Source organism: Scleropages formosus, chromosome 24, assembly GCF_900964775.1.
Source record: "Scleropages formosus chromosome 24, fSclFor1.1, whole genome shotgun sequence".
NCBI lineage: Eukaryota > Metazoa > Chordata > Actinopteri > Osteoglossiformes > Osteoglossidae > Scleropages > Scleropages formosus.
In genome coordinates this window covers 14,632,126-14,776,304 of record NC_041829.1, presented here as the reverse complement: position 1 = coordinate 14,776,304, position 144,179 = coordinate 14,632,126, and the positions used below count along the sequence as shown (strand labels likewise).

Sequence of the window (144,179 nt, the reverse complement as noted above, 5' to 3'; positions counted from 1 at the left end):
CGAATGCAACAAACCACTCCACCTTTACAAGAAAATTGGTCAATTTATTTATTTATGATTTACTTGTATTTACCCTGGATAGATACAGTAAAGATTACCATGCTGTATAAATTTGTAAATCAGTGTAAATATATACCGCATTTATTATAAATGACTACCACAGTATCTAAGTTAGCAGAACTTTGCAGATGTTACTTTACATTCCTACCATAAATTTTGCATCCGTTAATGTTTGCTGTTTACACTGTTACATTGTTAATACATTGCTGCAACAAGTAAAGAAAGCGTGTGTGTGTGTGTATAATTTATATTGAAGCTATTGAAAAGTCAAAACATTTTTTGCATTATAGCTTTATTGGGGACATCTGAAGAGCCTAAACTGTAAATAAATTAGGGTGTCTATTATTAACTTCTGATTGTGTAGGTAATAAAGACAGACGACTGCAATCTTGATTAATTATGAGGTTCTGGAAATGATTGATTTTTAAAGTAATTTTAAAACAAAATTGAAAGGTGGTTCAAGTTCATTTAAAAAATTAAAGCCTTACAGTGAACTTTTCATTTATTATAGCTTAATCTGAGGTTTTTACACCGAACCAGCGAGTGTATTGGCGGGTCTCAGTATTACTATTAGTGGTAAATGTAACTTTGGATTTATGAACAAATCAAATTGCAAACAGACTTCTGGCCCCAGTTGTGTTCATAAGTAGAGGAACCAGCACATTTTCAAGTTCTCTGCTCTTTTATTAGGAAATCCCTTTGAACCCCCCCCCACCCCGTAAAGTGCCTCTGGCAACTGCACTTTCCACGAGGCATCTTGACGTGATTCCATGTAACTGCAGGCACTGCAATATACTTAATAATGTAATGCTCACTGTATTAATGTTGTTCAAAAAGTGCTCACTGTGGATATGTGGACGTTCTCCCACGTGATCGCTCCTTCTGCATCGGTCCGAGGGGGGGCGAGCTGTTCTTACTGAGGCCTGTGTAGGTGATGATCCCAAAGCAGTGTCAAATCGAGGCACCGTGCAGGTCCAGCATGGTATGAGTGTGGTATGACCACAGGTCCTTTGGCTGGAGACAGCGTTACTGTAAATAATGACGCATTCATGGGGAACTGAAGTGGAAGCCTGGTGAACCTGGATTTCCTGTATAGCTGAGGTCTCGCACCAATAGCACAGAAACAGTCGCACTCACAGCCGCAGTACGCGTGTAACATCGGATGTGTGGGTGGGATGTGGTGGGTGTGCGCTGTTGAGACATCGCTTCTGAAGAGCATAAAAGATTATTCCAGCAAAAATGACACCTTTTTTCAGGAACTGAAATGCTACACCTTCATGAAATGGTTTGCGACGTGCAGCCAGTCCTAGGACAAGGCTGCCCCCTCTTGACGGACACGACGAGTGACAAAAGTCTCGATCAAACTGTACCGGTCCAGGGTGTACAAACAAACCCCTGCAAGAGGTGCAATCAGTAAGAAATCCTCCTCTCCTCAAATTCCTTCATATGTGCTGATCATGGCTCACTATCATGCTCTTTGGATCTCACGGAAATGTCTTTTCACACCATCGCATGGGTGTCGGTTAAAGGAGCATCATTCAGTTCTACATGATGACACTATGTGTTTCTAAACATCGGGAGGGTTATCATGTAAATCAAGGGGAGAAGCTTTTATTAAGAGCAATAACAGTTTGAAAAATGTGGGCACTGAGCTTCCGTCTCACTGAATATGTCGTTTCTTCAGCTGATAACCTTCCCCTGAAACAGGCTGCTGGGTCTGGGTGTAATTGGTCAGTGTGGGTGGCCAGAGAAGAAAGAGTGTTTTATTATTTCCAGGGAACAGAAGGCTTTCCTCTGTTACAGTTCTTTCTAAGCAGCACTAGGGGTAACTTCAAGTACATTTTAAAAATAACAATATCAGTCTAAATTAATGCAGGTCAGTAGGAGGCATAGTTGTTTTAGACTCTCAAGTTTACATCTATTTATTTAGCAGATGCTTTTCTCCCAAGCAACTTCCAATGAACTGTATGTAGTGTTATTAGCCCACACACCTTATTCGCTGTGGTGACTTACACTGCTAGATACACTACTTACACTGAGTCACTCATCCATACATCAGTGGAACACACTCTCTCTGTCACTCACACACTATGGGTAAACTTGAACAGCACGTCTTTGGACTGTGGGAGGAAACTGGAGCACCCGGAGGAAACCCATACAGACACAGGGAGAACATGCAAACTACACAGACTGAGCGGGGATCGAACCTACGCCCTTTTGCACCACCCAGGCACTGTGAGACAGTACTGCTACTCACTGTACCACCATGCTGCCCCGTTGTAGGGTTTCCGGAATTACACTCCTGCTGTAGTAACCCTGATCAAGATACTTACCCTGAACTGATAGAGTAATAAGTCTCTGCTGAATAAACAGGTAAATAACTGGGAAGTTGATTAATACTGTAAGTTACCTTGGACCGAGGTGCCAGTTATATAAAAGTTAACAGAAAGCAATAATGCTTACAGGGCAAGTAAAGTTATTGCCGCTCTAGTACCAGCTTATGATTTACTGTAACTGTAATGGATGACATAGTGTTTGCAGTTGTGTTTTATGTCAGAACTACAGACATTACAGTGACTGTCCAGGGAGCTGCTACTGTGGAACCACAGGTTTGCTGGACATCTGGGTGATTAAGCAAACAGATCTATTTTTGAACAGTATAAATGTTCCCTGTTAATAATCAGCTTGATACCAATAATATGATGCTGTTAAATACGTAAAGTTATTGGCTGAAGAAATAGATGAAGATAAATTATTGAGGCTGAACAGCAGCATCTGCAAGTGCTTCCAGCCTCTGAGCAGTGGTACGATTTAAAATTCCACTTAAATAAGCAGACATCAGAAGCCCCAGTGAAGAATAACAGTGTCAGGTCACATTAACAGATAGCTTTAAAAGCACTGGCACTAAGTCCTGCAAAATGTTCTCTCATGACATCAGGACATGTCGATCCACATGCAGACAGAAAGCAAAGGTGTCACCCCTTCCCCGCTGAATGCCCTTGTCCACTTGACTATGGTACTTAGCCTCAAAGAAGCATCGTTCTAGTCAGGGTATTACCATGGTCACCTTACTAACCAGTTTTTATAAAAACAGTTAATAGATCTAACATGTGAAGAAGAAGCAAAGGAAACATGGATGCAGTATCAAACTGGGAAAGGCCTCATTTGTTCAGAGCTTAAGCCCTAACATCTATTCGCTGGAGAAAACGGCTTTGGCAAAATCGTACTGCGAATCTTTGAAAGAATATGGGAGTGTTTTCATGCAAATAATTGCAAATACTACAAATCCCAGCAAATGCAAAGTCAGTGGCAAAAAAACCTAAATATATATTTTGAGATAGATGAACAGGCATTTATTGAAGTGATGTGTTTTGAGCCACAACACACACACATACACAGAGGCTCCAAAAAAAACAGTTGCTGCACTGAAGTCCCCTCATTGGTGTCAGAAGTGATACTATCCTGAAAAGCTTTACAGGTGGTGGTAAGACCATGGCAGCTGACACTAATCTGAATTCACATGGATGTGGGGGAATAATGGAGTACTCAGCATGGTAAGAGTCAGAGTATTAATCCAAGAAAAAAGCACTTCCTTTGACTGAACCATGTTTATTAATTGCCTGATTAATAGAGTCCTCTCGGCTCTTTGGCTCATATTGGTTGTAGAAGTAATACCATCAACCCTGCATCCACTTTTAGTTAATATATAGCATAAACATATTAGGGTTATTTATCAAAAGTGCATTTATACACTTAATTTAATAGTGATTTAAATAAGTATGTCTGGAAATATTTCATCCTACTAAAATGAGCTTATGATAAAGCAAATGCAGATGCCTTCAAAATTATGAAATAAGAACTGAAACTGATTTTGATGTGACACCAAATGCTTTAATTGTGATGGCACAAATTGATTCAAAACCCATTTGTAATGTACTGCACTGGTGGGCTCCAGAAGTTTCCCTGCTGAGATACTGTCCCTCGAGGTTGTAGATACTGATACTGACAATACATACGTACCTGCATAATTTTCTCGAATTTCTTCTGTAGGACACTTGATATGACTTCTCGGTAGGTACCTGCCGCATATCATTAAAAATAGAAAAATAAACAAAACAGATGGTTGTTTCATCATAACACCTGTCTTGTACACCACAAGATGGGAAAAAAAAAACACTAAATTACTGGGAAACTTTATGTACTGATCCTCCTTGAAGCCTTTTATGTGAGATGTGGTGGTTAATTCCAAGTTTGATTCGGGACAGCTGGTAGTGTAGTGGCCAAAGGTTGCAGGTTTGAGTCCCACCTCCAGCTGTAATACTTTTGACTAAGGTATTTACTCTAAAAATGCCCCAGTAAAATGCTCCAGCTATACAAATGGGTGAATAATTGAAAGTAGCTTTGGAGAAAATGTTAACTAAATGACATAAGGAAATGCTGTAAATACTCTAAGTAAACTGTCATGTAGAGACACCAAAATACTTCCATAGCTGTATGATGTGTTATGTAAAATTACAAATCTATAACTAAGTGCAAAAAACTGATTTCCTTTAGCACATAGTTGATAAGCTCTTTTTTACGTGGAAATGCACGATCTAGAGATTACAAATGCAGCGAGTGACGAACAATCACATACACATTACAGTAATGAACATCTAAAATTAAAGTGGCAGCAGCAAAGAAGCAATTAAATCCAACAATCTGTTGCATGGAAAACATGTTTATCCTTGTATTACATGTGGCCACATATTTGGACCCATGACATTTCCTGGCTATGGCTGTGCAACCACACACACACACACACACACACACACACACACACACACACACACACACACAGAGAGAGACAGACAGAGCCACATATTGTAACATCAAGATCTAGATCCAGCATGTAAAAATATAAACCAGAGCATCTAGATTGATCTCCTTCAAGGGCAGCATCAAAGTTTTAAATATTTTTACATATATGAAATATAAATAGTATGTCCACTAAGAGAAGACCAGGTGTCACCCTGAATCACAGATCATTTGCGACTGCAGAAGGGTGTGTGCAGTAGTTGCTCTATCGAAGCGGCGATCCTTTGTTCTTCTCATTGGGTTCGGGGCTCAGAAGAAGCAGGGAAAATGGCTGTGGAACAAGTATTAGAGGAGTCCACAGCTTCACGCCTGGCTGGCGTTCAGGCATCGACCTGAACCGCACTGGTCAACAGGTGTCGTTTAACAGTCAGCAAGTGGAGTCGCACCAAACCCAACGGACTGATCATTGCACTAACACAACTCTTTACTGGAACATCAACAGGCGATTTTTCAGCACTGCAGGGAACACATATGCTCATGATAAAAATATTACTGTTAACATCAAGTGCTCCTCATCCCACGATACTGATGTATAATATTCTCTGTAGCTATAAAGAGTCGAACGCCTGCAGACGAAAACAATCCCGTAAGAGAGAACTTGGACAAATTTAGTATTAACTGTACCAGGCAGTAATGGGTGTGACAAAGCACAAAAGAAGAACAGATACTTCTCAGAATGACCATTAAAATCAATAAGTAAATGATTCTATATTTTATTAACAGGTGGAAACAACACAAGGCCAGAATATCCAATGCAGTTTGCAAATCACACATACACACACACACATTTTCAGAACCGCTTGTCCCTTACGGGGTCACGGGGAACCGGAGCCTACCCGGCAACACAGAGCGTAAGGCCAGAGGGGGAAGGGGACACACCCAGGACGGGACGCCAGTCCGTCACAAGGCACCCCAAGCGGGACTTGAACCCCAGACCCACCGGAGAGTAGGACTGCGGTCCAACCCACTGCGCCACCGCACCCCCCAAGTTTGCAAATCGCTTTCTGATTATTTTCCCCCTTTGCATCCACCCCCTAAAGGCTCCGAACAGCAATCTCTCTAAGCCTCTCACGGACAGTTAGAGGCTATACCCGGTGTTACGACTCAACATGCTACAATAGCAGGAGGAGCTGCAACACACAGTAGGTGGAGACGGTAGGATGTCAGAAGAGCACTGATGAACATACCAGGGATGAGGAAGACACTTGTGCTTTAGAGCTTCTCTTTTTCCTTTGTTCTTACCGGCCTTTACACGGTAAACACTTTTATCCGGCTGAGGACAAAGACGTGCTCGTATTTTCCCACAATTCCTGCTCCTGTACGCGTGGGAAACTTAAGTCGCCTCCATTAAACTGGTGCAGGTTCTTGCAGCCACAGTCACTTCCCATTCATTCGTTCGGCTTTTCTCCAAAGCAGCTTGCGGTGTTGAGCTACTTGCACTGATTTATTTATACAGCTGGGTCACTTTTACTGGAGCAATAATAGGTAAATGCCGTGCTCAGGGGTACTATAACAGTAGGTGGGTTCGAACCTGCGACCTTGGAGTCCAAAGGTAGCGGCTTTAACCACTACACTACTAGCTATTAAAAATATTATAATCTAAATCATAACAAATAAATTGCAGGTTGAATGCTTGGGAAGAGTATAATTATGGAGAAAGGGTTCACTAAAAGAGGAAATGAAACGACTGAACGTAACCAGTCGGCCACCAGCTGCAATGGCCCTACATATGAATACGTTATAAACGCGTAACCTTCTTTTTGTCACTTTCTGTGCCAAGCCAGCCGTACAGAGCAGTGCCCTCCAGCGTTCGCCATCTGAGCAGCTCTGCAAAGTGAACCGTTTGGCCGAGCGCAGGCAAGAACCTGCGGGAGCTGAGCTGCTCTGCTGCACCCCCATGCAGCCCCAGGCTTCTGATCCCGAGACGTCTCAAGTCACAGGACCCCTTGCAAGGGAACAAGCAGAACGGGGGTAAGAGCCCGTATCCCGTTACCAGCAGAGCTGAGGGATCTTCTCTTACACGTGTTGGGATTAACAGTAAGCATTGTGTACCTGTCGGCCTCCTTACTCTGATGGATGGAGCTGAAATCCTCTTTTGAGGATCTACTAATTTGTTTACCAGGGCTCCTTCTCTTCTTACCACAACCGAGGATTTTTATTTATTTTTTTGCATTTATTTTTCAGAACGCCTGAACAAAAAGCACCCCCTGTGGTGCAGGGTTAGGATGTACCGAAACCGTAAATGTGAAAACTGACGGCAGCTCTGTTGCACATAGATTCATAGAATAACTGCATTTAAATTTCACTAAAACGGATAATTGATCATCACCACTTTTTTCATAATTTAATTACTCTTTCTCTAATGGAAATGTGCAGATGGAACTGATATCGATGGACCAAACAATAACAAGCCCTGCACAATGTTAGATGGCCATTTGGCAGCAGGATGCTGATTCGGGACTAAGAGAAAAATGATGGTGGTTTTACAAATGTCATAAATTTGAGGGATGAGAAACTACACTTCCCAGCAGCCCATGTGTCCAGTAACAGCACACACAATCATTATGGTTATTAGTCCATTTACCAAACATTTTTCTCCAAACCAGTTTAAAGATTTACCCATTTGTAGATCCTGGTAATTTAATTCCTGGAGCAATTTGAGTAAATACATTGATCTAGAGAACTATGGCTGGAGGGGGATTTGAACCCAGTCCCTTTGAGTACAAGATGGTAGTATTGACTACTGGGGCCCTACTGACAGCTTTGAATAGGATCGGTAGTCCAGGATCTCAATATGGACCTGAGCAGCGATCCAGTAAGTCGCCTCTTTTTTTCTTTAATACGTAGAACGTTTTCACCTCAATCTTTCTCTCAGTTTTCTCACCTGCTCTCATTACAGTCGTCCTTCCGAAAACGAGGGCGGAGCCTTTTTGCTCACGCTTTGAGGCAGGTGTTTGGTCAGAGCAGTTTGCTTCCACTCAGAATGTCCTGGGTTCAAATCCCCCACGTACTTACCCTGAACTGACCCAGACGCAACACCCTGCGGTAAATGGGTAAATCATTGTAAGCTCAGTGTAAAAGTTACTTTGCACAAAGGTGTCAGAGAGATGAATAAATGTATCGCACACTTATCATCTAACATGTGAGAACCATTGTGTAAGCATTGTGTAACGTGTGTGTAGCCATTGTGAGACGCTGGCATGCTTTGTACTGTTATGCCATCAGTGGGGGCGGGCTAACGAAAATTAATAACACGTATCTCAAATGAAACTAAAGCAAGAAATGAACAGAAGGTTTAACAGTCGAGAAGTTGTGACTTTGACAGTTTTAGTTTTTCCTGTCAGCCCTGTCCATGGGCTGCGTCCGGAGCGCCTCTGAGAGAGTCCGCGCTGACCGCTGACGGCGAGATCATATCTCATAGTGGTCTTGTGCGGCTGGAACGGCAGACAGACCTCTAGGACATGGACCAGTAACCTGAAGGCTCCTCATCAGCCTTGCGATGTTCTGATGTAATATTATATGATTGGATAATTTCCACATCATCTGTGCTGCAGGTAATATTTTGTTTCAGGTTACTTACACTCGGGGGGCGCAGTAGGTCTGGCCGGGACCTGCTCTCTGGCGGGTCTGGGGTTCGAGTCCTGCATGGGGTGGCTTGTGATGGACTGGCGTCCTGTCCTGAGTGTGTTCCCTCCCTCTTCAGCTTTGCACCCCGTGTTGCTGGGTTAGGCTCCAGTTCGCCGTGACCCCGCTTGGGATACGCGGTTTCAGACTGTGTCTGCGTGTGTGTGTGTGTGTGTGTGTGTGTGTGTGTGTGTGACTTACACTCCAGTTACCAGCACAGCTACTAGGCCATTTCCACACTTCTTCATATAGATCTCACCATCTGCACCTTCCCCCACTGGGCTCACACAGCCACATTTGTCCAGGTTTGGCGTAGTTTCGCAGCAGAATTGCTGATCAAAGCAAACTTTTCGAAATACGGTACAAATACTGTAAATCCAAATAGTATAAGTGACTGCTAAAACACTAACCCCAGCAAATAAGTGTGTAAAATCACCAATGCAGAGCCTGAAGATGTAAGCAGGCCGTGTGCTATAACTGCTCACAAAAGAGCATTTTGTGATGAATATTTAATTATGTGCACTTTAATTTCTGAAAATAGGCAGTTAATATGGACACATTTCTACCTTCAGCTTCCACCTCCGCTCTCAACAAACTGTCCAAGTTGTGTATCCACTACATAAAGTTCTAACTCATTACAGCCAATTTTCCACAGCTTATGTTTTCGCACATCACGTGTTAATTTTATGCATTTAAAGCTCATATGTTCTCAGTGCACATGCAGACACTGGCAGATCATGTAACTATTAATGCAGTTTTGCAGAGGTATTTATCTCTTGCTGCTCATCAAAATTGCATTCATGATGCTGAGAGCCTTGCTTTTCCACACATTAATTTCTAGTGAGCGTTGGAGGAGCCATTGGTAATTAGCTCCCCAGGTTGTGTCCATGTGGTTTAAAAAAGCAATTTCCCCTCAATGATCTTTCCTATTTTTTTAAACTGGTGTGCAGACCATGTCCTCAGCAACTCCTTGAAGGCACTCAATTAGGCCAAGGTCATGCACAGGAGGAATTTTCCACTGATTAGGTGGGAGGACCTGCACGCGAGTTGCAATCCCCTTTTATGCGATTTACCGCGTGGCCGTGCACATGAACTGCAAAAGGTGCCTTCTTAGTTTGCAAATGCGTGACATTGTCCATTTTGGAAAAAAATGGATAAATGTCCTTCAAGCTGCTCAGAGAGCTGGGGGGGGGGGGGGGTGCGATCCTGCCTTTTTGGAGAAACTCCACTTATCAGCGTGCAAGATTCAACGACACAGTCCTGTAATGAATCCATCCCACGTCCAGATATTCACAGTTACAATAAATCACTCAGGCATGTCGCCTTCGATGATGGAATTGGTCTGCCGTGTAAAATTACGTCTTATGATCTGATTTGGACCTTAGATGGGTGAGCCATTTCATGCTTCGCTGTATCATCCATCAAGGCACCTAAAAAACAAAATATAGGCAGGTACAATTATAGATGCGGTAATTTAAATATTGATGGTGCACATCTTATTTGACCATTGAACTTGTATTAGACTGTGGACAACGGCAATTACAATCCGGAATGATACAAAACAAAGATGGGCGGCATTTATGTAAACTTTCAAGGGTTCAGTATTAAGGCTATGTTCAGATTTGGAAACATTTAAATTTCACTGCAATATCAAATGTAACAGGATTATTGAGGAAAATAAAAACGGGCGGGCATAAACCGAGAATGACCGCTAGATGGCGGTAATGGGAAGGTAGCGAAGTGCAGTACTGACAATGTCCACAAGGTGGAAACATACTGTTGAAGCCCGTGCGGGACCCTAAAGAATAAAAGGGAAAAAAATACTGTATTAAGAGCTGTAATACTTTAAAAATGTAGAAACTTTTCATTATAGATTAAATTCAGAGTAGCCTAAGCGAAAGTATTTTAAACTATCATTTTATTATTTTTAACTATTATGTTCCAACGGTACTGGAAAATTAAATCGCGTTGCTTTAATTTTAGTTAGAAAACTCCGAATTTCAGAACGTTTTTTTGTTTTTAAAAAATTGTTAAATCGGTAATACGTTTTCATTAACACTTTAAAAAAAATCTTATTTGTTTATACATTTAAATTCATTTAAAATTAATTTTATTGCAGTTACTGACAAAGTACATTATCTATGAATAGAAGCCTTTATTTGTAGGTATTCTCAAAAGATGTAATAAGTCGTCAAAGCAGGTATGAAGTAAGTAATTTATTATCTGAAAACATTTAATAAATATATTTTGCCTACCTGTTGAATAAAAAGCTATTTATATATATAAAATTGATTTTTAAATTGGTTTGTAAAATCATTTTACGTTGGTTCTCCGGTATTTTATTGGTCCTTTGATAGAAATCACTGTCAGGACCATGTTTACACACTCGTGTGCATTGGGTATGTAAGAATTTTAAGAAAGAAATACTGAAACATTTTTTTTAATCGGAATTAAAACCTCTTTTTTTTACAATAATTCGTTTTTCCCAACGAATCTGTCTGAGTCGTAAGACGGAAAATCCCGCTTTAAAATGAATTTAAAATTTCTTTTCATTAATTTGGAAACAACACGTTTTAGTCATGTTCGGCTACCCCATTCATTATATGTGGGACTTTACCCATTTGGGGTTAACTATTAATTCCGTCATAATCGGTGTTCAACGACGGAATTTTTTTAACTAACTTTTTAAACAGATGTTATTTCTTCCCTCAGATTTATACACAACCTGTATGACGTCTTGTGTGTTTCGCTCCTACATGTATCTACTACACACGTTCAGTACTAATGAAAACATTCAACGTGTGTGTTAAACTTTGGACAAATTCTCCAAAACTCGATTGATATTTTTAAACTACATCAATTAAACTCTGAGACATTTGACAGATTCACTGTAATCTCAAAAACCCCGCTCATAATTCACCACCCTGCGCGTGAAGTGCTGTCAGTGTTCACTGGATACGAACACAAACCAACCGACGTGCTGCCGTTGCACGAGCTTTAATTTGTGGAAAGTCGCCAAGATGGACCTTGAAATAAAACGTGAGAGAACATTTCCGACGAAACTCACGCATTCAAAACACGTTTAGTACCAGCGTGATGGGTATCGAAAAGCGTGTCCTGTAGACTTTAACAAACAGGTAAACTCGTGTCACGTGCTTTTGATGTTTAACTCCTCCGGCAGGTAACCCCCCCCCAACACACACACACACACACACACACACGCACACACACACGCTCCGCTGGGTGGGGACAAGGTGACCTGCCCACCCGCCCACTCCGATGGCACTCGCTGGGACCGCGCGTGGAAAGGGGTGTTACCCAAGAACCCACGGAGCGCCTCTCACTTGGTCAGCCGGCTTAGTTCGAGGCTCCTTCTCTCGGAGCGCGCTCATCATCATCATCATCATCATCCCCTTAAATAGTGCTCCTCCGAGGCGCCGGGCTCCAGTGTTGGGCGAGGAAGGCGGACGGACCCCCCGCGCTCCCCGAGCTCAGTGGATTATGAGCGCTTTTGGACAGCAGCCGTCGAACCCTCAGTCCAGTCCACTTCAGCACCACGGCAGCGCGCAGGACCTCCTGGACATGGCGGTGTACTGCGACAACCTCAACAACATGTACCAGCAGAACATGCACCACCACCACCACCACCACCACCATCACCAGCACCACGCGCAGAGGTCCTCCTCGCACGCGCCGGGCTACGGGCTCGCCGACTACACGTCGTCCGGCACCAACCCGTACCTGTGGCTCAACAACCCGGCCATCGGCGCGTCTCCGTACCTGCCTGGGGCGTCCAACGGCGGCGGCCCGCCCTACATGGCCCCGACGGGATCATACGGCTCCAACCAGACTAGGCAGTTCCTTCCTGCGCCCGCCGGCTTCGGGAGCGCGGATCTCGGGTGGCTCTCGCTCTCGAGCCAGCAGGAGCTCTTCAAGATGGTGAGACCCCCGTACTCGTACTCGGCCCTCATAGCCATGGCCATCCAGAACGCGCAGGACAAGAAGCTCACGCTCAGCCAGATCTACCAGTACGTGGCCGAGAACTTCCCCTTCTACAAGAAGAGCAAAGCCGGCTGGCAGAACTCGATCCGCCACAACCTGTCGCTCAACGACTGCTTCAAGAAGGTGGCGCGCGACGAGGACGACCCTGGTGAGTAGATCGCCCGCAGTTTACTCACTGGGTTAGTGGAGCGAGTTCGCGCTCGCGTCCGCCACCTCACCTGTTCGCAGACGCACACAAAGTGACGCGCCGCGTGTTCTGCCGGGGGGGCCCGCTTTGATCCGTGTGTTTCCGCGCGCACAGGGAAGGGCAACTACTGGACGCTGGACCCGAACTGCGAGAAGATGTTCGATAACGGCAATTTCCGAAGGAAGAGGAAGCGCCGGGCGGACGGCGGTGGCGTCGCCGCGGGGGGTGACGCGCACGTGAAGACCGAGGAGGACTCCGGCAGCGCGCTGAGCTCGCCGCCCCCCAGCCTGCACGGCTCTCCGGGCTCCCGGGAGGGCAAGAGCCCGCCGGCGCCCTCCATGGAGCACAGCCCCTGCTTCAGCAGCTTCGTGTCCAGCGTGAACTCGGTGCTGTCGGCGCACGGCTCGGGACTCGGCTCGGGACTCGGCTCGGGACTCGGGGCCGAGCTCACACACAGCAGCAGGGACAGTCTGTCCGGAGCCGCGTCCTACTCGCCGAGCGCAGCCGGGCTGCTGGACTCCGACCTGGGCCACCCGGCTCCGAACCGCCTGGGCTTCTTCTCTGGGGGGCAGAGCAGCGTCACCGTGGGGGGGCTCATGGCGAACCAGTTCTCTGTGAACAACTTAATATACAGCCGGGATGGAACTGAGGTCTAAACCCAACGAGGTACAGGACCAAAGCAAAAAAATCATGTAACTCCACTCCACTCCACTCCACTCCACACAAGTATTTCGTCAACACCCCCAAGTGCCTGAACACAGACTCCGTGTGTACCTTAAAAAATAGTTATTACCACCTATAAAACGAACAGTTTCCCCACTTCCTCACTCAACTGACTGCTTTTAGTGTTTACTGAGTTGCCGAAGGGGCGCTTCGGATGCGCTAAATAAGGACTCGCGCTAGTCAATGCAATGGCAGCGGTGCTGGTTTCGCTGAGGTCCGCCGCTCTCACCCGGTCCTGCTAGGTTAGTGTTGGTGCTAACTAGGTAATTACTGCAAGTAAAACCCCAGACTGACCTCGTGCACACCTCATTTGCCAAAGGTGTGTGCAAAAAAAGATACTTTGTACTGTGCCTTGTGTAGATTTCTATGCATTGTTATTAGTGTTTGTACTGTTTTATTTAAATTCACTGCACTCGATTTTACATGTTTTTAATAAATAATAAATTGCCTCGTCTGAAGTAAGTGAATACAACCATTGCATTACTCCTATTATTCATATTTGGTACATTGCATGCAAAATATTGTGATGTAGCATAAATCGTTTTCAGACGATGAACCATCTGAAGTCCGAAAATATTTCATTTGATGGTTGATCGCTGCTTATTGCTTAGATGGTAACACAAAGATGAGATCTTGTAAATTGTGAATTCGTATTTTATGTCTGAGAGACACTGTGGGGGGACTAGAAAAATACATTACACTACACTGTTACTGCTTTAACATTAGTGCTGCTATTTATTAAAAATAATAATGGCCCCTTAATGCATAATGCGAGTGGCTAATTACAGAAGTCAAGGTCCAAGGATTCCCAGCAAACTGAGTAACTGTCAAGTTATGTTTATGTATTTATTACGTGGACAATTTCCTGGAGTTTCCTAAAGAAAGTTTCTATTTTTTGTGGGGGGCGACAATTACCTCAAAGGCTCAAAGAGAAAAAAAAAAAAAAAAAAGAAAAAGAAGCGTGACAACTTCGACATTCCGTTTTTAATCTCCATTTCTTCGCTAACAAAAGATCATCTATCACAAGCGTCCGGCTCTGATCATTATTTATATGAGGGACTTGAGGTTTAATCGAGCGTTTGAATTAATCCCGCCCCCCGCTGCGCGCCCCCTTAATTGCACTTTGCAAACAGTTAGGAACAGATATGAACTGTTCCGACAGCCTTCGTGGATTAGGGGCGCGGTCTCCGCACGCATGCGCGCCTCTGGTTATTGTCGTTATTTATTTTGTAACGTGTCATGAAGGCGCAATGCGCGCTGAATGGAAGGCAGGCAAATAATAAGGGGGTGCCCGCTTAGTGGACCATCCCGCGTTGCTCTGCTTCATTTGTTGCGGTTCGGTTCGGTTTGGTTCTGTTCTCTCCTCTCCACGTTAACTCGAGTCTCTTCTGAGCCGCGTGGAAACAGCAGGTGAGAGCGAACCGTGTTTCGCGTGTCGCTCCGCTGCGCACGACGCGCAGCCCAGCAACGGTTCACTTCGCTCTCACCGCGAGCGCATCTGCCCTCCCCTCATGCTCTCGCCATGAGATTTATCCCCTCCGCTCCTGGCTCCGGGGGGCTGTGCAACACGGTAAAGTTGGGACAAATCATGTGCATTCTCTGTGGGTTTTCTCAGTCTACCACACTTTGTGAAGGAGGGCGCGCGCGCGCGCGCGCGCGAGCAGGGCGGCAGCGCTCAGTGCTTTTGTGGCCCCGAGCGCGTTCCTTCTGCAGTGCAGAGTGTAAAACAAGTGAAATGTTGTTACCCGTGCAATGCAAAAAAATAATAATAAAGTACAGTGAATGAGCGGGAGGTGCTCGCTCTCCCATGGAAGAGCCCTGCTCGTCCTGCGCTCTTAATTCGGGCGACAGCGCGCTGCGCGCACGGAATCAAAGCGGGTAAATAAAAGGAAACACCTAGTAATTGGCGCTTAATTGAACGCGCTCCTGCGTCCACTTGTCCGCGGCAAAGTGAAATTGACAAGGGCTTCGTGCCCGCGCCCGCGAGACAATGGGCGCTGGCAGCGCGCGGCGGGGCTCCCCTCCTGCGCGCGGACGAAAACACCGCGACCCCGGGATCTGGGAACAAATTATATCACTCAGAGTGCATTTCTCCTCTTATTATCGGCGAGGCAACAAAGGGAGTATTTTTTTGTGCGGAGCAGGACACGTTGAAACGGCGAGCTCTTCGCCGGATCCCCGCGGCCCCACTTTGCATTTTAATACACTCGGGCGTCACGCGTTATGAAGTTGTGTCCCACGCAAAAGTCTCCACAGTGTCCACGTTTTTTTGTGGGACATTTCTCATTTAGACTCTCGGTAACTGCCGGCCGCGAGCTCGCGAGCTTTAAACACGGCGTCCGCGTGCGCGCGTCGCGTTGTTGGCTTTTTAATGTTAGTAAACATGTTTGTGAAGCGCAGTTGTTGGGGGGTCTACGCGCACGCTTCAGTTGGTACAGAATGCGGGCAGGACGGGGGCGCGCCTGTGCGCGGGGACGCGCGCCTCTTCACATTTCAGTTAAACTGTTCAGGCTACAGACGTGGGTCACGTTTACGGCCTACAGAGAATGGGAGAGGTCACTTATTTACTTTTGTAAAATAAAATCACAGAACATCCCCCCCACCCCACAGAATACATTTATTTTGTTGGAAAAATGATATGAAATGATCATTCAGTAGTTGGTTGCTATATTATAATTAACTATATCCGTTCCACTATTTGAGATGATTAGGTATAGAGAGAAGCTGCTTCAACATGTAGATGATTTTCATAGCATTATATCCCTTTAATTTCAAAATTTGAAAACACCTGGTTATTAAATGGAAAAAACTTTCAGGTTTTTTTTTGCACTTATTAAGTTTAATAGTCACATTTTCATTTGTATCTGTCAGGTGTAAATAAGGCTTTCAGGAAACATCGGAACATCACAAAATACTGAAAGGTAACTGAAAATTTTAATGAAATCTCATTACTTTCACAGAAGCAAAATAAGTTGAATGATTAATGAAATTAAATTGTAGCTTTCAGGTCTCATGACATTACACTTCTGAAAATGCTGATGTGAAAATAATGTTTGCGCTTATTCCAGATCTCCAGAAACCCATATGCAGAATTGATTCTTAGGAAGCTGTTCAGAAATTGTTGGACTTTGCCAGCTGGATCTGAATGAAGTAAAAGTTTTCCTGTAACTTTGTCAAGTTTGGTTATTTGGGTTGAATAACCGTTAACCGTAATTATATCAAATTATGACAGATCCTCTGTTATGAATGTGGGCCTGGACCTGGTGTCTTTAGTGTTCAACACTCCCCTTATGCCACGTCATTGTGCTGTACAGTTACGGCACTCTGAGTTTTTGACATGCGACAGAGGCGGCCGCAATCTCACTGCGGTATGTCACAAAGTCAAGCCCATCCATTAGAGGAGAGCAGTGTTTCCGTACAGTGATTCATCAGACCTACTTAAAGGTTCAGCAGCGCTTCGCACCGCTGCCCTGAGCTGCCCCCAGGCACACACTTAGTCTTAGCAGCCCACGGTGTCACCGTGGCCCAACTGATCCGGCCCTGGTCCCGGTGTCTCGCACATCGCTCCTGGTGAAAGACCCCTGAGGGCAGGGACCAAAGCCGCCCAGCATACACGCACAACCTCCATTACATAAGATCATAACGATGGGTTTCGGGCTCATAATTAGAAGTTCCGAACCAGCAGGAGTTTAGAACCAGATTAATTTAATCCCGTTTTCCCGCGATAGGAACAGGAAATATCATTCCCGCCTCCATCAACGGTTACCTGATCTGACATCTTAAGCGCCACAGAAAACAAAAGGTGGGGGTGGGGGGGGGGGCATGTTTGTCAACAGTGCTGGGGAAGTGGTATTTCCTAGGGACACATTGCGAGAAAACAAGACGTCCGTCTGTGAGTTCTCTGCTCAGGTCTCCCTGAGTGAAACACGGGCAATCTTGTGCTAATTAGGACCCCCCCATGAAAAAATCTAAGAGAACATGTGCAAAACCAGTTAAGAATATAAATATATTTCATAATAGCACTTGCAGTAAGAAGAAATCTTGGTGTTTCCCTTCAAATTATTTTGTCCTGAGTAGTTTATTTGAATGAGCTGCTTGGACCTCCCATTATTCAGCTTTAATTCCCTCCTTTATTGTCATGGTCATTAAAAAGGTTCTGTAGTGGCGTCTGATTGTGGAGTGATGTGACCTAAAAGCAGGCAGCGGAGAAGACCCTGCCTCTGGGATCGTGTTGCGCGCACAGCTACGGAGACCTCCGGCACGGCAGCCCAGCCCCGGGGCAGGCAGTCACTCACTGAGTGACGCGAGCCGCCGTGATGAATTAGTGGCGTATAAAGTTGCACTCAGCAAGGTGTGAAACATTACTTCCACTAGCCATTAGGAGATCCCCTTACCTGATAGCAGAAGAGAGGGGAAAAAAGAACACGGCTCTGCTGCACTTGGTGAACATGTGGCTTGGGAAGGAGTACTGTGAGAACGGTGTGTCCACGGACGTCCTACGGATCAGAGGTTCTCCTCTCATTGTATGAGCCTGCTGTCAGGTTGTGTCGCCTCTTTCCCATGTTTTATCACGTACTCTAATTGCACCGACTAATTCCATCAAACCATGCTGATTATGGAGAGTAAGGCAATAGCAGCACAGTACACACGTTCCATGGTGAGGGTTTGCATTGCTGGGGTTCGAGCTTCCTCCCTCGGTTTGAACAGAAGAATGGTGTTCTGCTAAAATTAAAAAGCACATTTTTGTTTAGGTGCCAGAGGTAGGGGAGTTCCTTTATCAATCCATTCGTTATTAATGGCTGTCTGTCTCGAAAGCATAGGATGTGAGGCAAGGTACACTGAGCGCGTCTGCAGTCCATTGCAGCGATGTCATTTAGACTGAGTTTGTTGGACAGCAATGGCAACATGAGCAGCTGAACTTTTAAAGAACTGTCAACCTCTATCTGGAGATATGATAAGCAAATATAATTTGAGCAAACCAGACAAAGAGTCATAAGCATAGCTATAACAAGGTGTTTCCCCATAATGGGCAAGCAAGCCCAATTCACCCCATCAGTATTGGTATATAACTCATTGATTATGTTCTTGGCCCCTACCAACACTTGACCAGTTCTGATTCCCCTGGACATGAGTTCTTGTACTATGGTAAAATCATTTTCATCTGAGCATTTTAAAGAAAGCAACTGAAATGTGGAAAAATTAGACTTGTAGGAGAAGACAAATTTCATGATTTACTCAGCAGAGGAAAAAAAAAAAATCGGACTCCAGACATCTCTGAACCCCTGAAATTTCACATCTGTTTGTACCAGTCAGTGAGAATTACAGGACGGTATCTTGTGTTACAACAAGATCTCCTGAGGAAGTTAAATATTTAGGTGTACAACATGTTGACAGCTCGGGGAGCTCCTCACTGCTTGAGGTGGACCGGGGGCTTTCTTTTGCGGCGCTGTAAAAGCCTACAGGTTCACTCGATAGCTGAGGATAATGCCCTTCTATTGGCATGACGCTGGATCCGTTTCGTCGCCTTCCATACCGAGGTCATAAAAAGGGAAATATATGGTATGATAACGGCCTGTGATACCAGTCCAGGGAACAGCCATATGGATGATTTTATACAGAACCAGACAAATTTTCCCCAGACACCTTGGAAAGTGCGAGATGAATATGGTATTTTTGAAAGCCCCAAACTGAAATGAACAGTCTGGATGACATGAGAAAACTGTATTACTGTGACATTAGAATAGAAAGTTAATATTCTGTGAATCCTGGTCAGTTAATAGTTCATTGGAGGGAAAGAGAATGGATACCAATTTTTTTGGTTTTGCCTGTGGTGCAGAGATTTTTTAAATCACTTTGTTTTAGTAGGTCATTCGCACTGATCTGCTGTCAATTTTGGTGTCTTGAAAGAATATTAAAATGTTGAATATCTTAAGAAGTGTCCTCTTAAACCTGCCTAGTTAAATGGCAGCTCTTACCCTATGAAACCGACTTGAACTTGGGGACATTTGATTTCCAGTGTACCACACTGAATATGGTAAAGGTGCCTGCTGTGTTCTCGGTGGCTCTAAACTGTTGACACTGGCAGAGGGTGCAGTAGTTAAGAACACAGCCTGTAGATATTGGAGTTGAGATGTTTGGGGGGCTGAACTCTAGTACCTGAACTGTTTCACGAAAATATTAAACTGTTGACTGGAAGTGGATTAAATTGTACTTTACATTAGATTAAAAAAAAAAAAAAATGCAAAGCTTGTGGAAACCAGTGCTTTTTATCCACTAGGCAAAAAATAACAGCTTTGGGTCAAGAGATTCCCTGTAGAGCAGTGGCTGTTATGTCTAAATAGCTTTTAGTAGATCAGAATAGATGAGGGACCCAAAGAGTTGAGACCCTTCTTGAATGCTGAAAGAGATTCAGCAGTTCTGAGGGAGAGAGAGACCTCATTCCGCCACACTGGAGCCAGAACAACAGACTTTCAGTCTTGGACCCTTTTTGAGTGGGATCACCAAGCAGCCTGAGGAGGGGGAAACGCAATGCTCTTGCTGGGGTGTGGGGAATACACAACCTTTGTTCATTGTATAATTATCAAGAAAACATTCAGGTGATGTTTCAGAGAAGAAGGATGCCTGATTGAAGCAAGAATTGACTTGCCGAAGAGCTCAGTGCATCCAAAGCTGTGACCTGTGTCCACATTTGTCTAACGGGGAAACGAATCCCTACAGCAGGGTAACTCATCCTTGGCCGGCCCAGTGCAGCAGTTTTATTTTGACAGTTTCAAAAAGGAAAAGGCCCTTTCTTTCCCACAGTGCCAACTGTGGGCGGATCATCCTTTATCCATGCTTTTGTCATAACATTTGACTGTTGTGGTTTTAAACTGTACCAGGAACCCTGCTGAGAGGGACGCCGGAGCCTCAGCCAAAGTTCGGGGTCAGAGTCGGGCAAATTTACCTGCGAGTCCCTCCCGCTGCGGCTCTGAGCTCTCAGCCCGGAGCGCTAAGTTACAGCGAAGCGGCAAACGGGAAGAGTAAATCACAGCCTGCTGTTTCCCCCATGGGGGGTGGCGATGACGTGCTCTGGCTGTCGGGGTCTGGACGAGCGCTGTTATGCGACCTGGTCCTTCTCTGATGGTCTGGAGCAGAGGTGCAGCACGGAAGCAGGCCGACCAATTTCGCCAGTACACTCCTTTTTGGGGGGGCAGGAGGTTAAAGTGACCCATCGGGGGGCCACCGGGGCCACGGGAAGAACAAAGGCGGGATTCTGTAAAGCCTGCTCAACTTCATTTCTCTGCGCACTGTACCAGAACAAATATTTAAGTAACAAAGTAATACCTAATTATTTTCGGGGGGCCTGAACGGTCATAGGCGGCAGCGTAGGAGGATGAAAGTGGATGGCGCTTTGTCACACGCAAGTGTACACCCATCCCCGGTGATGACGAAGACCCCGACAACGGACAGGGCTGACGAACGCCTTGGCGGGAGGAGAAGCCCGATGTCACTGTGAGTCGAGGGGTCTCGAGCAAAAATGTTGTGAAGCAAAAGCCGTGACGAGATACCATGGGGCTGAACGCGGGCCATGCTGTGTTGGCGCTCGATGAGACTCTTGAGTGGTCCATGATGAAAGACTTCACCTAAGAGATCTTCGCAGAATGGAATAATGGCACCGCCAAGGCACCGTTCTCATCCGCTCTTTAATCCCACAAGAGAAACATCTCGATTCTACTGGGCCAATGATTATGGAGGATCCTAGGAGTTGGGCGAGACACTGATAAATAACATCCTGCACGGGACACCTGTGCGCTGTCATTATGCTGCCATTACGAACAGGAAGTGATGACAGATGCTGGAGGAAGTGGGTGCCCTGGGGAATCGCTCTTTTTTTTGTGGAGCTGACACAGAGCCTTTGAAGACTTCACAGCATTTTGTAACCCGTACATCTTTTAAACGACAGCTCAGCAGACGACTCATTTGCCGTTCCCTCTCTCGAATGATGGGAATTCATTTACATGCCATGCAGCCCCGATCTCAAAACGTACCAGTTTCATCAGCCTAAAAATTAAACTCATTTTGGAAAAACTTTGATCCATGAGCCTAGATCCTTAATTGAGGTCAGTGGGGACTGTAATAGCTAGAGCTGCCTCTGAAAGACCTGGGTTCAAGTTCCACCACCTGCTGTAGCGCCTTTAATCTCAATACTTACCCTGGACTGATTCAGTAAAAATTACCCAGCTGTGTAAATGGGGAAACCATTGTAACTAGCTTAGTGTACAAACCTAATATGGTAGCTCACCTTCTAGAAGGGCTTCGTACACATTAACACTCTACAACAATCCTTACATTATGACAAGACATTGTGAAAAGCACACTGTAAGGATTATTGTAACAACAATAATCATGGTAATTGTGGTGTCCCCTTGTTTTGGTGTTCCACACAGTTAACACATAAGCTAAATAACATGTTTGGCCAAAGGAAACAACTATAAGGTGGGTGATCGGGTCTTGGGAGTGTGTATCAGTGTCTTACTGGAGAGTGGAGCTGGAGGATAATACTAAGGACCAGGGCTTATTCCTCTGAAACCCATGTTGCGCTATGCAAATCCGCTGTACTTTCGCCCACAGCTTGGAGGCGCAGTGGCCCATGGGGGGGGGGTGGTCGCGATGGGGGATCTTCTTGCGTTGTATGTAACGCCAGTGAATCTACGCTTAAGAATGCCCCCCTACCTCTCCCTGGGGCTTTAATGAGGCTTAGTTCCTTTTGTCTGAGATGCATACCTGCAGCAAGCCTCTGTTCCCCCGGCCCCCCTGCGCCTGCAGACAGGCTGCCAGGGAACCCGCCGCCCCACCCTGCCCCGGGTGTCCTGGCTCCTGCCATCAAACGGCAAGCATGAAGGCTCAGATAGGAATCTCCAGGTCGGTCCGCTGTAAGCTGAAGATGATCTACGGCTGAAGGGACTAAATGATACCCTTTCAAAAGCCTTGGTATTTCTTTCCCCCCCAAAAACCCCTGCTTTTGTGCTCCGTCCTAATCCTGCCTACACTTCAAGGCTCAGACCTGGTTCCAGAGCAGCTGCTACCAGTTTAGGATGAGGAGGAGGAGGAGGAGGAGGAGGGAAAATGACTTTAAGTGACTAGCCTTTCTTCCCTCCCCAATAAAACGATGTCTCAATAAGATTATCCTCCACCGCACGTCAGCAGTTACTCAGCGCCCAGTGGAGTTCTGTTCATCCCCTCTTTACACATCAAAGACTCACACCGAGCGCTAATTATCACGCTGGCCTTCGTACAAGTAACAATCAAATAGACTTTATTGCACTTGGATGCCTTTTATTACAGTTTTTTTTTTTTGCTCTGTGCCCAAAATTTCCATCCATACACCAAACTCTGTTAAATGTTTTTCGTTACAGCAAAGGGAATCGTAACTGAAGTGAATGAAGGGGCCAGGATGAGACCCTGGCACATGCGACGAGGGTCCCGGTAAATGCAAAAATGTTAGAACGGCGGGATGTCAGCGGAGTAATATAAACAAGAGTAAATGACAGGAGAGGTCTCTCCGCCAGCTGGCCACGCTTTTAAACCGCAAAACCAAAACAGGGCCTCTGTGTAAACCCCAAACAAAGGACACGCACGGGCTCTAGATCAACATGGGTCCACCACCGATGAGTCTGGCACGTCCATCTAAAGCAAGAAGGCCTGTTGACCTACCTTTTCCCGGCGGGGACATTTGGCCGTCACTTTTTGGTAGTTGCTAACAATTTTCCGTTGCCGTTCTCATTTAAGTTTTATCTTCCTGTCATTAGACCACATTCCAGCTGTGTGACATCGTTTTGAGCAGGAGCCTGATGACAGAACCTGCCGTCGACGCAGCATTACGCATGCGGTGGTGCGCTCGGGGGCTGTCGGCTGCATGCGGGATGCGCCTGTGTGCGCTGGCGGTCTCCGTCCAGCTGTAATGATGGAGCTCAACAGCACCCAGGGCGTTTCACATCACAGTCAAGACACCGTGTGATTTACAGAACCAAGTTGAGAGATGAAGCATGTACACCTGGGTGGTCCCCAAGGGAAGGCAAACTCATCTCAAGTCGAAGTCATCAGCTTGTGTGGTGACTGTGAGATTTAAATGGACCGAGTTCAGAGCTAGGGAGGACCAAAGGAGAGCTGCACCAACCGATCACTCATATGACCTTCTATGCTCCAACCTCCCATTACAGCTTTGTGGGATTTACCTGCATTGTGGCTGGGAACTGGCCTCACCGAGGTCTTACACTGACCTCTCTGAATAGCAGCCTTCAGTGCATCCTTGAGAAAATTTCTACAAAAATCTATAACTACTCTGTCAAATGTTTCTTGATTATCAGTTTCAGCATATGAAAAAATCAGGTGTAAAATTTTGCTCTTTGTTTTTGTTTTTAAACAGGAGACTGGTGCTCAACAACATCAAGTCATCTTTAAAGTTTGTAGATGAATCTGGGTAAAGTGATGCTTGCTAAAGTATTTTAAGGGGACAACTAATAGCATAGCAGTTCGAGCTGCTGCCTTTGTGTCCGAAGGCTGCCAGTTTAAATCTCACATACTGCTGCAATACATTTAACCTGATTTGCTTTAGTAGAATTGGCTTGCTGTATAAATGGATGAATATCTGCAGGTAAATGGTGGTGTAGCAGGTGGTGTAGTGGTTGAAACTGTCATGTTGTTAAAAGACTCGAATTCAGATGCATGGTACTGCTGTAGTTACATTTACTTGTTTCGCTGATGCTTTTCTCCAAAACAATTGACAGTGTTAATCTACCTACAATTATTTACCCATTTAAACAGCTGGGTAATTTTACTGGAGCAATTTCGGGTAAGTGCCTTGTTCAAGGGTCCTACAGCTAGAGGTAGCATTCAAATTGCAAACCTTTAGGTCAAAAGGCAGCAGCTCTAACCACAACACTTCGCTGTTTCTAGTTACCTTGAGCAGTGTGCTTACCCCAAAATTGACACAGTAAAAATCTTCCACTGAATAAATGGACAAATACAGTGCATTTGTACATAAAGTATTCAGACCACTTTTTTTCTCATTTTTTTTTGTTGTAGCCTTATGCTAAAATGGTTTAAACTTTTTTCCCTCATCAATCTAAACTCAATACCCCATATGAACAAAGCAAAAGCAGGATTTTAGAAACTCTCAAATTTATTAAAAATAAACTGAAATATCACACTGACATAAGTATTCAGACGCTTTGCTATGTGCCACTTGAAATTTTGCTGAGGTCTATTTCTATAATTTCTATAATTTTTGAGATGTTTTTCCACCTTGTTTGGAGTCCAGCTGTGGTATATTCAATTGATTGGACGTGACTTGGATTGGCACACAACTGTCTGTATTAGGTTTCACACTTGACAATGTGTATCAGAGCAAAATCGAAGCCATGAGGTTAAAGGAATTTCCTGCAGAGTTTCGAGACATGATTGTGTCGACGAACAGATGTGGGGAATACTACAAAAAAATTTCTCTAGCATTGAAGCTTCCCAAGAGCACAGTGGCCTCGATAATTCTTAAATGGAAGAATTTTGGAACAACCACGGCTCGTCCTAGGACCGGCCGCCCAACTAAACTGAGCAATCGGGGTACAAGGGCCTTGGTAAGAGAAGTAACCAAAAACCCGATGATCACTCTGGCTGAGCTCCAGAGGTCCTGTGTGAAGATGGGAGAAGCTTCCAGAAGAGCAACATCACCGCGACACTTCACTGATCTGGGCTTTATGGCAGAGTGGCCAGGTGGAAGCCTTTCCTCAGTAGACACATGAAAGCCCACTTGGAGTTTGAAAAAGGCATTGAAAGGATTCTCAGACTGCGAGAAACCAAGATTGAACTGTTTCCCCTCAATTCTGGAGGAAACGAGGCACCTCTCATCACCTGCGCAATACCATCCCAACGGTGAAGCATGGTGATGGCAGTATTATGCTGTGGGGTTGTTTTTCAGCTACAGGGACTGGGAGACTAGTCAGGATCGAGGGAAAGCTGAATGCAGCAAAATGCAGAGGTATCCTTCATGAAAATTCACTCTGGACCTCAAACTGGGCCAAAAGTTCACCTTCCAACGGGACGATGACCACAAGCAGAAAGCAAAGACAACACATTAGTGGTTTAGGGACAACCCTGTGAATATCCTTGAGTGGCTCACCCAGAACCCGGACTTGAACCCAATCAAACATATCTGGAGAGACCTGAAAACCGCTGTCCACTGATGGCCCCGGGTCCAACCTGATAGAGTTTGAGAGGATCTGCAGAGAATGATGGCAGAGAATCTCCAAATCCAGGTGTGTAAAGCTTGTTGCGTTATACCCAAGGAGACTGGAGGCTGTAATCGCAAATGGTGCTTCAACTAAGGAAAGGGTCTGAATACTTATGTCAGTGTGATATTTCAGTTTTTTTTTATTTTTAATACATTTGTAAAAATTTTCAAAATGCTGTTTTCACTTTGGGGGGTGTGGTGGTGTAGCAGGTTTGGCCTGTACCTGCTCTCTGGTGAGGCTGGGGTTTGAGTCCTGCTTGGGGTGCCTTGTGACGGACTGATGTCCTGTCCTGGGTGTGTCCCCCTCCCCCTCCAGCCTTGTGCCCTGTGTTGCTGGGTTAGGCTCCGGTTTGCCGCGACCCTGTTTGGGTAAAGTGGTTTCAGTCAGTGTGTGTGTGTCTTTTCACTTTGCCATTCTGGGATACTGAGTGAAGATTAAGGGGAAATGAATTTAAATGATTTTAGCATGGGGGGGTGCGGTAGTGCAGTGGGTTGGACCAGGTCCTGCTCTCCAGTGGGTCTGGGGTTTGAGTCCCGCTTGGGGTGCCTTGCGACGGACTGGCGTCCCGTCCTGGGTGTGTCCCCTCCCCCTCCGGCCTTACGCCCTGTGTTGCCGGGTAGGCTCCGGTTCCCCGCGACCCCGCAGGGGACAAGCGGTTCCGAAAGTGTGTGTGTGTGTGTGTGTGTGTGTGTGTGTGTGTGTGTGTGTGTGTGTGTGTGTGTGTGTAAGATTTTAGCATAAGGCCGAAACATTAAAAAAGTGGTGGGGTTTGAATACTTTCTGAATACACTGTAGTTGTAAGGAGCTTAGTGCACAAAACTAATATTGTAAATCACTTTGCAGATCAGTATAAGATAAATTAATAAATGCTAATCTCAGTAATGACGATAAGTGATATCCTAGCTGGGATTACAGGTGTACTCGGAGTAAATTATGAGCACAGAGGCACTCTCACAAAACCAAGTGTGTTAAATAATAAATGTGTTAAAATACATTTTAAATTAAGATGATTCATAACCTGAAATGAGCAACAACCACTAAGCAGTGTTTGACTAGGGGGTCCAGGGGGTGCTGAGCTCACATTAGCAGCTGTCGATGCCCCTCCCTGAATTGATTCTATAATTAGCCCTTGTGGTGGTGACCCTTTCGAGGCTCCTAATGGAATTTAAAGGGAGGCGTCATTACCTTATAGTCATGCAAATGAAACCTGTGTCCAGCTGATAAATCACAATGGGCAGAGAAACAGGACTTGTAAAACCAGCCTGTCTGTCTGCTGTGACATGGGGTTGGGGGTCCAGTCTGTCTCCTGACTGACTGGGGACAACATGTCCACAGGCCCAATGGCCAGGTCGCTTTCCGAGACACCAGGGGGAAATCCATTTGTTTAGACCCGCCAGCTGTGAGCAGCCCCATAGTGTTGTCCTGCTTCAGTTGTAAATGGATTTACCCCCAGTGACCAGCACCAGCCTTTGAGCTTGACAAACTCAGCATTAATTGCCCATAACACATGTTTTATGACATAGGGCTTCTGGCCACTTTCTTTCCATTTTCAGGCTGGATTTTGACCTTTATTACTTGCACCACCAGTAGGTTGTGAGATCGTACTTCCAACTTATTGCCAGCAACAAGTGTCCCATCGGCCAGTGACTGTGTTCCAAACGGCTGAAAGTACAAGATGGCATTCTTCTTGTCAGCATCAGTCACGACAGGGTCACAGTGGTCCAGAGTCTATCCTGGAAATCCTGGAAGCACAGCCCATGGGACAGTATATCCTAGAGGAGACAGAAGTCCATTACAGGACAATCACACACACCCACATACACACACTCATTCACTCACACATGCTATGGACAAATCAGTTACTAAATTATTACTGGGAATGAGGGATGTGGGAGGAAACCTGACCACCTGGAAGAGATGCACACATGCAGACTCCGTGCAGACTGATCCGGCTTGAAATCCGCAGCCGAAACCACTGGAATCGGAATGCAGAATCACGGAAATGGTGAATCGGTCAGGCCGACTAGGACCAGGCGACGATACGGCACTAACCCTCAGCTCCCAGCTGCCCAGCGTGGGCCCATATCTCAACATCCTCTGAGCTGTGATTTCGCGGGAAAGGTCTGGATGCTCAGAAATGCTCTTGCGCTGTGCCAGGGAATTTCGGGGAGCGCAGTGGGACGTGTGCAGAAGACATAGGGTGCTGTAGGTCAAGGGTGAGGACCCAAGCCGAGGACCCAAGGCAACATCAATGGGTTCTCATGTGTAATAAAATATAATGATGATACTCAGCGCTCCGTGAATTTAATGATGTCAGACCTGACAGCGTAATAGCGAGCGTCTATGTCCAACACTGTAGTTAGCCGTGCTGCTGCAATCTTCTGAGCCGCAGATTACCAGCTGACCCCAGCAGGCCGCATTTCGCATTTAATGAAGAGCGGCCGGCAGCCATTCATAGCTAATGAATCAAGCGCCTTGTGGAGTGCGAGCGGGGCAGCTTCGAACCTATCATTTCAGAAGATTGTACACTTTATGAGCTAAAGACACAAACAGTAACTCATCTGAGAAAAAATTTAGAGATAGAAAGTCCATGAAAGTCAAAGTTTTCATTTTATGATTTGTGGAAATGTCACTCCATATGAAATGTGCTTCTTTTGAGATGTTGAAATTAATTCAATATAGCTTAAGTTGAAAAATTGAAAAATATCTGGAAATAATAGCCCCACCAGAGTTTATGTGTGACAAAAAAAAAAAAAAAAACAACCAAAGTGTTTGAAGTGCATAATAATTGACAGGAAAAATGGAATTAATAGTAAAATGGAGGCAGGTACAGATATGAAAAAGAGCAAAGCACTGCCTTGGTTGTTATGGAGTAAAGTTGATTTCGAGTTGAAGGACAAAAAGGGAGGAAAAAATCTTTTTTTTTTTTCTCTGTTTAAGTGTGTTCTGAAACAGAGCCAAGCTTACGCCAGTCCAGGAAATCGGTGGTGGTGAGGGGCATTGTGTGAGGTAAGAAAAACCACTGTTGTGGACAATGTGCCGTTTATTGCGACGCCTCTGGCTGAGTCCATATCGTATAACCAGAAATTTCCTCACAATGGGCCTGGCGCGCCGAATCGAGCCCAGTGACCATTTAACAGTCTGCAGGAGAAATTAAAACGTGAACGAAATACGAACTGATGAAACAAAGATTTGTTTTTTTTTTTTTTTAAAGACAGCAATAAATCCTTCGCACATCAAGAGGAATCGGTTTGTCATTTATCTCCGTTGTGAAAGTTTAGCAGTGAACTGAGACTCTGCCAAATTCCAGAGTCTTTACTGATGCAAAACAATCCATACATGAGAAATCAGACAGAGCATCTCTTTACACTCAGATTTAAGAGTGTAAAAGCTCTGTGTGGGGGGATTCTGCAGAACTGTGATAAAGCCACTTTAACCATTGAGGAGCGCAGCTATCATCAGGAGGTGCATCGTGCGGGTCCATCCCCACTGGGAGCTGCCGGGATTTACTGTATGTGTACTGACCGGCACAACAGTAGCACTGAGGGGCTGAATCAGGTTACAGTTTGCCAGCAGCTTCATGTTGTACCTTTGAGTGTGGTGCTGAGTGGTGTACCTTTGAATGAGGTATATTTACATTTATTTATTTAGCAGACACTTTTGTCCAAAGCGGCTTACAGTGGATACTATGTGGTGTTACCAGCCCACACACCTTATTCACCGCGGTGACTTACACTGCTAGATGCGCTAGTTACACTGGGTCACTCATCCATACATCAGTGGAACACACTCTCTCTGTCACACTGCCACCATACTGCCCAAGGTACTCAGCCTTTATTTGTTAGGTGGGACTTGAGTGGCAGGGTTGCACAGCAAGCAGCACTGCTGTCTCACAGTGCCTGAGTGACATGAGGATGTGGGTTTGATCCCCACTCAGTCTCTGTGGAGTTTGCATGTTCTCCCCGTGTCTGTAGGGGTTTCTCTGGGTGCTCTGGTTTCCTCCCACAGTCAAAAGACATGCTGTTTAGGTTCACCCCTAGTGTGTGAGTGACAGAGAGTGTGTGTGTTCCACTGATGTATAGATGAGTGACCTTTTGTAAATAGTGTAAGTCACCATGGTGAATAAGGTGTGTGGGCTGATAACACTACTTAGAGTTTGTTGGAAGTATCTGCTAAATGAATAAATGTAAATAGGCACAAAAAAAGCTTGTGTGCAGTACAATGGTGGTGATGTGGTTAGAACTGTCATCTTGCCATCTCCTGCTGTAGTGTTCTTCATCAAGGCACCCTGAAGTGATACAGTAACAATTACTCTGCTGTATAAATGGGCAAATTGTGAGCAGCTTTATATACAAGCCTAACATTGTGAGTGGCCTTGGATATAATTTAACAAAATTATAGTTCAGTTCAATTCATTTCTATAGAGCTCTCTTCTCATGCAGTGACACAGAGCACTTGAACACAGGCATAAGGCAAAGAAACAAATACATCAGACAAGGAAACAAAGAAGACAGTTTGCTACAAACTGGCATAGTTTATTACAGATGACTACAGTGTAGGATATCTAACTAAATGACAATCAATGGTTCACACTACATATTTAGTGGATGCCTTTCTCCAAAGGAACCTACAGTTGTTTACCCATATTTATAGCTGGGTAATTTTACTGGAGCAATTTTATGGTAAGTACCTTGCTCAAAGGTACTTCAGCTGGAAGGGGGATTCGAACCAGCGGGTCCAAAGGCACCCCTTCCAGCCACTACCATCTTATCTCATGTCCTTCACTTCTGGAATAGACTCTGGACCACCACAACCTTTCAGTGGACAATTGGTGACTGATAATAGCTGCAAATGAATTTATTAGCATAAAAATATACAATTGCAGCTGTCCAACTAAAGAACTAAGTTCATCAGCTGAATCGGTTCAGAACTAGTATGTTCACGTCATTTATTAAGACCGTGTCAAGCGGAACAGAGGACGGCTGGACCCAAGCGCAGGATCGTTGGTCAGGAACTAAGGGATCAGGCAAGTTCCCGTTGTTGGGACGGGCGAAGAGTCGGTTGATCGGTGGTCAGAGTGGGAGTGAGGATCCATAGATGTAGTCAGGAGGGGAGGCAAATGGTCAGGAGCCAAGGAACAAAGAACTGGGACTTGGAATAAAGGCAATTGTGCCATAATCGCAGACAACCAGCTGTCTCATTGAAATCCCCCAAGTGTGAAGGAGGCAAGGAGGGTCTTTTAAAGGCGAGTGCTCTAATTCTCATCAGGCACTTGATCGTCATCAGGTGCTGTCGATTGCGTTGCAGGTGTGGACGTGACAGGCCGATAGGTTTGGAGTGGGCAATGAAATATATACCTGTGCCAAATCATTGCCATGTACAGCAAGAGTTCCCTGCTTTGGTGGGAGGGAAGTAGAAGGAGTTACGTTACTGCTCTTTTACCCTCTTCCTGCTCAAATGAAAAGGAAACTAAAACCACAGGTCTGTGTTGAGCTGTGCAGCCTGTCCTGTTTCGGGGTACCTGCTGGTCGGGTGTAAACCCTCAGCTGCATGTTTACTGCCGCACCAGGCGCTGAGGCGAGATATGCGTGACATGAGCTGTTTTCTAGTACTTTTGTGACACCCAGTGACATTCTGCCTGCTGTCCACTCCTGGAAGTAATACATCCATTTATCATCTATTAGAAATCAATTCATGCATAAGGCGTGATGGCACAGCAGGTAGCCCTGGTGCCTCAGGGCACTTGCTCTGTGGGTTTGGACATTGGTTTAAAGCTGCTCACTGTGTGTTCATGAAGCTTTATGTCAGGTGCTCTGGTTTCCTCCCATACTCCAAAGACATGTTTGAAGTGACTTGGTGACTGTATGTTTGGTCTTTGTATGTGTGGTTGCCTTGTGATGGACTGGCATCCTGTCCAGGGTGTACCACCTTATGTCATGCCCTACACTTCCGGGATAGATTCTGGACCACCACAACCCTTCAGTGGATAACTGGTGGCTGATAATAGATGTAAATTAATGTATTTGTTTGAAAAAACATAATTACAGCGGTTGCAAAACTGTAGCTCAGCGACTTAATTGCAGACCCCAAACTTTAGCTCTATAGCGGAAGGTGCAGCGGGTATTCGTTTGGGGCTCAGATCGCCCCATCGCATCGTGATATATGATAGTTGAGCCTTTGAGGCAGTGCCAGGCCTTGAACATTTTGAAATGCTACTTCTGACATGTGATGGCAATGGGCAGCCTTCTCCCAGTGGGTAGCGTTTAAGCACGCTGAGGAAGCATTCCACTGTTAAGTGTATGTGTCACACTTAAAGGATTAAAAACCATATGAAAAGCGCAAGAAATAATGTTTGTAGTCACCCACTGAAATGCTTTACTCCCCATAACAAGCCTAGCAGTGAACCATAAATTGATTTATGAGATGAAATTAGCAACCTTATTTCCCACAGGGGCTCCTGCTCTTGTTGTTACAACAAAATATTTACGGCGTGAGGCCAACTCCTCTGGTTAGACACGCTGGGAGTGAACAACACGGTCGCCGCTTTCTGTCCTAGTTAGTGTGCAGCGGGTGGTTTTCGCAGATGAGGAACCGAAAGCGCTTCCCAGTTCAAATTATAGGATTTAGGAAGAACAGCAGGCAGTGTGGTGGTTCAAGATGCTGACTTCTAACCTGAAGGTTGTGGGTTCACATCCCAGCAGGGACCTAGCGTTTGTTCTCTTGAGCAAGTTACTTAGCCTTCGTTGGTCCACTGCAATTACCGAACTGCACAAACGAGCGAGAACTTTGAGTCTCCTTGGATGAAAGGGGCAGCTAAATGCTGCATTATATGTGTTTTAATAGGCGCGTTTCTCTTTTAGCTCTATGTAGTGTTATCAGCCCACACACCTTATTCAGCAAGCTGACTTACACTGCTAGATACCGTACTTACACTGGGTCACTCATCCATACATCAGTGGAACACACTCTCTCTGTGTCACTCAGACACTATGAGTGAACACCATGTCTTCGGACTGTGGGAGGAAACCCACGCAGACACAGGGAGAACACGCAAACTCCACACAGACCGAATGGGGATCAAACCCAAGTCAGTGTGTGCAGCAGTGCTACACGCTGTGCCACCGAGCCGCCCATAATGACACTGTAAATAACGCTGAACTGCCTCGGTGGAAAAGCAAAGCTGTGTGAATGGATAACCGTGTACAGTAACTGTACTTTGGATGGCTTGTGCACACAAATGGTATGCAAACACTCTACACTGCACTACTTTAGGTGAACGGGCATGTTTTACGGTTACGTTTCACTGTGTGCAAGGCCAACGGGGGTACTCCCTGGATGGTACGAATAATAATAGTTATTAGTATTATTATACTAATTATTATAATTACCATTTTAGTCATAGTCCTGTGATGTCAGTGCATTTTAAGCCATTAATTGCAGAAATCCAGCAATTAATTTTTACCCTCTGCAAAGGACACATGTTTTGAAGTGTGTCTCTCTGTATGCCTGTATCTATCTTTTACTGTATTTAAGAATAGAGCAGAACTGCGTCGCAGTAACACAGTATGAGAATCGGTCTACCGCGAAAAGTGAAATCCGTAGAGGTAAGAGGACCTACAGTATCTGTGAAGACAAGCGCCTGGCCTTGCATGACACGATTTTCTGAGCAGTTGTTTAGATGCTTCCTTAAGCCCGTTCTTACAGTAGGGGACACGCACAACTCATTCGCCTGGTCTAAAGGCACTTTCTTCATTCTCTCTGGAGGGTTTGGAGTCTCGCTGCAGGAGAGATGCACAACATGGATTAACGGAAATTATTAGTGAGCAGCGCTGAGCATGTGGTCTGGCTCAGTACAAATGATATCATTAGCTCCACACAGATCCACTTATTTGTGCTATGTGAACACCTGGAAGCAATATAATCTAAAGGATATCATTATTGTTGTTGTTGTTGTTTTTGGTGGTGGTCTGGCTGTTACACTGTCCAGCAAATTTAAAAAAAAATTTGTATCGGACACTTTACTCCAAAGTGCTTTACGTTTATTTGTGTATTTACATTTACTTTTGTCCTGCCTTTAAAAACTATTTAGGTCATTTTCCACAATATATTTGGTATCTATGATATACTTTTCAGAGTACTGGATACGAAAGAAAGGGGAAAAAAACACCCGTGAGAAATATTGAGTTTACACCCTGTCCCGGGCAATATTTTGCTTTGAATCGTTTCTCGGCCTTCATTTGGAAAGCGGTGAAGCGTGATGCGATAAATCACCCGGCTGTCCTCCGCCCAGACGGCTCCCATACGTCTGTGGGCTCATCGCGCTCCCGAATCATCCCTCAGCCTTTGACATTTGGGCTTCTGGGAAACCCCTGAGTGGCAGGAGGTCCTCTGCAGAACAAAGGAGGATGAAGACCAGCGATGGGAGGGAATCAACACCACTTCTTCAACCAATGACTTTACATATTTTTCATTACATGTGAAATTGCATCAATGGAGTATATTAATATACACTGATGATTATAGTGCTTATTGCATTTTTATTAGTTTTTATATTTCAGAAATGCTGTTAATTGTATTTTACGGCACAACAAATTGGACAAATCCTTAAAATTAAGAGCGCCGTACCTGCCTGTATGCAAATATTTTACTGACACAAAGTATATACTCTGACACATTGATACTCACAACGATTTTCCTGCGCTCTCACCAACCAGGAAGAATGAGAAAAAGGGTTAAAATGGAGGTAGACGGAAGGGCAGAGGTAACCTGTCCCCGGGCTAGAAATTCCTCCATGACTTAAAGTGTTTTTCTGGCGTATCTCACTAAATGTGTCCCTCTGCCACTCATTCTTGCCTTTAACTTAAGTGCCTTTAAAAGACATTCCATATGCTACAAAATACATATAATGGGCAGGAGGGCAAGCATTTCCTAGGTGATACGCGACTAAATGTGACTAAATGATGACGTTATCGCAGGAATGCTTTACAAAGCGCACACATCCTGCCATTGCCCAGATGGTCCAAAAAAACCTTCTTAATCGTAATTAGGAATATACTTGGGCATAATAATAATAATAATATGCATATTTACGATAATCACTTTGACTCCGACTGGATTAGTGGGTTCTTAAAATGAATCTATGGTGCTCATTTTTAAAACTGTAATAATGAATATGAACTTTGATGTTTCAAATGTTTTGTTTTTAACCAGGAGAGTTTGCTAGATGGATATACTGTAAGTGAATAACTAAATACAGTTGTACAGACAGCTCATTACCACTATATATATCAGGGTGTACATATTGTTGTATGACTATTATTTCAGCATTGTTATATTAAAACACACATGCCTTTTAGCATCACTTCAGCTTATTGCACTGTAAGAGAGTCTAGTTGCATGGACTTACAGTATATTCTGTCAATATGGTTTACAAAGAGAAGTGGATCTGGAGGTGAGCAATAGTTTCTAATACTGCTTTGTTAATTGTGGTACGTCTTCGTTACCACAAAAGTCTCTGTGATCAGTTACATCAGGGTCTCGCAGCAGGAGGTGCAGCTCAAACTGCAGAAAATAGCTCCAGATATACCTGTGATGTCATCAGCAGGCCTGTCAAACATGGTAAGTCAGGACTTGCACAGCAAGGGCAGGTTGCACCTCTGTTGTAACATCACGTATGCCCTTTGAGACGCCTCCTCCTCATCTCTCACACACACACACACACACACACACAGGCCTTACTAAAAGTGTCGCGATGCTCAGAAATGCCAGCCAAAATTAACCTGAAGATAAGATTTTAATCGACTGAGCAGTTTCAACCGTTGCCAGGTTTTCTGTGACTGCCGGGATCCTCTGACTTCTCCGGGAACCTGCAGTACCGGGCCCGCGCCCTGCGATGAACCACCGTCTTTCTGAATGGCATGTGATGAATGTTTGCCCGCGGCCCCTATTTGGTCGGATAGGAACTGAAACCCCAGCCATCGGCGCTCCCGCTCCCCTGTTTTTCCACACAGGTCCTGTTACCGTGTCCATTTATCACCCTGTCACCGGTGCAGCCTCTGAAACGGCAGGTCCGAGTCCCGCTTCCTTGTAGGGGTGTCACTGGCACTCTGCATGGGGATGCCGCTGTGTCAGAGGTGTCTGGAGGCAAGCCTTTTCTACCAGGCAGCAACACGCGTGACGGCCGTCACATGTAGATCCCACGTTTGCAAATTGTTGTTGTGTGCTTTTTTTAATCCCAGGCCATGAGCAAGCCATCTTGTAGTGATGACACTGTTAGAACCCACAGAATCACAGTTGCTGGCTCTAGTTGTACGTGTTTTTGAGAGCAGCAGGTGGTGTAGTGATTAGAGCCATAAGCTCAGAATCAGAACACATGGGTTCAGATCCTCCCTCCTGCTGTAGTATTCTTGATCAAGGTACTGACCCTGCATTGATACAGTACAAATGGCCTACTTGATTAAATGGGTAAATCAGTGTAAATTACCTAAGTGAAGCTCCTCCAAGTCACTTACGTTTGTACACTAAGGTACTTAACAATTATTCACCCATTTAACCTGCATGGTAATCTTTACTGTTTCAATTCAGGGTGCTTAATTTGATCAAAGGTACCACGGCAGGAGTGGGATTTAAACCCAAGTCCTTCAGTTACAAGGTGACAGTTCTAACTGGAACATCTCCCACTGCCCTGGATGGTCACAGGGGGGTCGTATGTTCGATCCCCACCTCTGGGTGGAGTACCCTTGAGTAAGGTACTTACCTTAAATTGCTCCAGTAAAATTACACAGCTATATAAATGGGTAAATAATTGCAACCTTAACATTGTATGTCGCTCTGGAGAAAACTGTCAGCTAAATGAATACATATAAATAGTAAGAAAATAGAAGTGTAGATTTGGGTTCCAGGTGGGGCTCTGATCTGTCACCCTTCGGAAAAGCCGTTAACCTGAGCTGACCCAATAAAAATGCACAGTTTTATGAAATGGGTAAAGCTGCCCTGGTTAACAACAGCAAATAGGCGGTAAAATAACAGCAGTGTGAAGAAAAACCAGGTGATGTAGTGATCCAGCAAGTCATGGGGTCTGACCTGACCTGGAAGCTGTCATCAACGAGCTGTTCACGGCTGCTCCTGCAGGACTAATGGAGACATCAGGAATGTCAGGAGAGGGGGTTTGCTCCCGGGGCTGAGGAGGGGTGGGTGGGTGGAGCACTACCCAAGGGCACATGGCCTACACCTCAGCTCAGATGGTGCACTAAGTGGGCTGAAACAGACCCTCCGAACGGCTGTAGTGACAGGGCCTGTGCACCTGCCCCTGCTGAAATGGCGAGAACACACAGCAACAAGCCAACATACACCTCGTCCACAGGTGAGGGGTTGGGGGAAATGGGCAGGGAGTGGGGGTTGGGGTGTGGGGGAGCACGGAGGCATCAGTTTAAGTGACCTCACCGCTGGCTCCTGCCCAGATGCATTGGGTCACGTTGGTGCCAGTACTTCAGACACAAGAGTCACGTTACTGCAGGCTGGCAGTAAAAAGCTACTGTAAGTGTTTATCGCTTTGGCTCATAGCCTGACAGACACACTGAACACATTCTCATAAGAGACATACGTTATAATTATGGCTGTGTGTTCACAGTGGTAAGTTTGTACACTACTTACAATGATCCATAAATTCATGCAGTAGGGTAATTTTTACTAGGGTTTCAAGGGTACTGCAGCAGGTGAGGGGGTTTGAACCCATGTCCTTTAAGTGCAAGTTCTGATTCTAACCACCTGGTGCCTACAATATGCTAGACTGCTTCCAGCAAGGGATGCTACAAGTTATAACAGTCTTTAATTGCAAATATCAAATATACATATTAAGTTAAGAGATTATTATTGAGCTCATCCAAAAGCTTGTCGGATGCAGGACGCGACCCCCGCTTGACTTGGAATCGGGCTCCCTCTCGTCACCATCCTCACACATGTCTATAGGGCTCCTTCCCAGCTGTAACGTGACAAAGCACTGTCAGTGTGTGGGGCCGCAAGGTCAGGGGTGGGAGGTCATGGGGGAACTATCATAGACACATGAACAATGACTGCAGAACCGTGAACTGTTGCTGCCGCTGTATGGCTCCGCCCACTCACCAGGTGCTTATAGGTTCATTTACTTAGTGACCTCTTTTGTCCATGTGATTTAGAACATTAAGAGCCATCTTTACACTGGTTTACCCATTGATACAGCAGGGTATTACTGTATCAGTGCAGGGTAAGAACCTTGATCAAGGGTGGGAGCTCAAGCAGGAAACTTCTGACCATAAGGCAGCGGCACTATCTACTGCGTCACCAGCTGAATTTTGAACAATTTCTCGCTAAAAGGAATAATTTGCGGTTTATTGGTGCTGGGACTGTGGCCTTCCCATAATTCCTCACTTTTAGAGACTGGAATGAAGGTGGCTGACTTGGCGGAAAGCGGAGGAAATTTATTTGCGTTCCCTGGACAAGCGTCAGGTCACGTGATGAGAGGCAGACAGCGACGGGCAGGTTGGGGACGTGACAACACACTGCACAGCCCCTATTCCTGGCACCATCCCTCGGCCTGACAGCGTGCCCTCGTACCCGACACCTCTCCCTCCGCGTCATCCGGCGGAGGAGCTGTGCTCCCGAACTTCCCGCTCTCGACAGCCGCAATTATTCCAGCCCGTTTCACACACACCCACACCAAGCACTCTTCCTCACTTGCATTAGAAGTTTGAAATCTTTCTCATTAAAACCAAACTCGTGAAATGTGACAAAAATTAAGATGCACAGTTTTTTCTCTGTAAAGTTTTGCTGCTATTCATATTAAAGAGTATATTTTTTTTATTACAAGGAAACGTGTAGAATGAAAAGAGTATCTTGGTGTTTCCTCAGACTTACAGTTCTGAGCCCTACAGTTATGAATAAGAGACTTTGCCGACAGGAGCCGATGGGAAGCGGTCGGTTGCGCTGCGCTTCTGAAATAGGCTCAATTCCGCCACCTGTTGGTCAGCGATATTATTGCCGCGCGAAGCGCTTCCACCAAACAGCGTTTTCGTGGAGTTTTACACGTTTAGCAGAAACTAAGTGTCCGAATGTCGGTTTCAAACAAGTTTGTTCTTTCCTGCTCTAAGCATTGAATGAATTGTCAATTTTGACTCCGTGTCAGAACATCAATAAGAAGCTTAGGCGCTGGAATCCCAAAAATGTACAGTAAACTTTTTTTTTTATATTTTTCTATATTTTTTTATCCTTTATCCACATATTCTATCTTCTCATCTGTGTCTTGCCACTGTCATTCTGTCTGTGTTGTGGAAGTTTCTGTCACCAAGACAAATTCCTTGTATGTGTGAGCATACTTGGCAATAAAGCTCGTTCTGATTCTGAATTGGAGAAAAAAAATATGCAGTCTTAAGTATTGAATTAAATTTCCCTGCAAATTATGTCATAATAATATGTGTTAAAACTGCAATTTAAATAATTAGTATTTTCCCTCAAAATGCAGCACTGTCCAAGCTAAGGGTTTAACATACTTGCTCTTGGAAAGGCCCAGTCAGGTCTTTTCTTCATAGTCCAGGACCAGTTCAGGTGGACTGTTCAGAAACCACTGGTCATAAACCATGGTCGGACCTCTCAAGGTGGGTCTTTGCTGGTGTTACTAGTGGTTACGGCCACTTTCAGCAGTAATCCAACGTCCCTTAAAAATTTGACTGACAGATTTCTGCTGGTTCACAGGTGACTCTGACAACATTTGAGACAAATCTGGACTCCAGCCTGCAAGTTAAACTCAAAGGTCTCGCTGCACCTTGACATCTCCCCCTGTTGCGTTACCGATATGTGGATCTCGGGCTATATCCTAACTTGCCCGTTCGGTTCTTGATCGGGAGAATGAGTTCCCGTTTCAGCCGCAAGGAGCGAGGTCAGGCAGGTGTGGCCGCTCTACACGCACAACGATGACGGCCATTCAGTTATCTTTCCTCGCCTGTCGGATCTTCCAGACGAATGGGGGCCAGGGTGCCGGCAGCGTCCCCATCCATCATCAGAGAAAGTGCTGCTGCCTGTCTGTTTCAGCATGTGATGCGATATAACTGAGACGGTTCCTCCCTGCAAGATACGACCATACAGCCCGGAGGTTACACAGCCAGGTCACCAGGGGGTCCATGGGCAGGCGCTGGGGGTCTGAGCACTGTGTGGACGGATAAATTGGGGAAAATGCCTGCAGGGGGTGTGTTCTAAATTGAAATTACCCCCTCAGGAGGGCAGTGCTGCTATAGTGGAGCAGCTGAGGACCCTGATTGGAGATAATTGAGCAATGGGCAGCACCTTGAGGACAATGTGAATGGAAAAATGGGGCCTTGGCTGTCTCCAGAGGGTCCCGCTCAAAGACGCTGGGAAGAAATGTGACTCACCTGCGGTGCACCTGATCTGACAACATGGCTCCCTGTGGCTTGTTGGTGTTGCGATAACACTCTCCAGATCCCCACACCGATAGTGGGAAGAACCGGAATAAGCAATATTTTACTGCTTCTTCGAATCGTTGAATCAGCATGTAATTTTTGGTGATGCTACTGATCTCACGAGTTCATGTTTATATGTGCATTGATGTATATATGTGTGTCTATCCTGTCATGATGGTCAGAGCTGTTGCCTTGTAGTAGAAGTAGCCGTGCTTGTTCCCAGCTCCGGCTTTGCTACCCTTCATGATTGTGTTTACCTTGAAGAGATACAGTAAAAATGACCCAGCTGTATAAATAGTTAAATAATTGTTCATGGCTCAGTGTACAAACCTAACATTGCAAGGTAATATTTGTATAAATAGATAATGTATGTGTTTCTTACTATGTACAGTATATACATACACATATTTTGTGTGTGTGTCTGAGAGTGAGAGATAGGCCATAACTCTCCTAAAATACATCTTGGAAAACACTTATCATCTTGTAGTTATCATCTCCATCGCCTCCGCCCATTACTTTTGTAGCTTAATTTAGAAAAAGAATGAGAGGACTTTGGACGTTATGACATATTATACAATTTTAACATATGATCTCAACATGCTTCTCTTTGCAGATGACACTTTATCACATTATCGTTGTCCTCCCAGTCCCCACGCGGGTGACTCACCCACTCACTTCTGTGTGATTTTGTATGTTTTTGTGTGTTTGTTGTGATTAACTGAAAGGCGCAGGTGTGAAATGGGAGCAAGCTGCCAAACGCGGCGGCTCGAGATTTTCAGCACGTTAAAACGGTCGATCCACATGTGATGGAGTGGTTGGGTCGGCTGTGCAATTGAAGGAAGACGACAAAGGGACGCGAGACACGGCAGGCTGAGGGGGCGGGTCGGCTCCTCACAGAGCAGTGAGACTCGAGGTGTGCCTGCCCATAGCAAAGAATGTGCCAGAGGCTCGGGTGTAGCTGGAGCCGGAGATCACCCGGGGTGCTGCTCACATGACCTGGGACACACCAATGCATTTGCAGAAGGAACTGAGTGTGACTATTTTGTTAAGTTTAATAAGTCTTGAAATGTTATATAAAACATGAACAGAACCACTTTTCACCCCTGGCCCCCCCGGTCACTGTCCAGAGGTGCCTCTCCAGTCACAGAGCGCCACATCCTCTGGCTGGAGGTCCGAGCCAAGATACCTCTATGTGTGGTATGCTGGGGGTCCTCAGGGTATCTCCTGTGTCAGCAGTCCATCGCAACACTGTCCATCACAGCACTGTCTGTTGCATGTGATGCCTTAGGTGGTACAGTGTGTGTAACCCGCCCCACACCCCACCCCACTCCAGCCCCACACGTTCTACTAGGCTCTGCTCTGGTCGGCCCTGTTGGGTTTCCATGGACGAAAGTGACCCCTGTGACCTCAGACCTGGGCTCCGGCTCTTATCCCTTCATTATCTGCCCTGGGGGGGGGGTTGAAGTGATTAATGTCCCAGCCCTGGTTTTCTTGACCATCTGTTAACAAACTGAATGAAACTTAATCAATCGATTTCACACCATTTCAAATCCATACACTCCCAATGTACTGTATGCATCCAAAGATTTATTAATCGACTCATGTCATATTAAGAGACACTGATAAGTTGTAAAGTTGGGTGTATTATGCAGATGAATTTTTTGACTGCTGATCTCTGGAGATAAAGCTTTAGTGAAACCTTGCTTTGAAGTGTGTGTGTGTGTGAGAGAGCAAAAGAGAGCGAGAGACAGACAGATGTACAGATGTACTGTACATGGACAGATGTTCATGTTTCTTGGCCTTGAACCCTTGTGTTGACCCCCGGTGATCTTGTCCACATGACATAAAACAAAGCTGTGTGGCTGCACCTCCAAAGGGCCTCTTTAGCAAGTGGCTAACGGAGCATTCCCTCACTCCAATTGGAAGTCCATTTGATGCATTAAATTGCCCTCTGAGAGACTTTGAAGCTGGGACACTGCCCCCTTCCTGCCCCGGGTGTACGTCATTAACCCCCACAGCCTACCTCCACACCCGTCCTCTGGGGGTATTTAGGGCCTCTGGAGTGACTGAAACAGAAGACCCTGGGCTTGGCACATGTGCGGGTCTACAGCGACGGTGATTAATGATGGATTTAGCCACGTGTGTAGAAAGCAGTTTGTATTTTCTCTTGTGTTTCTCGTGTGTGTCAGGAATGCTGAAAACAACCAGCATGGACGATACCACTGCCTCTGTTGGTGGACTGACAGTGGAAGACATGTTTTCCCAAAATTAAATACTGACATTGCATTTCTACAGCTATATCATTTCATTAAGTACCTAGATGATGGGCGCAACAACACAATGGTGATGGCACAACCCACTATGCTACGATGGCATTACTCAAATCTTGTTCTGGCAGCCCTGAGAGTCCAGGCATGTATATGTCTCTGTCACCATTCCATCCCCACTGTGAGACATCACTTCTGAGTAGACGTGACCCGCCCCCGAGGACACTGGGGTAAAAGCCACTCGGCACCATGAGCCAGGCCTGGGGGGCATGTGGAGGTAGGGAGGGTCATTGCTGTGGACCCAAGGGAGGAATAACCACACTGGTAGAGTCAATGAGGCTACAAATTTTCCTGTACAAACACCTACTGGGAAAAAAATCATTATTAAAGACAATCAAGCATTTAATTTTTAAAAGTCAAATATGAAACCCTTATACTGTAGTTCAGGCTACCAGTTAAGTGAATTAAAATTGATATTACATGTTTTGATAAGCTTATGTACCGTCAAATCCCGTTGCTTTACCTACCTACCTTTACCGGCTATATTTCACTTGGAATAAGACAAGTTCATCGGTAATGTGACTGATAAAAAATAATGAATTGATAAAATAAAAATTAGGTTTTTTCTTCTTCCCACATTCCGGTGAAGGAGTGTATTGACATAAAAGCTGAAGGCTCATTGATTTCCTCTTTCTGCTTGCCACGGCGACAGATGCTGTTAAGTAACTTCATTCAATAATGATGCAAGAAAAGGGTTTATTTTGTGTTGCTCATATTAGTTATTCACTCCATTGATATACAGGAATTCTTTGATTCACTCTTTTAATTTGTACCTAAAACAGTGTGTATATCAACATTTCGGACACACAAAGCACATTTCCTATTGTTTAAAATGAGAAAAATAATTTGTTCCCGGCTCAGCTGAGCACCCCAACCCATCACGAGAACTCTGTAAGACACCTATGGAGCTATCAACCTATGATTACAGCAGAATATAAAATACTTACATTTGCATTTACACTTACATTTATTCATTCATCAGACAATTTTCTCCAAAGTGATGTCCATCTCAGAAAACAATTCATTTTGCTGTCCTGCTTCCAAACCGTGCTCAGAAAACCCAGGGCAGTTTTCTGGAGTTGCTGCTCCGGGATACTTAGCAAATGAAGAAGGAATTATTTATTTTTTAAAAACTAATTTTTATTAGACTGAATAAAATATGATGTGTTCACCAAATCAGAACTGGTTTTACCTTCTCAACAAGCTGCCTGGGTTCTGTAGTCCACATCACTATTCACAGGACATCACGTCCTGACCTCATGTTTAAATGTTTACCACAGGGACCGTTTTCCCTGGCCATTCTCACGGCCGGCTGCAGTATCCAAGCTTCCTTATTTCCATTTATTGACCTTGTGTGCAGTTCCCAAGTACCCTCAGTTCACTATCGTTTCCATGTGACTGAAAACCAGAAGGGATCTTCATGTGTTTCAAACTGTACAAATTGCCCAATTCTGGAAAAAACCCCTTCAGAATTATGTTAAAGAAACAACATAGAGCTTAGGATCTTTCTTACAAACTTAGAATGTAACCGATTTAAGTACAATAAATCTGTGTCGTCCTTAAATAGAATTATTAATATTTTAGTGTGCATGAGCCATGGCTCAATCAGCAGTAAGTTTCCACCCAGACAGGTGAGCAATAGACAGTATGAATATTAATGAGACCACAGGAATCCCTCCATAATCCTCTTCGGTTTTATGGAACCTAGAGGTTTATTAGAGAAGGAGGGAATTCAGAAGCAAATCACCAGCTTATCATGCACTGGTTTTGAAGAGAGAACATAGCCAATGAGCTGAACCTTTCAGTATTGGCCCAGCAGAGGGCAGGACACACTGGAGCTGTGGTGAACAACTCAAGGGTGCAAATGACCCCCCTGACTCTCTCAGGTCACTCCATTCTGCCCTGAACACTGAGAAAAGTGCCACAATCATGAAACCAATGGCAAATCCTCAAAAAGGTATGAAAAATGTACCCATATGATCATGCTTCTTATCCAAAAAGCATCTAATTCCAGCAACTTTGCATGAAAAATCTCAGATCGCAAATTTTGATGTCCTTCAGACAATACATCAATAATATAATAGCACATAATATAATAAAAGTAAACATGGCATGTAAAGCAGCTGTGTTAAATCTGTGTATTCCTTGTGAAACTGAGTTTTACATGTATTTTATATTTCAATTTCAGCATGACCCACCTAGTATATTATTTATTGAATGCTTGCTGTTTGGGATGAAGGCAAAGTATTTTTCTTAAATAAGACAGCTGAGTGCATAATCCCATGGAAGTACTCTTTGCCGGGAAGAGTTTCTTAAGTGCACTTTATATTTTTCAGTTTTCAACCTCAGAAGTGTTGCATTATCATGAAGATGCTTAAATGCTTAACTGCTTTGCCAGACCAAGTTCTAACTCTTCCATGTGTACACCAGAAAAAACAGACAATACTGAATAACAAAAAGACACTTTATTCTACAATAATATGTGCTATAAATAGTGGAACAACACCTGCATGAGCATTTCAGCAGCCCGTGTTCCACAGACATTTAATATAACATCTAAGTCTATTACATCTGAAATAGTTCTCAATACATTTATGTTAAAATTAATTTTAAAATATGAAAATAAAATTAAAATAGAATAAGGGTAATATTTAACGTAAAACAAATTCAGAAGATAAAGTCACGGAAAGGTCTTTTTGAGGCCAGCTATGGACAGAGAGTGAGGAGATAGTATGAAAAACCATGGTGAAATAGGAAGGACAGAAAAGCTTCTGCACACAAGTGCTATTTCATGGTACACGAAAAAGTTTGGAAATCCAGCTGCTCAGCTAGCACTCCACACGTCTGTTCAAAGAGTGCACAAACAGACTGAAACACGCATGATGCCGTTTACAGTTTTTCCGCTTTTCACGCTTTGTATGCACTCTTTTCATGCAACGAATCCCAGTTTTTTGAAAACGCTGAATTTCCTTTTCAAGTCGTTCTATATAATTATCATATCCCCTGGGGTCCTAGTAATTTGTGAGCATGTCACTGTGGGCCTGCTTTTCTGCCGTAAGATCATCCATGTGATGACTCAAAATTTTTTGGTCTCTTCAATTCACTTATCTGACTTCAGTGAAAAACAAGGGTGTTTTAACATATTTATATACTGTGTTACATTTATATGTGCTCAAAGAAGTCCTCCTTCTTTGAGTCTCTCAAGTCTGTGGCCATGCAAAGAGAGCGCTCTCCATCAACTCTTCCTAGTACATCATGATCTCCTTGGGCGCGTCCTCTGTCGGCCTTTGCTGTTCCCTCTGGTGGGTGTAGGCTACGTGTTGGTACAGGAAGACCACCAGAATGGCCAGCAGGCTCATCACCAGGAAGGGGATCAGGAAGAAGAAGCCAATCTCCATGGTGACCTCTGCTGGTTCCAGGTTGACGATCTGTTCGCTCATGACCAGACTCTCAAACATGTCAGTCGCATAGACGTTCACCACAAACAAGATGAGGGCCAGAAAGCAGAAGATCACTGGCAGAGCAAAAGAACAATACTGACTAAATAATGTTCAGCTGAAAAATGCACTGAAAAATACACAATACGCTTACAAACGCAATTAGGGTAATAAATCAAAGGTGAATAAAAGAGGCATCCTACATTCATTTACAAGTTAGGTTCTGTAAAAATGTCAGATATAGCTATAATAAATAAAAATACTTTGCAAAACTTCATTTTAATATTCTTATTATCATTGAGCTACCCCGGGGAGGAAGGTAGTGTAGCACTTTGAGATGTTGCTTTTATTTCAGAGAAGCTGTGCTCAAGTCCCACTCCCGCTGTTGTGCCCGTGTAGGAGGTACTTGCCCTGAACATAAAAGTTACCTGCCTGTAAATATGACTAAATAATTCTATTTGGCTTAATATACAGGGGGTGCGGTGGCGCAGTGGGTTGGACCACAGTCCTACTCTCTGGTGGGTCGGGGGTTCGAGTCCTGCTTGGGGTGCCTTGCGACGGACTGGCGTCCCGTTCTGGGTGTGTCCCCTCCCCCTCCGGCCTTACGCCCTGTGTTACCGGGTTGGCTCCGGTTCCCCCGTGACCCCGTATAGGACGAGCGGTTCTGAAAATGTGTGTGTGTGTGGCTTAATATACAAATCTGACACTGCATTGCTTTTCTTCTTTGGAGAAAAGTGTCAGCAAAACGATTAAATAATAATAAATAATTTTAAAATGAGAACTAATTTAATCCTACATTGCATAAAGTAGCAATATTAAAATTACAGAAAATAAAAATACGTACCCTCCATAAAGCCCTATTCAAAGCTAATTGTTCATCATTTCACTCATCAAATAAATAAGTAAGAGCGATATTCCTCATCTTGTTGGTGATCACCAACCATCAGGAACATCAGACATGAGCTGGAAATGCTGTGGAAGTGAACTGAATTAAGGGGGATCCACACTGCTATTCTGTCCTAATCTCTTTACCACCATTTACTGTCTCGAGAGAGTAAATACAGTTCACTTTTAAAATAAGTGAAAAAAAAACATGTAGGTATCTTAACATTGTAAGTTGCTTTGGAAAAAAGCACCAGCTAAATGAATAAATGTAAATGGAAATGCAACATTTTCATTTCTTCATTTAGCTTGCCCTTTTCCCCAACATTAATCTATTTAAAATGATTCACCCTTTTATACACCAGGAGAATTTTTTGCGGTATCTACCATGATCAAGGGAGCTACAACAGGAGGTGGGATTTCAAGCTGTGTAGTTCGGAACCAAAAGTGGCAGCTCCAAGCAATATACTCAAAATAAAATGGTTCAGACTAAAACATATTAACTTTGCACCTTTGAATCTTCAAAAATTTGCCACAACCTTTTAATCGGAGTTACGGGCATTTTCGTAACAACTGCAGATGTACGATAACTGTTTGGCAACCCTGTGCTTCAGGATGTGCTTTTCGGTGCTTATGAAAATGTATAAAAGTGTGTGTGCTTCTGTCTGCTTGTTAAAGTGTAGAAGAGCTTGTATATTTGTGTATGAATGCCTGTGCAAGGCTTAAACCCTTTGTGATGGTGCGTGCGAGAGTGTGTGGCAGAGACCCACCGCCGATGGAACTGCAGGTGAACACACCCACGGGCCCCAGGTGTGTCTGGTAGGGATTGCTCACGCTGTTGTACAGGGAGACGAGGATACTGCCGGCGGTGCCGACCAAGCTGAAGACTAAGAAAGCAACCACAAGTCCATGGAGGATGATTGGAATACCTCCGATCGCCTGCAGTTTTTCAAACGCTTTAAAAAAGAAAAAGGTATGAAAGGAGTATGTTAGTACTGAAATCAGTTTCATTATAACTGCTGTGGTAGTTTTACATATTTTACTATGCAAAATGTGCCATGGCAAGAAAAAAACTGATAACTGAGCAAGAGTGATTATATAGCTTTATAAACTGTGCATTTCAGTGTACACACACACACATTTTCAGAACCGCTTGTCCCTTACGGGGTCACGGGGAACCGGAGCCTACCCGGCAACACAGGGCGTAAGGCCAGAGGGGGAAAGGGACACACCCAGGACGGGACGCCAGTCCGTCACAAGGTACCCCAAGCGGGACTCAAACCCCAGACCCACTGGAGAGCAGGACTGTGGTCCAACCCACTGCGCCACCGCACCCCCTTACACATTTCAGTGTATATGTGCATAATTTTACTCACCCCACTACACACACACACACACACACACACACACACACACACACACTGACTGAAACCACTTGTCCCGAGCGGGGTCGCGGCAAGCCGGAGCCTAACCCAGCAATGCAGGGCGCAAGACTGGGGGGGGGGACATCCAGGATGGGATGCCAGTCCATCGCAAGGCACCCCAAGCAGGACTCAAACCCCAGACCCACCAGAAAGCAGGCACAGTCCAAACCCGCTGAGCCAATGCATCCCCTTCACCCACTACCAAATATAATAAATAAAATCACAAGAGTGCTCATAGACAAACATATTTGATTAATGAGAGGATACCAACAGAGACTGTACCTCCATGGCCTTTTCCAGCTCCAAAGGGACAGCGTCTCGTTATTTCGAGGCGAAAGAGTCCAAGTGTCACTTCCGCCGTGCCATTGTAGATATTGGTTTTGTTTTGCTCGCAGCCCATTGTTGAGACTGCCCAGGTGGCCGCCATCCCGTATCCCAGCATCCCCGCTGCAATGGCGCTGGCCAGAGTAACCGCCAGGAAGTGCAAGATTTTCGTTGTTGATGGCATATTTGGGTTTTCTTCACCTCAGACTTCAGGTCCAGTCCTGCGTCCAACTCCACACCTGAGATTGGCCACAATGCTGTGCTCCGGGGATGGGCTGCTGTCTTGAGATAGGGGCAGAGCCCTCACTAGTGGCAGCTGGACATTGGACTGAGAGCCATAAAACAAGCCTGTCGAGAGGATGAACTTTGATCAGAGGAACGAGAGCTGTCATAATGCTGCAGCCCCGGCTTCCAGTAATACCCCCCGCTGAGTGTAATTCTCTTGGGGAAGTTAATACTCTCCATCAATGAGGAATGTTTAAGACATTTTTGTCCACAGAAATTACTGTAATTCATTTTAAACAGCTTGCAGAGTTTATATGTGTGTATTAATGAGTGTGTGACTGTCCTGGGATAAACTGGTGTCCAATCTGGTTGTGTGCCCTGCCTTACACCCTGTGCTACTGCGCTAGACTCCAGATCACCGTGACCCTGCTTTGGACTAGTGGTTATTGATATTAGATGGATGGATGGATTCTGTCAATGAAGTGTGATCCTTCATAAAATGGACGGAAGAACTGATGAACCTTTAGATACAAGTATTTTTAGCCAACATTAGCTCATTATATGGCTTCTTCCTTATTGCTGGCCAACGTATTATTGCGCCACGGAAGCAAAGTCCTGCTCATGAACCAGCAGCACCAAATGATGGCCATAAAAATGCAACACGGCCAGTATTTGCTCATGTTTTGCTCATCGTGTTTCCATAGAGAATAATATGCTTGGAGAGTTTAACACCTAGACACAGTGACAGGGGAACAGCGTTAAAAAAAGCCTTGATATCCGAAGCGACGCAGTTTCTTTCCCTCTTTCCAGAACGTGGTCAAAACCGGAATCACAATCCTTGGTGCGAGGCCTTGCAGGGATGTGTGTTTTTCTACAAAGTCCTTGACTGGAACTGTACCACATTGATAACTGGCTCACTCTCGGTATTCATAATGCTTTTGACGAGGAGAGAAAGCTGTTATTCTACACTTTTTTCTGTCCCACAGGTGGAAAGCACAGAATGCACAGTCACTGATTGTGTCCAACTGTACGGGGGAAAAAAAAACAAACAAACCAAACAGACCAACAACAGTAATGTGGGCATACAAAGAAGAAAAAAAATCAGGCTTTTGAAATGAGTGCCATTTTTTCGCTTTTATTTATCGCTCCGAAGCGCGTCTTTTCCGCAGCCAGAATATATTGACATTTAATACCACAAAGTGTAGGTTGAATATTGATATGAGTGGAAAAGAAAAAGCACTTCTTTTTGCACGTTTCCACACATCCATCCCCATCGCGTTCCAGAAGCGGTACAGCTGTCACCGAGCCCTCATCATGTTACAATGTTTTTACACCATGCTTGGAAGTGTCAGGGCAGTGAAGGTGGTACTAATTCAGCTCATTATAGTTAATTTCAGTGATACAGTAAACGCTGATGCTTTATTCCCAGCTGCGATGTTTATTATGGAAGCGTACAACTCGCTCACTCTCTCCCCCGCAGCCCCCCGCTCGTCTTCCTCGCAGCTCCGCACATGTGGTTCCTCGCAGGGCCGCTAGGCGGCTGCCTCCTCCCCGCCGCAAGGGTGGGAACCCCACCACTGCGCCTTCTCTGACAGGGCTGCTCGAGGCGGCCAAGTGGTGCTGTGGAAAGGCGCTGCAGTGCACGGGGCGGCGTGGCGCGGAGGAGGGAAACACGGACGCCTCCCGGTTCAACGCGGATCCCGGTCCGTGACGCGAGAATCGCGGTAAGACGAATCCGTCCGTCCACTGATCGTACGCACTGACACTGTACATGCGTCGCGCGCGTTCGTCGGCACGTTCCGATGAAAAACGGGGTTCCCGACTCGACTGCTGCGTTTCATCGCGCCAGCCAGGTGGGTACCGCGTGTGCACGCTGACAGCGCACTGGGGCGCGAGACCGGCGGCACTAGAGAACAGCCTTCATATATCGTGCTTCGCGTAGTAAAACCGCGTCTTAAATGAAAAATGAGCGACGCAGGAGCTGAATGTGAATGGGAATATGGGTTAGTAGAGCACACGGGCGTACCTTTCCATATTTCATATATCCCAAATTCCTCGTGCGGACGCGCCGTTAACGAGTCCTCTTATTGCGACAGAAACAAGCGGAAGTCGCGGCGAAGGACGACACTGCGCTCACCGGAGAGCAGTTTCACTTTAATCCCAAGATTCGGTGTTGTTCGGGAATGGGGCTGAAAGGTCGCCTTGGCTTGGCGGCGAGCGCGTGCCGCCTGTGTTTTGTCGCGCGCAGAGGTGCAGCTGAGCGCGTGCGGCGGATCGTGTCACTTCAGAGCCACTCTTTATACTTTTAAAATGCCCTGAAGTGGCGCCGAAAACGTGACAGGCTCGAGTTGTCAGTGTTTTCTCCCTCGTTTGGGACTGTAATTTGTAAAAAAACACACTACTGTGACAGTTCGACGGCAGTGTCCAGCAGTACTTGGCGGCTCTTGTCTTGTGTCGTGAGACATTTGGCAAATTTTGGCAAATGTAGTCGTAGATGATGGAAGTGGAGAAGAAACCCTTTACATGTACATTACCATTTTATACCACAGCAGAGAAGTGTGTGTTCTCCCAGTCCACTGTGCTCAAACTCTATAGCAGGGTCTTGTAGCTTCTAAAACACTGATGCAAGTATTCTCCAGGCATATGGTTTTCAAGCAAAATTAATTTCAACTTTGACTCTTAAATCTTCTTTAACGTTTCCCGTGTGAGAATGTTTAGTGCGCGGAGGTTTGACAGCTCTGGTGTGCTAGCCATGCCCACGCTGCTCTTTATTTATCCCCAGCACCTCTTCTCCTTCACTTCATGCTCTGGCTCCTCTCTTTCACAGAGAAATATCAAAGGCATTCATGCACAAAGCCATTTGTCTTTATTTCAATAAGAATAGTGACTCAGGAGGAGACTGCCATGAATACAATGTACACATCCTCTTTTTTCCTTCTGTGTTTCGATACTCCTGAAGTTAACTCGCATCATGGCCTTCGTACTTAAGTTCTGACTTGAGCCCAGAAAAGAAATTAGGGTTTTGGGGAACTAAAATAACTGCAACCAGCAAGACCTGAAATTTTGTCTGTGAATTACACTGGTGATATGAAAGCCCAGCTAGAAGAAGTGAGAAAAGACACTTTTGACCCAAGCTCAGTTCAGGCTGTAAGACTACTACTCCAAAGTGCCTTTCAAGACTTGTGAAAACTCTTCTTTGTCCTGCACATGTGTGACAGGTGACTTTCATATACAAAGAAACCAAAACTGTACAAAGTGTCTTTTCCTTCACACATAGCATGTTTACCATGAATTTATAACCCTGACCTGACAACTGTTGACTAGTTTAGTGCTGTAGCTTGGACTAAATGTAGATGTTTCTCCAGAGCAAGCCTTCATAACCCCTTAGGACTCTGTGGATGGGCTTCGGCGGGGTCGTAAAGCATTGGCTTCCTTTGAAAATAACACTGCCCCACCGAATAAAAGTTTATAAAATTAATATAAAAAAACACTATGCTATTAATATCTATTTTAAGGTAATCAGTTTTTAGTGATGTAAACCAACTACCACGTTTTCTCAATTTATTTGTATGCAATTTCAAGGAGGGGTCCTCAGCATTCATCACTTTCAAAAATGAGTCTGTGGTTTAGAAAAGGTTAAGAAACTCTAGATGCTGGAGACATAGTGGAGCAATCTGTCTCTGACTGATAAAATCATTAACCCCATAGAGGCTTCATGAGGCATACTGGTGAAGGATGCTGTTCCCCATAGGTTGCTGGTTCGAAAACCGTAAAGAGCTGTGGTGCAGTTTGAGCTTCAGGAAATAGGTGTAGTTCTGTGTGGACTCAGCAAAAGAACGATGAATGCTAAAATCATCATCATCATCTTGCTTGGGCTCCAAGGGCTGGAGTTGTAGAGCGAGGTTATTGTGCTGAGCCCCCATGTCTCTGTGAGCTGTGGTACCCAATTTGCCCTTTGAAGTTTTTTTTTAGGAGCAAAGCATACTAATTGGGTTAAAGGTACGGCTGGCTGGGGGTGTCACTTCGCGGAGCCTGGAGCCTCTTCACTGTTCTTGGAACACAGGAACATAGAGTGTCACAGTCCCCAGAATTAAAGGAAGTGTTGCAGCCGACCACATCATCTGACCAGAAACTTTGCATCTCGATTTAAATGCCTTTTGCTTATTTCTAGCATGCAGTGTTATGGCTTTGGCCGTGTTGCTCCAACGCAGCAGTTGATGTTGTGGTTAGAGCCACTGGCTTTGCAGTCATATGTTGCAGGTTTGACCACTCTCCATTCCTGCTCTGGCACCCTTACTTGAGTTTGTTATCGTGATCAGATAATAGTAAAAATTACACTTCTGTATCAGTGCTGCGTAACTGTAGTAGCTTTATATACAAACCTCTCACTGTAAATTGTGTATGAGAAAAGTGCCAGCTGAACGAATAAATAAAAACAAACAAATATGGAGAGCAACTCAGTCATACTGTACTATGTATGTGTTTCAGATGTACTGTAGCAGTGCGAAAATTTGTCATGATAAACCCCTGCCAGACAGCAGAATTGAAGACATTCCTGCCATGAGCAAATCTGTTTTTCATTACTGACAGTGTCCTTGCCAGTTTGTGCTGAATGATGATGCTGCATGAGATTCCATGGTTTGTAGGTAATATATTTCACATTCAACATTTTGGTGCAATTTGAAGTGTTTCAGATTAGGTTGTTTGAATGTATCTGAAGGTTTTCGATCATATAACCATAGTAAGAACATTTTTTTTCCTGCCTGACACTAACGCTGATAGCGACTCCAGCTAAATGAAGCCTTTGGTTTGTCAGCTTTCTGTCAAAACTGGCTGTCAGGCAGAAAAGGCAAATACTGTGAGGCCACTTCCTGTTTGTGGCTGGATGCTCAGGAAGTGCTGTGGTTTCCATTCACATTGGATGGGCGATGCTGTACCTCTCCCTTCCTCCCTCCACTGCGATCTGTAGCTCAGCCCAATCCGAGGGCCATGTAGGGCCAGTGAGACTGCCGTTCTCAGCCTTGCAAACAGAGCTCCATGCCAAGCCCTACTGGGGACAGGTCTTCTGGTGGTTTGTCCCCCTGCAACCTTGCTGGAACGAAGGACACTTCGGAGAGCGTGTGATGGTGAGATTGCCGTCATCCGTCGCTGCACTTGGGATGCCGGTGAAACTTTGTCACCATAACCAATCTAATGAAAGTCGCCAGTTTGTGCTGCTAGGCCTGAACTTGTTGTGGAGCCCCTCAGCCACACGTCTCCACTAGCTGTCTTGTCCTTCACCTCTACATAGTGTTCTCCTTCGGTCCTGCAATGTGTTTTGTTTAATATGGTTTGGGCATCATCAACAAGTCTGGGATGAGATCTCCTTCTGAAGGAGCCACCTCTCTGAAGGGTTAAAAGCAGGAAGGTTCTGGGGCAGGTGAGGGTGGGGGCTGAAGGAGAAAGGGACGCGGGCGGGTGTTGGGGAAGCGGTGAGCGGTATCATGCCGCGCAGCTGTCCAGATCCTGGTGGCAGGGCTTTCCTCTGAGGCAGCGCTGACTTCCTGTCCTGTCCCAACAACCCTTACAATAGCCTTGCATTTCACCGGGAAGTCTGTGGGCCAGAGACCACACATTCCTTTCAGACGTCTTAATTTGGCTAAAGCATGAAGTGCATTAGGCTTAAGGTGAAAAACAGTGTTAAGAAGATACTTCACTTAAGAAATTTTTTCCAAAAAAACAGAAGCAAAGTGTAAAAGCAGCCATAATAACTGTCAAGTTGTCACCTAAATTATGAATTTTGTTAGTCATTCATTTCGCTGACACTCCTCTCGAAAGTAATAATCTAACCTTTTGTAATTTTATTATGAATTGAAATTTCTACTGTATCAGTTCATGGTAAATACATTGCTCATGGGTATTGCAGCAGGACCAGGGATTTGAGCACTACATGCTGCCCTGCCAGTTCAGTCCTTTTTAACACATTTAGCTTAATTTCATATGAAAATTACTTTATAGTACTGAATTCCATGAATTATCTTAACAATATTTGTAATTGTCATGTTCTAGCAGGGTTCAAAGGCTAACTTTAATTCCCCTTTCAGTAAAAACACCAGTGAGACAAACCATTATTGTGAGCCTGTATTTGGGCTGCTTTGTCCATGAGCTCATGAATTATGCATGACTTGGCAAATAAAAATTGTCTGAGAGCTCCTTCTCAAGGCGGATACGTTATCCCAGTTGGGTGACCCAGCCCGGTATGAAATGCAGGTCAGTGCTAAGATAGGGATTTATTTCCTGATTACATTTTGCTCTGGCCCAATTTGCTGGCGCTGAGAGTAAACACTTGAGCTGCAGAGATAGAGAGATTACTGTACAGGCCGACACGATGGCTTTTTAAAAAAAAGATTGTCTGTTTTTGCATCTCGACTTTTGTTTCATCCTCTGTGGTTTGTGAGTTTGTGGTTTGTGATAATTTTGGCCCTGTGCGAGGACCAAAGAGTCACGTGACGCATGCATGATGCTTTTTTTGACCTTGAGTTCATGAATTTGTTCAGTTCTGGTGACATGGAGGTTGCAGATCAATGGCTCTCCTGCATGAGCGAGTAACGGTGTAGGAGCTCTCGCTCGCTGTCCGGGTGCTTTCGCTGGGACTGGGTGTTGCTCGTGCTTCTGCGCTCAGCCCGTGTGCCTGAATCACCTCAGGAATGGAGGGAATGCTATGACACATCACATAGTCTTTCCAGACTGTGATGTTGCCCACAGGAAACACAGTACCAGGTCACAGTGTTGCTCATGCATCTGCAAATAATGATAAAAGGCTGTTTATAAAATCCAGTGGGTTCGGGAAAATCCCAACCCCGAGGGCACCTCTTTTTCACCACTGAGATCAGTGCTGGTGTTGAAGCTCATTCTCAGGGGTTTTGTTGCCCCGATGATGTGTTTTTTGCTGACGGGTCTTTCCTCAGCTACAGTGCGGATGTGATGGGGCAAGAGCCGGTGACACTTGCAGTTCCAAGTCAACTTGGACCGATCTGGTGCCTGCTGCCCTTGGATGCTGATCTCATTGCACATATACAGTAGGTGACCGTGTTATTTGGCATGACAGGCTATACGCTGTTGGCCAAACAGCCCCCATGAATGAAGCTCATTGTTGGAAAGATGTCTAAATCGCATTCGTGAATGAGCTGTGACAGCTCATTGCTGCTTGAGTAGGTTATCATCATCATCTTGCACCATCTGGAATTGCAGAAGTAAGGATGCCTGGTGTTTGATCTCAAATCAAAAATTCAGTAGAGTTTTTTAAAGACTTTGCAGCATCATGTATTAATAATAACATCTTGTTATACATATGCGTTCTTGTTGTCAATGTCCATGTGGAGGTACATCTATCTCATGGCGATGGTTCAGACAGATTGGAATCAGTTGGATTAATGGGTGTAGACGACGTGGCGAGAGTGGTTTCCCTCTCTTCCTGGAAACTGTGGATCCATCAGGGAAGCAGACGGGAGGGCTATGAAGGTAGCTGTCTCCTGTGACTGATGTTAAGAGCTGTAAATGCCACCCCACCCAAAGCCACCCCGAGAGGCAGGCGTTACATTATGAATGAGCACAGCGGGTCTTGTGAAGGGTGTGGTGGGTAACAGTTATTATCTCACCAGAAGCCATAAGCTCAGGAGGTGGTGAGCACAAATTTTTCTGCTTTTCTGCACAGTACGAGTTGCTGGTTTCGGCTGAATTCTCTGGGCACCTGTAGACCACGGGTCGTGGCGGTCCCTTCCTCTTCTCTCAGGAGGAGGGCTCATCCATGCGGGTGGAGGCCACTCCTCGCTGATGAGAGGATGAGCAAATAATGGTGGGACTGTGTTGCCACAGTGGTGCTCAGCGATGAATAATGTATGCATCTCCAAAGCTCCCAGATGTTGCTCTTCCAATGTGTTTTTCACCATGCCCTGGGAGGGACACACACACACAGAAAATCAAATAAAAATAAAATGATCTCTAAAGTAACTTAAGTAGCGTTGTGTGTCACGTGAAAATGTGGTAGTTTTAACAGGTGCTTTAGGAAAGCATTCGTAGGCTAAGTCTGAGATTAATCAAATACACCCAAAGATATGTCTTATAACACAAGTTCATATCATAACTTTAGATACACAAGCGTGTCGGTTTTTGTGATGAAGTCGTCGTTGAGTGCCATCAAGTTGGTGTTGACTCCAGGCAACCACACAGTTATAGCTCCTTGAAGTGTGAAAAAGCGTGAAATTACAGTACTCAGTGTATTATATGTAATTCTAATGTGTACTTATTTCGTGGTTTAATAATGAGTATTTGTCTGAGTGTGGATGTCATATCCCTCATATGTTTCTGGTTAAAATTCTTGGAATGTCATTATCTGAAGGCTGGACTTAGCAGCTGCAGTGATCACAGGGGGCGCTCTTGCAAACAGCAGTGGCGAAGCAGCGAATCCCTGGGCCTCCTGGGTATTTCTATGACTCCTGGTTTCGATCCATTCAGATGTCATTGTGTGTCAGTGTGGGTGCTTTTTGGCCAGAAAGAAAAATCTTGATTTCCAGTTGTATTCTGAGGAGCTTTGTTTGCACAAGCATATAAGAAACAACGCTGTTTATTGTCACCTTCAGCGATGGGCCCGGTTACCCAGATGTCCTTTTCGAGTTCTTGTTTGAGGCCTGCGAACTAGTCCGGGATCAGGGTCCTATTTCAAGAGCGAAGTGACAGCCTCCTGGGGAGGTCAGGCTGAGCGAGTGCGCTGCAGCCGTGGGTCCGTCGGGGAGTGTAGTAGCGGCAAGGCGGGGCCGGCAGCTCACCCCAAACCCACCCCCATAGCGGAACCCAGTGGTCACACCCAGATTCAAGCAGTGTGATAGCCGTGCTGAACGTGGCTGCAGTCTTCACAGAGGCGCCGCTGTGCATGTCCTGCATTCTGATCACAGTAGCCGCCGCAGGTCTTCTAAGGTTTGCTGGGCACTTTTCTATTGCCATCATAAAACAGCGACGCGGTTAATACCTCCAGGGTTGTGATAAATGGATTGGGGCTCAGACTAATAACAGTGTAATAAAGCCTTTTTCGAAGATCTAAACTCAAAACATCTTGAATTGTTGGTCCCTTGTTATTTCTCTCTGATGTGACATTATTTCATATTTCCTCATTTACATGTACATTCATTCATTTATCTAAAGCGACGTACAGCTCAGCGAGAGCAGAAGTGCTTTTCACCAAGAGACAGCGAGACATAGATGCAGACACGTGAATCTCGGGAAGTATATTAAATTGGCAGCTACTTATGTAATTGGTAGATAGTGTAAGGGTATTTGTGGCAAATGACATAATGTAAATTTATGCAGTAGACAAGGTATTAAGGCAGATGTGGGTTGAGATCTTCCTTGACTGTTGAGAGGGATTCAGCAGTTCTGAATGTGCACTTTACACATACATCAGTCTACATTTCCTTAATGATCTAGGAGAGCTCTCATCCGTGGGTATGTTTTGCATGTGTGTTTAGCTATGCTTTTGTACACACACAGTGGTCATAAACTCGCTTTGCTAACCCATCTTAACTCCCCAAGAACTGGAGTGTCACATGCATGGTGCATTGCACCCAGTCTTCCATGACCACTTCCCCTTTGTTGGTGCCAAGGGTACCAAGATACCAAAGCAGTGAGAGTTTTGACACACTGCACAGAGGGGGACTACCGAACTGTTGTATGTGTACAAGTTGTTTTCCATCGTTATTCCCTTGCCCTTAAATTTAACCACGTAGTTGCCTTGCGTACCTTTGCTGACCTTTGGTCTGTTTTCCCCTTTACTGTTGGAGCTGATCTATTGTGTAGAAGCTGTGGGTTTAGCAGTTTTTCTCTTGACGGTGTTGAGCTCTCCAAGAGCGTATGGCAGTGCTTCATAGGCGCAAAATGACACTGATGTCATCAGGGTGGTTTTGAATTCTTCTCTCATTTTTCACAGTTTAATTAGATAGTAGAACCACCACCCCCCCACCCTCCCACTGTCCAACAGGGGTCTCACTTGTTTTTAAGTGCAGGACTGACTGTTTTGCAACACGCGCCTTGTTACCACGCCAGCTTGTGACACGTCACACTTGTGTAAGTGTGCCGCTGCCTGTTGTCGTGGCGATGAAGGCTTTCGAGCACCCGACCACACATAATTACAGCTGAGGTGATGCGCTTGGAAGCCTGCTATTAAAGGCTTACGGCACACTTGCTTGCTCCTGACAAAAACAGGCCGTTTGGAAAGACTTGCTTGGAGGTCCTGAGAAAATCTTTAAGTTTTCTTTGCTAGAGGGCAAACAGCATTTTGCTGTCAGAGGTCTGTAGGACTGTAGGGGGCATTTACATTTACATTTTATTCATTTAATGGATGCTTTGCTCCCAAGGGATGGACAACTGAGAGTAAACAAAAGTTCGTTTCACCAACAGACAAAGAGCTTTAGACACAGATGCATGATTGAATGGCTCGGGCCTTGTGTCTAAAGTAGGTAAGCAAACATCAAAAACTCAAGATGAGGGTAGCGAATCCTCTTTATTGTAAATATAGGGCGTTCACTCGTCTGTTAATAGGGACAAAGGAAATCTTGAAAATATAACCATTGCGGTTCTTGGTTAGATGTCAGGAGCTCCAGAAGGCCACTCCCATTTTCCGACCACCCGCTTTTATACAGGCACACATTCTGGACTAAAACGCATGTGATCAGTAGCCCATATAACGCTCTCATAGGATGGTTTTGACTCCACTGCCTCTTGCCTTCCCCCTTCCTCCTGTCAGTTTTGTGTCCATCACCTAGAGAGGAGAAGGTGAGGATGCAGATAATGAGTGTAGCTCATGGTGTAGCTGCTGTCCTGAAGAGCTGGCACAGGGGAGTGGCAGGCCAGTCAGAACACACACACACACACACACACAAAAATCGTGATGTAATTTCCTTGGTAATGGAAAAATAAACACTTTTCAACTAAGTTCACTGGGGGTTGTTCTCCTGGGGTTGGAGGCGGGGTTGACTGCTTTTTTGAGAGCTTTTGCTTTTGCTGTAGTGAGTTACTGGTGACCCTCTTTGTTTATGTGCCAGACATCTAACCAGGGTGGCCCAGCAGGTAGTGCAGCTGCCTCCCAGTGCTTGGTCTGTTTAGGTGTCAGTTTAAGTCCACTGTGTGGAGTTTGTGTGCTTTCCCTATTCTGTGTGGGTTTCAAGTGCTCTGGTTCCCTCCTGCAATCCCAAGATGCGTTTCATGTACATCAGTGGCTCTGAATTGCTTGTAGTGTGTGATCGGTCTGCGCTGGACTGCTGTCCTGTCTACAGTGTATCCTTCAGAGCCTTGTACCGTGTACTTCTGGGATTGGTTCTGCATTCCTGTAGCCTTGACTTGAACAAGCAGTTAAGGACAGTAAGTGAGACTTGTAATACAAAAATTTGTCTACATATATATGTAAGGATTTTTTCTTTTCAGCAGTGAGAAAATTTCTCAAGTATACTGTGGTATTTTTTCTTTTTTTTTTTTTTTTTACCAATCTCACATTGCATGTCTGCACTGAGTGTTGTGCTATGAACCCTGTTCTCTGTGCTCCAAGTGTGTAAGAATGTCATTGTGGAGATCATTGAGGGGCTCTGCAGGAGTCGAAGTCCATTAAGGATGTCAGTTGAGTCAGCGGTTCTGTCGGGGATAGGGTGATGGGGGTGGGGAGTTTTCAGACAGTCATGGGGAGGAGGTTTGGCGGGCGGGGGGGGAGTGGCATCATGGGAGAAGGAAGTGCCATTTTGTTTTAATGAGCTACACGTCCCTCTCCCTCAAGGGCTACTTGGATACTCGTCTCCACTGTGTGTGTGTCTATCAGGAAGCCTGGCCCGATTAGGTGGTGTGGAGGAGTTGGGGGGATTTTTTGTGTGTCAGCGCCCCCCTGCTGATGGCTTTGTGGCTATACCCTTTATAGAGCATTGGTGAGTCAAATCGCTAAAGCTGATCCCTGGAAAGATTGAAACAGGAAGACGACTCCTTCCCGCACCGTGGCGGTCAGCAAACAGTGGAATGACGGGCTCCTTATGGGCTCACAGCAGTACGGTTTTCCAGCCTTCATCCCTTCGTGATTTTTTTGTGCTAACTTACATTTGGCCACTTTACTGCTTGTTCACTAATATTTGTCTAATCATTGACTGAGATCTTGTTTTTCAGTAAACATTTACTGGATATTTACCTAAGAGCTCTAGATTCCTTTAATATATAAACATGGGAATGAAATGACTGCAGTGCTGAAATTTTGACTTTTAGTCTGAACAAAGGGTGTTACGCTGTACTCTGGTGGTTGGTACCACTGACGCCTCAGCCAGGGAGCACCTGAATGGCTTTTGTTGGGTGCAGTCGAGTTATGTGACTTGGACCATGGCTGAAACTAAATTCCTGGACTTCCAGAGTTGAGAGGCTTCATTTACAGGTCACGACAGACAGGTCTGGCTGTGACTTTTTACACTGAATTCACGATAAATCATTGAATTTGTTTGGGGTCAGTGACTTGTGAGCTGGTGGTCAAAATGCTTCCCTCGCTCTTTCAGTGGGCTAATGCTCCATTGTTCAGTGCTCGCTGTTGGGCACGTGAAGGTCTGCTGCAGCGAAGTCTCCACTGAGATCAGATCAGGATTGTGTGGACACCTCACTCTGGTGCAAGCTGGTCAGTAAGTTCTTAGAGGCCCTCAGTCGTGAGAGGCAGCGCAGTGCTGTAGTGGTGACGGCTTTGGAATTTGGCTCTCAAAAAGTCAAAATGACTTACTGTCACCCCCAGAGGCCAGACACTGGAAGTGCAGGCGGTGAAGCGAAAGCGTGAAGTCATGTGACATGGTGCAATTCTAAAAGCCTTTCATTTGCATGTGTCATATTAGCCTATAGCCACATCCTTTCCTGTTTATGGCAAGTGTTCCATCAAAGGGTTGGTTTTTTTAAGAAATGAGACTATGGTCATATTATTTAGTTTGTCTGTTTTTTTGTTCCTTATTGTTCTGTTAGGAGCTATATTTTCAGTGATCACTAGTTTCTCACCTAGCCACGTGATTAGTCATGCTGTACATTTCGTGATGGAGAAATCGCAAGAGAGGAAACTGTGGACCACAAATGGTTGTGGGAAGCAAATCAAAAACAGCCCTGTACAGTTCCAGTATTGCACTTGCAAACTCTTTGATCGGCAGGTTGTCGGAGTTGCTCCAGAGGCAAAAAAAAAAACCCCGTGGTCCTGTTTTGATATCTTCTAACAAATGCAGTCAGGTGTGGACCTGTAAATATGGATAATCTGAAAGTATATAGTAAACACAGCTTCTTACCTGATGACATAACACTGTGCTGTTTTCAAAGCTGCACTCCAGTATGGTTCAGACAGTGATTCTAAAACATCTGAAGAACAAGAAAATAATTCACTCAGGAGACAGTGAGAAATGTGGAAAACATTTAGACTTTACAGTGTGGTGAATGAGTCTGTCTTCACACGCTGGGACTGGTTTGCCATATCAGTGTTCAGCGCTACATATCAGTAATGACAAATGCCAACTAATCCTTTACCGCAATTGCATGGTCGAGACTGGGGGTTATTGGCCAAGGAATGCCGGGATGCAAGATAACCTTCCACCTTAACTTGTCTTTAAAGAGCTGTGGGAGCTGGAGGCCACCAGCGGTGGCCAGTAGCTCTTCAGGAACTGCAGCTTGACTGCCTGCTCATCATTTCACTGTTAGGAAAAAAAAAACACTCAGTAGGAAGCTGCTTTTATGGTATAGGTGGGTGCAGCTACCCTTAAATCATCTGCATGTGAAAGATGACAAAAACCTGCTTCATTACTGAGCAGAGACTGGCGTAAAATAGACTAGAGAATGGATTGTGTAGCACTTTTTCTAAACCGGTATCATGTTGTGACAGAGCAGGTCTGTCCCAGTTAGGGGTCAGCAGAAAATCTCAGATTCCTTCCACACAGTTGGGTTGGCTTGATCGGTACACACATACACATTAAGACAAACTGCAAAAGCAAGGCAGTCACATTGCTTAATTAATAAATTCCACTCCTCCCAATTTGCATAATGGTTGAATGAAATCTGGAAAGATGGCACTGGGCTAAGTGCACATTTATATCTCGGTTCATCCATGCCCCAGTATCAAATCATTTGTTCTGATTAATTCCTTAAGGAGCTGTAGTTGGCAGTGGCTGTAGTAAAGTAGGTGGAAAGCTGACATGAGTGAGTATTTTATGGGTCATAAACAGAATATTAAATTACCTCTGCTGTCTGATACCTTCTCTTGTCAACTTACAACCTGTTCTTTTTCAGACTCATTGCTTGGTGGAGAATCAGCAGGCGATTAGCTGAGCATGAGTAAAGATGGCCTCACTGAGTGATTTAGAGGGCAGAGGAAGCTGTACGAGATCAGATGGTTCAGAGGATCGTTTAATGGATGCCAGGGGGTCCCACCGTCTGTGTTGAGGCGTGCTTCTGGAACAGGTCCAGAATCCCTGCTGCGTGACAGCCTGTCTCCAGGCTTTGGCCAGGATGAAGAGGACCCCACCTGAGCCTTGGCACTCGATTCACTGGTGCAAATGTGCTCATTCATCCTTTTTGGTGTCTTGTTTTTTGAAAGTGTGCTAAATTGTGGGTTCATGTAAGGTTTCATGTCTGAAAGGTGGATGATGTGTTTTTTTTTTTTTTTTTTTTTAAATGAAGGACATGTCTCAAGTATGGGTTTTTGATGGATTCCTCATCCCTGTTTGGTCAGCTGTGACACTGGCCATAGCTCAGTCTTGGCTGGGCTTTAACCTCCATGGTCCACTACTGATCTGCTGGGCTCCACATCCCTGAGACCTGCAGCTGATGGAAAATGCTGGGAGCTTTCATTCTCTGGATCAGACAAGACCTGATCCATGTTTTCAGTTCCTGTGGGTCTAAATAGGCAATTGCAGTGATGTAAATATGTAGTTATATTTAGGATTTTGGCACGAGCAGCAGTAGCATAGTGTTCAACCTTCAGGCAATTTTTTTCTGAGTATATAGCACATTTTGCCATAATGACTACAGACTCCGGTGTTTCATTTTGTTGACCAATAGTTAGTTTATGCAGGTCTTTTGAAGAGTTCATAACCCCATCTCAGGGGTCTTGGCATTCATCACTGTAATGGGGAGCTTCCTGTATCTGGTCATCATATGGAACTGAAATTAGTGCATCCCTCGTCCCTCACGCACGTTGTGTCAGAGCATTGGGAGATTTGAAGGGTGTCTGAGCGCTCGCCAGATTCTAGGGTGTCTTGTGTACAAGTATTCCGGCACAGGTGCAGCTCACAATGTGACAAAACCTACCGATCCACACCATTAGCGGTTCACCGAGCTGCAGCGCCACAAATGCCCAGGCTGTGTGACAGCCTCAGCAGACCCAGGCATGTCTGGAAAATTGTCAAGGGAGTCTGTCGCCAGGCAGCCGCATCATGGTGCTATGTTGTCAGATTTATGGCATCACCAAAGAAACGCTGGAGTGATCCTCATTTGGCGGGAATGAGTGGGAAGTGTGTATACCCAGCAGGGCTTCGCAGAACGGCATGGAGTTGCAGAGCTGTGGTGAACTGCGGCGGGAAACTCAGTCGTGTTTTGTCAAGCTGTGGCATGGGAGGTGGGGGTTCGCGTTCCATCTTCCAGTATGCTGGTGGAGCAATATAAATGTTCTTTGGTGCGTGACCTCTTTTAGGGCTGCTGTAACATGGCTCAGTGTGTCACCATTGTGGCCTTTCTCTCTTCAGGGTAGCAAATCTTTGAAGCTCAGTCACAGTATTTCAATAAATGTTTTCAAGCTTTTTTCATTCATAAACATATAATAATCCTCCTTTACAACCAAAGTCATGCAAATCCATAAGTGTACATGTAATCTGGCTATGCACAACTCTGCTGCACTCTGGGCTGTTTAGGAAATTTGAGGATGGCCGTAGCGGATGCGAAAAGGCCTCCATTAGGGAATATTTCTGAAAAATCTCTGCTGATTTTGTGTGCAACTTAAACACAGCGTGCACATGATTATATATCATAAATAGTGATTTACAACACCACAGTGTCTGCTATTGTCGTAGGACTGAGGGATTTTCAAACCACACACGGAGCTGTCGCAAACAAAAAACTATCCCAGAAATTCCAGTTGGAGAAGCCCTCTGAGACACAGTTCACTGTTTCAGTTCCCCAGAGGAATGTCTGCCTTTCCACCAGAAAATATGGTGATCAGAACCCATCTGAGTTGGGTAGGATCTGATGCCTGCCCTTGGATTGCCATAGTATTGGGAGGAGTCGTCTGTCATTTCATAGCTAAAAGACTAAAAAAAGTAGCTCTGTTTGTCTTATTATACAAAATCAGTATTTTTTTCATGTTAGTCTACAATATCTTGTGATGTGGAATGCATGAACGAATGTCTATTGGAATATGAATGTAGAAAAGTGCTGTACAATCCCAGCACTGACCATTCACCTACAGAGATCTACTGGGGTCCTGCCCATTTGAAGCTTCTGTGGTTTCAGATGACCTCATAATACTCCCCAGTTTTCTCTGTACAAAATTAGAGCGCCTGCAAAAGAAGACATTTCTCTTCCTTGATAACCCTTTCGCTTTGTTTACATGTTAAATTTCTTGGCTCCACAAAAGTTTGTGTCCAAAACTCACAGCCAAGCATACGTCTCACCGTCCTAGTGTACTGTCTTACTAACCTGTTTATAACTCTGTGGCAAAATGCTTTATATGGTATGAGATTGTGAACAAGTTACTGTGTATACAGGTCAGCAGCAGTTTTAATTTCTAACTGCGCTCAAGATTCACACGTCTGCATCTATGTCTCTCTTTCTGCGAATGTAATGCACACAATGTGTTTTCTATGGCGCGGTGGCGCAGTGCGTTGGGTCCTGCTCTCCGGTGGATCTGAGGTTCTAGTCCCGCTTGGGGTGCCTTGCGGCGGACTGGCGTCCCTTCCTGGGTGTGTCCCCTCCCCCTCCGGCCTTACGCCCTGTGTTGCTGGGTAGGCTCCGGTTCCCCGCGACCCCGTATGGGACAAGCGGTTCCGAAAATGTGTGTGTGTGTGTGTGTGTTTTCTATGAGATGTACAGTGCTTTGGAGAAAAGCGTCTCCTAAATGAATAATGTAAATGTAATTTAAAAAGGTCATGGTATTGCCCACACTGAGAAGTTTAATGTAATTTAATAATCTTGTTACTGAAGAAGCTGCTCAAAATATTTTGTAGTGTTTCACGAGCAAATGTTAATTATGTTTCATTTGCTGTATTAAGTGGATCATTCAGGATGGTCCAAATAAAGATAATTTTAAATCGTAATGTATGAAATTGTATTAGACAAATAAGTTCCCGAAACAGAGCTTTCATTTTTAATTATTATATTGTTGACTTCCTGCGGAGTCACTTATAGTGGTGAGAAAAAGTTTGTAAAACCCCAAGAATTATGCAGATTTTTGCTTGAATGGCTCTTAAAATGTACCAAAATTTGATTTTCATCAAACTCATAATAATAAATAAAGACAGTCGTATTTCAGTAAAACAACACACAACATTTAGCATTTTCTCTGTTGAACAAATAGTCCAAACAATCTAGTACATTTATAGAAAAAGTATATGAACCTCTGAGATAACGAGGAGAATTGGAGTCATTTATTCCAGTCAATGAGCTGTTCCAGTTCAGATCATATATAGCTTTGACCTGCTTTGGCATACACAATTTTGGTTACCTGGTCTTCAGTGCAATATGGCTCAATCAAGAGTTTTCAGAGGACCTCAGAAGAAGAGCTGTTGAAGCTCATAAGACATGTAGAGGATTACAAAAGGATTTCTGGGCCTCCATCAATTTACAGCTAGGTAGATAGTTAACTAATGAAGGAAATTTGGCTTTTCAGCTGCTACTCTCCCAAGGAGTAGGTGTCTTGCAGAGATCAGTCAATGGCACACTGTAAAATTCTCAAACAAGTGACAAAGTGAGAAGTAACAACCTTAGGGAGCCCTAGGACACCTAAACATCTGCAGGCATCTCTTCCACTTGACAGTATTTGTGTTCATACCCAAAGAAAAACACTGAACACCGAACAAAAGTGGTGTTCATGTGAGGTTACCAAGGAGGAAATCACCTCTCTCTATAAAAAACACAATACAGCTGCTCATCTTAAGTTTTCTGAAGTCCATTTAGATGTTCCCAAGCACTAATGAATCAGTTGTTTGTGGACAGATGAGACAAAAGTTGAACTCTTTTTAGTGAAAGTATACAGTGTTATCTTAGGAGAAAACAAAAGACTGCAAAATCTGTAAGGAATGGTGGAGGGAGTACAATGGTGTGGGGCTGCTTTGCTGCCTCAGGTTCTGGGTACCTTGCAAGTGTTGATGGACGAATGAATTCCAATCAGGAAATTCTTTAGCAGAATTTTAGGGTACCTGTGTATAGTCTAAAACTCAAATGAAGTTGCATCATAGAGCATGACAATGATCCAAAATAAAGAAGTAAATCAGTTACCAGATTTGAGTCTGCGGTTAAAGTCCTGCTTGGGGTGCTTTGTGACAGACTGCCATCCTGTCCTGGGTGTGTCCCCTCCCCCTCTAGCCTTGTGCCCTGTGTTTCTGGGTTAGGCTCCGGTTCACCGTGACACACCCCCCCCCCCCCCCGGGACACGCGGTTTCAGACAGTGAGTGTGTGAAGATCAGATCACATTTTTAGGAGTCAGTCGCACAGAAATCCAGAGGATTCACAAACCTTTCTCATAAAAGTAAGGGGACCGTCACAGTCATTGCATCAATTTGAGCTATCATGTTTTCAGTCCGTCCCAGGCCCATTGCTGCTGAGAATCCGATAACTCAGTGTTCGCACAACAGAGCTTGGATTTCATTAAGGTAGCGCGGATGCAGACCAGCTACTCCTGCAGCAAGGCTCTAGTATCAGGATCAGCTTTCAAAAGCAAATTCAGCTTTATGGGAAGGATATAAAGCAGTTTCTCTGAGGCATGCATACTCTATAAAAAGAGAAAATCAGTACGGCTATTTAAAGTTGTTGTAATTTTTTCTATGCTGTTTTCTGTTTTTGAGAAAATCAGGTAAAATAACAGAAATGAGCCTTTACAAAGAAATCCTCTCTGTGTGTGAAGATACAAGATTTGGCCGTATGCTGACTGGCATTACTCTTGATTAACTTGTGACTCTCTTAATTTTACAGTGGAATTTCACAGAATCTGCACATGTATTAACTAGAGAGAAGTGATGATAATAGAAAGCACAAAGGGTGTGTGCTGAAGAGAAAAGGAAATGAAAGAACGAAGGTCTAGTCTAGGGATAGAGGAAGTTATGATATCATAGCGGTGTATACCACTTTTAGTATAAACACCTCATGCCACTGTATAATTCCCTTGTATTTATATAAGTTTGGTGTTCGTGTGCTGCAGCTCCTACTAATGAGGCCATGGGCAAGTATGCAAACTGGTGCGTATTTTTAATTAATTTCCTGTCACTATCTCTTTTTGAGGGTTGTGCTTGTGTTGTTTTATCCATAAGCTTAATGTCTTTTTTTGTGCATTTTTATTTTGCAAATGGGGTGGTTGGTGTGAACAGTGGTGGGGGGTGCATTGAGGAATTCCTATAAGGCAAACTGATGGATGAGGGAGAGGTTTACCTCAGCGCTCCAATTCTTTCAGCTTTACTAAACATATTTCTTTTACATTGCTTTTGAAATTTTATTTGGCAGCAGGTAGCATCAAAGTTAAAGAAATGGACTTTTGGACCGAGACCTACCACGGGAGGTACGAACTAACATGAGTGTGACATTTAGTGCTGAGAATGGTGGCTGATTTGGTGGATTATTTTCTAAAAACAAGCATGGAAATTAACACAGGCACACTTTGTTAATGTGAATATGACCAGTGGAATATGCTTGCACATGTTTCACTTTCAGGAATCAGTATAGTAAGGCAAAGGAAAGAAAAGGGAAATATATGTTTGCTGCAGGTGGAGGTTTTAGTCAAGGAAATCAACAAATACAGCAATCCCTCGATTTATTAAATTAATCCATTCCTGAAAATGGTGCAGAAATTTTGGATACCAAAAATTTAATTTCCAATTATTTTTAATGGAAAATAATAATGATGCATTCTCAGCCCATTTGAAAGCCTGGAACAATTTCCCCAAATATTAGTTGAACACTGTAAAACACCTATAAAACTGTCAGCCTATTTTAGCATGATATATAAGACTTAATGATTCTCAAACACTTAATGAGGTTATTAATGGGTATGTTTCTATGAGTTGTGTAGGGTGGAGCAGGGAGCAGGCTTGGCAGTCATTCTTGCACTGCCACTGTACAAAGCGAACATGAGACAGGAAGCCTACAGGAAACAGCTGATGGTACACTAGTGCTAGCTAAAGCACATCTCTGCACTTCTGCTTTGTTTATGCAATGTGTGACTTTCACATTACATTTTGGATGAATTTTTTTAATGCAGATTTTTTGTTTCCAGAATTTGTTGCCTGCATTTAAAAATGCTCTATGGAGGGCCATGATGGTTGGGGTAAATGCGGTGGAAGGAATAAAACATTCTGTCATACATATGTAAAAGGCAGAATGACATTAAGAAGATGCACAAAGAAAAACTTACTTTCAATAAAGTGTCTGTGAGATGTACAGGTGAGGGTCCTGCCGAGGATTTGCCATTAACACTTTGGAACAGCCTATACAGTTGTCGTGTGAATAAACTTCAAATTGTGAGGGTCATGTTCCATGTCATAAGTACATGCAGTAAATACACATTTGGACAAGACCTCCTTTTCCGTATATAATTGAGACTTTTTTGTTTTTAAGATGCATGGGACATATTGCACAGATAAATTTATTTTAAGGATAACACAACTTTAATACTGTTGTGCATTATGACAAAGCAAGCAAATCTAACAAACATTATAGGGACTGTCCTCATAAAAGTATGTTCTAAGTAGTTTATCCCATATCCCTCACCAGCTGGCAGAGGATCTGGGGTGTCCATATCCTCTCCTCTTTGCTTCTGCTTTGCCTCAAACACCTTGTTTGGCTGCTACTGTGCACTGCAGTGTTGTGAAGCATGCAGCAGTAGTGAGACAGACCTTCTCCAAACTGTAAAGAAGGGCTCTCCTAGATCTATCTAGCATGCCAAAATGGCTTTTGAAGCATTATTATAGCACATTCAAGGCTCTCAAGTTCCCATGTATGCTTGCTTGTAGTCCTGCTCTGAAGGTGACCTTGGGTTTGTGACACATGTCATGATTCAGGGCTGTAAGGGGTAAGCACACGCAGCTTTAATGTTTACATTCCTTTGGGCAATTGGTGAACAGTCAATAATTCATAAGTGTAAAAAATAGACATTTATATACATTATACCTAGTAGTGTAGTGGATAGAGCTGCTGCCTTTGGAACCAAAGGTCGCAGGTTTAATTCCCTCTTCTGGCTGTAGGACCCTTGAGCAAGGTATGTACCCTAAATTGCTCCAGTAAAATTACCCAGCTGTATAAATGGGAAAATAATCATACATAACATTGTAAGTCACTTTGGAAAAAAACATCAGCTAAAATTATTAAATGTAAATTAGCCAGCCAATACTGTACTTGCAATTCCTCATCTTCTGATACTGGCTACTATTCCTGAAAAGCAAAGTGTTGTGAAGAACTTCTGAATATTTTGTCACAACGTTTGTAATAATGGTTTTGAAGTCACACACTACCTGAACATTAATAGCGTGTGTCTTTTCTGTTGTGGGACCTAGTTTCAGATGGGGAGATCAACTGAATATGTGCTCCATCACTTGCACATAGTACCTTTGGTAACTCTTAGAAATCATAAATATCTGTTTGATCTCATTAAGAGCCAATTGGTTACTGGGGAAGAGTTTATGATTTTATACTCTTTGCACATGTGACTATGGACTAGAGGTGCCAATGATCATGGTGACTGACATTGCAGCTACAGAAGCCACCATGTGCTAGAAAGAACTGGAGGCAAAGAAATGAAGGCTGGCTTGAAGCTTTGTTGCTGCAGGGATTGTGTGACATCTTCTGGTTTGTGGTTCTGGGTCATCCTTGTGTTCATCCAGCAAATCAAGTACGATGTGAGTTGGCAGTCGATATGTTTGGACAGTGTTTTTTTTTTTTCTGACATTGTAGGTAGATGTGCTGTGAAAACTCTATCCTTTCCAATGTGCCGTCTCTGTCGCAGTGTATGTATGCCTACCCCGAGCAAAAGCTGTTGCGGCCATGTCAAGTCTGAAACAAGTTAAGACATCCTTTTCGCAGGTGTTAAATTACAAGCAAAATAGCTAATAACTGTTATGTCACCAGCTTTGATAAATTGGATTTGGAGATTTGCATAGTTTCTTTCCCATGTTTTGCGCTGTTAAAGGGAAAGTCTTATAAGTGCATTTATTGTCTTATTATATGGGCCTAAGGCCCATTGCTAAATGTTTGCGGATCTGGCCCTTAGTGTTAAAATTCTTCAGTTTAAGTTGCCTGTTCTAAAAATGGCACTTGAAGGGTGATGTTAGATATCTGAGGTAATTTTTGAATACGTATTGAAAAATGTACACTGGTGCCATAGACTTCGGATGCGATTGATGAGCGTATGCGCTGAGAATAAATATTTCATGAATTTTCCAGTGCAGAATCAGCACCTGTCTTTTCTGAATTAATTGAGGAACTGATTGAGGAGGCTGGGTAATTTCAGAAAAGATGCTCTGCTCTCTTCGTCTGTGCCCACCTCCTGCCCCTTAAACGATGTATTGCTCGCTGCTGTATACAGTCATGAGGTGGAAACTGGAGCTGACCAGAGTACAGCTGTAGCTCTCCAGTTCTGCATCCTAGACGTGAGTCACTCCATGTGACTGACAGCTTTCCTCGTGTCACTTGTTTTTGGACAGTGGTTACCACGGGGTCACACGGGTCATGCTAAGACCTTGAGTATAACAGACATTAATGGCGCTGTACTTCCGCTCTGTTGCCGGCTCCACAAAATTTCATTGCAAGAAGAAGGAAAATACCATAAAGTTGTGCAACTGCAAAGTCTCTGTATGACTTGGTCTCGGATTAACTTTTAATGAAATTGGCTAATGGGACATGTACAGGAGCGCAGAGGAAAATCCTGATTAAGGATGATATACAGACAAGAACAAATAAATGAGTGTTTCTAATTGTAGCCAATGAAGTGACCAGTGCAATAAAGTAATTACTATATCATTAAAAAATAATTTAAAAAAAAACATGTTTTGATGGGAGGGGGTGCGGTGGCGCAGTGGGTTGGCCCGAGTCCTGTTCTCCGGTGGGTCTGGGGTTCGAGTCCCGCTTGGGGTGCCTTGCGGCAGACTGGCATCCTGTCCTGGGTGTGTCCCCTCCCTCTCTGGCCTTACGCCCTGTGTTACCGGGTAGGCTCCGGTTCCCCGCGATCCCGTATGGGACAAGCGAAAGTGTGTGTGTGCGTGTGTTTTGATGGGTCCTGCAGAACAGTGTTCATCATTCTTGTTTTTGCATGCTGACTTATGTAAGGAGGGGGGCATGAATGCAAGTAAAGTGCAATGTGCACGTTTCCATCACAGTTTTTTGACCTGTGCATATTTGTTTCTTTTGGGGTGATATTTAACTGGACCATATGAGTTCTGGAGTTAATCAGTTAGCCTTTGCACCATGCCTACAATGTTATATTTGCACAAAGATGTCAAAAAGCAAATCCTTAGAAACAAGCTTTGAAATCCACTTTCTGAACATTTACCATTTCAAATGCTTCCATATGGTATCCTTAAAGCACCTAAGTAATTGTTGGAGACATACATATTTGAATTGCAAAAATTTTACCGTAGTGACTGCAGTGGGATGCACTTTATCTGCAGAGCTGCCAATTCAAGTGTGGGCAGTTGCTGCTGGGTTTTTCGTTTGTGCTGCACTGCACACAGCTTTGGTGTTTGTGACTGAAACAGATGCGCATAGCACCACTACGGAGGTACATTTATTGCTTTGCTGGCTGTTACACATGGCGCCTATGCTAATGACATGTAAACCGCAGTTAAGATGCAGTGGCCTCGCAGATCTAAAAAAGCTACAGTAAAGACCGAAAGGTTGTCACCTTTCTCACTAGAAGCGTAGAGACATGAGATTGTCGGGGTAGCTATTGCGTGCTCGTCGTGATACGTCTATAGTGATATTTTTGTACTGTATCTACAGTATGTTAATAATTTAATAATTTATGCATTTTTTTATCTGGTGGCCAGCAGGTACCACAGTGATTAAGGCTATTGCCTTACAATTAAAGGACCTAGGCTCAGATCCCTACTGCAGTACCTTTGATGAAGGCTTTTATCCTGAATTGATAGCTAGATAGAGTAAGAAGTATTCATTCAATCACTGTTGAAAATCACTTGTCCTAGACAGGGTTGTGGCTGTCTAGAACCTATTCCACAACTAAAGGGGATTAGGGACAGCTGGTAATGTAATGGTTAGAGCTACTGTCTTTGGACCCAACGGCTGAAGGTTGGATTCCCACTTCTGGCTGTAGTACCCTTGAGCAAGGTACGTACCCTAAATTGCTCCAGTGAAAATACCAAGCTGTATAAATGGGTGGATAATTGTAAGTACCATAACATTGTACATGGCTTTGGGAAAAAGTGTCAGCTGAATGAATGAATGTAAAATGTAGAGTAGGCAAGGTACACTCCAGACAGGATGCTGGTCTATTGCAGTATTCAAGAATACCATGTTGTATAAATGGGGCAATTGTTTCAAGTAGCTTTAAGTCTGAACCTAACATTGTAGGCTGACCTGGAGAAAGGTATCAGATAAATAAATAAAAAAAAAAAGAATAGGCATGTATTTATACTTTGTTCCCCGTTGTAACTCTCAAGTGTCGCAGTCTGCATTTGTATGGATCTCCAGCATTGTTTTGTGTGCCATTTTACCACTTTTGGAAGCTCTCTCCGTGATGCTGGAGGTATGACACATCCATTCTTCTTTTTCACGGTACTTCAGAGCCCCCCCCCCCGCGGTCCCACGGCACAAACAGGCTAATTGGTCCTTGTGATATCATAATCTCCAAATCCTGTCTGATTCTGCCAGATCCACACAGCTCTCTGCGGACTGCTCGCTGCTCGCATAATCAGCTCTGACCCTGTTAGGAATGAGTGCTCCATTGTAAGCGCTGGCCAGCGGTGTGTGAAAAACAGAAACCTTCATTGTCTTTGTGCGTCCTGGGGACCGTCGCAGCGCTAATCCAGAGGCACACACCACGGACTTGCTTTGGGATTTCCCCTAATCCAGATTTTGAATGAATGAAGGGTTTAATCCCCTTCACTCTGACCCTTGTGCTTGGAGAATGGGCCGTGCTCTGTACCTCTTTTTCATCTATCTATCTATCTATCTATCTATCTATCTATCTATCTATCTATCTATCTATCTATCAAGTGTTGTCTGTGTACAAATGATGTGCTAAATTTGGCCTTGCTTATAGCACAAAGCGTACCATTTTTTTTATCAAACAGAAAACATATATCATTTCAGTACAAATACTCAGTTTTAATATATAAAAATGCATATAATTTGAATGGTTTTAATATTTGTGCTTTCAGGGATTGTATTGGTCAGTAGTTTTGGATTTACTAATTTATTTGTTGTTTTATACTGAGTTAGACCCCAGCCCTCTTCCCCCAGCGCATAAGCACGATTATCTCTGGTTTGGTTTACCTAGTTGATAGATCCCTTGTATCTTCTACTATATGCTGGGTTAGCAGACTTCCCCCACCCCTCGTCTCTCGCGGCAACAAATAACTCTGCATACTTAATCCCCAGAGGCAAGTGCAAATAGGCAAATAGGAGGTTATATCCCATGTGGGATTAGACCAAGGATGGTGGGAGCTGTCCATTTCGCTCCTGTCCTGTTGCTAATGAATGTAGAACCAGCAATGAAATCAAGCGAACCAGTCAACCGCGTAATAAAACGCGGCATCTCCACAGGCTGGAATTAACAATGTAATCATATTCCTTTTCACCTTCATATGGGAGAGCTGTGGCATTTATTGGAAGGGCTGCTTCTTGCGATCAGAAATCATTTACTGTTGTACACGTATGCTCTGTTTGACTCTTTTTCATTGGCGAGGTTGGTTGAGGCCATCACCATGGCCTTCTTCATAAGCACATTTTGTCTTTCATTGGAAAAATGAACGTTGTTATATATACTTACGATACAATGCTGGTTCTAAAGTTACACATAATCAGATTTAGAGATTTACATGAGTAAATTCTTCCTTTCGCCTCTCGTTGACGGGTTGCACTTGAGTGAAACGTCACAACCTTCATGGACACGCAGGCACACACAGAGAGACGAGACAGAATTTCAAAATCGGTGCAGTGACCGCATCGTTCTGAAAGCACAAGACATGTCAGCACCCCGTGACTCCCCAGAAGCCTCTGTTCCTGTGGTTGCACAATTTGCTGCATCTATAACCTTTACCCGGTTCAGTCCCTTAGGGGAGTGTTATTTACTTGTTTTGAGTGGGTCCCCAGCAGGTCATGTTTCCTACTCAAGTGCTTCCAGAAGCACCAAACGGACTTTTATCAGAGGGTCCAGCCTAGCCCTCATGTTCTGATTTGTGGTTGACGGGCATTATCCACAAAGTAAGGAGTGATCTGAGTTCATGATTAGGTCTAGAAAAAGGAGGGAGGGATCTGAGTGCGGAGACCAACGTTGCAATGAGCTTTAGAAACTGGGCAGTGCAGATGGACTGTTCAGTGGCAAGCCATAGCAGGTGGAGGAGCATGCGAGGGATGCTGGGTAACCGTGTACAAAGCTGATGGAGCTTTTTCTCTGTTCCTCTGAAGAGATGTGTCAAGCATTACAAGGTCCACATCGCTGTGCTTTTACATTGTTAGAATGTGCTGATCATCATGTTTTTCTTCCCATGTCTTTACCACAGTGGCACAGCGAGTAGCGCTGCCGCCTCACAGCGCCTGGGTGGTGCGAGAGGATGTGGGTTTGATCCCTGCTCAGTCTGTGTGGAGTCTGTATGCTCTCCCTTCGTCTCCGTGGGTTTCCACCAGGTGCTCTGGTTTCCTCCCATAGTCCAAAGACATGCTGTTCGGGTGGGTTGGTGACTCTAAAAATCGCCCACAGTGTGTGTGAGTGACAAAGTGTATTTCATTGGCAGATGGATTAGTGACTCATTGTAAGTAGTGTATCTAGCACTGTAAGTCACCTTGGCTAAATAAGGTGTAGGCTGGCAACACTACATTGTGTTCATTGGATGTTGCTTTGAGAAAAGTGTCTTCTAAGTGAATAGATGTGAATATGTCCCCCTGAGTGGTGTGCAGTGTTGAAAGAAACGTGTCACACAACATTAACACACATAATCGCTCACATTTGTGAAACACAGATGGACTGATGCTATTCAAAGAGGCATTGTCTCAAGCCTGGAATGAGGGTTGGATGTTGTTTGTGGGTGAGATTAGGATGCGGTTCAGGGCTGAGGATTGCGGAATTGCTCCGTAGGCCGACGGGCGTAAAACACACTCCCTGCTGTAAATCTCAATAATGTCACAGGGCCGTCACACACCCAGGGCAATCCCATCTGTTTTCATGTTCTCTCTTCTCCTCGTTTTGTTCTTTCCTTTTTCCAAAGTTCGTCTGATACTTGGGTCAGTGTTCGGTCGGGATTTATTTGCGTTCAGCCCGAGGGATTTTTTTTGACAGAGACCCCTGCGGTCAGGAAATGAATGCAAACAGGGCGGGACATGGCCAAATTTTCTGCGTTTTTGTTTAGATGTTTTGAGTGGTACTCCTAAGTGCAATGCGTTCCCAGCCGCCCTCCGCTCATCTACTGAAGGCAGCTCGCACATAGGAAGTGATCTCATTTGTTTCTCTTCCTCTTCTAGGACAGAGTGTATTCTGAGTCAGCTTTAAACAATGACTAAGACAAGGGATTGCTGTTGACTAACAGCTGGACATTTGACTGACTGGAAAGGACACTTTGATTCCTGGAAGGACACACTGCTGTGTAAGGATCACGTCATACTTATTGCTCATTATCATTGGCACCATTTCTTAGGTGTTTTGTTATTAACTTCATAGCAGATTTCTTATTCAACAAACTTTGGACACTTTGTGGTTAATTTTTTTTTACATATCTATGTGCTGCATTCATGCAATGCATCTGTTTGTAAGACTTACATTTTACAGGGGAAGCCAACATTAAGGAAGTCAGGTATATTTCTTTTAAAAATAAATTGTCAGTCACGAGATCGATTCCTTAACTATGGCAGAATGATCAGAGATAAGAGGACATTGTTGCTTAGGGGGATGAGCTTGATGTTCTTCTGACTTCTGATCTTGCTTTTTTGGTGTAAATGTGTCTTTACCAAGTCAAGGTAACATACGGTGAAAGTATCTAAGTCTTCATCTGCACTTTTCTCTACCATCAGTTGTACTTCACTTTGCTAAAACGTGTGCAAAAATTAGAATATTCTCAGTTATGGGTGCAGTGTGATGGAATGATCTCCCTCTTTTCCCTCAGAACTGCTGAATCCTTCCCAATGCTCGAGAGGTCTCAAAACATACATTTCAGACTCACTTCTCTGGAAACTTCCACATCATTATCTGTTTAAAAAAGTACTCCCTACTAGTTCTATAGGGAGCTATTTGTGTTCAGTATGCTAGTTAAACTGTGGTGTTGGAGTAATTGACTGTGCTTTGAGAATTGTGTATCTTCGTCTATAACTCTGTTGGCGTAATGCATTTCTGTACGTCGCTTTGGAGAATAGCATCTGCTGAATGAATAACTGTATACGTAAGTGGGAACTGGGTGTTTATATAGACCACCATGACTCTCTTTCAGCTGGGATTACTTGACAATCCATATTAAATGGCACAGTTGTAGTGGAAGTTATTATGGTCCTCTCAGCATTCTCATGCCTTGTCAAGATGATTGACTTTTAGTTTATTTCCTAATGCAAGATGTCACCTTTTGCATCCTTAAACCAGAGGGCTTATCACACTGGTTTCCAAGGATGTCCTAGGAGCATTTTAGAGAGAGCTCTCTTCAGGTGTCTTGGCTGACACGTCCCCGAATGGTGTGCACTCCCATGGCCTTGTCGCTGTGCGTGTCCCTCTACAATGGAGCCCCAGATGGTCTTCAGCCCCTCCTGTTTGGTCCTGCCTAGGCTGTCCCGGTGACCTACACTGCAGCGCCTGTACGCAAAGCACGTCGGGCTCAATGTATTCAAAATCTGTTCCTTCATCCTTCAACATTTGCTTGTCCTTGAAAACATTTCTTAAATTATTTCTGCTTACTTGCTATTCTCTATAGAGATGTGACCAACAACAGTTGTGAAGCTGCCTTTCACACCCACACCCTGTCAGTTTTATTCAAAATAGCCATATGTGTTGCTTATGTCTTCCTTAAATAATTCAGATTTTTCTACTCTCTGGGCTGAATGTCAGAACGTGTGCAGGCTCCCTGTCTCTCAGAGAATTTTTTGCACCGTTCGCCTTGAGGGCCCTGTGGACGGCGGCTACATGGGAGTGGGACCCTCTCATTTCCTCCAGTGCTCAGCTGATTCTGCATAGAGATGTTGAAGGAGGAAGTGCCGATAAGACTGTGCTGCCTTGAGCTTCAGCCAAACACACCCATTGAGAGATTGCCAGTGCGCGTGTGTAACTTTCTGCCCTATACACGCTGTGGATTTTTTTGTTTGGTGACCAAGTCCCGAATGTTTACCAGAAAATCAGTGAAGCACGGTGAAGATAGCACAAGTTCCAAAACATCATTTTGTATTTATGGTAATATTATTAGAAGCTCAGTGTGAACATTGCAGCGTTTTCTTCAATTACGGCAATGGTTTTGTTTGTTTTAAAGACCATGGCGCGCTGCAAATTACTGATGTTCATAAACACGTCATATTTTCATTTTTTTTTTTCCTCTGAAGCATGTAACAGCTGAAAAGGAGAAGCATTGTTGAGGCTATGGCCACAAGTGGCGGTCAATGGGTCTTTTACTGCCCTGCATTATACCAGTGGACTGAGAAGTGAATGAAGGGCGTTCCCTCTATTTGCCCTGGGAGGGGTTTCTCCCTAACCTCTGGCAGGGTTCCTCTTCTACTTCTTTAGCTGTATCCTGAGTTGTGATGATTTCTTCAGTATGTAGGCAGACAAACAGAGGATATTCATCAGACTTTAGAAAAAACTGATTACAAAATCTCTTGAATTTTCTGCGTTACATTAAATGTCATTCTTCATCATTTTGAAATTCTCCTCTTATGGCAAACAGCAGTATGTTGATGCCAGTGTGCAGGGTTTAGGGTCAGTTTTTCTATATATAAATATAGAAAAACTGACTCTAAATATATATGCAACAGCAATGACACTGGGACACAGCAAAATGAAAAGTGAATCAGCGAGATGTTCCACATATGTAACCCAAGGAAAAACACAAAGAGTCACCTCTGTTAATTTATTCATTTGGATTACATCTTATCTAGAGGGTCATAAAATTGCAAAATAACTGTTACTTGCTTCTGTCTGAAGTTGTTTTATTACATATAATAAATCACAATCAAAGTGCTTCCATACTGTTGGCTTTCACACAGTATTTCTACACCCTCCAGTCCTGTAATCGCAGCTGTACACCTAATGAGGCCTTGATAGCCTGCACTTTCTCACAGGTTTCATTAAATTTGTTTCTCAGTGATGTGTTATTAATATTTAACCACTCTGTCATTTGTTTCATTAGTTAACTGTTGTTTGCTGGCAGGGCATGCCCTGTGGTGGTAAACAAAAGCCCATCTCTGGAGACGAATAACAGCAGGATATCCTTGGCTGAGTGTGTGTTTGTGGGGCGTTGGGGGGTTGGCGGGGGGGCATGCTCGGGTGTTGCTGCATTTTCCCTACAGTATGAAGCTTCTTTGGCTTCATCTGCATGGTGGATGCAAATGTGCAGAAAAGCCTTTTCTCTGCAAAACTAGAGCTAGTACCCATGAAACCAGATGGCTGAACGAGATCCGTTCTTAAAGCGCTGTCACTTACAGCTGCATTTCAAACTTGTCTTCTAAATTTGTGAGCGGGTGGTAGGGGTGGCTGGAAGCAGTGTCGCTGGTGGCCTCTGTCCCCGCATGCGTGTTTTGGTGTGGAAGGCATATGTATCTGGAGGAGAACACTAAAAGGTGAGTACAGTTCACAAATATCTGTACCCACTTGTTCTCATCTTTTCTTAGGGTTATTGGGTTGCTTAGCCTGTGCTTTTTACCAAAGTGAACATCCTAAATGTTTTATTGAGTGCCCCATTGCTCATTTATACAGCATAAATAATTGTCCCACTGATTAAGTACTTTGCTCAGTGGGACAGATGTATAAAACCTCCCAGGATTTTAACCTGTGAATTTGTTAACCTCTATGATCATTAAGCACTATGCTTACCTTATGGTAGTTAACAGATGGCAGATTGAATTTCAAAACCCACTGATATAAATACCACCTCAAGTCAGAATATAATGATCATAGCCACCTTCTGTGGCGGAAATGTCCAGGATGCTCTTGATTTTACCTTGTGAAAAATATCTATTCCCGTAGGGGACTGTAACATTATGCCCTTTGCATTCACGGCAGATTCTGAATTCATCCTACCTTCTGTCAGACAAGTCCTACCTTCCTTGTTCCAGTGAGTCATATGTGGATCAAAGTTTTGTATTGATTCATTGACTGACTTTCCTCTAAAGTGACTTATGATGTTAAGCTACCTACAGTTATTTACTCATTTACAGAACTACATAATTTCACTGAAGTTTAGGGTAAGTTCCTTGCTCAAGGGTACTACTGCTTTGAACCTGGGATTTGAACTTTCAATTCTCAGCTCTGAAAGCAGTAGCACTATCCATTACACTATCTCTGCCACAGGCACAAAGTGGCTATATAATAGCCACTAGCCCTGTCGCTAACTAGCTCAAGGTGTTTTCTCGACATATATTTGTCCTGCATTAGTACTGTGCCTTGAATAAATACTGGTTTAAAGAAAATCAGAAGCAGTTGTGGGTTTGTTTCTGAACCACCAGTTATTATTTATTATTTTGTTTCTCGGATTGTAATTCTATACAATGCAACAGCTTTTCGTAGCTAATCACCTGGATGTTCCACTGAAGCAGTCCAGGTTAAGTTTTTGCAGTACCTCTACTAGGCCTTAACCAGTAGGTTTTGGTTTGTGACCTCATTCTAGACAATAAGCTAAAACAACACACATCTTGCTGACACACACTATTTCTGGCTGGAAAAGAATATCAGTGCTGTTTCGTGAGAACGGTCTTTAGGTGCCGTGACTCGGTGTGCTGCCTGGGATGCAGCGTCCTGGAGTCTGGGACCTGAAGATGTTTTTGTGGGTCCTGGAGGAAATGGGGAGCCAACATTTCAACTCGCTTTACAATAACAGTCTAATAACTACACAGGAAGCAGTCGGTCCTCCAGGCTTTGGCAGGACTCTAAGCTCCCAGTCACCCAGTTTGACAGGCTGGCCCTGCCTGGTGCTCTTTAACAAAATAATCTGATAAGATGGGAATTCAGAGCTGCAAGGAAAGGGTCTACTGGACTGGGTCTAAAGGCTCTACTGTCCTGGCTGGAAAAAAGTCTACTGGGTGGGTAGGAAATGGTCTACTGGACTGGTATGAAGGGGTTTTCTGGGTTGGTAGGAAAGGGTCTACTGGACTCGTAGAACCTTTTCTTCAGGGTCTACTGGACTGATAGGAAGAGACTACTGGGCTGGTAGGAAAAGGTGTACTTAAGAAAGGGACTACTGGACACATAGGAAATGGTCTCCTAGGCTGGTAGGAAAGGGTCTGCTGGACTGGTGGGACAGAGTTGACTGGGCTAGTAGAAAATGGTATATTAGGCTGGTACAGGGTCTACTGGACAGCCTGAATGGGTTAAATGGGTTAGCCTCGACATAATGCTGCAGCTGACTTTGCTTCATACTTCGAGTTTACCAACAGAACTACCTACTCAGTACTATATGATCACAACTCTTTCTGCAATAAAGCTAAATGAAGATGTTATATTTACCTATATTTATTTAGGGTCATTGTTTTGCTCAAAAGCAGCTGAAAGGGTGGTGTTAGTAAGTGGCAAATTGCAGTATAATGAAAATTTCATACTTGCTAGTGTTGACTGTTCTTTTCCCTGTGAGAAAACAGCATTTTCATTTTAATGATAAATCTGGTAAATGATAAACACTGGTATATGATAAATTACCACTGTTTTTAAATGTGGTATATAAAACATGTTGATAGTAGCATATTCAAGCCACTATTACAAATACAGTTTTTTAAAACATTTTTGAATTTGTATTTCAGTATTGGGGGCGCAGTGGTGCAGTGGGTTGGACCGGGTCCTGCTCTCTAGTGAGTCTGGGGTTCAAGTCCCGCTTGGGGTGCCTTGCGATGGACTGACGTCCCGTCCTGGGTGTGTCCCCTCCCCATCCGGCCTTACGCCCTGTGTTACTGGGTTGGCTCCGGTTCCCTGCGACCCCGTATGGGACAAGCGGTTCAGAAACTGTGTGTGTGTGTTATGATAAGTCAGAATACTTCTTTATAATGAGGTATTGTCTTCTTTGAAGATGTGCCATTCTACAGTTTTAGTTTTAATGGGCTCCGTTGGCACTGAGTTACTGACATTCAGCTTTAGATCTTCAATTTTTTTTTCTTTTACCCCAGTTGTTCTTGCTGTGATTAAATTGCTGCCGATTTGTTGTATTTATGTTTTATTTTCACTTTTTATCCATTGATACTGTAAGGTGTCTAACTGACCCATTCAGGCTGACTCCGTTCTTCAGTAGGCACAGCAGCAGAGACATTCAGGACCTTTCTGTTGCAGGACGTTAACCGCTCCCTGTACCTGGGAACCAGGAGGTTGTGTGTGGTGACAGCAGGAGTGTAATACCATGCCTCAGCAGTCATAGGGACAGCTGCTTGTTATTTTTATTACAGTGCTCTGTTATTTTCTTTAAGCAGCTGTGTGTTTTTCAGTTGAGGTTAAATGAACAGCAGCAGGAGCCTTAAGGAGACTTGGACCTGAAAACTCTTCTGTGTCTGTTTTCTCTGCAACTAAGCCACTTGCAGAGTTAAACTTTAATGGCATTGTTGAACATTAAACATTGAAATGTTTATCTGTTGCACAAATAAAAGGGTAAAGTTTTTTTTTTCATTTTATTATATGGGAAGGCTGGTCTGGGAGTTTGAGCCAATTCACCTTGCGTTTTTCTTTGACTGCTCACAAGCACACCCTAAGAACCAGACCCAAGATACGTAAGAGTGGTGTTTTTCTGGTAATATGACATTGATAGGAAACAGATGTTTAGTAGAAGACTGGGACATATAAGAGAATTATGTTCTGAAATGCAATGCGTGATACGTAGAGATGAGAGCAGGGGCGTCGGTCTCCCTTTGGATGGGCGAACGGATCACAGAGTTCACGTCTGTTTTGGAAAAGTGATGGAAGGGCAAGTTATGTCTTTCTTTGATTCTGGGATATAAGTTTCCCCACATGCCTGTTTATATTACACTCCTGTACAGTGTATGAGGTCATTGCAGTGACAGGATTGCTGCAGGCTCTTTTCTTGGAAGTTTATGGCAAATCTTGTGTGCCTTTGGTTTAATTCAAATCCAAAGACATTCCTGTATAACTCGAATGGATTCACAAAATGCGTTTAGAATGAGAATATATCCTAAATGTTTCTAACATTTGGATTTATGGCTTATATGAAAATGACAGTTATGTTTCTTAGCAGATGTTATTATTTAATGCCCCTTGCAATTTTTCCACTTTTCCCTTTTATAATAAGATATGTGTCGCGATGGTAAGTGCATATGTTTTGGAAGTTTCAGATGACGTGTTGAGGGAAGTGAGACTTTGTCAAAGTACTTCAGGACTGGTGTGTCATTTTCCTGTCATGTAGAGAGTCTAGAACTTCATGAGCTGCTGTCACCTAGGGACTGGCGTTTCATTAGCTCTGATATTTCTGTAATTGTCATGGGAGTCCTTCCTAAGACATTTGATTCTTATAATAATACGTGTTCCAATTTACCGTGTCCTGTGACAGCAACTGGGATCAGAACTAGAGCGTCACTGCAGAAAAAAGTTCGTTTTTTTCACTATGTTTTCACATAGGTGGGTTGTGTGTTGTAAATGTGACACATGGTGTTTGAAAGAAGCTTTCTCTTCTAATTACATCTGGAAAGAATGATCTTGTACCCACAAATTATATAAATGATAGCACCGTGGGGTTCCTGTTGTTTTGTTTTCTTTCCCCCGCTCGCCATGGAGCCGAGGTGTTTGTTTGCACCTGGCTGGGATGCATAAAGACCCGAGGGGGATCCTCAAGGAATTAAATACCCGTGGAGAGATGATATCTTGCTACCAGCAGGCTCCCAGAATCCTCTAGGATACTACAGAACTGGAGCAGAAGGGAAGGAGTTCTACGTGATCCTCATTATCGGACCTCACCTTCTCTAATGTACTTTTAAGTAAATTCACCGGTTTGAAGACATTCTCAGGCTCCTTGACCCTTACTGACCGACCTCTGTTTTGTGAGGACAGGAAGTGAAGTGGTCCAACACTGGCAGTTTAACCGCACATGGACGGTTGACCAAGTTCAGGATAGCCACGGGGCGCTGGAATGGGGTGCGTGCCAGTGGGCTGTTGAGTGCGCTGGGCCAGCACTGCTCTGTGATTGGATAACACAGTGGGAGGTTCATGCCCTGCTCCACAATGGACATGTGTTTGCGGCGGCGACACTGCAGGGCCACTGCAACGGCCAAGCTGGACCAGCACAGGGCTGTGAGGCCATCTGGAGTGGTAAGGAGGTCCTCCTTGAAGAGCTCGGCAGGGTAACACGAGGAAGTACCACACACCCTCCCAATCTGTCCAAGGAACTGCATTCGGGCTCCTGGCGAACCCCTAACTGACCATTCCCAGTGACCGTTCTTCAAACTCTTCCCTTAACCACCTAGACAGACACTGTTAGAGATGTGTTTGGTAGATCTACCACTCTGCTGTATTCCGGATGCGTGTTAGTTTGTAAAATCAGTTTTTTTTCTGGTCTAAAAAGAATTTTCAGCCATATTTACATATTCCTTTGCCTTTATATTACCGGGGTAATTTTAGTTGATATAGATGTTTCACCTTATGAGCGGCACAGATTTTTTCTTTTTTTTTGTAATGCATGGAAAATATTGTGACTTTTTCAGTCATTTTACTCCTCTGGTAATGTTGTGCCCAAGGAGGATTATATTTTTTGGCACCCGTGAGCGTGTAGATGGTTAAACCCTAGACAGTGTGTGTAATATGCTCCTCGGAGCAGATCTACGAGAGCTTGTAAATCAAGACTGGCTCTTATCCCACTCTGTCAGTGTGTCTGACACCTTTTTTATTGTGGAAAGGCAGAGGTTTTAAATCTCCTTTTTCAAAAATATGCGGTGTTGTATCCGTGCCGTGGCAAAGCGAAAGCACGACATCTGATTTCCCAGATGTGTCATCGTGCAGATGCTGCCGGTGCGTGTTCCGCGGCCTGTGACGTCTCGTGAGGAGAATCCAGCCACCTCCTTGGCATTAGCGAGAAATTTTAAAAGCCACTATGAGCTCTATTGCGACCATGCTAGATCATCGCCATGGCAACCGCTTGGAACACACAAGGCCTTGGGATTCTTTTTCTGTGCTGTCTATCCAGGTACATAAATTGTGCCATGTCCCACACCTCCCCCTCTCTTTTTTACCTCAGTACTCCTCCTTTTTTCTCACTTTCCTCTGAATTTCTCACATCCGCATGCACGCACACATATTGTCACAGGGGAGGAGGGATAACTTCATGTTCAGTGCTGTGAAAGAGCCATTTGTTTAAATATGGCTGAAGGTAAAGGTTTTATATACAGTGGATTAATGGATTTCACTTTTCCCAACAAGAGTCCTTCTCTTTATAAATATTATACTTCAGTTTTCAAAACAACATACTTTGTCTCGCAAAATAGTCTTGTGTATATGTGTAATGAGGACATTACTGGAGAAATGACAAATTCTTTTAAGTCAATGGCATGTCTTTCAGTCACTCTGTTTTGCATATAATAAGTGCACGATTTTTGCCTGGATGCGTCGTGTATTTTGACTGTATTTCCTAGAAGCAGCGCGTTGTAGGAGGAGCGGGGATCTTTACTGCCTTTTTTCCGAATGTGTTCCAGCCGCTCCTCTAATTGCTCCTTTTCACACACTGCCTTGTTAGGTGAGCGCAGCTGTTTTTAATTGGGAATCTGCTCCCCCAGTGGTGGCGCTGGCGAGGCTCTGAGACTATGTTCTGCCGCAGCCGCGTAGCTCTCCAGTGTGCTTTGGACTCATAACAGAACCCTGCATGTCACCCCCAGTAATATGACCGGTTTAATAAATCGTTGGACGTCTTTTCTCCCCGTGTTCGCACACGTAGGTGGACACCCCGAGGAGAAGACCATGCCTGACCTGAGCTGAACCTCCGGTCTTAGGTCTCAGCATCTGGAGCACAGCGGTCCGTATCATCTCTGTTGTGACCGCACCTCCACTCTGCTGCAGCCGTCAGCCTCCTGCCACTACCACTGTGAGCAAGGTTTTTACTGCAAGACGGCCGCTGATGCGGGCACCTGGGCTATGAGCTACACGGCAGCGCCCAGCCCCTGACAGCGGATTGGGACTCTCACATGGAAGCCGCATCGACACCGGTTATGGGCCAGAGACTCCTCCCGCAGTGAACCGTAGCTCGTCGAGAACTGTAAGTACCACCCTGCAGCCCCCATCCTGCCCTCACCTCCTCTTCCCTTCCTGCCAGAGCCGTGTCACGTCTCAGAAAGAACAGGAAGAGTACTTGGAAAAGTAGGAGGTTAGCGGGAGTATGCATCCCCCCCAGACCCCCCACTGACACTTCCCTCTCCAGGCGTCCCGCCATACAGGGCTTGGCCACAGTGAGCGTTCAGCAGCTGGAACAGGAAGTCTTTGATTGATCTCCCTGATTTCTGTTCTTTACAGATAAAAATCTGGCCGTGTTGTTGTTCTCTGCACTGCGATATTATCGATTTCTTGGACAAAAAAGAGAGAAAAAGACTCAACTTTTATGCAATTACAGGAGGGACAATTTCATGCAGAAGAATTTGGAACTTGTTTTGGTGTCACGTGAAGGTTACCACAGTATTAAGCACCAGTGCCTTTCTCAGATCATAACGCTGAGTTGTTACACCTGCACTGCAAGCTGTTGTGAATGTGACACATGTATTTGCACATTTTTAATTGCTTTAAATGATCATGTAATATGTGAGATAGCTGCGTGGAGCTGGCTACTCGGTTTTGGCTTCACGTGGTGGTATACTTCAGTCTTAATCAGCACAACCATGTTCAGAAAGCAAAATTTCGGCTGATTGCACATGCATCAGAGTCACTTTGCTATTGGTATGTGAAGCTGTACGGCGTATGAATTCCACGGTGACAGCTGTTTGCATGAGGAGGGGAAGTAACGTAATGGATCAACAGTATATCTTCATTACTGTATCACTGTGATGTGTCTTCTGCTTTGTGTGTGAATGATCATCTCCAGCATCAGATTCCTTGTATATGCAAATTATCTCGGCCAGAAAAGTGTTCATTTATAATCTTACAACTGACCTAAAAGGGACCTGCTGATGTACCCTTGAGCGAGGCGCTCAGTACCAGTGGATGGATTTTAAGATTTAATATGCGCCTCTATTAATGGGGTCGAACCTACTTTCGTTGAGCTTTCACAGGAAAAGCTTTTTGAGAGAAGCTAAATTTGATATTGGTCTTGTGAGACTGATATTGATTGAATTTAGGTTTGGAGTTTGGAGGAGCGTTTGGTGCAGGCAGGTGTCCCAGTCTACCCTGTTTTGGGGAAGAGTGTGTCTCTGATGTTCGTGTTCTCCTCCGATCACCCCCCCTCTCCGCAGCGGGGCAGGAAGTGAGCCGGACAGGCTGCGCAGGAAACGCACCCTATGGCACGGCAGCTGGAGCACGACCTTTGCTTACGCTGCAGAAAAACGGAAAAAGAAGCTTGAGATAATGAGGAAGGGTGTCGAAACAGGGGAACCTAAATACCGATGTGGAGGAGTGTTCGATGTTGGCCCAGCCAGGGAGGGATGCATGTGGCAATCCTGTGTGTCCCTTTCCTTCTCCCTCTGCAGACACTTCGTATGGAATGTGAATGTGCTTGATGAGTCAGGAGGCACAGAGCCATGGCAGATGCACACTTCTGTGGCGCAGCACTGTATCTGCGGCATGATTTGCGAAAGCCGCAGTCATTCTCGATAAAACTTGTTAGGCTCGGAAACCACATTCGCGGTTTGCTGCTACAGATGGGCCTGTTTACACTTCCTGCTTTGTGCACTGCCAGCTTTGCAGCCCTGTATTAGCCGTGGGGCTGTTTGAGCTTCGACCAATGGACCCCGTCGCTTCCCTTCCCGGGCAATGGCATGAGCCAAAGTGATTTCATTCCCTCGTGGGGTTATTTTTTTAAAATTCAAGGGTGTGTTGGCATGCCGTGTTGACTGATTTCTCCTCAAGTGTGAGGAAATCATGAGAAGGTTAAGGAGTACAGCTTGCCCTTGTTCACCTCTCGGCAGGGTGTGGTGTTGCACGGAGGGGGTCCGAAGTGTTCGAACCCCCCATGAGGGCCTTCGGACTGACAGCCCCGGGATGTTGGCCGCACCCTTATGGGATTCATTAGCAGGCAATTGTTTTGGAATGTGAGGAGTGGATATTGTACTTCCTGTTTCCAGGGGTGAAGTGGCCTCACGACACAATGGCCCCAGCAAACGAAGAACTTCTTACAGCTGAGATGAATCGACCTTAGAGAGAGTGGATGACCACGATCGCCCCAGAACCAGAACCCGGATTATTTAAATCCACATTAAACAAGCTTGACTCAAAGCACTGCATGCTTTCCCTCCCAGTTTGAGTCCGGCGTGGTGGTAAAGCGTGCGTTGTGAACTGCCCTGTCAAGGGTAGCGGGATGACGGGGTGCAGAATGATGAAAAACGGAATTTTCACGCACTTCGTTTGCTGCCGCGCCCTAGCCGACGATGGGGGAAACAGTGATGACTGCAAAATTTTTCAAGTTTCAGGTATTACCTCCTTTTGCTAATTAACCGAGAAGACGCTTTGTTCCTCTGAAAATTAAAACAGCGAGGGCTTCCAAGTCCTTTACTCTCTCATATTATGATAAGCCTCATAATATCTCGTTGTGGTAGGGGGTGTGGTGGCACAGTGGGTTGGACCACGGTCCTGCTTTCTAGTGGGTCTGGGGTTCAAGTCCCGCTTGGGGTGCCTTGCGATGGACTGGTGTCCCGTGCTGGGTGTGTCCCCTCCCCATCCGGCCTTACGCCCTGTGTTACCGGGTAGGCTCCGCGACCCCGTATGAGACAAGCGGTTCTGAAAATTTGTGTGTGTGTGTGTGTGTGTGTGTGTGTGTGTCTTGTTGTGTACAGGGTGCACTTGCATGTCAACTATTTCTGTTGACCTTAGTTTTTTTTCTCTGTATATTCTACACGGCTAAGGTTCACCCCCGTGGTTGTTGCAACCCATCTACAGGGGTCTGAAGTTTGCATTTATCTGATGCTTTTCTCCAAAGCAACTTATAGTGTTAAGGTACATACAGTTAGTTATTTACCTGTTTATACAGCTGGGTAATTTTTTTTAATAGAGCAATTTAGGGGAAGGACCTTGCTGAAGGGTACTACCACTAGAGGTGGGATTCAAACCTGCAACCTTTGGGTGTGAAGGCAGGAGCGCTAACCACTGCAATACCAGCTAGAAGATGATAAGTGGAGTTTGTAAATGAGTAATAGGAAATACGTAAATGCGAAGCTGTTCTAGTTGATCCCCTATTTACAAACTTAAATGGGGTTTGTTAATCAAAAACTCCGTTAGTATGTATCTAACACAAATTCTGTGTGCAGCGACTCCTTCTTTTACCGAACGCATCACACAAATTCACAAATACACAATGCAAGCCTAATAATAAGAGATATCTAAACTATCATAATTTAAAAACAATGTAAGTTGTATGTTATTTAACTTGCAGTGCAGACAACAGTTGTTCATGAAGGGGTGACAGCTGGTACTGTAGTGGTTAGAGATGCATCCTTTGCATCCAGGTTTGAATCTCACTTCCAGCTGTAGTTCCCTTGAGCAAGGTACTTACCCTCAGTTGCTCCAGTAAAAATTACCCAGCTGTGAATAAAACCAGCTGTACCATTACCCAGCTGTGAAATAACGTTGTAAGTTATTTTGGAAAAAAATGTATCAACTGAATGAATGAATGTAGAATTGGAGTAGAAGTGTTACATGGTGATGGAGAGATGAGCTCAAAACTGATAGAAGTCAGAGGATCATCTACCGCTGTTTGGGTCTTCTCCACAGTTTTGACAATGTGAATTAGAAGTGGTACGCATACTCTCTTTATGAAAATATAAATACTGAACGTGTCAAAAAAGTTTGTAACAGCAGGAAGTTTGTAAGTTATGCACCCACTCTGCAAGATTGTTTGTTTGCTGCTCACAGGAGACTGCTTTCCTCATGGTGCTGACAACCAGTAGCGTCGTAGACCAACATGAGCATCAGAACCCACTCCTAGAGTCTCCGCATCAGTGAGCCAAGGGTTGACCTTTTGTTTCTGCACAGAGATCCCACCCGACCCCCACAGCATCGCGTCCCGAACGAAGGAAAGGCTGTTTAGCGACAGCGCTGCCCTCTTGCCGAGTTCATTTTCACTGAAATTGCACGTTTTTGTCCGAGAATATGTGACGGCTCTCGTACGCTGTCGGCGATCCTGTGTTTGTTAACTGGCTTATTGTGTGAGAAACGTTCCAACGCATGCAACTCGAATCCCAGCATGCACTGCACACGAAGGATGGATTCCGTACATTCTGTATTCTTCGCACTGTGCCTCAGTGGAGAAGATTTATGGCAGTGGCTAAAGCTTTCTGTGCACACCGTGTCCTTGACTATTCACAGTGAAAGTGAAAGCTATTTTCCTCTGGGCCGTACAGTTGATTTCAGGAATGAAATTCGCTGTAGACCGGAGACTTCGCCTTGTGCTGTCGGCTATATCTGTATCTCTGCGATAGCATTGTGTGCTTTCCTCGCTCCGGCGTGGAGGTCGATGGCTCGTAATACTCAGTTAAGTCTTAAGGAATAAGGACAAGCCGAAATAGTTTTTTTCGCAGTGCGGTCGTGCCGCTGACCATTTTGTGTCGGACACATCTCTTCTGTCATGGAGACGTCACCCATAAGACACCTTGCAATGTCTGGGTGCCGCAGACCATGCTCTCCCGTCTCCTCCTCGGTGCCCGGGGCTGATATATTACCCGTCACCGTCTCCCTCTTCCGGAAAGATCTCTTCATGCTGTCGCCTTGCTGTCACCTTGCTGTCGCGTCGCTGTCATGTCGCTCACCTGGACAGAGCCCTCACTTCTTCCTGAAGAGCTATGGCAACCCTCCACACTGCCTGTAGCTGCGATCGCACTGATGTCACTGGATTGGCTGTCTCACCAATGCATTTTGACTCTCCCCTTCGTTGACATCAGTACTATATCGACTTAATGAACTTGTCGTCTTCGTTACAGATGCTTCCTCTACAGTGGACCTTGAGTAGGTATTACAAACTGTGTTAATGCCCAGGAGGTGTGGGCATACACCGGCAACTAGACCCCCAGAAGTTCAGCTTTCTCCCATTCTCTCGGTTGTGTGTTTTCTGTTTTCTTCTCCTCATTTGCCAGCTGATTTAGAGAAATTGTCTGCTAAATGAATAAATGTAAATGTAAATTGAATTTATTATTGGGCAAACCATGTCCCTGCAAAACATCTCCTTTCTGTTGAGGGAGGGCAGGGCTACGGGATCATGAGTTAAGTGATTAATTGAATAAATTCATTATAACCAGCGAGCGTGTAACACCACAGATTGGCATCAGTCTGCCTGCTATGGCAGTTCCATAAATGCAGTATCGCCGGCAAAATGATGCAAGCTAAACTTGATCAGTGGTTGTTTGCAGCCACACCGCACGCCGCTGTTTGACTGAGCACGAATACTGTCTTGAATTCGTGTTTATTGGAATATCATTTTGCAATCAACAAAATTATACTGTATGATGGCAAAAAATGCACATACACAGAAACCGCTTGTCCCAAGGTGGGCTGGAGCCCAACCCGGCAACACATGGCACAAGGGCGTATGGGAGGGGACGAACTCAGGACAGGATGCCAGTCCATCACAACGCACCCCAAGCGGAACTTGAACCCCAGACCCACTGGAGAGCAGGCACAGGCCAAACCCGCCATGCCACCACACCCCCTTGGAAAAAAATAAACACTAAAAATTGTTGCGTAACATATAATTAATACATTAAATACATTGTAATTATTGAGTTCCGGACAAAGTTATCGTGCTGATTACAGGAGTGAATGGTTTCTTGTGTATTTCTTTACACGTGGTATGATTTATCATTCAAATATGTCATACATTTTAAAAAAATATTAAAATAACCTGAATCAGTTTTTCTTTTGGATTAGAATCTGATATTTAAATGCATTTTCTCCTCCAAGACCTCAGTGTCCTTGATGACTTACAATTCCGAGAATGTAAAATTGATTTTATTCATGTTTAAAGCTATGTTTCATTATTCAGGCAGAATGACAGAAATGATTACAGTATTTCAAAGAAAAATTTGACTTGTAATGGATGGAGACGGATGAATAAGACGCCTATTCAGAGCTTCTGGTGTTCATTAGAGCTTCGGAGCGAAAGAAGAGGAAGTCCAAGGGTGAAAGGAATGGTGTACAAGTGCTCAACTCTTGGGAACAGTGGTGAGTCTCCTTTAGTGAGCCGAACACTTTTTCCCTGCGCGGTTGACCATCCCTGACGGCGATCGACGGGGTGTTGGATGTCAGGCGAGAAAACTAGGCTGCTAATCATGACTCGGCCTTTGCTGACCTCTGACCTCAGACCTCACTTCTTCTCTGCTTGGCGGGTTCAGTGTAAACTTCCCAAGTGAGCCCGCACTATAAGAAGTCGTGCAGGAGCAGCAGGGACACATCAGTGTTTCATTGTAGAGAAACGGCCTTTTTCTCACTGCATCGATAGTGCCAGCGAGTGTTAAACTGCCAGGTCGCCTTCATGTGGTCGGTGTTGCTTTGCCATCCGCTGCAGACGCACCTTCCCACTTTAATTACGTGTCGCCATGTGGATTATGGCTTTCCTTAAATAAATGTAATGCAAAAGAAATGTAACTATATACAAATGCATGAAATAAAACAGGTGACAATGAAGAGAAAACACGTGTTTGTCCGTAAAATGTGCCGGTGCTGTAGCTCTGTGTACTTTTTGTGTGTGAATATTTATAGTGTGGGCTTCCTGACAGGTTCGTTCTCTAATAAACAGCGGAAATTTCCACTCTGTCGATGTCGTGATGGAGATTGATTATTTCGCCGCCCCCCCCCCCCCCCCCATTCCATGCTTGTGCGTCTGATCTTCGTGGTTGTACAGCTGCAGCGGATAGCGCAGATAAAATTGATTTACCACTCAAAATTAAAAACACACAGACCGGCATTTGGCCACAGACTTTCTTCACTGCCAGTGCTGGAAGGGAACACACCCCGCGGACCTTGTGGACATGCTTTATTTCAACCGAGCCGGGCAGGAGGGGATGAACTCGCGGCACCCCGTGCTTCACCTTGCCGAATATTTCTACGAAACCCTAACACTGGGAAGCGGCTTTTTTGACGCATTGAACCTGAGCGCTTCCTGCCTACATTGCGCGACTTGAGGCCAGATGGATAGGTGCCATATTCAGCGAGAGAGGAACTGAGAAAAGACAGGGAATGCGGTTAACGGCCCTCTAAATAGAAACAGCATCCCAGCCCACTGGGTAATAGGGCCATGGTTCACAAAAAAAGATGGAATAAAGAGAAAAGAAAATGAATGCATCTCTCAGGCCGAGCTGTTTTAATGAGTTTTCTGTGCTGCTTTTCTATTTTTTTAAGGCCTGTTTTACTCTGCCTGGCGCATCGCGGATTGCAGTCGTAACTGCACCCCGGTCACCTGCTCCGTGTGGTTGAAATAACCAGTTGGTTTGCTTTACAGATGATCCTTCCATCCGCTTTCAACACCCACTTGTTGAGTCCAGGGTTGTCATTCTATGGATGTTACCCAGGAGACATTGGGCACCAGACTAACACACAGAATAAGAGTTACTGCTTTGCCCGAAATGCGTCTTCTGACCGTGGGAGGAAGCCAATACAAACACGGTGAGAACATGTGAGCAGGATTCAAACCCGTGTCCATGCTCACCAGCCAGGAGATGCGAGGCACTGGTGTTGCTTGCTGTGCCACTACACCACCCTTTCACAGAAGACGTTCAAGGGAAGACAGCAGTGCTTCTCTCAGCTTCCTTCCTATTATAAATATGCTGTTCAAGCAGAGAGCCTGTTGGTAATTCATCACCATTGATTGCTGGGAACTTGTTTGGGCTGAACAGTAATGCTTATCTCCTCTTGCATTGCCACCTGGTGACGCATCATGTGCGATCGAAGCACACGCCGATTTTTGCATATGGACATTTGTGAAATCAATCACATCAACAGCTGACTCAGCACTTGTCTCGTTGTTAGACACAGTGTGTGTGCGTGTTGTTGCGAACTCGGGTTTGTACTGGGCCAGGAGGAGCCTCGCTTACAGGATGGACAGCCAGTGTCCAGCCTGGAATTTGTGCCATTAACCCTCAGGACTTAGAATATTGGATATTATCAGTTTTTATCTCAGCAATGCAACCCTGGATCCCTATAAATGTTGATCCCACACAGATTCTCACTCTAAGTCAGCTCTTGAGCATATCTGACCAATGTTTGCGCAGGGGGAAGCCTGTAGGGAAGGTGAAAATGGAACAATAATCTGTTGTGCATCGAGCTCCTAACTGGATGTTATTTGGGATTAGCAGATGAAATGGTCTGTTTCAAGAACCATGGGCAGGTGCTGATTGACGGCTGTGTTTGTAGGTTAGCTTGTGAGCGGAGTTGGAAAGGCACTAATTTTCATGGCAAGTTTGACATGAAAAATAATACGTTGTGCAGAAATTTGAAAAAGGCTGTTTTTTTATAGCTGGGTTATTACCAAGAGTGATTTCAAGCCTTTACATTTCCTGAGATGGGCTATCTGAGCAAGTATTATTATTTTTATTATTAATAATAATAATTAATAATAATAATAAAACATAATAATAATAATAAATCATAATAAAAAATCATAATGATTGCTGTCAGCATACAGCCTTTTTCCCAAGAACACGACCGCTGTCCTTCGGGAGACTCTGGTGCTCGGAAAAAGATGCTATGTGTTCCTGTGTGCTGTAGTAACAGCTGTGTTTTCACCGCAGCACTGGCAAATTGCAAGCTAATTTTAAAGGAATATCACAGGATCCTTATAACTGACAGCTCCTGCAGTGTTTTCCGTATTTCACGCCTCTCTTCAGGGGACATGTTTTCTGCTTTAAAAGTTCAGGTTTCCATCCACAGCCTCAGCAGTGAGTGTCAGTGAGGAGCAGCGCTGCTGTTCACCACCTCTCCTTTCACTCACTCTACAATGGAGGAAATGGCAGAACTTTAGGCATCTTCTACTCTTTCATTGATTATCTTCCCACAGTACAAATAAAAAACACGTTGTGTGTACGCAGTATGCCGTTTACCTCATAGACTACAGAATTTTTTGTATAATTTGCCTGCTGGTTTGTTGTTATTATTATTTATTTACCTGACATCATTATTCCAAAGCACCTTATGGTTATTGATCAGTTTAGAAAACCACCCACCACCTTTTTGTAGGTATCCTGTGTGTCTCTTGGCCCCCAGAGCGACATTTCCTGTAGGACAGGGCACATCATACATTTATTTATTTATTTATTTAGGATGCATTTCTGCCAAGTACTTCTCAATTTTAAACTTCTTAAAATATTTGCCTATTTATACAACACAGTCATTTTTACTATACCAGTTGATGGTACATAATTGTTGAGGGTACTACAGCAAAGGGTGAGATGTCAGTGCAGGGGTTTTGAGTGCAAACTTGTAGCGCTTACCGCTGCGCCACCTGCTGGCCCTACAGAGCAATGGCACCCAAAACCACTGGAGACGGGATGTGTAAAAGAAAGGAGAGACACCGAGTGGTCAAAACCCGTAGCTCCCCACCCCATTACTCAGTGCTGACCCACAATTCCCAGGACTCAGTTCTTTTCTCATCTGTCCTGCGCAGTCATTTCCATGCAGGGTACGCTCTCCCTTCCCCCTCTGCCTCCCCCCCCAGGGTCCACACTTCTCCTCAGCACTGTCCGCACTCACATCCGCACCATCGCTCTGCTTCCCTGGGCGGCTGCTGGGCGGGATTTTTATTAATGACCGTACAAGGTGGTATTGACCCGGACCTGGTGCTGCATTGCACAGCATACGGAGAGAGCGCAGCGCCCCCTACCTGTCGCGGTAACGGAGCCTTATTGGCACTCCTCTTTACATGTGACACCTGCAAAGCGCAGGTGAGCTCATATCTAAGAGGTCTTGATCAACATTTTTATGACTTTTCACGGCCATGACTTCTCTGTAGTGCAGGTTTTAAGACCTAATGTGTTTAAGACCATCAGTTGGAGGACTTTGGCTGGACTGACGCGTTCGCTTGTACTCCGCCAGGGGAAAGATCTGGTAATGCTTACAGGGGGAAATAAATCAGTCTGCGCAGCCCTTTCCCCCCACAGACTTATTTGATTTGCTGTTGGATTATGTCACTGCTGGAAAGGAGCGGTCATGTGGGAGAGATCCCACAGCCCAGCAGGAAGTGGGGAAGGTCTGGAAGGGTGTAAAACAGTGTAAAACCGATTTGCGGTTCTCACTGAAATGGTCTAAAATGGTGCTATGTGTTGTGAACGTGAGTCCATCTTTCTTTTTGGCCAGTTGGAGCACCTGGTTCTGTAGGTGTGGTTGTACTGTAGCTCCCTCCTCCTCTTCCCGTTATGGTGTATTGAGATGGGGTGGAGCAGCGACGCCATTTACATCTACTCCAAAGTGACGTACATCTCAGAGGATCATACAAAAAGTGTATTGCAATAACCATGTAATTCTTGAGTACAGTTTGTCTTATACCACAGTATAAACCACGAGTAGCTGCGTGTAGGTTTTTAAACAGAGAATGTCGTACGTGTTTATGGGAACACAAAAGATCAGGGGAGAAATGAAGCAGAAAGGGCTGAGTTTTGAGACCCTTCTTGAACTTTGACAGGGATTCAGCAGCTCTGAGGAACAGAGGGAGATCATTCCACTGCATTGGAGCCAAAACTGAAAAGCTTTGTGCTTTTGATTATGGACCTCTTGTGCGTTGAGCCACTAAGCGGGTAGGGGTGGAGGAGTGTCGTAGTCTGGTTGGGTTGTAGCGAGTGATCAGGTGCTGTCAGTATCTGAAACCCCAACTCATAATCATACTGGATATAGCAGCACTTTCCAGTACAGCTGAGGTGATGTTCACTGATCGCATGTGAATGCTTTGAAAGTAATCTGCTTATACATCAGGGTTACTCCACAGATCGTGTCCTTGCCTCCCTCCGGTACACCTACTCAAACCCAGGACTTGGGCTCACGTTGTGTACCTGGTTCCAATGATCTGGCCATGTTTCTGTAAAGCTGCTCAAGGAGAAGGTCATGTGAGGTGCCTTCAAGCGTTTGAGACTGGGGTTGGGGATGGTGCTGAAGGCTAGGGCCGCAGGGCATCGCTGCGGTTAGGGCAACTAGTAAAATCTCCACAGCTTCTATAGTGCTCTGATCAAGGAATTTCTGTACTGATACAGTAAAAATTACCCAACTGTACAAATGAGCAAACTCCCATTTAGCTTTGTGTACAGGCCTAACACTCAAAGTCACCTTAGAGAAAGGTGTCTTCTAAACAGATAAACAGTCGAGTACGGTAATGAATCAGCATTTCAGTTTGGAAAAAAGTAAAAATCTGAATTATGTTTTTTTCAGGTTTTGTAGAAATATATAGATAATGTGTAGCTTGGATTACCTTTAAATTATAAGAGAAATTCATTCTGCACATCATAAACACTCAGATTGCATCTTGAATAGATTTTCATTTATTTACAGCGGGATGAAAAAGAGCAGTTTTTACAGGTCAGGGTGTAAGTTTTCACCCTGACCCTGGAATGTCACATAAGTTGCCAAGGCAAACTTGCCTCTGTTTGTCTGTATGCTTTGTGCGTCCTCCTGTGGAATACCACGGTATCACAATGTTTCCCTTTGCTGACCATCACAGGGTCTTTACACATCTGTCACATTTCTTACAAGAAATAAGCCATCACTGAGTGACCTTGACCTTAATGACTTTTTTCACATTTGATGTGAGTATAAACACATTATATACATAAATAATATGTCACACATGGAAAAACTATCAGTGCTTTCTGGTGAAATGAGGGAGGTGAGATTTTGAAATAGATGTTACATTGACTTTTTAAAAAAAAAAAAAAAAAACATTTTTGAATATATTGAGAGAACAGATTTTTGTGTTGCATTCTGGGATATGTTTTGTATCATATTTATTTTTTTCATTATTTCTTAACTATTAAACATTTATTAAACTAATAAGTTATGAATTCATTTTTCTATTAATTTTAAAGTACTTTTGTGTCCATTTTATGCTGTTGAAAAAAGTACGTATAAATCCACCATGACTGGGTATTTGAGTCTCTCATATTTATGCAGTGTACCCTATATTACTCTGTATTGTCTATGTACATTCATCCGTTGTTTGCTGCTTTTCACCATGTGTTGTGTCATTTAGTAAAATTTTCAGACGTAAGTGTTTTTTTTTTTTCTTGGTTTGATAATTCTCCATCTTATGGAACAGTCCATCGCTGACTGGCCATGACCTTAATGACTTTTTTCGCCTTTGCAGCCATGATGGTCCCCTTGTTACTTGTTGCGACGGCCACAGAACAAAAGAATGTAACAAGCCAGACTGAAGGTAAGGGTCCGAGGACAAATTCAGATTGGAAGAGCGAAGAGTTCAGATGAATACTTCTCGTAACATGCGGTGTAGTCCAGGAGCAGCTGTGTTTGCACCATGATTTAAAGATGTCAGGTACCAGGAATGAGACTCTTCAGTGTAAAAATAATTCAGTCTGCCAAACATATACATTAAGGGTCCATTTTTTCCCTGACTGATTCACCCCCTTTAATTATTTTTGTGACGACTGCTGAAAACCAAAGTCCAATAACATGTTATTGTATGTGTTCGCGTTGCAGACAGGCGTAATAACTGTTATTGAACAGCTTGCTGAACGGCCGCCTTTTTACCCCTGTGTTGCTGACTTTCTACTTTGTCACACTGCAATTGCACTTTGAGTGTAGTCCTTTGGAAATGGGAGTGAAAATCAACCTCAGGGGAAAAAAAAGTTACTTGTTTTAGCTCATTTCTCGCTGCAGCTGTCATTGCGATGCGTCAAGAGGTTAATTTTATTGGTGAAAGATGTCTGTTTTTGAATAGTTAGATGTTAATTTCCCTACAAGTTGGGTGTTCTCTTCAGAAAAAGTTATTGGTCAGTACCAAAATGGGCAGAGCACCCAAAATGGGCAGAGCACCTGGACGACACCACAGGTGCGGGAGAGCTGGGAGGACATGGAGCCCCATTTCCTGTACACACTACTTAACCAGACAACTAGTGTAGAAGACTAGTTACCAGCAGGGGGCGTGATACTTTGCGCTGATATTGTAAGAAGCAGTTAGTTGCAGCCTTGATCCCGCTGTTCTTCTGCTCTTTCCATAAGCACTTTCATCTGTCCTCCAGAACCGAGCTCTGAACAGAACCAACAGGTCCTGGCCACCGTCCTGGTGGTCTCGCTGCTCTTGGTCATTGCCATCCTCCTGGCCTGGTACTTCCTCAGGTGGGTGCGGGCCGAAAGGGAAACGTAGGAGGCTGTGATGTCGCTTCCCGTGGCGGCGTGGGAGCCGGGGGGCGGGGTCCCAGAGGCGGTGCGGGGGAAGGGGGCCGGCCGGTGACATGTGATCGCAGCTAAAACTGAAAGCAGGCCGAATAGGGGAGCCAGAGTGCGAGTGCGGATGGTGTTGCTGCTGGTCTCAACGAGTCCCGGGCTTCCCATGAGTAAAAACACCTTCTCGAGCTTCACGTGGTGGGTCTCTCACGGGCATCTGTAGTGAAACTGACATCAGGCCCACAACTGAAGTTTTTTTTTTTTTTTTTTTTTTTTGTCTCATCCTCTCTTTCCTCGACATCTTAGGTTAAGAAACCAAAGGAAGGCAGTCGTCACCACAGTGGACAAGAAGATACCCAATGGCATTCTGGAGGAACAAGGTACCTTCTTTTTTTGATCAGTCATAATTGTTAACAAAACCCGACTTTGTGCCGTTTTATGGCACCCGTTTGAGGGGCCGCGACTTAGGCTGTCATTGACACTGTGAGGAAAGTTCACTTTGCCTTCCTTCCTGTGGGTTGCTGCATCCAAGCATGTTGACTTTCAGACGACTCAGTAAAAATGTCGGCAACAACGCGACACACTCCGGCTGTGTGTTGGTTCTTTTGTGCTGCTTGGGAAACACTCCTTGAGGCTGATGGCAGACATGAGTAGAGGGAGGAGAGTGTGAGGTGTGTGTCTGATGCACAACCGTGTCACCATGTGCTGCGCACACCTGCCCAAAGTGGTAAGAAAGAGGGATGTAGCTGTTTTATTATTATGGGAATATTAATTTGTGCATTAATTACCAAAAGTGACAGTGGATAAATAGACCAAGGTGAGCAAGGCGCGATTGCTGATTTTTTTTTTTTTTTAAATCTTTTATCAGATAAAACCCATACAGTAATGCTCAAAATGTCCTTTTTGGATTATGGTTCATATCTTGTATGATCTGCTCTGTGTTTTCTGTGAGTGTGTGTTAAGTTTTCTGTGCTGTCAGTAAGAGTCGTGCTCATATCAGAACGTAACACACAAGTTTTTCACCGCCTTGTCCTGAGCTCAACACGTTTTTGTACTTGAGTAATTACTGGCTGAACATGGTATCTTCAGGCATGCCCGGTCCTGTGTTTCTCTGCCCTCTGCTTGCATACTACTCTGAGTTTACTCAAAACACCCAACAGACTGGTAGTTACCACAGGAAGTATAGCAGCTGTAGTTCTCTTTTTTCAGACTATTATTGTGTTTGTTCCACTTTTATGACTCATGAGCTATAACAGCAATAATCATAATAACGGGAATGTCATTAATCATGTGATGGTCATGGTGGGAGCGATAGGGAGTGACTGTTAACATGGCTTCTGCCCTTGTGTGTGTCCTGGGGTCTCTGTGTGTGTGTGTGTGTGTGTGTGTGTGTGTGTGTGTGTGTGTGTGTGTGTGTGTGTGTGTTGCATCACAGACCCCAGCAAAGTTGTCGGAGGCCATGCTGGAGTGTCACACACACCTACCACACGACGAGCAGGTACTGTGGGTAAAGGGGCAGTGGCTCCCCTGCGCCGTTCATGGCCACCTCTGCATCTGTTAGACACTAACCGTAGCGTCCCGGTGGACTCGTCCTCACAGGGACACCAGCTCCGGCGCTTGCGAATCGCGCTTCCTCAGGCTTGGCCACTAACCCTCCCCGAAGGTGTTTGCTGACAGCTGCTCTCCCACAACGGCACCTGAAATCAGAGAGCTTTAACGTCGAAGCATCTGAGCCCCTTTGCTTCAGCAATGGTGTCTCAACCCTTCGGAAATGTCCTCGGTTGTCCCGCTGGTGCTGGGGGGTGTTGAGCTGCTCCAAGGTACAAATGAAAAAGGGGGAAATTTTTTTTTTCGGTAACAGGAGCTTGTGAAGCAGAGACTGAAGGGGCTTTTGGATCTGATTAGCTGGTCTGAATTTTCTCAGTTTCTCTGTTTATGTACGGTACTTTGAGATGTTGAACACTTTTGGGTAACATCTCAGAAATCTTGCATCCTGAACACAATTAAAGAACTTTATTTTAAACCGGAACAGATACTGCTTTATCCTGACTTATCATGATACGTGTACAGTTAGGAATGTACAAAACAGAAAGGAATATCTCCTTTCAATGTCAACTGAGCAAAGATAAGTATGACAGTAGAGTGCAATACACTTTATCAGTGCTGTTCTGAAACTTCTGAAAGACTCAGAAGTTCACAGATAAACGGCAAACCATCAATATAACACTTTACAAGCAACACCAGAGAACAGCTGGTAGTGTAGTGGTTAGGGGTGCTGCCTTTGGACCCAAAGGTTAAAGGTATGAATCTCCCCTCCAGTTGTAGTACCCTTGAGCAAGGTACTTACCCTAAAATTACCCAGCTGTATAAATGGGTAGGTAGTTGTAAACTTTTAACTGTAATAATTGTAACCTTAACATTGTAAGTCGCTTTGGAGAAAAGCGTCAACTAAATGAATCAATGTAAACATATACTAAGGTACGTCCAACTAAGATAGAAAGGCTGGAAGCAAACGGTTAAATACATGAGTAGAAAGTTAAAAGTATAAATATAAGAGCTCAGAGGAATACAAATATAAGATGATGAATATATATTACATCCCGTCCTGGGTGTGTCCCCTTCCCCTCCGGCCTTACGCCCTGTGTTGCCGGGTAGGCTCTGGTTCCCCACGACCCCGTATGGGACAAGCGGTTCAGAAAATGTGTGTGTGTGTGTGTGTGTGTGTGTGTGTGTGTGTGTGTGTGTATATATATTACATAGTATATGTTATGTGTACATATATATAATATATAATAACATATGATGTACATATATGATGATGACATGATGATGAAAGATGTTCCCATAAGACTTCAGCAGTGCGACTGTATGATTCACCCTCTTTCCAATCACTTGGAATTTCTTATGTATAGAAGTACAACATCTGTATACAGTAATGCTGAAATTGTAGAGCAGAAGTAATTTATACAAGCACCACTTAAATATGTAAGAAGTCACATGAGAACGTTTCTTTTCCATACGTTAGGTTCCACTCGATTATGTCATACAAGCCCGCTGTTCTTGCTGGCCTTACCTCTGTCTCCTTGTTGGGCTGGATTCTTACCGTGTTTGCAGATTTCATCATAACAATATTGGCATGCAGTGTTGGCATCTAGGGAAGTTGGGTCTTCGCTCTCAGTTGTTGCTTACATTGTGTGTTACACCTTTTTTTGCTGCGTGCATAAAAGTCCTGTGTTGCAGCCTTTGAGTGTATCACAGTTTGAGCTCCGATTACATAATGCCAGGCATTTTATGTGACATAATTGTTCTGTATTTCATTCGCTGAATACGTGTTTTTTCTTCGTACATGTGGGAATTCGAACCCCGCATGCCTGCATTTCTTCAAGTGGTATACCTGCCGAAGGACAATGATGACAAACATGGCAAATGTTTTTAACCGAATCATAATCCATACAATGTGATTAAAATATCCAAGATTCATTGCCTTATGAAAGGGATTGAGGCCTAAAAATTAACCAGTGTGATTGTTGCAGAGTACAGTGTTTTTATGATTTAACCTCGGTGCCCACCCCCCGACGTCTTTAATGGTGTGCCATGATCCCCCCATGCAGAGCAACAGACGGTGGTTCTGCTTCCAAGGTCTTCCTCCACATCCAAGACATACCCGCCCATCCCCGTGGACTCCCTGGAGGAGGAGTACAGGATCCGGTTGGCCGACGACGGGAAGCTCTTCCGAGAGGAGTTCAACGTATGACCATCCGTTCCCTCCCCACCCTGCCTGGATGGCACCCACTCAGAATCCGAAGTCCCTTTGCAATTACAGTTTTACTGTGATTATTGTAGCAGTGCACTTAAGTGACACTTTTCTCCAAAGCATCTTACAATGTTATGCTTGTACACCCAGCTGCTTACCATTTTTCACCCTTGGATACAACTGAGTAATTTTTACTTTAGCAATTCTCTGTAAATACCTTGATCAAGGTAAGAGCTCAAACCACTCTGCCACCTGCCGCCCCACTTATGGAAAAAAAAATATCTCTATTTGTCTTAAAAAATGACAAATCCCTGTGATGGACTGGTGTCTCGTTCTGAGTGCACTCTGCGGCTTGTGGTTAGGTTCCACACCACCTTGACCCTGAACTGGACCAGCCGTTATTCATAATGGGCACATGGAAGAGTAACGGAGGAATGTTTCCGAACACTTAAAATAAACCTTTGCTCTCAGTGTAGTAGCCTCTGTGCAAGAACCTCTTACTTTTGTCCAGCTCTGATTCGCTTCACATTCTGCTGAGGTATCACCCCTAGCTAAAACCTGGCCAAACTCTCTTCTGTAAATATGCTTCACAGTATATAGAGTTGAGGGTGGGGGTGTATTTAGGTCATAAAGAGGAAGTGACTGCAGGATGTGAAACAATGCAGTATACAGTAGATGATAGAAGAACAAACGCTGGTACAACGTGAACAGTACTCGTTTACTGCTGCATCGGGGCCGTACCATAGTAAGTGCAGGCCCTCCAATGACACGCGTGTGATACACGGTCACCTGTTCTCTTTCAGTCTCTCCCTGGCAGCTCCCCTCAAGGCTCCTACGAGGAGGCCAACAAGGAAGACAACAAAGAGAAGAACCGATATCCCAACATCCTTCCATGTGAGTGACGGGTGTCGCCCCGCACGTACACTAAGAGCGGTTTTGGAGCGGAGGAGAGGGGGTGGGGCTTGCAAAAGCAGGAAATGAGAGGCTGCCGGGATGGACGGCACACTCATCCGTTCCTCAGGCTCTTGTTCTCCAGCGTGACTTCTGGTCACCGATTGCTAACCTTTCCCTGACTCATCCCTCAGTTAGAACAGTTAGCGGGTGGTGTTGCGAGGAGCCAAACACATGAGTTACGGGCATGTAAACTGTCGGTGCTTTCAGCCCCCTGCCCTTCTTCCCTTTCGGTTCCTTCCTCTGGAGGAAGTCCTTCGCTTACCAGTGCATTCCTGTCTGCTTAAACACAGGCCTGCCCAACATCTGCTCAAGGGTCCGACATGGTCGCGGGTTCAAGTCCCTAAACCCCCTTCCCTTTGTGTTAAGCCCCCGAGATTGTCACGCGGTGGTCTCTGGCTTTGTTGCTCTTCCTCCTGCGCTCTTCCTCCTCCATGTTGTGTGCATTCACCTGACACATGCACTGAATGAAGTTAATCTTAGTGATGTTAATAAGTCATGTTTGACTCCCTCTCTTTAACAGATGACCACTCAAGGGTGGTGCTCTCACTCCTGGATGGACATACATGTTCAGACTATATAAACGCTTCATATATCGATGTGAGTTGTGGTAAATTATTGCCATTGTGTTAAATTTGTCAAGAATAATGTGTTTTCAGCTGCAGTTGTGTAAACATCTACACACAATGATTCATGTGAACCTTTATCATAATAATAATAATAATAATAATAATAATAATAATAATATCAGTGCTATTAACAATACTAGTTAACACCGTTTTATGCTATTTTGTAATGTTGTACTGTTTTTTTTCTCGTTAAATAGGGTTATCAAGAAAAGAAAAAATTCATAGCAGCACAAGGTATGGACAATGAATTTGTAATCTTTCATTAGTGGTATGTTACCATGTTTACATTTACATGTATTCATTTAGCAGACGCTTTTCTCCAAAGGAACTTCCAATGAGCTCTATGTGGTGTTATCAGCGCACACACCTTATTCCCCAAGGTGACTTACACTGCTAGAGACACCACTTACACTGGGTCACTCATCCATACATCAGTGGAACACACTCTCTCTGTCACTCACTCACACACTATGGGTGAACCTTTGGAGTGTGGGAGGAAACCAGAGCACCTGAAGGAAACCCACGCAGACACGGGGAGAACATGCACACTCCACACAGACTGAGCAGGGCTCAAACCCATGTCCTCTCGCAGCACCTAGGTGCTATGAGACAGCAGCACTACTCGCTGTGCCTCCGTGCCGCCCCTGTTTACAGTGCACCATGTTTATAGTGCTGTAATCTTCAGTCGCATCATGGTGTCCCGAGGTGCTGTGCTTCAGCAAAAATGTTGTGTTCCAGGGCCAAAGCAAGACACCGTCGCAGACTTCTGGCGAATGGTCTGGGAGCAGAAGACTGCCACCATTGTGATGCTTACAAATCTTAAAGAAAGGAAAGAAGTGGGTGTCACTTAAGTCGACTGCAAGTAAAGAAATGCATGCGTTGTCTCAAAAACGTATCGACACTTATTAAAATGTGCATTTGTTTGTTTGAGGCACTGAATTCAGTACTATTGGAGTGTGAACAGTTGCATCACTTACACAGTTTTACTGTGTGTTACACTGTCATTGACCGTGGTACACAACTGTGGTCCTTAAGGGCTTGATTTCTGCTAGCTTTAGAGAATATTTCATGAAAAGCAGTGGTTTAGTACCGGAAATTGCAGGAAAGGTGTCAAACTATCTCATTTGTTACTTTATTAATTATGGGCTATTATGAGCTGGAGTTCAGCAGACAGCAGTGCAGCTGCCGCTGATGGTCTCTGCACTGGGGGGGTCTCACACACAGCCGCTGACTTCACATTGTTATCTAGCGCCGATGAGTCGTCCTTCTTTAGCAACCAGACTCTGAACGCAGCCGCAGAGTCCATTATACTACAAGAGTATAAGATTTAGATCAGCTCTGGAATGAGCGATTAAATAAAGGTTGGCAATGTGCTTGGAGGCAGTGCCACTATTACTCCGTTTTCTATCGCAAAGTCGTCTTCAGTGAGTGGTGCACGGGCTGACACCAGCTATTCGTTCTCACACACTCTGATAGACAGACACACACACACACACAAATATGTCCTACAGTTACTCTGATAAAGAAAAACCCATTAAATCATATTATGTGTACCTGTCAAGGTTTCATATTTTATTTTTTATTTGTAAGTATAAATCTTGTCTCTTAATTGCATGCTGGAGCACAAACGTGTTTCCCCCTTTTCTACGTTTTGTACTAAACATAAAAGGACGTCGCAAATTAAAAAAAGATACTGATACCAAGACGCTGTACATATTTTGACAAATATTGTTTAAGACAGAGGGGGGCACAGTTGCGCAGTGGGTTGGACCGGGTCCTGCTCTCCGGTGGGTCTGGGGCTCGAGTCCCGCTTGGGGTGCCTTGCGATGGACTGGCATCCCGTCCTGGGTGTGTCCCCTCCCCCTCCAGCGTTATGCCCTGTGTTGCCAGGCTGGGCTCTGGCTCCCTGCAACCCTGTATGGGACAAGCAGTTCAGACTGTGTGTGTGTGTGTGTGTGTGTGTGTGTGTGTGTGTGTGTTATTTAAGACTAAATAACTACACACACACACACACACACACTGGCTAAAGCCGCTTTTCCCGAGGGGGTCGCAGTGAACCGGAGCCCAATCCGGCAACACAGGGCGCAGGGCTGGGACACACTCAGTCCATCACAGGGTACCCTGGGTGGGACTTGAACCCCAGACCCACCGGAGAGCAGGACCGATCCAAACCTGCTGTGGCCCCCCACTAAATAACTAGTAAAAGACTAATATTCTTAAGACATGTTTAGGAGACTGCGAGCTATGATGGTATCTTTAATGGGCCTTCTGTTTGGTACCCCTGCAGGAGAAGTGTCAGCAGTACTGGCCCGATCAGGGCTGCTGGACCTACGGCAATGTGCGCGTGGCTGTGGAGGACTTCACTGTGCTCGTGGACTACACCATACGCAAGTTCTGCGTGCAGTATGTGAGTGATGGGGGATGGGCTCGCTGGGTTTTGTGCGTCTACCTGCAGATACCACTTGAGAGGAACTTTGTAACTCTAACCCATATGTATTGTGTCCCTTTTTCGGCCGCATTTTGGAGGCTGCTTCTGCTTTTACGCGTGACAAACTAATAGCGCCGCAGCACAACTGTATACATTTTATTTTTGTGCGGCGCTGTTTTTGTGCAGCCGTTACGAAGCTTTCACTTTGTGCGCTCTGCAGTCTGCACGGGGAGGCACCATGTAAGGACTTTGTCTGTCTGGGGTTCGCTGATTATATCTTGTATTCCTTGCAGCTGTGAAATGAGCCTTGTGTGCATGTTTCTTTGGACTAGTCCAGGCAAATCCTCCAGCACAAGAGTTTGTTCTTGCGTCCCTGCTGGATCACGTTCAGCGCGGTTGGTCCCAGGGCATGATGGGTAATTTTCGGTGCTCTCTGCTTTGCAGCAGGCCGCTGACGGCTCCAAGGCCCCCCGGCTGGTCACCCAGCTGCACTTCACCAGCTGGCCCGACTTCGGCGTACCCTTCTCGCCCATCGGCATGCTCAAGTTCCTCAAGAAGGTGAAGGCCGTGAATCCGTCGTACGCAGGTCCCATTGTGGTGCACTGCAGGTATGGGACCTTTTCTGCTTCAGTGGTTGGGCTGCATTTGGGCCGAGTCATGTTTCACTAACTCCAGTTCATACTCGGTTTATCAGACTAATGGCAAGGTCGTTCCTATGCATTATGTGCCTGTTTTCTTTTTTTTTAATCCATTATTTCAGTGAGAGGGACGCTAGTGCACAGGATATAACAATTCCTTCCAAAAAATGTTTTTTTTTTTATACTGAGAGTTGTATACTTAATTTAAATATTTAAAATTTAGTGTGTTTTTTTGGAACAATTTTGTCTCGGCATTATTTCAGTTTTATTTTGCTAAAGGGAAACATTACAAGTAATTGTGATGCCATGTTTCCAGATGGCCTTCTACCTGTACTGTTAAAAGTTTTATAATTAAAGAACTTTTAAATATTGAAATGGACTTTTTGAAACAATTTGTGTTCCACTTTGCTGATTTTTTTTTTTTTAAATAATTTTTCTGGAAATTCTGGAAAAAATATTTGGAAAAGTAATATTGTGATACACTGGACTGTCCAGTTCTAATATCTGGTCATGCGCAGACAGACTCTATAAAAACACCTCTGCTAAGTGTAACTCAGTTGTCTTAAGCTCTGACCTTCATCGTGATCGATGCCATGATTGACATGATGCACGCCGAGCAGAAGGTGAACGTCTTTGGATTTGTTTCCAGGGTACGAGACCAGCGTTTCCAGCTGGTTCAGACAGACGTGGGTGATACTCAGGACACACCGAGGCAATCTGGTCGTCTAGCTCAATGAAAGTTCTTTCCCTGAATTATTATTTAGGGACTATGCTCATAGTGCTGTGCCTGGCACGGCTGTGAAGCAGTGCGGTAAGGTTCCACAGTGACTCCACCGCTGTTTTCTAAGCATCGGGCCCCCTTGGTTCTCCCCGCAGTGCTGGCGTGGGCCGGACAGGGACCTTCATCGTGATCGATGCCATGATTGACATGATGCATGCCGAGCAGAAGGTGGACGTCTTTGGATTTGTTTCCAGGATACGAGACCAGCGTTCCCAGCTGGTTCAGACAGACGTGAGTGATACTCAGGACACACCAAGGCAATCTGGTCGTCTAGCTCAATGAAAGTTCTTTCCCTGAATTATTATTTAACCTTGCATTTATCTGACAGCTTTGTCTAAGGCACACAATAGTCATCGCTACCCCTCCACACAACAGAGCAAAGTAACACACACATTACACGACTTCATTTAGCTGACACTTTTCTGCAAATCAACTTACAGTTAGTTACTTAGAATTATTTACACATTCATACAGCTGGACAGTTTTTACCCCAGCAATTTTAGAAGAAGTACCTTGCTCAAGGGTAGTACAGCCTGAAGTGAGACTCGAATTTATGACCTTTGGGTCCAGAAGGCAGCAGCTTTAACCACCACACTACTTTAAGCCCCCGCACATACTTGCAACTACACACAGTGGTCAATTTAGTCATTAATTCACCTAAAATACATGCCTTTGGACTGTGGCTGGAAACCAGAGCACCCAGTGGAAACCAACAAGAACACCAGGAGAGCATGCAAATTCCCCACAGCCTGAGCTCAGTGTGAACCCATGTCCAAACTCCCAATCCCAGAGCTGTGAGGCATCGGTGCTACCCTGTCTCATCCTCAGCGCTGGTTTCATTACCTTCAGTGAAAGTAATCATAGACTTCCTTGGATCACCAACTGGGGCGCCATGTCCGGAAAACAAAAGATACACCCAGAGGCCTTGTTCTGAAGCCCATCGTTGTGTCTCTGATCCCCGTCCACAGATGCAGTACTCATTCATTTACCAGGCTCTGTTGGAGTACTACCTCTACGGGGACACGGAGCTGGACGTATCCTCACTCGAGGGCCACCTGCAGAAGCTGCACAACACGTCAGCGCCATCCGACAGGATCGGCCTGGAGGAGGAGTTCAAAGTAAGAACGCTTTTGTTCAGTGCAGGGCTGTCACGTACAGGGCAGGGTGCCATTGCGCCAATTTGTTTTATTGTTGTGGCAGGATGGGGGGCATGGGGGTCCATTTCAGCTAGTAGGAATCACAGTCTCTGAAAGAGTCCCTACAGAAATTCGTGTTTATAAGTACCAGTTTTTACTGAGAATCGTTGGGAGGGTCAGTCAAGACAACTCTTATATGGGATGTCTTTTCAGGATGTAAGTAATAGCCTCTTGTGGCTCTAGTTTTATTTTTGCTGTGTCTTATGGCATCTATAAAATATTAAATAGACGTGAAACAGATAAGCAACTGAATAGTGTCCTTGATGTGCCTTCACGTTGTTGAATGGGTTTAAACGGGCTGAAAGTTCATCTCCGTGGCGGTGTGGCGGTTTGCAGAAACTGACAAACATGAGGATAATGAAGGAGAACATGAGAACGGGCAACCTCCCCGCGAACATGAAGAAGAACCGCGTCCTGCAGATCATCCCCTGTAAGTGCCGTGTCAGAGTCAGCGGTTCGAACCACTTCTGACAAGCTTCCTCACGACTCATTTCCCGCTCATGTTTTTGATACTTTCGCTGTGTTGCGTATCCGTAGACCTGTTCTGCAACTGGATTGTAGTTAGAACGTTCAACTGCTGGATGAGATATATAAGTCAATTAATCTGTTGATGTGAAAAATGAAAGAGTATTGATACAGGTACCATTAAGTCCCTTAACCATGTACGTTTTCTGAAATCCCACCACGTCATCTGGACAGCATATTTTCTCGAGCCATTAATTATGTCCACTCCAGAGGACATATATTTTTAGGGCCGACTTCCTTAACTGTACAGGCTGCAGTGTTGTGCCCCAGTGCACTTTATGGAGAACATTCTATGCTTTCAGATGATACATGTTTGGGGGCTGTGCTTAGACAACTTCCTACAAATCCTAGAAATACTTTCAAAAACTTTTTCTTTGTGGCTCTCGGAAAGATGTAGGAAGTGCATTAACATCGATTATATCATTGGAAGGAAAGTCAAATACTTCATTTCTCAGCCTTAAATCTCCCCAATATGGTTATCCCTCCTGTATTTCATCTATTGCAGAACACATAATTGATGTTTTCTTTATCTTTTCATTTACTTTAAAGAAACATTTGATAGCATCAATGCTTAAATACCCCAGTGGGTGTCAGTTTATATGTAATTTCATGTTTCCGAGTTAAGAGAAACTCAAAATGACAGTTATGCATCTTTAGTCCAATTTACTGGCCATCTTATTTAATAGCAGTCACAAATCTGCTGTCTTTCAGTTCAGCAGTATGTCTCTGTTGCGTTTAATAAGACAAAAATCATGTGAGAGATTGCAGGTAAATTAGACATTAAACCAAGCTAGTTTGCAGGCTATATTTGTGACTCAGGTGATGTGGGAAAATACTAAGAACAGCGTGTGACACATTGCATTAATAGTTTGACGAACAGTGATTGGCTGTGTGTTGATGTATATTGAATCCCCCCCCCCCCTTTCCCACAGACGACTTCAACAGAGTTATTCTGTCCATGAAAAGGGGTCAGGAATTCACAGACTACATAAACGCATCATTTATTGATGTAAGTACTCAGTTTTTTTCAGTGTAAATATGCAAACGCAAACACAGCGTATTGTGTCCTGCTCCACATCAAGCTGCGTGTTTCTCTCTGATCTAGTCACAGGACAAGCTCTACCCTAATGGCTTAGGTGCAAGATACTTCTCTGCAAGTTCAGCTGAGCAAAAAAATAAGAAATCTATTTTAGCAGCTCCATGCATGTATATAAAATATACAAAATAGTGGAATGAAGGGGTAGGGTCACCTTTTGCCTTCAGGCCCACTGTGCACTCTCAAACTTAAACTTTTTTCCACCCCCCATATATACATTGTATACACAGAAACACTCAGAGTTTCCACATTCACATCATTTGCATTAAATTTAGTTTAAAATTATCACGGCATCTTGAGAAACTGCACTACATCCTTCCTGAAGTTCACTGAGGAAGCTCACCTCCCACCCACATTCACGGCGTATTTTGATTTGCTCCAGGAACTTCCTTTTTTCTCGTGTTTTGACACTGAAACAGAGTTTGGGGTTTATGATGCACACTGTTAGATTCGTTGCAGAACAAATGATAAAACTGCGCTCGTACTTATCCCACTGCATGACTTTTTCCATTTCTTGGCATGCACTTTACCTGAAGTAACCTGTACCCAGTGAGCTGTTTTCCACACTTTGACCGTTTACTGATGCAAAATGAGTTGAGCTCCTTTCTGGAGGTCTGAAAGTAGGCGTTTTCCCGGGATTTTTTCTAAAAGCTCTTGCTTGTGCTCTTCCCTTGTCCCAGGGCTACAGGCAGAAGGACTATTTCATCGCCACCCAGGGACCCCTGGCCAGCACAGTGGAGGACTTCTGGAGGATGGTGTGGGAGTGGAAGTGTCACTCCATCGTCATGCTGACAGAGCTGCAGGAGAGGGAGCAGGTATGGAATGGTACAACGGCATGCCCTCCGGACTCTGCCGCACACGGAGAGGGCTAATACCGAGAACTCAACACCAAAAGAACTGGTTGATGATCCCAGTAAAAAGTCAATTGACAGAGGAGCAGCTGCTCAAATGTGGCACTTACATGACACGTACGTGAATTTTCCAGAGACTTCTGAAAGGTGAATTCTGTAATCTTATTTTTGTCCTTCATGTAATGCAGGATAAGTGCTTCCAGTACTGGCCGTCGGAGGACGCTGTGACATATGGCGATTACTCTGTGGAAATGAAAGGTGACACACTCTGTGATACTTTCAGTTTGCGGGACCTGGTGCTCACCTATAACCCGGTAAGTTCATTGTTCTCTGGTACATAGGAAATAGGGGAGCATAACAGCTGAGTACGAGATCCAACCACAAGTGATATCTGGCTGTATCCGCTTCAGTCATCAAAATAGTAATAATAGTTATTACAATTATTATGAGTATTAGTAGCAGTAGTGCCAGTATTATTATGTACTGACACCATTGTCCAAGATTACTTGTTAACTTGGTTAGGGTTTGGAGGGCATGGTGGCATGGCGGGCTTGGTCGGGTCCCACTCTCTGGTGGGTCTGGGGTTTGAGTCCTGCTTGGGGTGCCCTTTAACGGACTGGGGTCCTGTCCAGGGTGTGTCCCCAACTCCCAGCCCTGCGCCCTGTGCTGCCGGGCTAGGTTCCAGCTCACCGCAATCCCACTTAGGACAAGCAGCATCAGACTGTGTGTGTGTGTGTGTGTGTGTGTGTGTGTGTGTGTGTGTGTGTGTGTGTAGGGTTGGTTAATTGATTTGATTAATACTTATCTTTACTGTGTATACCCATTGTTTGCCCATCTAATTGGTTTTTTAACTACCTAATAAATACTTTTTGAGCAAAGAGTTTGGAATCAGTAATTTAGATCAAATGCAAGCCTGTATCAAATGCTGGGTTTTCAAGGCACAGTCATTTCTGTTGTATTTATATATTTTTATCTATATTTTTTTTATCTGACTCTTCAAAAAATATTAAGGTGAAAAGTTTTACAGTTTTTGTTGCGGGGTAACGTTTACTGTATAAGAGTAGCTAGTAGCATTGTGGTAAAAGGTGTTGCCTTTGGATTTAGAGGTCACAGTTTTGAGTCCCACTTCCAGTTGTCGTACACTTCAGCAAGGTGCTTACTCTACATTGTAAACTCCAGTACAGTTACCCAGCTGTATAAATGGATAAATAGTTGCATGTAGTTTAACATTGTAAAAGTAGCACTGGAAAAAAGCAACAGATAAGTGTAATATTGCATAAATATAACAATATTGTAATAGATAATATTGTAATTTATAATATTCTTTCATCACATACAGTACTACTTATAATTTTTATTCATTTTCCTGACACTTCTTTGCAAGGTATCTTACAATGTTAGGTTTGTTTATTGTTTATTTACCCCCTTACAATGAGTTACCCTTGCTCATGAGTACATCATCTGGAGGGAGGATTTGAACCTGGCTAATTCAAGTGCGAGGCAGCCTAATCACTATGCTACATACTGCTGCTTTAGCGAATGTGGGATGTGATGATTCACATACAGCTTTACGGTAATGTGAGCGGCAACAGTACCACGTGTGTGTAAGACATGACTCCGTACTTCCTTTATCCAGGACAAACAGACGCGCCTCGTTCGGCACTTCCACTTCCACGGATGGCCGGAGATCGGCATCCCGGCTGATGGGAAGGGCATGATTGAAATTATAGCGGCTGTGCAGAAGCAGCAACAGCAGTCTGGGAACCATCCCATTGTTGTGCACTGCAGGTAAGATGTGCCAGTGTGCACCGTGTGGTCTGTGTATGGTTGAGCATGAAATGTGATCCATCCTTATACAAAGGGGTCCCCTTACAATGAAAACCACTACAGAAGCTTATGGAAAAATAATAAAAAAAAAAAATCTATGTGTGTGTACATATATATATGTGTGTGTGTGTTTATACTGAAGGGGGTGTGTTGCCAGGTTAGGCACTCTGGTTCACCACGACCCCACTTGGGACAAGCAGTTTCAGACAGTGTGTGTGTGTGTATACATTTTTTTTAAAAATTTTGTACAACATTTCTGCCTGTCATATGCTCATTTTACTTCCACAATAGCTTTTGTATTCTGTGCCATGGCTTGTATCACACTTGTGTCACACACTTTGGGACAGAGACACAGTCCTGGTGTCTCAGACTCCAAAGGTATTTGTCGCTCAGTACTAACCTCTGTTTTACCCTGGGCTGCTACTGCAAATGAAGTCTTAATCTCACAATCAAATGAAGGCCACCTACTGTCTAAGATTTGTCAGCAACGCTAAACAGAACCTTAACGGCATAGTGTCTGCATGCTCTGCGGAGTGAAGGAAGTTCATGGGAAAAATATATTATTTCAGTATTTTAATTATCTTATTTTTTTTATCAATTTTTAGCCCCGTCACAATGAGAGTTTGCCGCACGGGATGATTCCAAAGAATGAATTTACCCCATTATGCCATGTGCAGGTGTACAATAGATGATAGGGTGAAAAGAGTGAATGGTTAAGGAAGCACAATGTACCCTTTAGCCAACTGATCAATACAGTGAGCTCCAGCTTCCGGCCTATCATGCACGCTGTTTTCACTGAGCCTAGTCAGAGTCGAGTTGATGTCTCGTATTCCGGCGGCCAGTTTCCGCGTCGCAGGGGCCCCATGGGCTTAATCTCCTTCTGCAATTCAGAATCACTTAGTCAAATTTAAATAACTGTGAAATATTTCATAGCATAAAACTTCATTTCATTAGATCAAATAAGCTAATTGTAAGAGCAGTGTTACTGCCCTATTTTACCTATTACTGTCCAGTGAGAAACCTTAAAAGATTACTGATTTCCAGTGGGAGACTGAAAATTAATTTCAGTTCTTCATCAAAGTACTTTGATTTAATAACAGACTCATCCCAAAGTTTTTAAAAAAAAATTAAAAGAGTCCTGTAATTTCCCTCAGGCATATTGGCAAGTATATATCCAGATTCAATATTTGTGAAACGTTTAAACCATCAGTCAAAGGGCAATCAGTCAAAGGACACAGTGTCATTAAAAAATACACACACACACACATTTTCAGAACCGCTTGTCCCATACGGGGTCACGGGGAACCGGAGCCTACCCGGCAACACAGGGCGTAAGGCCGGAGGGGGCATTAAAAAATACTGCATCCTAAAGCACAGCAGACCCCTGAGATTGAACTCAGCTTCTTCTGTTATAAAGTATGTTCTGTAAAAGGCCATCTTTCTGTTTTACTTTCAAAGGTTTGTTTTATAACTTACATTCATTCATTATTAATATTTTATTACACTTAATCATTATAAATAATATTACTATTATCTTTGAACGATGATACTAACTAGTACACTGTTATCCAAGGCAACTTAGAATGCTATATATAACTGGTCTAAACTACCTATAATTATTTACATACATGTTTATACAGCAGAGTAGCAAAACACACCCAGTTTGCCTGAACCAGACGTCTTTGGACTGTGGGAGGAAACCTGGGCACCTGGAGGAAGCACAGGGAGAACATGCAAACTCTTTTACCTCATCATTTTCCTTATATTTATCTATTTGCAGTTCCCTACCAGTTTCAGGATCTTGTAATATTTTTTTCATCACATAGGGTACTCAATATAATTATTTGTTCATTTATCTGAAACTTCTTTCCAAGGTGACTTATAGCGTTAGATTTGTATCTTTAGCCACTTGGAGTGAGTTATACATTTAAGCAGCTTGGTCATTTTTACTGTAATAATTCATGGTATGTATGATGTATTAGATGTATTCCAGCAGGAGCAGGATTCAAACACAGACCCTTTCCTAGGCAATAGCTTAAACCACTACACCACCTACTGTCTACTGTTGCCATGCGTAAATGCAAGATCCGATTAGAAGGGAAGGGGGGGTGCGGTGGCGGAGCGGGTTTGACCGGGTCCTGCTCTCCGGTGGGTCTGGGGTTCGAGACCTGCTTGGGGTGCCTTGCAACGGACTGGCATCCCATCCTGGGTGTGTCCTCTCCCCCTCCAGCCTTATGCCCTGTGTTGCTGGGTTAGGCTCTGGTTTGCAACCCCGTCTGGGACAAGCGGCTTCAGACGGTGTGTGTGCGCGCGATTGGAAGGGGTAACACCTCTGTCAACTCAGAGATGTTCCGCAGACTCTTCAGAGACTGTGCCTGAAAGATCTTAAGAAGCCACATATGTGGTAAATACTAGAAAAACGTGATAGACTTCGGTGAGGTCAGATTTTTATCTCTTCAAGCATCCCGACACAGCTGGACGGTCACAACGCTCACATCGTGTTCGGTTTCAGTCTCAACAGCAATGCCACTTCTGTTAACTGTGTTTGTCCTTGTGGTCCACAGCGCCGGTGCTGGCCGGACAGGTACGTTCATCGCTCTGAGCAACATCCTGGAGCGGGTCAAGGCTGAAGGCCTGCTGGACGTGTTCCAGACCGTGAAGAGTTTACGAATGCAAAGACCACACATGGTGCAGACTGTGGTACGTACCCTAGTGTAATACCCTGAAGCTCAGAGTAATTTCCTAGGTTCTGCAAATGGAGATGTCTTTAATCAACGTACAGAATGAGCTCTGGGAAACAGCTACGCGGAGCAGCCCCTTGGGAATTTACTTTAGTTCCTCTCCCAAGAAGATGATTATGCAAATCTTTAAATAGTATGAAATACAAAAACTTACACCACTAGTAAGTGGTGGTTTATTCAGTTTTCTTGAGTTTCACCAGGAAAACTAATGAAATCTCAAGTCAGTGCGTTAAATACACCTATCCCTGTTATACAAAGTGCCAGCTAAATAAATAATAATATTAGTAATATTGCTAATAAAAATATCAATGGGAGGCACAGCAACTAGCTGTAACGCTACCCTGCAATGATTGGCATCCTGTCTAAGCCACACTATACTTAGCCTTGCACCCCTTCTTCCGGGATAGGCTCCAGACCACCACAACCCTGACTTGCACAAGCAGTTAAGGAAAGTGTGTGAGACAATAAGAAATTTTCTAATTTCAGTAACAGCCCTCGTTATGACATATATGCAAGTTAGAGAAGAGAGGGAAATTGCATCTTACACCATGATGATTGACAAAAAAAAATTTATTTTTTCAGGAACAATATGACTTCTGCTACAGAGTGGTACAAGACTTTGTTGACATTTTCTCAGACTATGCCAATTTTAAATGAAGAAATCTGCCTTAATTCTTTAAATTTTTCAGTTTTTTAAATTGAATTCCAGTTTGTCAAGATGTATTTTTTCTTAACGGGATTAAATGAGCTTATATTTTGCTATGCACTTGTCCTTAATGTGACTAAAATGCATTTTGGATGTACCATATTGTCATATAGACATACTTATGTTATTCAATTTACGAAAAATGTACATTAAATTTTGATGAAATGTAAATGTGATGTGTAAATTAATTATATTGTCATCAAATTATAATTGTACTCTATTATTTGTGCCATGCTTGTAGTAGCTATTTTGCTGTATAAAACATTACTAGTCTTTTGTTGTAATTTTCTCAATATACATTTTTAAATTTTTCATACCTTACCATTCGTGTTATGCCTGTTCAGTCATTTTTAAAATACAAAAGTGTAATATTTATAATTCTGTACTTACTGTAAATTTATTTATGTACTGTGGGATACAACATACTCTTGCATTTTGAAACGTTATGTAAATGTGAGTTTATTTGTATATAGGCAACTTATGGTTTTGAAGAATACTATCAATTATGCAAATAGGATTGTATGATTTAATTTTTTCTTAGATATAAACTGTGTCAATGTTTATTCATTCGTAAGAAGACCCCAAGCTAAATATATCAAATAATTCATTTAAGGTTTTGATAAAATGCAAAAAAATATAGCCATCTAGTTTCAAAAGCTCAATTTGTGCAAAAGCTCTGAATCAAAATAAATAAACAAATGGATCACATAAGGAAAAGCCACTAGTTTTCCTATTTTTACAAATGCTAATTTTAAGAATTTACATTTATAGTGTTATTTTATAAAGGAAAAATAAGGAAAATGACTGCACATGGTTTTTAAGCACATTATTTTATGTACATTGTGACATATACACATGCTCTGCCCCATTAATAGTAAATGTTATTTATGGAAATGATTAATTTGTTCATATTTTTATCTCCTTTATATAGGAGTTCCAGAACTATAGCTATGCTGTTCTGGGCAACAGGTCTTTATAGAACTGTTTTATCAATATTTACTTTAACATTTGCGTGTTTGCATGAAACAGTGTGAGATATTGATTGGAAAGTATGAAAACCTGAGAATTTCTGATCAGGAGACAATGGTCACCAAGTGACTTTGGCAAATGGAAATAACTGTAGCAGAAATTTCATACATATGTTTCAGTTAGAACAAACACAAGTTTAACTAAGCACAAGCATGAAGAAAATGTGAAATGTAGGCCGAGTAGAAAAATAAGAAATAGCATTGTTTTTTCAGAAAGTGTGTACAGTTGGCAGTAGTTATGTTTACAGGTAGGCCTGTAACTTGGAAATGGTTACTCGCTCTTAAAAATTGACAGCTTTTCAATTTGCCTTTTGGTACTATTAGAAATTGTTGCAAAGGGCAAATATATTTTATCTGATACTAATTAAGCTTAAATAAAGTAAATTCCTTTGTTGTGGAAATTCCACATGTTGTAATAAAATTCGACCAAATATTCTTTCTGCATTCAGCAACCGCTGCATTTGGTAACTGCTGCTGGATCAGTTTCAGCAAAGGTACCATTAGTTACTGTTACGTTTAATATCGTTTCTGTTTGCATTGCCCAAGCCGGCTGTTTGCTACATCAGCCACTCATGGTGTTTTCTGCTGTGACTGACTGTCTGTGAGATTTGCTATGTCTTTGTAAATGCAGGTTGCAATATTAAAATCTATGATGGGGAAAAAAAAAATTCCATTCTTTCTGTAACAATGCTTTTGCACTTTCTTTCATACAGCCTGTTTACATATTGCGCAACACAATTCATTTTCTGACAAAAAGCACCAGATGAAACTGGAAATGACACAGAAACCCTTGAAAACAACACAAGACGACAGAAACGTTCCTTCTGATAAGATACTCATTATTGTGACACACAGCACCATAGGTTTGGATGGGACAAAGAAAGACATGGAAGCAGCATTCATAACAAACAATTTATTCGAACACCAGCACAAGGGAAATAATGCTCCCAGTCCAAGGACCCCTTTTCCTCCAGGACCTGCGCTTACAACCAGCCTGCCTTAGCACCCAAAGCTCTCCTCAATACACTGGGAGACACGGTCACCCTACCATTTTCCCCTTAAGTGCCCCTAGTGGTTACGCACACGTTTAACATTATTTCCCATAATGCAACTATTTACATTTAAACACACACTACCTCCTAAAACACTAACCCGGGGTCGTTACAACATATAGGAACTGGTATGAATAATAAAGCAAAACTTTATTTTGGAATCAATAGAAAATAGACTGAATCATAGATGTGCCCAGGAGGTGCCATTTTGGTTAGTCATTACCTTCGAGTTGAAGAATCTTGTTTTGAATCCTGCTCCTGCTGTAATACCCTTGAGCAAAGTACTTAGCCTTAGCAGATGCACTAAAAAATTACCCAGCTATGTAATTGGGTTAACATCTCTAAGTACTACCTTACTACAGTATACTTAAACTGTTTTTTGGATAAAAAAAGTGTCAAAAGAATAAATGTAGCCTAATCACATTGCAAGCACATCCTGAAGGATTACTCAACTTTATTTTCAAGAGAAATTAAAAGAATATGGCAAAAAAATACCAGTACGTAATAGTATGCAGGGGTGGTAATGCAGATCTGTTTAATACATTAACATTTGAATGAATATTTAACAGACGCTTTTCCCCAATGCGACGTACATCTCGGAGAAAATACAATGTGTGCATTAGTTTAGGAGAGAGACATAGTTGCAGACGTGATTCTGAAGTAAACAGTTTGTTTCTTTCCACTTTATGGACCGTGTTCATCACATGAGTAGGTGCATAAGATAAGATAAGATAACACTTTGTCTGTTTACACAGAAATTTGTCTTGCTTCACCAGCTCAGCAATCAATTTACCTCAGACATCACACAAAACAATAAAAACCATTACATAAATACAAATCCACAGAAACAGCATAAATAAATATGCATTTGCATTTAGTGCAGACACATCAATTAAAATCCAAACAATTAATGGGGTGTATCTTCTTTTTTTGTGTGTGTGTGTGTGTGTGTGTGTGTGTGTGTGTGGGGTAGAGGGGGGGTTACCTCCTTGACCTGCTCTGCTGATTTAATAATGTGATGGAATGAGGAATAAAAGAATGTTTGTACTTATTCCTCTTACAGTCTGGCACCCTAAAATGCCTCCCAGAGGGCAGAAGCTGAAACTCCTCATGTAGAACATGAGAATGGTCTGTACTGATCTTCTCTGGTAAATTCTTTCCTCGACAGTTGCACCAAGCATACCCTGAAATTGGCAAAGAATCACCCACCATCTTTGAGCAAATGTTCAGCAGTCTTAAAACTCTGCTTTTCAGCTTAACTGAGAGGCCACAGAGCCAAACCGGGCTTCCGTATAGCAGAATGCTGGGAATTGTGGAACAAAAGAATAAATAAAGAATCTCCTTGCTGACACCAAAACATCTGAGTCTCCTCAGAAAGTAGATTCTCTGTTGGACCTTATTACATATGTAATCCACATGATATGACCGAGATAGGGCATTATACACATACACTCCCAGATATTTAAAAGTTGAGGACTGCTTTATAGGTTTGTTGTGAATGGTGACTGTGACTGGTGTGAACTGAGTGGATCCAAAAAAGATTTCCTCTGTTTTGATGGGATTTAAAATAAGGGCATTTTGGGTACACCATTGGACCACTGTGTTCACACTGTCAAAATAGGAGTCTGGCTTCACCCCCTCGGTCATCAGTGCCACCAATGCTGTGTCATCAGAAAATTTGATGAGATAAGGATTAGGTGTACTGATGACACAATCATTGGTGTAAATCGTAAATAACAGTGGTGAACTGACAACCTTGAGGAGCACCAGTGCTTGTTATATGCAAGGGGGAGTATGTGTTATTAATTTTAACCAGCTGATGTCTGTTAGTGAGAAAAGAACTGTACCAATGAATGAGACATGAATTTATCCCCAACTGGTGCATTTTGGAGAGCAGCAAGTCCGGTTTGATTGTATTAAATGCCGAAGAAAAATCGATAAACAATACTCTAGCATAGGGTTTGCTTTTTGGTGTATCCAAATGCTTTAAAACAAGATGCATGAGGGTGGCTACTGCATCTTCAGTGCTGCGCTCACGCTTGTAAGCAAACTGGTAAGGGTCTAATTTTCCCTGAATAGACTGAGAGAGCAAATGGGAGATGATTTTTTCCAGAGATTTCATCAGTACAGAAGTAAGAGCTACAGGTCAATAATCATTACACTCTTTAGGACATTTTTTCTTAGGAAGTGGTATTACATGGGAGGTCTTCCAGGCTGTGGGGACCGTGTGTTGTATCCAGCGATTGCTGGAAAATGGGCTGCCACACAGGGGCGAGCTCCTCCCTGTAGTTCTTCAAAACAGAGGCACTGATGATGTCGGGGCCGGTGGACTTACGTTCATTAAGATTTCTAAATGCGCTGGCCACCTGTCCTACTGAGATTTTCACTCTATCATCAGGCCTTATAAATACTGATCTCAGCACATCACTGCAACTCTTTACAGTCCCAGAGGTCTCAAACCTGGTGAAAAAAGTATTCAGCTCTACAGCAGAGGCCACCTCGTCACTTGTTACCAACGACTTCTGTTGTTTGCTGGGCATACCTGCCATGCTTTTCATGGTCTCCCACATTTTTCTGGGGTTATTAGCCTTAAAAGACTCTTCTATTGCTTTCTTAATTTTATCTCTCACCTCCTTGTCCCTCTTTTTCAGCTCCAGTTTGTCCTTATTTTTAAAGGACATTTTCCTCTGATATATTATACATTTTATATCTTTAGTTATGTAGGATTTGTTATTAGGGTACACCTTAATTGTTTTTATAGGAATAATAGACTCAACACAAAAATTAATGTAATCAGTTGTAACTGAGCATGCTGAGTTCAAAGTGCCCTCCCTCAGCACCTCCCAGTCAGTACAGTCAAAACAGACTCCCAAAGCCTCTTTGCTGTCCTGTGTCCAGTGCCTTACCACCGTTGTCAAAGGTTTATTGCTTTTAAGTTTGGTCCGATAAGTTGGAATAAGATGCACCACATTATGACCAGAATTGGCTTGGGGGTGTGCTTCTAGATTGGTAGGCATTACTAATGTTTATGTAACATTTGTCCAGTATGTTATCCTTCTTTGCTACAACCTGTTGAAATCCTGGCAAAGTTTTCTCCAGGTTGCAGGTGTTAAAATCACCAAGGACAATGGTAGGAGCATCGGGAAATTGTAGTTGTAAATTGCACACACTGACTGTCCGCTATTGAAGCGGCAGCCCGATGCACTTTGCCACTTGGTGGAACATAAACAACAAACAGCAGGATGCAACCAAATTCCCGAGGGAGGTGAAATGGTCTCAACCCAATACCCAGCAGTTCAAAGTCATTATTACATAATAACAGTTTAACAGAATATTGATGACACCACCGCTCATTTATGTAAACACATACCCCCCTCCCCGGCTTTTTCCAGAATTTTCATTCCTGTCTGCTCGTACAAGTGAAAAGCCGTTTATATCAAAAAGAGAGTCCGGGGCAGCCGCTTGCAACCAAGTTTCAGTAAAACAGAGGAGGGCAGCCTCTCGAAATTCAAAAGCATACCTCGCGTATGTCCTTATCTCTTCCATTTTATTATTCTGAATGGAGCGCAGGTTAGCCAGGATTATAGCAGGTAGTGCCGGTCTGGATCCCGGGAGTCGCCTCCTGATTCCTCCACGTCTCCCGCGCTTTCTCCTCCGGACTGTTGATCTGCTGGGCTGGCTGCAGCCGAAAGTCGTCGACCCGGTCCGCCTCTCAATCCGTCCTGCCGGTCGTTTCAGATCATTCGGAATGTTGTCCAGTAGCCCGGGTGCCGCTTGGTCTATCAGTCCCATGGGGATCCGGAGAACCAGGAGTGTGTTTCGACTATCGCACTACTACGCCGGCGCTCCGTATTGGCAACGTCGCACACGCCCGGCGTTTACACAAACAAACAAACACAGTCCGAAGAGCAGTATAACTATCACAAAACAAAGGAATAAAGGACACACCAACACACCAGATTCATTGCTATTAGAGCAGGTATAAAACTCGGAATAGACAAAACATAATATTACATTTCTAATAAGTGTGACCAACCAACATCAACTTGTCGAAGGCAAAATCGCAGTGAGCCAGAGCCTTACCCGGCCACACAGGACAAAGTGTTGGATGGGGAGGGGACACACCCGGGACAGGATGCCAATCGACACCCCAAGCGACACTCGATCCCCAGACCCATTAAAAAGTAGGACTTAGTCAAACCCACTGCACCACCGCTCCCCCTCGTCAAGAAACTAAACATTACAAACTGAAAGATAACGGCTGGCTGGCTGGCGGTTTTAGTGAAATATGACGTTCTCTAATAAAAATAAATAAAAGTATTTTCATATTCAAAATTCAAGCACACTTAAAACTTGAAATCACTCCAGTTAGAATCAAGCATTTCTCAAACTTTCAGGGCTCTGAATGAACCCTCCTAGCTCCAGGCCTAACCCTAACCCTAGCTACAGCCTTAACCCTATCTCCAGCCATAGCCCAGGCTCCAGCCTTAACGAGAACTCCAGCCCGAACCCTAGCTCCCGGCTGAACTCTGGCTGCTGCGCACACCACAGCGCCGGCCCCGCAAAAAGAGGAAACCATTAGCCGGGCTCCAGCACTTTCCATTCTCTAACCCTAACCCTAGCTCCAGCCTTAACCCTACCTCCAGCCATAGCCCAGGCTCCAGCCTTGACCCGACCTCCAGCCCGAACCCTAGCTCCCGGCTGAACTCTGGCTGCTGCGCACACCACAGCGCCGGCCCCGCAAAAAGAGGAAACCATTAGCCGGGCTCCAGCACTTTCCATTCTCTAACCCTAACCCTAGCTCCAGCCTTAACCCTACCTCCAGCCATAGCCCAGGCTCCAGCCTTGAACCGACCTCCAGCCCGAACCCTAGCTCCCGGCTGAACTCTGGCTGCTGCGCACACCACAGCGCCGGCCCCGCAAAAAGAGGAAACCATTAGCCGGGCTCCAGCACTTTCCATTCTCTAACCCTAACCCTAGCTCCAGCCTTAACCCTACCTCCAGCCATAGCCCAGGCTCCAGCCTTGAACGACCTCCAGCCCGAACCCTAGCTCCCGGCTGAACTCTGGCTGCTGCGCACACCACAGCGCCGGCCCCGCAAAAAGAGGAAACCATTAGCCGGGCTCCAGCACTTTCCATTCTCTAACCCTAACCCTAGCTCCAGCCTTAACCCTACCTCCAGCCATAGCCCAGGCTCCAGCCTTGACCCGACCTCCAGCCCGAACCCTAGCTCCCGGCTGAACTCTGGCTGCTGCGCACACCACAGCGCCGGCCCCGCAAAAAGAGGAAACCATTAGCCGGGCTCCAGCACTTTCCATTCTCTAACCCTAACCCTAGCTCCAGCCTTAACCCTACCTCCAGCCATAGCCCAGGCTCCAGCCTTGACCCGACCTCCAGCCCGAACCCTAGCTCCCGGCTGAACTCTGGCTGCTGCGCACACCACAGCGCCGGCCCCGCAAAAAGAGGAAACCATTAGCCGGGCTCCAGCACTTTCCATTCTCTAACCCTAACCCTAGCTCCAGCCTTAACCCTACCTCCAGCCATAGCCCAGGCTCCAGCCTTGACCCGACCTCCAGCCCGAACCCTAGCTCCCGGCTGAACTCTGGCTGCTGCGCACACCACAGCGCCGGCCCCGCAAAAAGAGGAAACCATTAGCCGGGCTCCAGCACTTTCCATTCTCTAACCCTAACCCTAGCTCCAGCCTTAACCCTACCTCCAGCCATAGCCCAGGCTCCAGCCTTAACGAGACCTCCAGCCCGAACCCTAGCTCCCGGCTGAACTCTGGCTGCTGCGCACACCACAGCGCCGGCCCCGCAAAAAGAGGAAACCATTAGCCGGGCTCCAGCACTTTCCATTCTCTAACCCTAACCCTAGCTCCAGCCTTAACCCTACCTCCAGCCATAGCCCAGGCTCCGGCCTTGACCCGACCTCCAGCCCGAACCCTAGCTCCCGGCTGAACTCTGGCTGCTGCGCACACCACAGCGCCGGCCCCGCAAAAAGAGGAAACCATTAGCCGGGCTCCAGCACTTTCCATTCTCTAACCCTAACCCTAGCTCCAGCCTTAACCCTACCTCCAGCCATAGCCCAGGCTCCGGCCTTGACCGACCTCCAGCCCGAACCCTAGCCCCCGGCTGAACTCTGGCTGCTGCGCACACCACAGCGCCGGCCCCGCAAAAAGAGGAAACCATTAGCCGGGCTCCAGCACTTTCCATTCTCTAACCCTAACCCTAGCTCCAGCCTTAACCCTACCTCCAGCCATAGCCCAGGCTCCAGCCTTGACCCGACCTCCAGCCCGAACCCTAGCTCCCGGCTGAACTCTGGCTGCTGCGCACACCACAGCGCCGGCCCCGCAAAAAGAGGAAACCATTAGCCGGGCTCCAGCACTTTCCATTCTCTAACCCTAACCCTAGCTCCAGCCTTAACCCTACCTCCAGCCATAGCCCAGGCTCCAGCCTTGACCCGACCTCCAGCCCGAACCCTAGCTCCCGGCTGAACTCTGGCTGCTGCGCACACCACAGCGCCGGCCCCGCAAAAAGAGGAAACCATTAGCCGGGCTCCAGCACTTTCCATGCCCGAACCCTAACCCTAGCTCCAGCCTTAACCCTAGCTCCAGCCTTAACCCTACCTCCAGCCATAGCCCAGGCTCCAGCCTTGACCCTATCTCCAGCCCTAACCCTAGCTCCCAGCTGAACTCTGGCTGCTGCGCACACCACAGCGCCGGCCCCGCAAAAAGCTGAAACCATTAGCCGGGCTCCAGCACTTGCCATTGCCCGAACCCTAACCCTAGCTCCAGCCTTAACGCTGTACCTCAGGCCATAGCCCAGGCTCCAGCCTTGACCCTATCTCCAGCCCTAACCCTAGCTCCCAGCTGAACTCTGGCTGCTGCGCACACCACAGCGCCGGCCCCGCAAAAAGCTGAAACCATTAGCCGGGCTCCAGCACTTGCCATTCCTAACCCTAACCCTAGCTCCAGCCTTAACCCTACCTCAGGCCATAGCCCAGGCTCCAGCCTTGACCCTATCTCCAGCCCGAACCCTAGCTCCCAGCTGAACTCTGGCTGCTGCGCACACCACAGCGCCGGCCCCGCAAAAAGAGGAAACCATTAGCCGGGCTCCAGCACTTTCCATTCTCTAACCCTAACCCTAGCTCCAGCCTTAACCCTACCTCCAGCCATAGCCCAGGCTCCAGGCCTTGACCCGACCTCCAGCCCGAACCCTAGCTCCCGGCTGAACTCTGGCTGCTGCGCACACCACAGCGCCGGCCCCGCAAAAAGAGGAAACCATTAGCCGGGCTCCAGCACTTTCCATTCTCTAACCCTAACCCTAGCTCCAGCCTTAACCCTACCTCCAGCCATAGCCCAGGCTCCAGCCTTGACCCGACCTCCAGCCCGAACCCTAGCTCCCGGCTGAACTCTGGCTGCTGCGCACACCACAGCGCCGGCCCCGCAAAAAGAGGAAACCATTAGCCGGGCTCCAGCACTTTCCATTCTCTAACCCTAACCCTAGCTCCAGCCTTAACCCTACCTCCAGCCATAGCCCAGGCTCCGGCCTTGACCCGACCTCCAGCCCGAACCCTAGCTCCCGGCTGAACTCTGGCTGCTGCGCACACCACAGCGCCGGCCCCGCAAAAAGAGGAAACCATTAGCCGGGCTCCAGCACTTTCCATTCTCTAACCCTAACCCTAGCTCCAGCCTTAACCCTACCTCCAGCCATAGCCCAGGCTCCAGCCTTGACCCGACCTCCAGCCCGAACCCTAGCTCCCGGCTGAACTCTGGCTGCTGCGCACACCACAGCGCCGGCCCCGCAAAAAGAGGAAACCATTAGCCGGGCTCCAGCACTTTCCATTCTCTAACCCTAACCCTAGCTCCAGCCTTAACCCTACCTCCAGCCATAGCCCAGGCTCCAGCCTTGACCCGACCTCCAGCCCGAACCCTAGCTCCCGGCTGAACTCTGGCTGCTGCGCACACCACAGCGCCGGCCCCGCAAAAAGAGGAAACCATTAGCCGGGCTCCAGCACTTTCCATTCTCTAACCCTAACCCTAGCTCCAGCCTTAACCCTACCTCCAGCCATAGCCCAGGCTCCAGCCTTAACCCTATCTCCAGCCCTAACCCTAGCTCCCAGCTGAACTCTGGCTGCTGCGCACACCACAGCGCCGGCCCCGCAAAAAGCTGAAACCATTAGCCGGGCTCCAGCACTTGCCCTTGCCCGAACCCTAACCCTAGCTCCAGCCTTAACCCTACCTCCAGGCCATAGCCCAGGCTCCAGCCTTGACCCTATCTCCAGCCCTAACCCTAGCTCCCAGCTGAACTCTGGCTGCTGCGCACACCACAGCGCCGGCCCCGCAAAAAGCTGAAACCATTAGCCGGGCTCCAGCACTTGCCCTTGCCCGAACCCTAACCCTAGCTCCAGCCTTAACCCTGTCTCAGGCCATAGCCCAGGCTCCAGCCTTGACCCTATCTCCAGCCCTAACCCTAGCTCCCAGCTGAACTCTGGCTGCTGCGCACACCACAGCGCCGGCCCCGCAAAAAGCTGAAACCATTAGCCGGGCTCCAGCACTTGCCCTTGCCCGAACCCTAACCCTAGCTCCAGCCTTAACCCTACCTCCAGCCATAGCCCAGGCTCCAGCCTTGACCCGACCTCCAGCCCGAACCCTAGCTCCCGGCTGAACTCTGGCTGCTGCGCACACCACAGCGCCGGCCCCGCAAAAAGAGGAAACCATTAGCCGGGCTCCAGCACTTTCCATTCTCTAACCCTAACCCTAGCTCCAGCCTTAACCCTACCTCCAGCCATAGCCCAGGCTCCAGCCTTGACCGACCTCCAGCCCGAACCCTAGCTCCCGGCTGAACTCTGGCTGCTGCGCACACCACAGCGCCGGCCCCGCAAAAAGAGGAAACCATTAGCCGGGCTCCAGCACTTTCCATTCTCTAACCCTAACCCTAGCTCCAGCCTTAACCCTACCTCCAGCCATAGCCCAGGCTCCAGCCTTAACGAGACCTCCAGCCCGAACCCTAGCTCCCGGCTGAACTCTGGCTGCTGCGCACACCACAGCGCCGGCCCCGCAAAAAGAGGAAACCATTAGCCGGGCTCCAGCACTTTCCATTCTCTAACCCTAACCCTAGCTCCAGCCTTAACCCTACCTCCAGCCATAGCCCAGGCTCCAGCCTTACCGAGACCTCCAGCCCGAACCCTAGCTCCCGGCTGAACTCTGGCTGCTGCGCACACCACAGCGCCGGCCCCGCAAAAAGAGGAAACCATTAGCCGGGCTCCAGCACTTTCCATTCTCTAACCCTAACCCTAGCTCCAGCCTTAACCCTACCTCCAGCCATAGCCCAGGCTCCAGCCTTGACCCGACCTCCAGCCCGAACCCTAGCTCCCGGCTGAACTCTGGCTGCTGCGCACACCACAGCGCCGGCCCCGCAAAAAGAGGAAACCATTAGCCGGGCTCCAGCACTTTCCATTCTCTAACCCTAACCCTAGCTCCAGCCTTAACCCTACCTCCAGCCATAGCCCAGGCTCCAGCCTTGACCGACCTCCAGCCCGAACCCTAGCTCCCGGCTGAACTCTGGCTGCTGCGCACACCACAGCGCCGGCCCCGCAAAAAGAGGAAACCATTAGCCGGGCTCCAGCACTTTCCATTCTCTAACCCTAACCCTAGCTCCAGCCTTAACCCTACCTCCAGCCATAGCCCAGGCTCCAGCCTTAACGAGACCTCCAGCCCGAACCCTAGCTCCCGGCTGAACTCTGGCTGCTGCGCACACCACAGCGCCGGCCCCGCAAAAAGAGGAAACCATTAGCCGGGCTCCAGCACTTTCCATTCTCTAACCCTAACCCTAGCTCCAGCCTTAACCCTACCTCCAGCCATAGCCCAGGCTCCAGCCTTGACCCGACCTCCAGCCCGAACCCTAGCTCCCGGCTGAACTCTGGCTGCTGCGCACACCACAGCGCCGGCCCCGCAAAAAGAGGAAACCATTAGCCGGGCTCCAGCACTTTCCATTCTCTAACCCTAACCCTAGCTCCAGCCTTAACCCTACCTCCAGCCATAGCCCAGGCTCCAGCCTTGACCCGACCTCCAGCCCGAACCCTAGCTCCCGGCTGAACTCTGGCTGCTGCGCACACCACAGCGCCGGCCCCGCAAAAAGAGGAAACCATTAGCCGGGCTCCAGCACTTTCCATTCTCTAACCCTAACCCTAGCTCCAGCCTTAACCCTACCTCCAGCCATAGCCCAGGCTCCAGCCTTGACCCGACCTCCAGCCCGAACCCTAGCTCCCGGCTGAACTCTGGCTGCTGCGCACACCACAGCGCCGGCCCCGCAAAAAGAGGAAACCATTAGCCGGGCTCCAGCACTTTCCATTCTCTAACCCTAACCCTAGCTCCAGCCTTAACCCTACCTCCAGCCATAGCCCAGGCTCCAGCCTTGACCCGACCTCCAGCCCGAACCCTAGCTCCCGGCTGAACTCTGGCTGCTGCGCACACCACAGCGCCGGCCCCGCAAAAAGAGGAAACCATTAGCCGGGCTCCAGCACTTTCCATTCTCTAACCCTAACCCTAGCTCCAGCCTTAACCCTACCTCCAGCCATAGCCCAGGCTCCAGCCTTGCCCGACCTCCAGCCCGAACCCTAGCTCCCGGCTGAACTCTGGCTGCTGCGCACACCACAGCGCCGGCCCCGCAAAAAGAGGAAACCATTAGGCGGACTCCAGCACTTTCCATTCTCTAACCCTAACCCTAGCTCCAGCCTTAACCCTACCTCCAGCCATAGCCCAGGCTCCAGCCTTGACGAGACCTCCAGCCCGAACCCTAGCTCCCGGCTGAACTCTGGCTGCTGCGCACACCACAGCGCCGGCCCCGCAAAAAGAGGAAACCATTAGCCGGGCTCCAGCACTTTCCATTCTCTAACCCTAACCCTAGCTCCAGCCTTAACCCTACCTCCAGCCATAGCCCAGGCTCCAGCCTTGACCCGACCTCCAGCCCGAACCCTAGCTCCCGGCTGAACTCTGGCTGCTGCGCACACCACAGCGCCGGCCCCGCAAAAAGAGGAAACCATTAGCCGGGCTCCAGCACTTTCCATTCTCTAACCCTAACCCTAGCTCCAGCCTTAACCCTACCTCCAGCCATAGCCCAGGCTCCAGCCTTAACGAGACCTCCAGCCCGAACCCTAGCTCCCGGCTGAACTCTGGCTGCTGCGCACACCACAGCGCCGGCCCCGCAAAAAGAGGAAACCATTAGCCGGGCTCCAGCACTTTCCATTCTCTAACCCTAACCCTAGCTCCAGCCTTAACCCTACCTCCAGCCATAGCCCAGGCTCCAGCCTTGACCCGACCTCCAGCCCGAACCCTAGCTCCCGGCTGAACTCTGGCTGCTGCGCACACCACAGCGCCGGCCCCGCAAAAAGAGGAAACCATTAGCCGGGCTCCAGCACTTTCCATTCTCTAACCCTAACCCTAGCTCCAGCCTTAACCCTACCTCCAGCCATAGCCCAGGCTCCAGCCTTGACCCGACCTCCAGCCCGAACCCTAGCTCCCGGCTGAACTCTGGCTGCTGCGCACACCACAGCGCCGGCCCCGCAAAAAGAGGAAACCATTAGCCGGGCTCCAGCACTTTCCATTCTCTAACCCTAACCCTAGCTCCAGCCTTAACCCTACCTCCAGCCAAAGCCCAGACTCCAGGCCTTAACCCGACCTCCAGCCCGAACCCTAGCTCCCGGCTGAACTCTGGCTGCTGCGCACACCACAGCGCCGGCCCCGCAAAAAGAGGAAACCATTAGCCGGGCTCCAGCACTTTCCATTCTCTAACCCTAACCCTAGCTCCAGCCTTAACCCTACCTCCAGCCATAGCCCAGGCTCCAGCCTTGACCCGACCTCCAGCCCGAACCCTAGCTCCCGGCTGAACTCTGGCTGCTGCGCACACCACAGCGCCGGCCCCGCAAAAAGAGGAAACCATTAGCCGGGCTCCAGCACTTTCCATTCTCTAACCCTAACCCTAGCTCCAGCCTTAACCCTACCTCCAGCCATAGCCCAGGCTCCAGCCTTAACGAGACCTCCAGCCCGAACCCTAGCTCCCGGCTGAACTCTGGCTGCTGCGCACACCACAGCGCCGGCCCCGCAAAAAGAGGAAACCATTAGCCGGGCTCCAGCACTTTCCATTCTCTAACCCTAACCCTAGCTCCAGCCTTAACCCTACCTCCAGCCATAGCCCAGGCTCCAGCCTTGACCCGACCTCCAGCCCGAACCCTAGCTCCCGGCTGAACTCTGGCTGCTGCGCACACCACAGCGCCGGCCCCGCAAAAAGAGGAAACCATTAGCCGGGCTCCAGCACTTTCCATTCTCTAACCCTAACCCTAGCTCCAGCCTTAACCCTACCTCCAGCCATAGCCCAGGCTCCAGCCTTGACCCGACCTCCAGCCCGAACCCTAGCTCCCGGCTGAACTCTGGCTGCTGCGCACACCACAGCGCCGGCCCCGCAAAAAGAGGAAACCATTAGCCGGGCTCCAGCACTTTCCATTCTCTAACCCTAACCCTAGCTCCAGCCTTAACCCTACCTCCAGCCATAGCCCAGGCTCCAGCCTTGACCGACCTCCAGCCCGACCCCTCGCTCCCGGCTGAACTCTGGCTGCTGCGCACACCACAGCGCCGGCCCCGCAAAAAGAGGAAACCATTAGCCGGGCTCCAGCACTTTCCATTCTCTAACCCTAACCCTAGCTCCAGCCTTAACCCTACCTCCAGCCATAGCCCAGGCTCCAGCCTTGACCCGACCTCCAGCCCGAACCCTAGCTCCCGGCTGAACTCTGGCTGCTGCGCACACCACAGCGCCGGCCCCGCAAAAAGAGGAAACCATTAGCCGGGCTCCAGCACTTTCCATTCTCTAACCCTAACCCTAGCTCCAGCCTTAACCCTACCTCCAGCCATAGCCCAGGCTCCAGCCTTGACCCGACCTCCAGCCCGAACCCTAGCTCCCGGCTGAACTCTGGCTGCTGCGCACACCACAGCGCCGGCCCCGCAAAAAGAGGAAACCATTAGCCGGGCTCCAGCACTTTCCATTCTCTAACCCTAACCCTAGCTCCAGCCTTAACCCTACCTCCAGCCATAGCCCAGGCTCCAGCCTTGACCCGACCTCCAGCCCGAACCCTAGCTCCCGGCTGAACTCTGGCTGCTGCGCACACCACAGCGCCGGCCCCGCAAAAAGAGGAAACCATTAGCCGGGCTCCAGCACTTTCCATTCTCTAACCCTAACCCTAGCTCCAGCCTTAACCCTACCTCCAGCCATAGCCCAGGCTCCAGCCTTGACCGACCTCCAGCCCGAACCCTAGCTCCCGGCTGAACTCTGGCTGCTGCGCACACCACAGCGCCGGCCCCGCAAAAAGAGGAAACCATTAGCCGGGCTCCAGCACTTTCCATTCTCTAACCCTAACCCTAGCTCCAGCCTTAACCCTACCTCCAGCCATAGCCCAGGCTCCAGCCTTGACCGACCTCCAGCCCGAACCCTAGCTCCCGGCTGAACTCTGGCTGCTGCGCACACCACAGCGCCGGCCCCGCAAAAAGAGGAAACCATTAGCCGGGCTCCAGCACTTTCCATTCTCTAACCCTAACCCTAGCTCCAGCCTTAACCCTACCTCCAGCCATAGCCCAGGCTCCAGCCTTGACCCGACCTCCAGCCCGAACCCTAGCTCCCGGCTGAACTCTGGCTGCTGCGCACACCACAGCGCCGGCCCCGCAAAAAGAGGAAACCATTAGCCGGGCTCCAGCACTTTCCATTCTCTAACCCTAACCCTAGCTCCAGCCTTAACCCTACCTCCAGCCATAGCCCAGGCTCCAGCCTTGACCCGACCTCCAGCCCGAACCCTAGCTCCCGGCTGAACTCTGGCTGCTGCGCACACCACAGCGCCGGCCCCGCAAAAAGAGGAAACCATTAGCCGGGCTCCAGCACTTTCCATTCTCTAACCCTAACCCTAGCTCCAGCCTTAACCCTACCTCCAGCCATAGCCCAGGCTCCAGCCTTGACCCGACCTCCAGCCCGAACCCTAGCTCCCGGCTGAACTCTGGCTGCTGCGCACACCACAGCGCCGGCCCCGCAAAAAGAGGAAACCATTAGCCGGGCTCCAGCACTTTCCATTCTCTAACCCTAACCCTAGCTCCAGCCTTAACCCTACCTCCAGCCATAGCCCAGGCTCCAGCCTTGACCCGACCTCCAGCCCGAACCCTAGCTCCCGGCTGAACTCTGGCTGCTGCGCACACCACAGCGCCGGCCCCGCAAAAAGAGGAAACCATTAGCCGGGCTCCAGCACTTTCCATTCTCTAACCCTAACCCTAGCTCCAGCCTTAACCCTACCTCCAGCCATAGCCCAGGCTCCAGCCTTGACCCGACCTCCAGCCCGAACCCTAGCTCCCGGCTGAACTCTGGCTGCTGCGCACACCACAGCGCCGGCCCCGCAAAAAGAGGAAACCATTAGCCGGGCTCCAGCACTTTCCATTCTCTAACCCTAACCCTAGCTCCAGCCTTAACCCTACCTCCAGCCATAGCCCAGGCTCCAGCCTTACCCGACCTCCAGCCCGAACCCTAGCTCCCGGCTGAACTCTGGCTGCTGCGCACACCACAGCGCCGGCCCCGCAAAAAGCTGAAACCATTAGCCGGGCTCCAGCACTTGCCCTTGCCCGAACCCTAACCCTAGCTCCAGCCTTAACGCTGTCTCAGGCCATAGCCCAGGCTCCAGCCTTGACCCTATCTCCAGCCCTAACCCTAGCTCCCAGCTGAACTCTGGCTGCTGCGCACACCACAGCGCCGGCCCCGCAAAAAGCTGAAACCATTAGCCGGGCTCCAGCACTTGCCCTTGCCCGAACCCTAACCCTAGCTCCAGCCTTAACGCTGTCTCAGGCCATAGCCCAGGCTCCAGCCTTGACCCTATCTCCAGCCCTAACCCTAGCTCCCAGCTGAACTCTGGCTGCTGCGCACACCACAGCGCCGGCCCCGCAAAAAGCTGAAACCATTAGCCGGGCTCCAGCACTTGCCCTTGCCCGAACCCTAACCCTAGCTCCAGCCTTAACGCTGTCTCAGGCCATAGCCCAGGCTCCAGCCTTGACCCTATCTCCAGCCCGAACCCTAGCTCCCGGCTGAACTCTGGCTGCTGCGCACACCACAGCGCCGGCCCCGCAAAAAGAGGAAACCATTAGCCGGGCTCCAGCACTTTCCATTCTCTAACCCTAACCCTAGCTCCAGCCTTAACCCTACCTCCAGCCATAGCCCAGGCTCCAGCCTTGACCCGACCTCCAGCCCGAACCCTAGCTCCCGGCTGAACTCTGGCTGCTGCGCACACCACAGCGCCGGCCCCGCAAAAAGAGGAAACCATTAGCCGGGCTCCAGCACTTTCCATTCTCTAACCCTAACCCTAGCTCCAGCCTTAACCCTACCTCCAGCCATAGCCCAGGCTCCAGCCTTGACCCGACCTCCAGCCCGAACCCTAGCTCCCGGCTGAACTCTGGCTGCTGCGCACACCACAGCGCCGGCCCCGCAAAAAGAGGAAACCATTAGCCGGGCTCCAGCACTTTCCATTCTCTAACCCTAACCCTAGCTCCAGCCTTAACCCTACCTCCAGCCATAGCCCAGGCTCCGGCCTCGACCGACCTCCAGCCCGAACCCTAGCTCCCGGCTGAACTCTGGCTGCTGCGCACACCACAGCGCCGGCCCCGCAAAAAGAGGAAACCATTAGCCGGGCTCCAGCACTTTCCATTCTCTAACCCTAACCCTAGCTCCAGCCTTAACCCTACCTCCAGCCATAGCCCAGGCTCCAGCCTTGAACCGACCTCCAGCCCGAACCCTAGCTCCCGGCTGAACTCTGGCTGCTGCGCACACCACAGCGCCGGCCCCGCAAAAAGAGGAAACCATTAGCCGGGCTCCAGCACTTTCCATTCTCTAACCCTAACCCTAGCTCCAGCCTTAACCCTACCTCCAGCCATAGCCCAGGCTCCAGCCTTGACCCGACCTCCAGCCCGAACCCTAGCTCCCGGCTGAACTCTGGCTGCTGCGCACACCACAGCGCCGGCCCCGCAAAAAGAGGAAACCATTAGCCGGGCTCCAGCACTTTCCATTCTCTAACCCTAACCCTAGCTCCAGCCTTAACCCTACCTCCAGCCATAGCCCAGGCTCCGGCCTTGACCCGACCTCCAGCCCGAACCCTAGCTCCCGGCTGAACTCTGGCTGCTGCGCACACCACAGCGCCGGCCCCGCAAAAAGAGGAAACCATTAGCCGGGCTCCAGCACTTTCCATTCTCTAACCCTAACCCTAGCTCCAGCCTTAACCCTACCTCCAGCCATAGCCCAGGCTCCAGCCTTAACCGACCTCCAGCCCGAACCCTAGCTCCCGGCTGAACTCTGGCTGCTGCGCACACCACAGCGCCGGCCCCGCAAAAAGAGGAAACCATTAGCCGGGCTCCAGCACTTTCCATTCTCTAACCCTAACCCTAGCTCCAGCCTTAACCCTACCTCCAGCCAAAGCCCAGGCTCCAGGCCTTGACCCGACCTCCAGCCCGAACCCTAGCTCCCGGCTGAACTCTGGCTGCTGCGCACACCACAGCGCCGGCCCCGCAAAAAGAGGAAACCATTAGCCGGGCTCCAGCACTTTCCATTCTCTAACCCTAACCCTAGCTCCAGCCTTAACCCTACCTCCAGCCATAGCCCAGGCTCCGGCCTTGACCCGACCTCCAGCCCGAACCCTAGCTCCCGGCTGAACTCTGGCTGCTGCGCACACCACAGCGCCGGCCCCGCAAAAAGAGGAAACCATTAGCCGGGCTCCAGCACTTTCCATTCTCTAACCCTAACCCTAGCTCCAGCCTTAACCCTACCTCCAGCCATAGCCCAGGCTCCAGCCTTAACGAGACCTCCAGCCCGAACCCTAGCTCCCGGCTGAACTCTGGCTGCTGCGCACACCACAGCGCCGGCCCCGCAAAAAGAGGAAACCATTAGCCGGGCTCCAGCACTTTCCATTCTCTAACCCTAACCCTAGCTCCAGCCTTAACCCTACCTCCAGCCATAGCCCAGGCTCCAGCCTTAACGAGACCTCCAGCCCGAACCCTAGCTCCCGGCTGAACTCTGGCTGCTGCGCACACCACAGCGCCGGCCCCGCAAAAAGAGGAAACCATTAGCCGGGCTCCAGCACTTTCCATTCTCTAACCCTAACCCTAGCTCCAGCCTTAACCCTACCTCCAGCCATAGCCCAGGCTCCAGCCTTGACCCGACCTCCAGCCCGAACCCTAGCTCCCGGCTGAACTCTGGCTGCTGCGCACACCACAGCGCCGGCCCCGCAAAAAGAGGAAACCATTAGCCGGGCTCCAGCACTTTCCATTCTCTAACCCTAACCCTAGCTCCAGCCTTAACCCTACCTCCAGCCATAGCCCAGGCTCCAGCCTTAACGAGACCTCCAGCCCGAACCCTAGCTCCCGGCTGAACTCTGGCTGCTGCGCACACCACAGCGCCGGCCCCGCAAAAAGAGGAAACCATTAGCCGGGCTCCAGCACTTTCCATTCTCTAACCCTAACCCTAGCTCCAGCCTTAACCCTACCTCCAGCCATAGCCCAGGCTCCAGGCCTTGACCCGACCTCCAGCCCGAACCCTAGCTCCCGGCTGAACTCTGGCTGCTGCGCACACCACAGCGCCGGCCCCGCAAAAAGAGGAAACCATTAGCCGGGCTCCAGCACTTTCCATTCTCTAACCCTAACCCTAGCTCCAGCCTTAACCCTACCTCCAGCCATAGCCCAGGCTCCAGCCTTGACCCGACCTCCAGCCCGAACCCTAGCTCCCGGCTGAACTCTGGCTGCTGCGCACACCACAGCGCCGGCCCCGCAAAAAGAGGAAACCATTAGCCGGGCTCCAGCACTTTCCATTCTCTAACCCTAACCCTAGCTCCAGCCTTAACCCTACCTCCAGCCATAGCCCAGGCTCCAGCCTTAACGAGACCTCCAGCCCGAACCCTAGCTCCCGGCTGAACTCTGGCTGCTGCGCACACCACAGCGCCGGCCCCGCAAAAAGAGGAAACCATTAGCCGGGCTCCAGCACTTTCCATTCTCTAACCCTAACCCTAGCTCCAGCCTTAACCCTACCTCCAGCCATAGCCCAGGCTCCAGCCTTGACCCGACCTCCAGCCCGAACCCTAGCTCCCGGCTGAACTCTGGCTGCTGCGCACACCACAGCGCCGGCCCCGCAAAAAGAGGAAACCATTAGCCGGGCTCCAGCACTTTCCATTCTCTAACCCTAACCCTAGCTCCAGCCTTAACCCTACCTCCAGCCATAGCCCAGGCTCCAGCCTTGACCCGACCTCCAGCCCGAACCCTAGCTCCCGGCTGAACTCTGGCTGCTGCGCACACCACAGCGCCGGCCCCGCAAAAAGAGGAAACCATTAGCCGGGCTCCAGCACTTTCCATTCTCTAACCCTAACCCTAGCTCCAGCCTTAACCCTACCTCCAGCCATAGCCCAGGCTCCAGCCTTGACCCGACCTCCAGCCCGAACCCTAGCTCCCGGCTGAACTCTGGCTGCTGCGCACACCACAGCGCCGGCCCCGCAAAAAGAGGAAACCATTAGCCGGGCTCCAGCACTTTCCATTCTCTAACCCTAACCCTAGCTCCAGCCTTAACCCTACCTCCAGCCATAGCCCAGGCTCCAGCCTTGACCCGACCTCCAGCCCGAACCCTAGCTCCCGGCTGAACTCTGGCTGCTGCGCACACCACAGCGCCGGCCCCGCAAAAAGAGGAAACCATTAGCCGGGCTCCAGCACTTTCCATTCTCTAACCCTAACCCTAGCTCCAGCCTTAACCCTACCTCCAGCCATAGCCCAGGCTCCAGCCTTGACCCGACCTCCAGCCCGAACCCTAGCTCCCGGCTGAACTCTGGCTGCTGCGCACACCACAGCGCCGGCCCCGCAAAAAGAGGAAACCATTAGCCGGGCTCCAGCACTTTCCATTCTCTAACCCTAACCCTAGCTCCAGCCTTAACCCTACCTCCAGCCATAGCCCAGGCTCCAGCCTTGACCCGACCTCCAGCCCGAACCCTAGCTCCCGGCTGAACTCTGGCTGCTGCGCACACCACAGCGCCGGCCCCGCAAAAAGAGGAAACCATTAGCCGGGCTCCAGCACTTTCCATTCTCTAACCCTAACCCTAGCTCCAGCCTTAACCCTACCTCCAGCCATAGCCCAGGCTCCAGCCTTGACCCGACCTCCAGCCCGAACCCTAGCTCCCGGCTGAACTCTGGCTGCTGCGCACACCACAGCGCCGGCCCCGCAAAAAGAGGAAACCATTAGCCGGGCTCCAGCACTTTCCATTCTCTAACCCTAACCCTAGCTCCAGCCTTAACCCTACCTCCAGCCATAGCCCAGGCTCCAGCCTTAACCGACCTCCAGCCCGAACCCTAGCTCCCGGCTGAACTCTGGCTGCTGCGCACACCACAGCGCCGGCCCCGCAAAAAGAGGAAACCATTAGCCGGGCTCCAGCACTTTCCATTCTCTAACCCTAACCCTAGCTCCAGCCTTAACCCTACCTCCAGCCATAGCCCAGGCTCCAGCCTTGACCCGACCTCCAGCCCGAACCCTAGCTCCCGGCTGAACTCTGGCTGCTGCGCACACCACAGCGCCGGCCCCGCAAAAAGAGGAAACCATTAGCCGGGCTCCAGCACTTTCCATTCTCTAACCCTAACCCTAGCTCCAGCCTTAACCCTACCTCCAGCCATAGCCCAGGCTCCGGCCTTGACCCGACCTCCAGCCCGAACCCTAGCTCCCGGCTGAACTCTGGCTGCTGCGCACACCACAGCGCCGGCCCCGCAAAAAGAGGAAACCATTAGCCGGGCTCCAGCACTTTCCATTCTCTAACCCTAACCCTAGCTCCAGCCTTAACCCTACCTCCAGCCATAGCCCAGGCTCCAGCCTTGACCAGACCTCCAGCCCGAACCCTAGCTCCCGGCTGAACTCTGGCTGCTGCGCACACCACAGCGCCGGCCCCGCAAAAAGAGGAAACCATTAGCCGGGCTCCAGCACTTTCCATTCTCTAACCCTAACCCTAGCTCCAGCCTTAACCCTACCTCCAGCCATAGCCCAGGCTCCAGCCTTAACGAGACCTCCAGCCCGAACCCTAGCTCCCGGCTGAACTCTGGCTGCTGCGCACACCACAGCGCCGGCCCCGCAAAAAGAGGAAACCATTAGCCGGGCTCCAGCACTTTCCATTCTCTAACCCTAACCCTAGCTCCAGCCTTAACCCTACCTCCAGCCATAGCCCAGGCTCCAGCCTTGACCCGACCTCCAGCCCGAACCCTAGCTCCCGGCTGAACTCTGGCTGCTGCGCACACCACAGCGCCGGCCCCGCAAAAAGAGGAAACCATTAGCCGGGCTCCAGCACTTTCCATTCTCTAACCCTAACCCTAGCTCCAGCCTTAACCCTACCTCCAGCCAAAGCCCAGACTCCAGGCCTTGACCCGACCTCCAGCCCGAACCCTAGCTCCCGGCTGAACTCTGGCTGCTGCGCACACCACAGCGCCGGCCCCGCAAAAAGAGGAAACCATTAGCCGGGCTCCAGCACTTTCCATTCTCTAACCCTAACCCTAGCTCCAGCCTTAACCCTACCTCCAGCCATAGCCCAGGCTCCAGCCTTGACCCGACCTCCAGCCCGAACCCTAGCTCCCGGCTGAACTCTGGCTGCTGCGCACACCACAGCGCCGGCCCCGCAAAAAGAGGAAACCATTAGCCGGGCTCCAGCACTTTCCATTCTCTAACCCTAACCCTAGCTCCAGCCTTAACCCTACCTCCAGCCATAGCCCAGGCTCCAGCCTTGACCCGACCTCCAGCCCGAACCCTAGCTCCCAGGCTGAACTCTGGCTGCTGCGCACACCACAGCGCCGGCCCCGCAAAAAGAGGAAACCATTAGCCGGGCTCCAGCACTTTCCATTCTCTAACCCTAACCCTAGCTCCAGCCTTAACCCTACCTCCAGCCATAGCCCAGGCTCCAGCCTTGACCCGACCTCCAGCCCGAACCCTAGCTCCCGGCTGAACTCTGGCTGCTGCGCACACCACAGCGCCGGCCCCGCAAAAAGAGGAAACCATTAGCCGGGCTCCAGCACTTTCCATTCTCTAACCCTAACCCTAGCTCCAGCCTTAACCCTACCTCCAGCCATAGCCCAGGCTCCAGCCTTGACCCGACCTCCAGCCCGAACCCTAGCTCCCGGCTGAACTCTGGCTGCTGCGCACACCACAGCGCCGGCCCCGCAAAAAGAGGAACCATTAGCCGGGCTCCAGCACTTTCCATTCTCTAACCCTAACCCTAGCTCCAGCCTTAACCCTACCTCCAGCCATAGCCCAGGCTCCAGCCTTAACCCTACCTCCAGCCATAGCCCAGGCTCCAGCCTTGACCCGACCTCCAGCCCGAACCCTAGCTCCCGGCTGAACTCTGGCTGCTGCGCACACCACAGCGCCGGCCCCGCAAAAAGAGGAAACCATTAGCCGGGCTCCAGCACTTTCCATTCTCTAACCCTAACCCTAGCTCCAGCCTTAACCCTACCTCCAGCCATAGCCCAGGCTCCGGCCTTGACCCGACCTCCAGCCCGAACCCTAGCTCCCGGCTGAACTCTGGCTGCTGCGCACACCACAGCGCCGGCCCCGCAAAAAGAGGAAACCATTAGCCGGGCTCCAGCACTTTCCATTCTCTAACCCTAACCCTAGCTCCAGCCTTAACCCTACCTCCAGCCATAGCCCAGGCTCCAGCCTTGACCCGACCTCCAGCCCGAACCCTAGCTCCCGGCTGAACTCTGGCTGCTGCGCACACCACAGCGCCGGCCCCGCAAAAAGAGGAAACCATTAGCCGGGCTCCAGCACTTTCCATTCTCTAACCCTAACCCTAGCTCCAGCCTTAACCCTACCTCCAGCCATAGCCCAGGCTCCAGCCTTGACCCGACCTCCAGCCCGAACCCTAGCTCCCGGCTGAACTCTGGCTGCTGCGCACACCACAGCGCCGGCCCCGCAAAAAGAGGAAACCATTAGCCGGGCTCCAGCACTTTCCATTCTCTAACCCTAACCCTAGCTCCAGCCTTAACCCTACCTCCAGCCATAGCCCAGGCTCCAGCCTTGACCCGACCTCCAGCCCGAACCCTAGCTCCCGGCTGAACTCTGGCTGCTGCGCACACCACAGCGCCGGCCCCGCAAAAAGAGGAAACCATTAGCCGGGCTCCAGCACTTTCCATTCTCTAACCCTAACCCTAGCTCCAGCCTTAACCCTACCTCCAGCCATAGCCCAGGCTCCAGCCTTAACGAGACCTCCAGCCCGAACCCTAGCTCCCGGCTGAACTCTGGCTGCTGCGCACACCACAGCGCCGGCCCCGCAAAAAGAGGAAACCATTAGCCGGGCTCCAGCACTTTCCATTCTCTAACCCTAACCCTAGCTCCAGCCTTAACCCTACCTCCAGCCATAGCCCAGGCTCCAGCCTTGACCCGACCTCCAGCCCGAACCCTAGCTCCCGGCTGAACTCTGGCTGCTGCGCACACCACAGCGCCGGCCCCGCAAAAAGAGGAAACCATTAGCCGGCTCCAGCACTTTCCATTCTCTAACCCTAACCCTAGCTCCAGCCTTAACCCTACCTCCAGCCATAGCCCAGGCTCCAGCCTTAACGAGACCTCCAGCCCGAACCCTAGCTCCCGGCTGAACTCTGGCTGCTGCGCACACCACAGCGCCGGCCCCGCAAAAAGAGGAAACCATTAGCCGGGCTCCAGCACTTTCCATTCTCTAACCCTAACCCTAGCTCCAGCCTTAACCCTACCTCCAGCCATAGCCCAGGCTCCGGCCTTAACGAGACCTCCAGCCCGAACCCTAGCTCCCGGCTGAACTCTGGCTGCTGCGCACACCACAGCGCCGGCCCCGCAAAAAGAGGAAACCATTAGCCGGGCTCCAGCACTTTCCATTCTCTAACCCTAACCCTAGCTCCAGCCTTAACCCTACCTCCAGCCATAGCCCAGGCTCCGGCCTTAACCGAGACCTCCAGCCCGAACCCTAGCTCCCGGCTGAACTCTGGCTGCTGCGCACACCACAGCGCCGGCCCCGCAAAAAGAGGAAACCATTAGCCGGGCTCCAGCACTTTCCATTCTCTAACCCTAACCCTAGCTCCAGCCTTAACCCTACCTCCAGCCATAGCCCAGGCTCCAGCCTTGACCCGACCTCCAGCCCGAACCCTAGCTCCCGGCTGAACTCTGGCTGCTGCGCACACCACAGCGCCGGCCCCGCAAAAAGAGGAAACCATTAGCCGGGCTCCAGCACTTTCCATTCTCTAACCCTAACCCTAGCTCCAGCCTTAACCCTACCTCCAGCCATAGCCCAGGCTCCAGCCTTGACCCGACCTCCAGCCCGAACCCTAGCTCCCGGCTGAACTCTGGCTGCTGCGCACACCACAGCGCCGGCCCCGCAAAAAGAGGAAACCATTAGCCGGGCTCCAGCACTTTCCATTCTCTAACCCTAACCCTAGCTCCAGCCTTAACCCTACCTCCAGCCATAGCCCAGGCTCCAGCCTTAACGAGACCTCCAGCCCGAACCCTAGCTCCCGGCTGAACTCTGGCTGCTGCGCACACCACAGCGCCGGCCCCGCAAAAAGAGGAAACCATTAGCCGGCTCCAGCACTTTCCATTCTCTAACCCTAACCCTAGCTCCAGCCTTAACCCTACCTCCAGCCATAGCCCAGGCTCCAGCCTTAACGAGACCTCCAGCCCGAACCCTAGCTCCCGGCTGAACTCTGGCTGCTGCGCACACCACAGCGCCGGCCCCGCAAAAAGAGGAAACCATTAGCCGGGCTCCAGCACTTTCCATTCTCTAACCCTAACCCTAGCTCCAGCCTTAACCCTACCTCCAGCCATAGCCCAGGCTCCGGCCTTAACGAGACCTCCGAGCCCGAACCCTAGCTCCCGGCTGAACTCTGGCTGCTGCGCACACCACAGCGCCGGCCCCGCAAAAAGAGGAAACCATTAGCCGGGCTCCAGCACTTTCCATTCTCTAACCCTAACCCTAGCTCCAGCCTTAACCCTACCTCCAGCCATAGCCCAGGCTCCAGCCTTGACCCGACCTCCAGCCCGAACCCTAGCTCCCGGCTGAACTCTGGCTGCTGCGCACACCACAGCGCCGGCCCCGCAAAAAGAGGAAACCATTAGCCGGGCTC

The 144,179-nt window shown here is 46.5% G+C and overlaps 3 protein-coding genes and 1 long non-coding RNA gene across 11 annotated transcripts; 3 read left to right on the top strand and 1 right to left on the bottom strand.

The window, feature by feature from the left end:
• Positions 1–12,042: 12,042 nt before the first annotated feature.
• Positions 12,043–13,386, top strand: foxi1 (forkhead box i1). The gene is made up of 2 exons (XM_029248928.1): positions 12,043–12,691; positions 12,845–13,386. The coding sequence occupies exons 1-2, from the start codon at positions 12,043–12,045 to the stop codon at positions 13,384–13,386; spliced, it is 1,191 nt and encodes a 396-aa protein (XP_029104761.1).
• Positions 13,387–14,802: 1,416 nt separating this feature from the next.
• On the top strand, positions 14,803–16,588 carry LOC108939611 (uncharacterized). Its single transcript, XR_001966520.1, has 3 exons — positions 14,803–14,863; positions 16,325–16,374; positions 16,522–16,588. It is a non-coding gene; the product is annotated as an uncharacterized LOC108939611 (long non-coding RNA).
• Positions 16,589–45,507: 28,919 nt separating this feature from the next.
• clrn3 (clarin 3) lies at positions 45,508–48,744 on the bottom strand. The gene is made up of 3 exons (XM_018761140.1): positions 48,519–48,744; positions 47,583–47,768; positions 45,508–46,007 (listed from the first exon to the last, which is right to left on the bottom strand). Exons 1-3 carry the CDS (start codon positions 48,742–48,744, stop codon positions 45,739–45,741), a joined length of 681 nt encoding a protein of 226 aa, XP_018616656.1. The 3' UTR covers positions 45,508–45,738.
• Positions 48,745–50,349: 1,605 nt separating this feature from the next.
• On the top strand, positions 50,350–117,926 carry ptprea (protein tyrosine phosphatase receptor type Ea). 8 transcript variants are annotated; one of them, XM_018761130.2, is made up of 23 exons: positions 50,350–50,509; positions 76,683–76,804; positions 86,252–86,569; positions 98,783–98,851; positions 99,675–99,771; positions 100,126–100,199; positions 101,255–101,317; positions 103,431–103,567; positions 104,377–104,467; positions 105,048–105,124; positions 105,351–105,387; positions 105,892–105,989; positions 107,441–107,560; positions 108,026–108,189; positions 109,096–109,231; positions 109,969–110,118; positions 110,533–110,626; positions 111,654–111,730; positions 112,498–112,632; positions 112,857–112,982; positions 114,305–114,456; positions 117,060–117,195; positions 117,819–117,926. In XM_018761130.2, exons 4-23 carry the CDS (start codon positions 98,785–98,787, stop codon positions 117,891–117,893), a joined length of 2,106 nt encoding a protein of 701 aa, XP_018616646.1. In that variant the 5' UTR covers positions 50,350–50,509; positions 76,683–76,804; positions 86,252–86,569; positions 98,783–98,784; the 3' UTR covers positions 117,894–117,926. The 8 variants fall into 8 exon arrangements, with proteins under 8 accessions (XP_018616646.1, XP_018616649.1, XP_018616645.1 ...); XM_018761133.2 differs by lacking the exon at positions 76,683–76,804 and having other exon boundaries at positions 50,351–50,509; positions 108,029–108,189; XM_018761129.2 differs by lacking the exon at positions 76,683–76,804 and having other exon boundaries at positions 50,351–50,509.
• Positions 117,927–144,179: the final 26,253 nt, after the last annotated feature.

What these genes read in the sequence shown, in the direction of transcription:
- foxi1 (XM_029248928.1), top strand. Translation starts at nt 12,043, where the DNA reads ATGAGCGCTTTTGGACAGCAGCCGTCGAACCCTCAGTCCAGTCCACTT. An exon ending in GCGCGACGAGGACGACCCTG is followed by an intron (nt 12,692 to 12,844) that starts GTGAGTAGATCG and finishes CCGCGCGCACAG; the next exon opens with GGAAGGGCAACTACTGGACG.
- clrn3 (XM_018761140.1), bottom strand. Translation starts at nt 48,744, where the DNA reads ATGCCATCAACAACGAAAATCTTGCACTTCCTGGCGGTTACTCTGGCC. An exon ending in AGCTGGAAAAGGCCATGGAG is followed by an intron (nt 47,769 to 48,518) that starts GTACAGTCTCTG and finishes TCTTTTTTAAAG; the next exon opens with CGTTTGAAAAACTGCAGGCG. An exon ending in CACCTGCAGTTCCATCGGCG is followed by an intron (nt 46,008 to 47,582) that starts GTGGGTCTCTGC and finishes TTGCTCTGCCAG; the next exon opens with TGATCTTCTGCTTTCTGGCC.
- ptprea (XM_018761130.2), top strand. Translation starts at nt 98,785, where the DNA reads ATGATGGTCCCCTTGTTACTTGTTGCGACGGCCACAGAACAAAAGAAT. An exon ending in TAAACGCATCATTTATTGAT is followed by an intron (nt 111,731 to 112,497) that starts GTAAGTACTCAG and finishes CCCTTGTCCCAG; the next exon opens with GGCTACAGGCAGAAGGACTA. An exon ending in TGGTGCTCACCTATAACCCG is followed by an intron (nt 112,983 to 114,304) that starts GTAAGTTCATTG and finishes TCCTTTATCCAG; the next exon opens with GACAAACAGACGCGCCTCGT.